General features: G+C 33.9%; 1 protein-coding gene and 1 long non-coding RNA gene across 8 annotated transcripts; one reads left to right on the top strand and one right to left on the bottom strand.

The window, feature by feature from the left end:
* Positions 1–48,051: 48,051 nt before the first annotated feature.
* On the bottom strand, positions 48,052–65,061 carry LOC129802211 (uncharacterized). The gene is made up of 2 exons (XR_008751779.1): positions 64,963–65,061; positions 48,052–48,480 (listed from the first exon to the last, which is right to left on the bottom strand). It is a non-coding gene; the product is annotated as an uncharacterized LOC129802211 (long non-coding RNA).
* A 205-nt stretch (positions 65,062–65,266) lies between these two features.
* Positions 65,267–121,370, top strand: LOC129802212 (myeloid zinc finger 1-like). Of its 7 annotated transcripts, none has more exons than XM_055847854.1 (6): positions 65,267–66,872; positions 113,452–114,112; positions 114,173–114,977; positions 115,507–116,063; positions 116,124–116,228; positions 119,286–121,370. In XM_055847854.1, exons 2-6 carry the CDS (start codon positions 113,669–113,671, stop codon positions 119,745–119,747), a joined length of 2,373 nt encoding a protein of 790 aa, XP_055703829.1. In that variant the 5' UTR covers positions 65,267–66,872; positions 113,452–113,668; the 3' UTR covers positions 119,748–121,370. The 7 variants fall into 7 exon arrangements, with proteins under 7 accessions (XP_055703829.1, XP_055703830.1, XP_055703834.1 ...); XM_055847855.1 differs by having other exon boundaries at positions 116,124–116,225; XM_055847859.1 differs by having other exon boundaries at positions 114,173–114,893; positions 116,124–116,225.
* Positions 121,371–135,154: the final 13,784 nt, after the last annotated feature.

Raw genomic sequence — 135,154 nt, forward strand, 5'->3', positions numbered from 1 at the left:
CATTTGGTGAGATCTTTCGTTTAAGCCCTCACTCATCAAAATCGGTCACATAGAACAGGAGATATGATTTTTTGAATTTTGTGAACTTTGACCCCTCATATCTCCGGTTCTATTGAAACCACAGCGCGCATACGCACCATTTTGGAAATGTCCTAGACTGGACTACAACATACTAAAATTTCATTAACTTGCACAATGCCGTTTTTGAGAAAAATGACTTTGAATTTTGATGAATTTTGACGCTATCACAGCGCCACCTGTGGTGAATTTTTGAACTTCCATCTGAAAGTGCTCATCGAGACGAAACCAAAAAGGTAAAATTTAGGTCGCTATGTTAATTAGAACCGGAGATAGAGGCCGGTCAATGTTCGAACTTTGACCCCTTATAGCTCGGGTCAGGGGTTATGGATCGACTTAAGTTTTTTTTTGTTTGATAGGTATAATCAACGGCTACAACATACTAAAATTTCAGCCCGATGCACAATGGAATTTTTGAGTTATTTAACTTTTAAGATTTAAAAATTTTCTTTTTAAAAAAAGCGCCCCTAGCGGTGGTTTTATGAACTTGCGATGTTAGAAGGGGAAGTGGCATTTCACGAGAGCTTTCCAAAAAGCCCTCACTTTTTAAATTCTGACAATTAGAACCGGAGTTATGGACATTTTAAGAAATTTTTTTTTGGCCCTTATAGCTCGGGTCAGGGGGGTCGGGGGACCTTAAGTTTGGTATTGATGGAAAGCTCTAAGGCCCAGCTATAACATACTAAAATTTGAGTCCGCTGAATGCCATAGGGGCGGAGCTATTGAGAAAACAAAAAAAGGGGGGTCTTAAAAATGGCGGAAGGAGGGGTGGGGGGTGGGGGGTCAATGCACCAAGTTGCAATTTTCACCCGATATATAACCTTTGCCGGAAACCGCAAGTCGATATCTTTTTTAGTTTAGGAGCTATTAAGCTCCAAAGAGCGGCCGGCCGGGAACGTAAATTAGCCACATATATATTCGTGATCAGGAAGTGATGAAACACATTTTGGCCAAGTTTGAGCTCGATCGGACGATATGAAATTTTGTTAGGATTATAGTAGGTGAGATTGTTAAGAATCTCACCTAATAAGAAATAAATCAAATAAATAAAAATAAAGACATAAAAGAAGTAAACCAAAAATTAAAGTAAAATATAAAAAAATATGTTTAAAATTATTATTATTCTTAATATCAGATGTAATAAACATAATTAATCAGTTCGAATAAATAGTATAAATAGAGTAGAAGAATATTAATTTATACCTTTAAAGTACTTTAATTATATTTTTCTTTTATTATTTAAGTCTGAATCATTTCAAATAATTTGTTTCTATTATTTTTCTATTTATGCGAAAAAAAATTATTGGCCTCTTAATTAAATTTAATTTCAAATAACAAAAATAAAAAATTAATTTAAAAAATAATAATTTTAAAACACTACAATTATTTTCAGCATAATAAAAAAAGTTTATTTAAATTAAGCTCGAATGTATATAAAAGGACAAATTTCTAAACTATATTTTCTGAAATTTTCATTTAAAAATTTAAAAAATTCAGGCAATGAGACTCGTTTTCTGAAGATTTTTCAGAATAGACTTATCTGAAACCAGAAACGCAAATAAATACTTTAAGGAATGTTTAGGGGCCTTTACGGGCTTTACGAGATAACTGAAGTCTTAACCTTATAAGATCTGTGCTAAATTTCCCAATAAATATGCCTCGAGATATCACAAAAATCTTCTGTATTCGATATTGTTCCAAAATAAATTACGTGAAGTAAATCGATTAAACTTAAAACATGAGGCAACATGGGTTAAAAGGAGTGTAAAGAATCTTGAGTGAAAAGTATGTATCTCCATTTTAACGACTTTTTAATCTTTAACCAGAAAGACAAAGAGCAAATAAATTTTTTGGCACTTGTTCTTGCACTTGTACTAACATTCACTTGCTCCGTGGCATGGATATTCTCTTGCAGATTTTTTAAGGTGTTACCATGCATTTCCTTATATATTATTTCCCTTGTATCTTGATTAATGACTCATTTTGTCATGTTTGTGCCAAAATAAAAGTGCGAGCATGTATAATTCTCTTTGTGCATCTTGGGGAAATACACAAAAATGTCTCGATTGGCGACTGAGGATGAAAAAGGCGGGAAAAAACGTTCAAGGCAAAAAAAAGGTAGGTCTTCAGGGGAGTTGAGAAAAATCATCAGAGGAAGATAAAAACAAAAATAATTACAATGTTGTTGGGCCAAAATGCATATAATTTGGTAAGTTTTCTCCGGGGAAAAATAGAGAAGATCATGAGGTAAAGTACGGTGAGCAAAAACAGCCAAAAATACTCATTTTGAGACTGAAGGCAGAACTATCCATGGAGTTCATAATGACTAGAGAGGCAATGCTCTGTGCACTGATTTTGAGTCACTCAGTGAATCCATATATCCAAATAGGGGAGATGCTCACTATTTTAGTCAGCTTGTAATCTGGGTACTTTGAGGATAGTAAGATAGCACAAAATCTCGCCTCCTCCACTCCAGCTAACTAAGAGTCCGTTATTGCATTTGGCAATAGGGGAAACCGGGGAGGTTTGGGACACTTTTTCATGTTTTGACTCTAACTAAGACAGTATTCCAAAAAATCACGATAGTGTATTACAATTTAATGCGGTCTATATAGGATACTTATGGGTATTGACTTTATAAAAAGTACTCGATAGAACTTGGAAAACAACTGACTTTTCTTGGAAAAGATAAAACATTTAACTTGACACTTTGTCCCAAACCAAACAAATGTGGGGCAGTATGGGACGCAAAAGGGGATGTTTGGGACGCGTTTTTCCTCGCATAATTTGCATTATTGGAGTACGTTAAGTAATTTTAAGTACTAGATTAAAAATATTTCTAATCGAAATAAAAATGTTTAATCTTTTTTTTATACTTAGAAATAAATATCAATTTAATTTGTACATTAGAGTCATTTATTGTCAATCAGTTATTTAAAGTATTTTCTTATTATTTTCTACCTTTCTTTGCTTTTTTGCTCTAAGTATTGCAATCATGATCATCAAATTCCTCACACGAGTAGATTTTCTTGCAACTTTTAATTTTGAACTCATTGACGGATTCCTGTTTGATTTTATGACAACTGCATGGTCCCTGTTTTTCCCTTATTTCTCTGAAAAAGCACTCGCCTTGCCTTTTTTGGAGAACTTGTGAGAATTGTAGAGGATATTGCTCGAGAAATTTTCGAGAAAATAGTTTTTAACGGGATTGAGCAAAGGTCGAATATCCTTTGGAGAATAAATTATTGATTCCTAAGTCATTGATGGTTTAATTGTTCATGTAGACAACTACTTAACTGGTAAAGTTTGCACAAGATGAAGATTTCCAGTAGAAACTGGGCATTACTGTTCATTTTGACAATAAACAATTGCATTCCACCTACAATCTTGTCGAAAATCAACGTCTCATTCATCCCCTTTCAGGTGTCCCAAACATCCCCGCGTGTAGTTTTGATATTTAAAAACTTCAAGTGAAAAACAAGAACGTATAATCTCTGAAACTTTTATAAAAATATGTTTCCAGATTATACTGCTAGCTAATGAGATTAAAAAGTTTTGATTATACATCGCTGATATAAAATACAAAGAGCAAAACTGAGAAATTAAAAAATACAATTTTTATCAATTTTTAAGAAAGTGTTCATAGAATTAAAACAATAAAACTGAGGATATCCGTTCTTTTAGTCAAGATATATCTTAATATTGCCTACGATCGAGTAGTGATTAAATCCCATTTATTTCAAAAATTAATCAAACAATCGCCTTGTCCCACACTACCCCTGTCCCAAACCTCCCCGGTCTCCCCTATATTGGGATTGAGGTAGAACCGAGTTTGGTTCACCACCCTTTAGAAAGTGCCGAGGCCGTTGCTCCCTTCCTGGTTCCTGAACTCGCTTCCTTGAGCAATGCCACTGGAGAGAATTGGGACCGAGGATGCTGTACGACGACGTTCCAGGAAGTGCCAAGATCTTTTCGCTCTTCATTGGTCGTCGTGGATGCCTAAGCTCGTCTCTTTGAACATTGGGAAGCAGATATGGTCACTGCCAAAATTTACTCAGGACTGAAGCCGAGGGTGCTGTGTTATCTTCTGAGAAGCGCAAAGATCGTGACTTCTTCCCTTGGCTGATAAAGTCAGTGTAGCATAAGTGGCTCTGCCATACTTATGGGTTGTGAAGAGGCTTATATATGTATTGATGAGTCAGTTGAATTATAGACTTTAGAATTAACACCTCGTGTCTCATTGTCGTATAATTATTACTGTCAGCAGTTTCTTTCCGGATAGAGTGACGAGGCTTTTGCCCCCTCTAAGCAGATTCCCACCAAAAAGAGAGCCGAGCCTGCTGCCCTCTCTGCCTGACCGAGGGTGACTTTGCTCGGCTAAGGCGTAATCGTTTTTTTTAAGACTAAGTCGCTCCGTCTATGTCTCCTGTGAGTCTGTCCTGTCAGGGACCCATCAAGCGTAATAAAAAGTGAAGCTATTTTTCACTTTTCCTTGTAAAAATTTTGCAGATATTGCACCGCGTCTTAAACAAATTTCCTCGTAGTTCTTGTATTATTTCGGTGAACATTATGAAATATGTATTTTTAGATAGCTTTTAATGCACGATTTCGAAATATATTAGACTGATAAGTGAATTCTCTTTAGGAAAAATTTTCCAATAGTCTTCAGTGCCTCTATGCAAAAACGTATGGAAAAATGAAATGTCGAGAGGTCCCTGCTCTGTCAAATGTATCGACCTCTCATCATAAGGCACGGGTAGCATAGCTTGCTGAATGAGAACTACAGCACTGCCGAATGAAGAGCTCTATCGTCTTAGACCATATAAGAGATCAGGTCTTTAAGACGTCTCGTCTAACCATATAAGTTAGGCGTCTTTAGTCCCAATTGACGTTTCCTTGTCGACAGAAATGTGGCGCAGTATCTACAGAATAGGAACCCACCAGTCGTTTTTAAATCTGACAAGAATGAGGCCGCCTACACCTTTAGAACGGATGTTTTTTATAAAGCCAAGGAAGGGACCGTTTTCCCTTAGTAAAGAGCCCAAATTTTTAATCAAGTAAACCGTAAAGTTTGAAGTTAACCCTGAGACTTATGAATGTCGCTGGCCCAAGACTTGGTCTCTTCCTCCCGTTCTAAAGTTCGAAAAGTCTCACCTACAACAGTATTAACAAGAAAATGAGAAACACGTCAGCGCTTGGTGGTTAATAGGGAAACTATGGCATGGATCAGCCTTAATACTAAGTACTTGATTAAGGCCTTTGTAAAAGTTCTTAATTAAGTAGTTAGTAGCAAAGACATGAAAAGTATTTTCTTTGAGAACTTAATTAAGAACTTTCGACTAAGTACTTTTTATCATTATTCATTAATTTATTCACAAGAACAAGAAATAAAGAAATTTAAAGAGAATCTAACTACAGTAGACTCTCGCTCAATCGGCTCTTTCTCAATCGGGTGAAAAATTTTATTGAGAATTTTCACGTTTAATTATGAAGCTAATTACTCAAATTCACTGTAGTTCTTCCTATTTTATCGTGATTTTCTATAATTGAGCGCTTTTTGTGGAATTTACAAAGGCTTTGACGCCCAAATCTATCGATAAACCGGATGACATTTTGCCTCAAATGCCCAATTGAGAGAGAGTCTACTGTTCAAAGTGCAAAGAAAATTTAATAAAGAAAAAAAAATTAGAAAAGAACGAAAAATATCAAAATCCTAAAGTTTTTTTGTTATTTTTTGTTGGCATAATTAATTAGTTACAATCTCCTAAAAATTCCTTTATTAAGGACTTAATAAGAACTTATTGAGGACTTATTTTATACAGTTAAACGTATGCACAGTGCATTTAATTATAGCCTCACGCTAGTAGTAACAACTTACCTTGTGTTAGGCCGGCTTTAGACCTGAGACTAATACCAGTTCCTCGCTAAGATGGCTTTGTTGGTGACTGAGGATGAGCCAGAAACCTTTTCAGTCCAAAATTGAAACTTAGTGTTTAGATTCTGATAACATTGGAATCTGGCAGGCTGTCAAATGGCATTTTCCAAAAATATAAATAAAGTGCGTTCTCAAACGTTTATGCACAAAATTATTTCTCTCTCGAATATGGTGGAGAAATTTTATTTTGTACTTTTTTGGTATTCAGTTTATCGTTCCAAATATCATTAAACACTACCTGAACACGCGTATAACTCTTTTTCCATCTCCATAATGACTGATTTTGTGTTTCACTGTGCCACTGCAAGGCGAGGAGGACTTAGCTGAGGGCCTCGACAGACCTGAGGATTACCCCAGAGACGGCTTAGCGTAATTATATCAGAAAGAATGGTCAAATTACATTTCTATCATTTTGCACTAAGTCGTCTCTCGGCTTAAGTCGTAAGTCCCAGCGAGCACCAAATGCTAAGCTTTTTCAAATCAGCTGAAAACATATATTTTTTCAGCTGAGCTCTGCTGACCTCGAAGTTACACTAGCGATCGCAGTGGCAATTAGTCAAAGTTATTCTTTTTCCCCAATCGAGTGAGAGACTTTAATGCACTTGGTTTTTGTCTTTGCTGAGTTGAGTAGAAGCTAAGGTTAACCTTTTCCATTATTACAATTTTATGATTCTTACAATAACCACATTTGACATTAAAAAATAAAGCAAAAAATTTAAAATTCACAAAAATTTTAAAAAATCATATTTATAATATATTTTGAATAATATGTATTCTCCAACCTTTTCCGACCAATAAATTTAATTTTTTTTGTCTAATTTTATCAAAAAATATTGTGAATTCATTTATAAAAAAAATATACTACACCTAAATTAAAATTGCATTGCCAAGAATTCTTGTCCGCTGTGATTTTAGAAAATTAATAACCCAAGAAATTCTTGTGAATTCTCAAGATATTTTGATATTTAATGAATTCTAAATTCGAGAAATATTGAAAAAACTTCGGAACCTCATGGAAATACCAAGAAGATCAAGAACATATAGAATTTAGAGCCTCTATAATTTTTATTTAATGGTATACACAGTCTACTCAAAATTATTTGAAATGATTTCCAACAAATTAGTATATTTTCCTAACTTTAAAGGTATTTAAAAACTCTCTTCTAAAAAATATAAATGCATATCATTTTAATTTAAAAAATGAATCATAAAATTGAATAAATTTTTCATTTAAAAAAATACGTACAGTATAGAAAAAAACGATAATTGTTGGTTTGTTATTTTACCACGATAATAAAAGTAGTTTTTTGCGTAAAAATGCGCTTTAGAAAATTTATAATCGAAAATTTATAAATAGAAAAGTGCAGCATATACATTATGCATATGCATCGTGCACGGATCATACATTTATTTCACTTGTAAAATATAAAACATTTTATAACATAAAAAATATATATTTTCCGCATTTGCCGCAACAAAGAAAAACGCTTTTATGTAAATTTTTCAACTTAAATTGTGATAAAACAATTATATTTTATTTTGTAGTATCCATAGAAATTTTTTTGTAGTATTTTTAAAAGGCATTATTGAACTCATTAACTCTTTCCGGACCGCAGCATATACTGTAAGCCAATTTCACTTTTTTTTTTAAATCAAAAATATCTTTGCTCAGAAATTAATTGAGGTCCTACAAAAAAATATTTTACATTTAGACATCCTTATAGTTTGTAATCATTCACAAGAATAGGATTTTTATCAGTTCTGAATAATTAAAAAAAAAAACATTGTTTTCCACAAAGTATTCATATACTTCTTTGTGTACTCAGAATCCCAAAAGAGGCGAAAGAGTTAAGTGGGGGAGTCTCAACTTTTAAATGGATTTTTTTAAATGCATCTGCAACTTTATTTACCATAAAAAAGTTAAAAAAGTAGAAAAATCCTGTTTCAAGATCAATTACAATAGTTGTGACCGACTGTGAGCATAATACATCAATGGCTGTTCCAGGAAAGATGCCAATATTTAATTGCGAAAATTGAGGAAAATATGCTTTTTGCAAAAGAAAAAACATATTTTTCATAAATAATGAATAATTTTATAACCCCCGACTGAATATTTCCTCAGAAAAAAATAATTTTTTTTCTCGGGAAAATAATGACGCAATTCACTAAAAAATGCAACATTTTTGGTCGGGAGTATGTTTAATACACCTATTAGACCATTCTCTATAGACAGCATACCACAGCACAATTCCTATAATAATATAAGTAACAAAAATCGTGATTATAATTTCCCCCAAGTTGATAAATAATGTCAGAGGAAATTCCAAGTCCATTTTGACATTTTGAGAGAAAAAGAAAAAAAAATGAAAGAGAAAATTTGCTGCTAAATGCTTCCTGGCGCCATCTACCGGCAGTATTTAGTTCTGCCATCATCCACTGCGAGCGCTAAACAGTGCCATTTTCATGTATTTGCTTAGCACTTTTTGTTCGAGAGCTGCTGATTGGCCAGCAGACCGATTCAGCAAAAAAATGCTGAAAATCCTATTTTATTCTGCTAACTGTGCTCGCTGGGGTGTGTCAAGACATAAGACTTCAAATTTTTGGGCTTAGCCACAACTCGATCCTTTCAGACTATGACTTAAGTGCTAAGTCTTAGCCATAAGTCTCTAGTTAGTCTGAAGCCCGTATCAGTCGGGGAAACAGTTCCAATTCAATTGAATCCTATACGAGAGATCGTATTAGATTTGCTATTTACAGTAGACTCAAATTTGAACGACTGTTAAATTCAAAAATTAAAATGTGAATTTATTTTGAAACAGAATTCAATCTTGACAAAGGTTTTGTTATTTTTGAAAATATCATTTAAATTTGGGAAGTAAGAAATGTCATTCGTACCACCCATGTGTTCGAATTTGGAAGACTCTGTACATCGAAAAATTAAAATTAATGCAAATTGTCTCATTGGTATTTTTAGCGCAACTTATCCCAAATTTGGTATAGTTCCCCTATCCTCAGCAATATTGTGCGAGTTCCTCTCTACCTATATGAAATCTTCTTATGATCTCTGCTTGAGGGCAAAGTCATCTTCCTTCAGCTACTTCATGATGCATTTGGTCCATCTCTGGCACAGCATGCAGGAGAAATATTTTGCAAATATTTCATGGCAAATTGTGTATCCTCTTACTCTGTCGCACCGACTTGCTAAATCTGTCACTCATCCCCAACAATCATCTCAAGATGTACAATTTAGAGTGCATAAAAGCAGCATGTGTCTGACATAAAGTCCAAAATCCCAAGCCATTTCTTGCCAAAAAAACTGACGCACATGGAAATTTAAACTGAAGTAGAATTTGCGACTTTTTGTCATTCGGTCTGACACAATGAATTCACCTCCAAGCAATACTAATTGATCAATTTGTTCGACACACAAGATAAACCCTTCTTTGAAGTGTTTTACGAGTGATTAAAGGGGTATTTTGCATTTTCCACCAAGTGGCGTAAAATTAGACTATAAGACACCCTTTTCTGCAGTGAAATTTCCTCCATAAGCTTTGGAAGCACTACAACTTGCTCTTTTTGCATCTACTAATAACCAACTGCCTGGGGCAGAAAATGCGATTTCAATGTGAACCTACAACCTTTGAGCATTTTACTTTAAAATCCTATCGATTTAATGAGGGAATCTCTACAAATTTTCACCCACTTCTTTTGAAATTCAATTCTTTCTCTCTATGTTTTCTTTCAGGTTTGATTTAAGATAAAATTGCTCACGTAAGCAATTAACGATTAAATAGTTTCTTAGATTTTTTTCTAAATTCAATAACCACTATCAGGATAATCATGCTTCAGTCAGTCTTAAAAGAGAACACTAATTTGAATCTGTTTTCTGAAATTGATCACTAGATGACGGGGCTAGAAATAATTAAAATATGATTTATTCCTAAATTTGTTTTTGTTTTTTTAATTTTTATTTCCAAATGGACCAGTCTATATTGATTAATAAGATTTAATAGGAAAGGCCTTAACATTTTCTAATACTTGCAAATATTTGTAAAATTTTCCAATTCAATTTATAATGTAAGAAATATTAAGTATCAAGAATGTATTCATGAAAGAAAGTATTTCAAGAAAGCAAACATGATCATCTGTTAAAAGATGAAAAGCCTATCCAAGACAGTGCTAAGGAATAGGATAAAATGTCAAATTTATTAAGCGGTAAGTCAAATCGAGACAGTAAACGTAAATTAATAAAAAAAGTGAGTAATAAGACAGTTATTAATAAAAAGTGGTAATTAAAAAAAGTGAATGAAAAGTGATAAACGGAAAATTTTAAACGTATGAATAAAATGCCTATATGGACCCGAGTGAGCCCGACAGCCCCTATACGTATAATAGAAGAAGAAGAAGAAATCGAATTGAGTTCCCATTTCACAATTGCGTAATGCCAGATTTAGATTAATTAAAATAAAGTTATAGGGGGAGGTGGGGCTATTTTGAGCTATGGGGCTTCTAAAGAAAGCAGAGCCTTACAACGTTCTTATTTAGTTCAATAATATGAATTTGTCTAGTTAAATTACATTAATTTAAAGCCTAGTTTATTTTATAAAAATGCGAAAAAATCGAATATCAATGTAGCCCCACAGATCAAAGTAGCCCCACCTCCCGCCCGCTACTTACTTCGTGTCAAATCAATCGGTGACAGATCGATGCAATATTTCGATATCGAATTTTTGATTGGTTTGACAAACTGTTGACGCTTCCAATTATATTTTTAATGACTCATACATATATTATTGGGTCAAGTAAAATGTTCTGAGGCCTTTTCGCAAGATATCTTTAGTGAGCAATATCTCACTATACAGTAGACTTTCGCTTATTCGTGAGAGCGGGACCGAAATTTCACATGGATGAAGAGATTGATATTTATCAATTCTTTTGAAATCCAACGATTTTTTTGTTTACTGAATAAATTTGTGGGATGAATCCTCACCTGACCGATGCGACAATCTCCCTGAGTATGCATACATTCCTAAAAAGTCATAATGAGAAAGAATCTCCAAAACGTGAAAAATTTCTCAACATAATTTTGAAAATTCAACTGTCTCACGGATTATTTTATGTCACCCAAACGAAGAGTCCACGGATAAGCGAGAGGCTACTGTATATAAATCACATCGGGCCATACTAATCGGTATTATCAAGGTGGCAACACTCTTCAAATAAAGTACTTTGACACTTTAGTCTTAGTGTTCAATGAATCCAGTTTTATGTTATAACTTTCGAAAATGAAGATAAAAGAAAAGAAAATTCGATATGTTCTTCGTATTACTACGACAATAGCTACGACTAATAAGCAAAGCAAGCGGCCAAAAATTTGTTCTGTTTATGGACCCAATACAGCATCTGATGCAACAGCAAAGCAGTAGCTCAAGCGATTCCGTTCTGAGAAAATGCACGTCAAAGTTTAGGCACGCTCTGGTAGGTTAATTGTTGAAAATGTCGATAAGATCGTGGAAATTGTCGAGTTAGACCAGTACCCGAGCATTTGTTCCAGAGGTATGCAAGAACCGTTTGAAACCGATTAAACGTCAAAATAAGTTTGTTCAGGTAGCGTTTTGACCATTAACGTACAAGTTTCATTTAACGTTTGTTGGGTTTCAAACGGTTATTGTACACCTCTGATTTATTCTATTGCCACAGAACTAATATTAGCTAGAAAACTGTTTGAAACCACTTACGTAATACTGGTTTCAGACCAAAGGCTTAGCTAAGGCTTATGGCTCTAATTTCTTATCAATCACAATTTTATGAAAAAAATAACTTATGATTGGATTATTAAAGATAAATGACATATTCGGCTCTCAAAAAGCAATAAAATTGCTAGCTATTTAGGATTTTGAGCCCTTTGGGAACTGGGCTAAACCTCTAGTCTGAAGCCCGTATAACGCTGATCCCACGAAGAAACTAGATATATGGGTGCCACACGAATTGCCGCAAAAGATTCTTTTGGACTGAATTGATTTCTGCGATTCTTTGATAAAACACATCGAAGTTGACCGATTTTTGAAACGGATTTTGATTGGCGATGAAAAGTAGGACGAGAACAATAGTCAAACGTGATGAGCCGGCTCAAACGATCACCAATGCCAAATAACCAGCCGAAAAGGTTTTTCTATGTCGTCAGTTGGATCAGCAATTGTCGTAACTTCCTCATCACCTCATCAGCACTTCTTAACACAATGTGGAAATGCACATACCATACGAAAACTGCTGATGAGGTGATGAGGAAATTACGACAATTCTGATCCAACTGACGTTGTATTTGGTGGGATTGGCAGGGAATCATCCACTATGATTTGCCGCCCAATGATCAAACGCTCAATTCGGATTTCTATTATTAACAACTGACCAGATCGAAGCACTCGATCGACCAGAAGGCATCTAGAAATGGCTAATAGGAAGACTGTCTTGTTCTATCAAAACAACTCAAGAAGGGGAATTCTGTAATAGTATGACAATGTCATATGACAAATTTAAAAATTTTTATGTGGTTAATTCGGAAGAAATAATTGAAAATCAGATTTACTTCACTTACTAAAAGCTTCATAGCGCTCCTTGCAATGGCTATTCGATGGTCATTGGCCTTCAATATTGTTCTATTCCCAAATTTATCACGAAAATTTGTCATATAATATTGTCATGTCGTTACAGAATTCCCCTACAGAACATACAAATTATCAGAGAGTTTGAACGGGAGGTTCTATCGCACTCGCCGTATAGTCCAGACCTGGCACCAAACGATTATCACCTTTTCAAACATTTGAAAAATTTTCTTCGTGGTACAAACCTATCCTCAAAAGTGACTTCTAAAAATGAGCTAGTCAAGTTTTTATCAGTAGAAATGATCACTTCTTCAATCGTGAAAGTATGAGATTACCATCAAACTGAACGAAAGTTATCGATCAAACTCATATTTCATTTAATTCAGATAATCCCAACTAAGGTAAAGTACCCTCTAGTCGGCCGGTTCCTCAACCCGGCCAGTTGAATTATTTAACCAATTTTTTAATGTTTTATAGTCAATTTCTATGAAATTTTCACTGATTTACGTTATAATATAATACACCTTATAATGCTAAATCGGTAAAACCATATTATAAGAAATCTAAGTAAATTGAATAAATAGTCGCACTGGCCGAGTTGAGAAACCGGCCGACTACAGGGTACTTTACCTTATGTTAATTTCAAAATAAAGCTTAAACGGCCTCAGAACTTTTTGTTTGACCTAATTAAATCTGTAGATTTCGCTATAAATCCAGCATACGTTTTCTGATTCTGATTCCTAAAAATCCTAAGCTTATCAACTTTAAGCTTAAATCAAACTGCAAGCTTGTATATTGCATTGATTAAACGTTAGGTGGCGCTGTGATCGAACGATTGCTTGCTTAGCGTAAATGTTTCAAATTTAAATTTCGGTTAAGTTATCCGGGAACTCTTTTAGTTAAATATAAGACCTATCTTACTCTGTTTTTCAATCTCTATATACGATTAATAAATTCTTTATTTAGCGTCCAAAATCCGCTTATTTGAGAATTTTTTCATTTATGTTAGACCGATTATGTTTGACTGCTTCCTTGGTCAAAATTTTGCCGTAAAGTGCTATGGGAAACCACTAGATTAGATTGTAGAAAAATTATGTTTCTCTATTTATTTTTCATTTAACATTTTTGTTATTCCACATTTTTCACCCTTGAAGGTTTGCGTGTTGGTGTTCTGGGTTCTTTCCTTCTGCGAAAAATCGTCCGAATGGCTGATGGAGGAAAAGTGGCTCTAGGTGAATTGGGGGTGTAATGTTGAGAAGAGATGGATCTTTCAGGGAGGGCGGGAAAGAAAAATATAGTAAAAAGAAAATCATTGAGGCATCCCAACTCCCAAGCAATCTTCCCCATCAAAGAAAAACAACAGAGAGCGTTAGTATGTTTTCATGTGCGAGAGGATAAAAAAAAACACCATGAAAATATCGAGCGGACAAACGACTAAAATAACAATTTTATGTTTTGACTGTAAGCTTTTTTTTCAGTTTTCCTGTTATTTTTCAATTTCCCGCGGTACATTCTCTATCCGTTTCCACAACCCCGGTACAGTCACCCAATTTTCCCCATCCTGAGGCATTTTACAGCGTCAGAAAAATATATTCGTTGTCAGATAAAATGAACTAAAAAGTGATTTTTCCATTTTCCCATAGAAATGCAGTTAAACCTGCTTAATTGAAAATATTGCAAATTATTTTTTAATTTGGAAATGAAAAATATTATTGTAAATCGTTACATAGCGAGGTTATCGACTCTTTCTTGATTAACCTTAACCAAGAAATGTTCTTAATAATGTAATGTTAACTGGAATGAAATAATTAAACGTTAGTCCTTCACTTAAAATGTATTTTGCAAAATTGTTCGTAAATGTTGGTGAATTTCCACTGAGGACTTACGAAATGATCTCGTAAATATATAACCTATTTAGGTACTAAAGAATTCGCAAAAGTTTGTATACTTTTCTCAAACATTGCTTGTAAAATGATCATTTGACGAGCATTTTCTTAGTTTGTTTACAAACATTTGTTTGTACATTTTTGTTTGCCTTGAAAATATTTACGAACAAATGACAAAATTTTACGAACATTTTTCTGTGTGGTTCATGAATTTGTGAACATTTACGAAAAATATATTAGGAAAGAAGCGATAAATACTCGTCAAGTGATCATGTTATGGACAATGTTTGTGAAAAAGTACAAACTTTTACGAACTTTTTAGTCGCTTATAGAATTAACGAGCATTTCGTAAGTCTTCGGTAATAATCACAAGAATCAACAATTCCTCTATCTTGTAATTTTGTTCAAATTTTTTGCACAAATATTTTTTCAATAATAAGTAGAATAAAATGATTTTAAAAAATATCTTTGTCATTTAGCATCAATCGGAGAGATTCCTAGGGTAAAGTATGTAAAATCGGACACTTAAGAAATAGCTTAACTTTGGTTTGTCCGACTTTAAGCTCTATCCGACTTTTAGTAAATTATAAATGTATTAAAAGCCTACAACAGGAATTCTTATATTTTTCCTCATGTTGCATTAGTTGAAAGCAGTTGCTATGGATTGACCCGTCATACCTTACCCTCCCTATCACCAAAATCGTAACATTATATTAAATAAGTCAAAATTAATTCCTTTTCATAATATTTTATTAGAAAGTTATTAGAAAAGGAAAGAATTTAAAATTGCTTTTATGAATTACGTCGCTTGGGTCAGCAATTGTCGTAATTTTCTTATTACCTATGTCAGCAATTCCTGTACAATGTAGAAATTCACAAACTATACAAGAATTACAGAGTACTACTCTACACTGAGAAAAAAAAGAGGGTGCGATTAACATTTTTTCCTCATAACATTAACACTTTTTAGGTGTAAAAATATATCAACATTTTTTAATGTTAATTTTACACCTCTTTAAGGGTAAAATGGGTAAAATTAACATGAAAAAAGGATAACTTTAACCCCTAATACACCTAAAAAGGGTATTATTTACACCGATTTCGGATCAATACTGCAGGGTGAAATTAACATTTCCGGAATGTTATTTTAACTTTTTCGGATTTCTCTCAGTGTAGTAATAGTAAGAACTAGGCTTAAAAAATCCCAAACCTTTAGATTAGATTTACTGAGTTTTACGATTAAGTAAAAAAAAAGGACTATAGTAAGGTGGGGTAACTGAATCATTTTCCAAAGAGTGCTACTTAAACGCTTGCTTTTGGACTGATGAAATTCTTTTTTACTTCTTCTAAATCCATAGAATTATTCACTGTTTCATTCAGAAACATAATATAAAAAAAATTATCAAAAATATTAAAGAAAATTTATAAAATACTGACAATACTGAAATAAGTTAGTATGCTCTAACTGGGTCGCCTTTTCGCTAATTCACTTTTAATTAAACCTTTGGGTTTAAAATACTTTTTTCACAAGGAAAAAAAAAACAATAAATGTTTTCAATCAACCAACTGTCATTAGCGAAAATATCACTGCTAGAAAATTTTTAGTGAAGAACCCAGCTGGCACAAGATTGAAATGAGTCGATTACACTCACTTATTTAATGGATAAAAATATTATTTTTGCTTTTACTCAAACTTGAATAGTTATATTATGTTACTGTAGTGACTATATCACGGAAATAAAAATAAAAATATTATTTTAAGTGGATTAGTCATAAACGATCCAGATAGCGAAGCGCCTGTATTAGCACACTTGACTGTACTTAGGTGACTGCAACTTCCCCTTAAGGGGTTACGTGGGTCAAGAAAACTGAAAAATATACTATATTTTTGCTAATTTTTTCGACATAAGAAAATTTTGTTTTGAGTTCTTAAGCACATAAAATCATTAAAATTCAGCCATTGGGACGGAACCTGATTTTCGAAGACTTATTTTGAAAAAATATGCTTTTCCATGGACAAGATTTCTCAGAGTGTATTCATCAGAAATTAAAAAAAAAGCTAAAAAAAAATTATAGCTGATGAGGTAAACTCGTAGTAGTCCTTAATTAAGACCTTCCATTCAAATCTTAGCATTAAGGCCTACCCAAACCTGAGTGTTAAATAAAATTTTAGCGCTAGAGCCCCTTACCCTGTGTCAGACAGAATGTTATACTTTTATATAGTTAAGAGTTTGAATTAAATTTTTATTTATTATGTTGAAAAAATATGTCAATGAAATATGCCGTTTTTTCTTAGAATGCGCAACCCACGTTACCACTTAAGGGATACTAACCTCCTCAAGTCCTGAAGACTCTCCGTAAGGTCACTCCAGAAACGTACATAGATTTCTGTGGAAAAGTCCGTCCTATTAGAGGCTTCTTGCGAGTTTTTCGTAAAAGGAAAAACAAATTTTATTATTTTATTCATCGTAAATTTCGTATGAAAGTTTTTCGTTTTCGAGTTTTTCTCTCACTTCTGTGGCTTAGAACAAAAGAGAGCGTTGAAAATAATAAAACAAGATTTAAAATTTTTATCTGTATTCAATTTTATTGACAACATCTAAATTGAGATTTATTTGAAAATGTACTTGTTTACATTACTGATAAATATATTATTAAATCGTGACTTTTTTTAAATTAGCTATGTAATGTTTTCTATACCCTATAAGAAATTCCTAGTAATATTTCACATTACTTAAGAAATTTTGAAAGTTTTTTGTATTCTCCTACAGAAACATAAACATGTTGCTTCAATATGCCTCGTAATATCAAAAACTTCTTACGCATTTATTTAGAGAGAATAAATCACTGATAAATGTGTAGTTGATTAGAAAGTACTTTCCTTATTTGTGATGTCAAATTATTTCAATGCAAATAATTCACTGTTTAATATTTGAAAATTGATATTTACCGACCATTTTTACTAACCTACTGCCAAATTTGCAGCAGTTTTTTATATAATAATCTAACATTTTTATTCAGTGAAACATAATAGAGCTTTCTAATAAACAATTGTGTCTGTATACATAACCATCTATAGAATTCTTTCTTTCTTTTGAAATGTTTATAACATCTTTTTATTTGTGTACTAACATTGAGAAAAAACGGGTGTGCGATTAACTTTTTTTCCTCATAACTTTAACAATTTTAAGGTGTAAAAATATATCAACATTTTTTAAGGTTAATTTTACACCTTTTTAAGGGTAAAATTAACATGAAAAAGTGTAACTTTAACACCTAATACACCTAAAAAGCATTATATTTACACTGATTTCGGATCAATACTGCAGGGTAAAATTAGCTTTCCGGAATGTTATTTTAACTTTTTCGGATTTCTCTCGGTGGACCTTCTTCAGTAATAGACTAAGACTATGTTTTTGTGGACCGAAACCGGATCGAAAGCTCTGGGCAAGATTAAAAAGTTGTTTTTAATCTTGAGGTGAAAAAAATCTCACTAGTGATCACCGGAATTTTTCAAATTATCGTAATAGTTGTCCGGTTTTACCGTCTGCCTTTTAATCCCTAAAATACTAATGTTTACGAAAAAAATAGCAAAGCAAATGGGTTAAAAATTTCAAAAACTTTCCAAAAAAATGTAACTTATCCAAATATGTTGAAAACAATGCTTTCCATAATGGTTTGACTTTGACCTTCAAAAATTCGATTTTGAAAATTTTTTCGGTTATAGGTGTTTATGGTCGTAATATTCGCTTGACTCTGGATTACTGCTAAAACTTATCCTAAAGTGAAAGAAATTGGAGAAGTCATTTTCTAGAATAAATTTCAAGATCGCATCAACTTGTGGGGGGTCGTCGAAGATCTGAAACCGATATCTCTTACTCTTTGAACCCTAGACCAGTGATCTATTGGACATTTTCGGATTGTATTCATAGTTTGCTCTCTCTTTGACAGGCTTGAATTATTCGCATAAATTAAATATCATACAGTAGCTAATACCTGTCATGCTAACCTTTACCCTGGTAAAATTTGAACAATATTATGATCTCATATTCAATTTTAACGCAGCTCTGTATTTTACTAATAATAAATAGGTTTTTCTTTTTTAAAAGCCTTTCAAAAAGTATAGAAAAAAACTACGATTAGATCATGATATTAAAAATAGAAGAATAGAGGAGAGTTTCGAAAATATGCAATTCATCACCATCTAATCTATTTCTTGTGCTGATCAAATTGTCCATCTAGTCTTCAATATTGTTACGCTTTTTCTTCGAAACATTTTTATTTAACCACCAATACCTTTCTTCTTATCCACCAAAAGACACCGCAGAATTGTTTCAATCACCTCCGAAGATTCTACTCCTTCACACATGTTAGAATTTTTCAATTAAAATATTGCTAAATTTGTGCTGTGAGAAATTGAATTAAAATTGTTCAGTGATGATGATGGTGGATGAATCTTACTAGCGAGACTTCAATTACATTGTTGACTCGCAGAATCAAAATGAAGTGAAATCGATCCGATAGATCGATGAGAGTCCCAATTTGTGATAAATTGCAATGCCAAGAGGGTGATTATCTCGTCACTGCTGGAATATTATAAGCGCTCTCATTAACATATCAGCCAATAAATTCATCTGCCTAGATTCCCATCATCAGCACCAAGTCCGCGTGTTTGGTATCGCTCTCAAGAGATCAGCTGCTATTCCACAAAGTTGCACTACTTGCAGAACAACTGAGTCATAGTTTGTAGATTTAGTGTGATAAGACAGTGATAACAAAAAAAAGATCATTAGGATTGCCTTTCTCATACTAAAACGAAGCGGGTGATACCAGTTCTAAAAAAATATATTAAATATTTTGTAAATTTTTCCTGCTGTAGAACTTTTTAGGTAAAATTTTGCATACGATAAAATTAAAAAATAAATAAATAAATAAAAAAGAAACTGAGTTAAAAAAACAATTACTAACTATACGTACCTCAGTGAAAATGTTATTTTTGGTTACTAAAAGAAACTCATAAATTATTAAGAAAAGTATGATACACTAAGAAAAAACCTGTATTATTGAAATAACTCCATCGTGGAGTTATTTTAACGGAAAAGATATCTATGTACCATTGTACTTTTTTCGATGTAAAATTCATCTCGACTGAAGTATATGCTTAAATGTTCTCTATTTAAGAATATACGTCAGTAAAGATGATTTTAGTTATATTTACACCAAATAGGGTTAATTGCGTTAATTCTACATCGATTCGAGTAAGTTTTTTAAAGTTTTCTTTTTCTAATAAGTGTAGTAATAAATTCTAATTGAATTAGAAGTTCCGTATTTAAAAAATATAAGTAGTGTAAGTTTCAAAATACTAGAAGTGTGAGGGGTTTTACACACGTTTTACCAAATCATAAATCCGCAGCCCCTGGCTAGAGGTATAGGTGATTTGTTATAGAAATTAAGAATAAGTTAGTGAGTTCTACCGTCAACTGGGTAAACAAGTGTCGGATAGGTCGTCCGCTGTATATAGAGACATGTAACGGCCTCTACACACTGCAAACAGTTTGAGAGAAAATGCTTTTTGAAAGAAAATTTTCCCTTTCATTGTAGGCAGAATCGAGAAATTTATTTAAAAACCGAGATATCCTTATGGTATCTGAGTTTCTTTACAGGGGACTTCGAAATTGAGTTGAATTTCAGAGACAAAGAATTGCGTCGAGCCAATTTTATCTGTTTCTGCTGCCAAAAACAGTTTGTTCGACGTCATTCTTTACCTCCAAAATTCAACTCACAATCGAATCCGTAAAGAATCTTAGCTACCATAAGCTTATCTTTGCCTATTAGTGGCCATTTTCTATTTTAAATAGTTTGAGTACAGAAAACTAACAAAAGAGAAAAAAGTTCATTCCAGTCGGGTAATAAACATTAGAGATAGAGTCCGGTCAATGTGAATATAGTAAGGGTCAGGGCGCAATGTGGTGTAGCTAGGATGGATGAGACACACCGATGGAAAGGTTTCGACCTCACATACAATATACTAAAAGTTCACTGAAATCGCTTCATAAACACCGTAGATACAATCAGGTCAAGACATTTTTAATTATAGGTCAGGAAACCTCGAAAGAGGAGTGCGACCCACCGTTGGAAAGGTCTCTACCTCAACTAGATCATACTAAAATTCAAGATAAAAGAATCTTCTAGTTTTCGAAATATTTGCCATCGAATTTTCTAAAACAGATTTTCGATTAATCGGACCTTTGGTTAAATTGGATGAAATTGGGGTATCAAAAAAGTTGTAGTATTCCACGAAAGCTTTCCAAATTATCATTTTTTTTTCAAATTCTGACAATGAAAACCGGAGATACGGCCATTTGAAAATTCAATTTCCGACCTCATCTATATCAGGTCAGGGGGATCGGAGGGGCATACATTTTTTTTATCGTAAGAATGTAGAGTCAGCTACAGCATACTAAAGCTACAGGGCTGAGCTATCGAGAAAGCAACTTTTGGGGTGTTTCAAAATGGCTTGTCGATATCTTTGAAGAAGCATTTCCACCGTTTGTCTTTGGAGGCTGGTCACCAACGCTAAGTCGGCGGCGGACGCGTGGCATAGAGGACTATTGTAAAGATACATGTTGGAAAAAATAAATACAATACAATACAAATTTGTCCGTTCTCTCTCTAGAAGTGGGTATAGTGTACGGACGGACGGGACGTCCATGAAAATCGATTTTTGGCGCATTGATATTCGTGATCAAAACGTGTAAATCGTTATTCGAGTGTCAAGACGTGTAATTCCAAAATTTGGGCCCGATCAATCGGATTTCACCTAGGACCACAACAGGCAATTTTTGACAAAAATTTCTTCCAGTGTGTAGACGTCATAAGATAGGTCCTTTTAAGTATAAATTGAGGTTATGTTCATATGAAATTTGAAGAATTTTGGAACCTTGTAGAAGTCAAGTTGTTTTGGTTCATTTAGATGTTTGACAAATATACAACATGAAAATCACCTCTTTATTCACTTACCCATCCTTATTTGAAGAAATGCGTTCACATTTTCGACTATGAAAAATTAGACCACTCCCCTTTTTAAATTTTAACAGAAAAATACAAATTATTAAAGCGGAATAATAAGATTTTTAATAGAAAGAATGAATAATTTTGTGCTTGTAAAGATTATATAAAAAATTCTGGTATAGGAAAGTGCTCTCCCTTTTCGAATGTTCATGCCTTCGAATAATGTGACTTTCTTTTGTTTTCCGTAAGAGATTTACACTAAATTATCACGGAATTATGAACAATTGATGATAAGCCAACTAATATTTAATAGAAATGTGTAAGTGCTTTCCCCTACGGTTTGAACTTTAATATTATTAATCGTATCGAGGCGTAAAATTAAGTTTGTTTTGCCCAAAAACGGGCCACGTCAATGGCAAGCGGACTTGCCGACATCAAATTCCGTACTCCACATGGGGCAATGGACAACGCACAAATGGGGGTGGTTTTGATCACCTTTGAACTTTAGGAATCGTCCATATTTATTATTCTGTATATTGTGTAGATGGTTTTCATGTTATACTCGTGATACGGAAACACATTCGTCTACACTAAACATTCAAAATTCAACTTCTGAATGAGGACCTACAATATTTTTCGGTAGACCTTTTACAAAGGGGAAGGCTTTCATGCTTCGAGCGTTTTATATTTTTCCCATATTTCTTTAATCAAGCTGACATTTTTTTCAGGAAATTTATGACTTAGGGTGGAATCACCAGTTCTCGCCAGTGCCCCACTTCTCGCCACTTACATTGAAATCGCTATTTTTCGCAATTTATGAAATAAATGAGTCGCAATTTTTTTGTATTGTTTCTGCTTCTACGCATAGAATCGAAAAATAATAATTATTCGTTTTGGATTCACGATTTTGATCACTTTTTAGAGCAATATTTTAAGCAAGTGCATCGAATCCAACATCTCTTATCAAATGTACTAAGTGTCGTCAAATTTTCATCAGGCCAAAAATACCTATTTGGGTAAATAATTTGTCTATTGAATATTTAATTGCACTTGTGGAATACATAAAATTTGTATTTAGTCAATTAATATTTCATTTTATATTATTTTTGTATAAAAATGAGGCATGGCGAGAAGTGGTAATATTCTGGAATTGATTTTACCACCTGTCGCCATATCTTTTCAATAGGCGACGCTAACTTCACTTCGTACATTCTCAGTTGTCAAATCTGCATTGTTTACTTTCTGCAAAAGCCCCATAATTTGATTTCTCAAATAAAAGTGAAGAAAAATCATTTAAAGAGAGTAATAATAAAGTGATCACAAGGAAAGAGAAATGGTGAATGTATTCTTTTCATAGCATTGCCTAAAATAACCGAGTGTGGTTCTTTTCAAGTGGGCGGCGAGAAGTGGTTACAAATTTTACAAAACTGGCGAAAAGTGGTAAAAAGTGGCGACGAAATGGTTATTTTTGCATTATTCATAAAAATCAGTTTTTTAAGTAGTCCAGCGTTATGTTCTAGGATTATTGTTTTCACGTATCTAGAGCCAATACATCTAAGTAACTTTGTGTCAAATTTGACTTATCTTGTAACAAGGATTCAAAAGTTATGATTAAATGAATTTAATTTTTTGCTAAACATGGCGATAGCCGGTTATTCCACCCTAAGACTGTCAAAAATATATAGAAGAAATTTATATATGTCAAAACATTATAAAATTTTTATTAAAAAAATAGTACAAGAAATGCAATTGTCTGGAATAGAACCCATGACCGTTCGGGTTTGGATCGACCGCTCTCCTCATTGCAGCATGCTCTCCTTCGCGAATTAAACAACTTAAATTCTTTTAGCATTGTAAATTCTTTAAACTTTTGTACATATTTAACACCTTACTTGAATTTTTCATCTACTAACTTGTCGTCGGCAAATCTGATTGCTTATAGAGTGCAAAAGAGGAAGATTCAAGTCTATTGCAATTTTACATTCATCTGAACTCATTAATATTCATATGTCGTCTTACACCAGAGTTTATCCATGGCTCTTGGAGTCTCTCACGGAGGTGGTAAAGAGCCCCAGCATCTGGTGAAGTCTCGGAGATCAAGTTAGCTCCCTCGTGAGCCATGTGAGACTGGTGTGTATAATCAAGTGCCTGGTCCGTACGTCTTCAGGTGACGGACCATTTGCCGAGGGTCCGATAGATTTCCTCAACGGGGGCGCGCAACGAGGGACGGCAAAAATTGCACTATGCAATTAAATTTATCTGCACTGGGAGCCGAGAAATTATAGTGGTGACATCTGCCTATGGCGGTGAATTTCAATCATATGTAATACTAATTTTATTATGAAGTATATTCTCCGCTTGCAACATGCTGTCCTGCTCTAGAACTTTTGCCCACTAGACAATTATGCTAATTTACAATATTTGACATTATTTATGTGATATGTGCAATAATTGACAATTTTTATTATTCAATTCATTAGAGTGACAGCCTGGAAGAATTTCCTCCACCGACCGATTTAAATCAATTTTCGCTTTAAACGGCTGCCACAATTTTAATACATTTGATTTATCGCTCAAAGCACTTTGGCTAAATTGATAAAATATCTCCTCTCTCAGACTTGTCACAAAATGTCTACACTTGGCAAATTATTGACAATATTGTCTACCAACCCAGATATTCAATCTCTACATAAATATTCTGTTGAAAAAAATAAAAGCTAGCAAAGATCAAAAGATGAAGATCTAAAAGGACTACTAATGCTTGATTTACAGCGTCAAATAAATTCTCTTCATTTTGCCGAAGCATCAAATTACCAATTGTGTGTTCAGCAGACAAAGTCTAGGTGATCATGCAAGATTCACGTTTCTTTTGCACCACCACCTGAGTCGATGGTTCATGATCTTGTACTTCTAGACGATCAAGAGATTTGCCTCGAATTTCGCTGATGTTTTTTCAGGTGAACAAGGTGATGTGAAAAACGAGAAATCTCTTAAGCCACAATCACCTCTTTTTCAATGGTCAAGTGGATTGACTCTCGAGGTGCACGATTATCATTCTGTGGCTTCGCTGGGGCAACAATTTACTGTGACACCAAGCTAGTGTCTTCCGTAGAGCCATACATAATTTAACTTGTTGGAATTTTACACTGAATAACCTCAGGTATTAATAAACTAGCAATAACTTAAACCAATATGGCTTACCCTAGACACTTCTTCCCTTATCTGATAAGACTATGGTAATTTCGATCGCTCAGAATAAGAAACGAATAATTCGCAGTAGGGGGAAGTGGGGCACCTTTAAAAGTGGGGCACCTTTGAAATTGGGATTTTTCTCCTATGTTTAAGTGGAACTGAGCCATATGATAATGTAATTTAGCTTCTCAATCTGTTTGTGCAGCTGAATTATATCACGATGAGGCTCAATTTTATTTAAAAATAGGTGATAAATCCCAATTTCAAAGGTTCCCCACTTCCCCCTATAGGCAAATTTTACAAGGGAGCGATTTGAGGCTGAAATTTTACAGTCAGATTATAGCATTTTTTAAAATAAAAATCCCTAGGGTAAGTGTGCCAAATCCCGGCCAGCTTGCAATTCCGGCCACCTTTTTTGTCCTTCGAATTTCCATGAATTTTTAGTTTTTACATACTCGAGAGATTATACAATGTAAAAGAATGACAAAAAATGTAGCTTCGACAAACGATATGACGTGAAAAAGACATTGAAAGAATTCCCTAAGGATAAAGAACTATGAGAATGAAGGTGGCCGAAATAGGGCAACAAAGCTATGTCTACATTTTTATTCATTTTAAAATGTATTAAGAATTATTTTAGAGTTTGGGTTTAGGTTTAGGTTCCAAGCAACACTCCTTAAGAAGAAGGAATAAAAGAATCAATTTTTATTAAAAAATATTACATTTCAAACTTGAGACTTTGGCGCTTGTATTTGCAACTATGCCGAAATTTGACACACGACTTACCCTATAACTTTGAAAAAGGGAAGGTAGAGGGTATAAAGAAATAGTTAAAAAGCGAATAAAACGATTTTTGTAAAAAACTGAACTGTTTGACTTACATTTTGAGTTGTCGATTTCGTCGTATACATAAGCCAGTATGGTACGGTCTTTTGGAAAGGATTTTTGAATTCTGTTCATTGTAAATCTACTTAAGGGAAAGTGGGGCACCTTTGAATGGAAGTACCTTTGAAATTGGACTTTTCTCTCTAATTTTTAAAAGGAATTGAGACTCATCATAGTGTAATTTACTTGGTTTATTGGTTTTGGAACTAAATTATATCACGATAAGGTTCAGTTTTCCCAATAGCCTCCAGTGGACTGGTCATCTGGTTCGCAAGGATGAGGATAACCTAGCCTGGAAAGTCATTAGCGGTCTAGTCTATGCTTCGAGGAAACCAGGCCGACCCAGCTCTTAATGGGCCGACGGCTAGCGTGGACCAGGACGCCAGCTCACTTTTCAGAAAGAAAGGATCGAATTTCAGATTTTAAAATCCAAAGGACATTGGGTAAAAATGTATGGGAGTTGGTCTATGTGGCGACCACAGGGCACTAGGCACATTTTATAGGTAATGGTGTAGGATAAAAAACTACCGAGACCCAGGACGATATTCGCCGGGAGTCCTTTCCAAAACGCCTTTATCCTTTCGAAAAAATACTACTTTGACATCGAATTACTCAACATCAGCTAAACGGAGCTTCATGAAACTCGGTATGGAGTCAATGTATGACCTAAGCTATTTATCCATGGATACTACACCCTCCCCCCAGCCCTTCTTCCAGTAGCCTCCATACAAAATATGGACCTTTTTCATTTTAACTTTCCTCTGAGAAGAAGTTAAAAGCTGAAACTTGGTATAGGATCAAGGTTTATTAAAGGTTCCTTAATAATGTATATAGGCTCCTCCCCCACCACTCCTTCATATAGCTCCCACATAAAATAATGACTTTTTCAACGATAACTCATTTATGAAAAGAAGTAAAAATCAAAAACTTGGCATAGGATCAAGGGTAACGGAAGGCTATTTAACCGTGTATATATACGTTTTCCCCCGCCACTCCTTCCAAAAGTCCCCATATAAAATGAGGACTTTTTCCACTACAACTCCTCTCTGAGAAAGGGTAGAAAGCTGAAACTCGGCATGGGAACAAGGTTTATGGAAAGTTATTCAGTCATATAAAATCTGGGTTCGATTACAAAAGAAAAAAATCACAGTTAGAAAAATAAGTCAAAATATGTAATGATTCTACTAAAATCGATGAATACAATGAGCCCATATCTCTCTCTATAACACATTAGAAGTATCAGACATACATATTACAAGATCATTAAAATCGGTTAAATAGATTCAAAAATTAACACATTTTTTGTTAATTGTAAACTTTGATAAGCTGGTGTGCCCCTTGCGGTCAACTTGTGAACTTATCTATACCGTCATTTTGTGGGACTTTTCGAGATCTTTCGATTGAATATTCATTGATTAAATTCTGTTGATAAATATCTGAGATATAAGGTATCAAGTTTTGAGTTTGAGCCCTTATGTTTCAATGTTTTCATACGCACGTTATGCATTGTAAAGATATATGATTTTATGTCCATTTCGAGAATATGCAATCATTTAATATATTTTTTGTTATAATTTATTCTTTCCCTTGAAAAAAAAACACGGTATAAATGCGAAAAATTCATATAAGAGATTATTTTTCTTCTACGAAAATAGTTTTTTTTTGCTCTAGAACTGTTCCCCCCCCCATGGTTTAGAACTTTGGTCTAGAAACAAAAGTTGTTACCTATACCATGGCCTATTCAATGATATAGGTCTCATTGGTGGTCGCACCATAGACCACTTTTGCCCATTGTCCTTTGGGATCGGCCAAGAAACAAATTAAAATTGATCAATCAAAAATAGTGTTTGATCTCAATATTAATAATTTTATCAGTATGATTGATTCTTTTAATTCCCATTTCTTATAAAAGCATTACGCAGATCTATTTAAGGTACCCTTACCCCAAGGCTAAATTTTTAAAATGACTAGAGTGAAAGGAACACCTATTGACACTTTAAGATTTTATCATGCCATACTTAGTGACACTTTCAGTTTAGGATATAAGAGCTGAACATAATTTTTTTATAAGAAAATATCGATTACAGAAAAACACATCACATTACTTGCATTTTACCAGATACATTAAATACATTTTCAAAAAAAAAAAAAAATTTCTATTAACAAAAGTGTCAATAGAGGTCCCTGTCACAGCTTTTACAGGAAAAAGACATTTGAAAATCGATTTCAAAGGCAAAAGAAAATATATTTTTACTTCTCGCTTTGTTTGCGTTGTGGCTGAAATACTTCTTGTTCGAATTTGTAAATGGCAATTTATTGTAAGAAAACTTCAATCAACAAGACTCATGCGAATTTTCATAACCTAAATCGAAAATTATGGCTCGGGCACAACTTTTAAATCAGGAAAATTTTGTGCAATCGAAATTCATATTCCTTTCTTTTTCACATGTTTTGTATATGTCTGTCTCATTATTTCGCACTTCAATTAATTTTAATTTCTCCGTTTGTTATTTATTTAATGATATTCAGGAAGGAAATTTAATTATTGGTTTAATCTTTCTTTTTTTTTAATAAAATAATATAAGTGACATTTCTTTCTAAAGTTGGGCGTATGCATGTATGAATAATTATAATAAACGTATGTATGAATAATTTTACCATGGCATATACAACCTACGAAAGAGGTTTTTCTCCGTTTTGCTCTGCAGGTTGGGCACCAACGCTAAGACGGCGGTGGACGCAAAGTCACAAACATCTCACAAAAATCTAATTGTAACGCGCTATTAAGATATTGTTGATGAAATAAATTATCTATCTAACTATCTATCTATCAAATTCGTTTGAGCTAAATTGAATTTGTTGTGATGTTTAAAAGAAGAAGAGTTCGAAATAATGCGAAGCGTGTGAGAAAGAAAAGCATTCGAATTTCGACTTTATAAAATTTTACTGATTGAAAAGAGGTGCCGGGTGCATTAGTTTGAATATTCGAAATTCTGTTTGAATTTTCTGAACATAAACGACGATTCCTTCATTTACAGCTGGAGTTTAAAAAATTCGAAGATAGATTTCAAAAGGAAGACAGAAGATACACTTTGAAAGAAAAGTCATTTTTACTTCTCGTTTCGTCCGCACAGTGCCCGATGTACTTTCTGTTCGAACTCGAAGTGCTTTGAGTGCCGAAATGTGTTGGGTGCTCGTTTTGTTGATGGGATAATTGGGATAATCAAACGGGAGTCGCAATTTTCGCAATTCTTTCTTTGTGCAAGGTGTCATTCTTTGGAATTCCCTTCCTAGGGAGCGAAAGAGGGGGCTTATCTTGAATCATGTGGCTTCCACTCATTCCTCAAGTCCAACATTACAATCATAATGTTTAGGGCTAACTTTTGTATAGAGGACATACTGTCCTATTTATTCTAAATAAATTGAAAAAGACTCATAATCGCTGAATAATTCTTTTAACAGCACAAACTTATGCGAAAATTTAGTTTGAAAATCCGGAATTCAATATGAATTATTATTTTATCCAAGACAATATTGCTGAATTGAATTCCTGCTGTCCCTGCTGTGAATGGGAAGACTTTGGGAAGACAATTTTGGCGTGCAGAAGTAGATCTCGAAAAATTCGAAAATTTATTTAAAGATCCGAAAAAGAGATATTCTTACTTCTTGATAATTCCGCAAGGTGACGGAAGTTGCATCCTGTTCGAATTCCTAAGTGCTCAAGTGTCAAAATGTGACAGTCTTCACATTGTTGTGAGGGAAAAAAAGAGAACAACGACGTTTACTGTTCTTGCCCCAGTATTTAATCACTCCATAATCACTGAGTAATTCTTTTGCCAGCTTCTTAGTGTGATATTTGATAAATTTTCCCCATATTGTTCGAAAATTTAGTATGAAAATTCGAAATTGAATTTGAATTCTTCGAACTTCAACGACTTTTTGTGCAAATAGAGTTCCATTTACCTTTTAGCCAAGACACTATTGGAGAATCAAAGTCTACTATTGTTTGGGCTCAACGGAAAGCTATTTGCTTTTTAGTCGAGACACTTTTTGGACAATTAAAATCCGGGTGTGAGCATACCGTTTGAGTGGTTTGAGTGAAAGATTTGGATTAACTGACCGCTGTTTCAGTAGCGATTTAACAAAGACAGAGTGAAGAGATAAATCAATGACAAAAATTTTAAATAGTCGTAATTTTAGTGTGACTTAAGAATCGTTCCTTAGGAATTGTTCGACAGAATCAAGGGATGCACAATGCCTTGTAAATCCCATGGCGTGTATATAAATATCTCATACACCTTAATTACATGGGAGGTGAGTGAGGATCGTGTGTGTTTTGCGCGCGAATCCAGCTTCAATAAATTGTTCTGCTGGCGTGTCTCGGTCAAGACGGCGTGAATCGATCGAGCCACTTCTTTTTAAAAAAGATTTTTCCAAGCTCCTCAGAATCCCCCCATCATCCATGGACATTCTTCTATTGCAATTTGAGACCATCTCTTTCGCTTCCAACGATACCTTTTGCACCACATTACCAATCAATGTTGTGGCGGGACGATGGCAAAATGTGAATATTAATTAATGTGTTGGGGAGAAGAGCATGACATTCTCAATTGCTGGAAAATTGACGCTATATTAGTATTTATTAAGTGGAGAATATTATTAAAATATGCAAAAGGGGAAGGAAAATAGAGCATGATTATGTGAAATTATAATTTCTCAGTGGCAGAAAAAAGGCTCTCACCACAAAGGAGAGAGAAGATGGGTACAGGTGAGCTGAAGTACCAAGGTAACATAAGACAAATAAAAATCACTCAATAATTAGGGTGAAAAAGGAGCAAAAAAGTTTAATCTATAGCTTCCGTGTTTAATGCTGAGAATGAGTTATTTATGCAAAATACCACTAACTGTATCAATCTTTTGAGAAATTTTCACACATGAGATTTTCTTCTGGAGAAATCATCAACTTTGCGATAATCTCTATCAATGTCTATGACCTGACCTCTAGCATCTGCACCAAATATTTTGCATATTTTTATTTCCACGAAAAAAAAAGAATGTTTGGCAAAAAGACCACTCCAAATCATTCATCACTGACCATCGGAAAAAGATCTCTGGTGAATGATCGCAAATTTTTTGAGATCACTGTCCATTAACCAATCACGAAATCAATTTCTCAAGATAACTATCACCACTCGATTCCGCAGAGTTTGTCTTAATTCTTCAGGAAGCTACACTTTTGCTCGAAAGCTTTTAGCAACACGTCACTTTTTCTTCAACTCTGCAACACTGTAATTATCCCCAAAAAAAAAAAAACCATCCAGTTACATTCTCTTAGAATTCGACCTATAAGGAAGATTTAAGTTTTGGCAGTTTAAGCTAACGATTACAAATTGAGAAGTAATTTACTAAAATTGCTAACAATTTTCTGTTTTGGGGCTACAAGAAATCCCAAAAAACCCTCTAAAATCCTTCTTAAGCTTTTGAGAATGAGAAGAAACTTTTTTATCTCTCAAGATTATGTAGTTTTTGAACTCATTTAAAGTTTTAAACTAATTCACTAGACACCGGAAAAAAGAATATGATTTATATTGGTTTTGTTTAATCTGAATATTAGTCATACACTGAGAAAAAAAAGAGGGTGCGATTAACTTTTTATCCTCATAACTTTAACACTTTTTAGGTGTAAAAATATATCAACATTTTTTAATGTTAATTTTACGCCTTTTTAAGGGTAAAATTAACATGAAAAAAGGGTAACTTTAACCCCCAATACACCTAAAAAGGGTAATATTTACACCGATTTCGGATCAATACTGCAGAGTGAAATTAACATTTCCGGAATGTTATTTTAACTTTTTCGGATTTCTCTCAGTGTAGTAGAGGAAGGTGAAGCTACTTTGAGCTATGGGGCTCGAGTGTTATACGACTTTTTCGGCTATTTCCAAATGAAGTCCGTCCTTACAATTATTTTATTTAGAAACATACGAAAACTCCTATAACAATGTAGCCCGACAGCTCAAAGTTGCCCCACCACCCCCTATACCCAAATGAAGTAACTTTAAATTTGGAATTTGGAAAACACAAAATTAAATTAGGGTCGAGGGAACACCTATTCGAACTTTAAGAAATCGAATTTCGACCTATTATCCTTACCGGAAAAGGAAGATTAATGTAAAGCTTCATATTATTTGAATTTTACTAGATACATTAAGTGAATTTCAATATTTTGACGAAGTTTCCAATAAGTTTTCCCTGCCGAACAGACCCTGTACAGAAAACCTAACCATGCAATTTCAATGAGTTTTTAGTACATCTTAGCTGACTTTTAGATCTCTGCAATGATCTAAAAGTCACTTTTAAGATCTGTCATTTGAAAACTACAAGTATTTGTTTTAGCACAAAAGTCATGTTTTGTCTTGATTTTCTCGCGAAGTTTTTTAGTACAGACGAAACTGAAGGCTAATTTAATAACAAATATTTTAAAATTTTCATTCAATTTTCCCTAATAGTTTTATAATGTAAATTAAAAACGTTTTTTCTTCTACTAAAAAGGTCACGAAAATATCGGAGCTCTTTTTGTTCTTCATGTTTAGATCATTGTTTAAAGCCTACTTTTGTTTTAAAATTTGCAATATTTTTCTTTTGTAGTTTGTTATATTAGAGAAAGCAATATTCAGCAAAAACCACACCATTTAGAACATTTCTATGATTTTTTTTCATCCTGTTCTAACAACCATTTTTTCTTTTTCTATAGAGTCATTAAGGAGTGAGATAAAATTTAAAGCTGTGTTTTACTTGAAGTAATTATATTAGAGTTGTCTACCTTGGAAACGTTAAATAGTATTTCATAGTATTTTCGTATTTTTCCAATCGGAATGGACAATACTATCAATACTAAAGAGAATCAAGAGTTAATATTAACCTATGTTGCCCTAAAAATTATGCGAAATGAAATTTTTATATTTCATTTACAATCAAATTTAAATGATTGGCTGCAGCAAAAATTATATTTAGTCAATATATCGATAGTTCAGAATAAGAAACGAATAAGTCGCAAAAAGCAAACTTTCCAGGAGAGTGATTTGAAGTTGAAATTTACATTCTGAATAGGGGAAGTGCTCATAATTTCGGACAGGGTGCTTATAAGCATCAATGTCCTAAGTTTTAAGTGCGATATTTTAAATACAAATTGATTTTTTGTTAATCTCTTTTCGCAAAAGGTTGTTTAGAAATTTGACAAGTTGTTTACCGTCTTTGTTTTTACCAAAATTATTCTTAATACGTTTAAAAATGAATTGATATGTAGAGGTGAATTTGACTCTAAGTTTGGACACCTTGGTTGTGAATTTGGACACTTTATGGTTATAACTTATTAATAGTAATGAAAAATAAATACAATACAATACTTTGCTTGTAATTTGGAAAGCTAATCCTCCTCAATATGATGATCATTGTTCTCCGTTTCAAGAACTTATCTTACCAAGTCCTCTTCCTGTTTACGTAAGGGAACCGTAGAATTTCACAAGAAGTCCGGAAACTTCCTATGTCATTGATTAAAATGAGTTGACTTTTTTCACTTTAATCGTCCTTTTTGTCAATTACACTTTACATTATGTAGCTAAATATTTTGCTGTATTCGGTATATTTATTCGGTATGTATATTTAGTACTTCGGTACTAAAGTACGCGCGGATTCGCGCATTCCCTGGCCTTCCCGGGAGGAATCCTTTTAAGACTTTTCTCACTACATCTCGTACGTAGAGATGATGCTCATTTGTTTCTCTAGGCATTTATACAACCTAGTCATCACAAAAACTAAAACTTTACAAAATTTCGAGAAAAAACACCTGAGCAAAATAGCGAGAATCATTTGTCTGGTAAATTTCTAAAAAAGATTGTCTATTTTTCACACGAAAAATGTAATTCACAAGGCAAATCTCACTTCAGGTCAAACGTCAGGTCACACCAATAACGTGAATCAACACAATATTCAATGAATATTTAATGATATTACTCAAAAAAGGGAACAAAAGATTTTAGTACTTCAGCACAGCTAAATAAGACTGAAGTAAACACGAAGTTCTGTCATATTTCTCGTAAGCAATTGCTCACAATGAATTTTCAACAAAGCAATTTTAACTCAAATCATATTCAAAATTTAATGTATTTAGTGTTAAAATCTTCAAAAAAGAACAAATATTTAGATAGAATTCAATATTCATCAAATATTGGAAGAAAACCCCATAATTTGAATCAATTTATTTTTAGTGTCCAAATTTACCCTCAAACTGTCCAAAATTAGAAGCTGTCAAAAATTTGGTACACTTCCCCTGAGATTCAATTATTTCTAATTTCTTAAAACATTGTTTTTTAGTTTATTTAATTGCGGTGTAATAAAAAATTTTTTTTGTTGAACACATTTCAACTTTCCTAAAGAACCCTTTCTTTTGCTAATAAAATTTTTAAAACTAAATTCAATTTCAATTTAAAAACTGGAATAAATTTAATTTTTACTTTTCTTCTAATTCCCAGTTTGCCTATTGAGCCTGTTCTAAAAATCCAATATATTTTTTATTTAGTAGGGGAAAGCTCCCATGCTTGATACTGTAAAATGATGTCCAAGATTTGTGATTTTTTTCTGATTAACACACAAACCGAAGCGATTCTTCCACTATGTTAAAAAAATGTCTCACTTATTAGGTTCATAATCCCACCTCAAATAGTTCCTGGAAATCCTTAGATTTTTCTCAAGAAGAAAATGGAAATTCAGTGGCGAAATTTATACAAGTTGGGTCCGGGGCCTTCCTGTATAAAAATTGATTCGACAATTCGGAGGCCCATTTTGACTATAAAAATTTCACTGGATACAAAAAATTGCACATCAATATTTAGACGAAACTCTAATCTATCTGCTTAAGTCGTTTGTACGACTGATTATTAGTTTTAATATCACTTTTATCTAATTTTTCTGAGACATGTTTTTATGACATTAGGGCGCTAGCGAAAACCATTTTTTCACTTTGAGTCCATGAAAATGTCACTCTGCAACCTTAAAATTCAGGCAACAGGGTTGAAGGCTATGTCAATTGTCGATAAAATTGGAGGATTACAATAGGTATAGTTATGAAAGAATCACATCTAATGATAGAGTTGCCACATTAAATTATCATTCATGGACCCTTCTTAAAATATAGGATGGACACAGGTAGAATTTATGAATTTGTCACCACCCTCAAAAACAGTGTCCACCAAGGAAAAATATTTTTACATAAATATTAGTACTGATGACCCCTCTATGTGCCCATGATAGCAATTTTCCTGATCAGCGACATTAATTAAGAAAAAACTTATGAAATATCATGTATCGAAATTACAGTTTTGGACCCATTTTTGATTTTTGCTTCCTGAAACTAGGAAAAAAGAGCTGGGATCCTAATTTTTTTAGGAAATGTGAGGCTTAGCACCAGCTATTAAAATATATTGCTATGAGTCACAATTATTGATTAACGTAGGAAAAAAATAGTTATTATCAAGCTTGGATCGTATCAAGCATGGGCACTTTCCCCTACATTTTGACACTTGGGTGTTCTCGGTGTACTAATCCCCAGAAAATCCCGTACAGATTTTTAGTACATGTAAAATTGAGATGTAATGCGAACCGAACATAATGAAAAAGGGGGAATGAAACATGATCCCTAATTATTTTATATTATTGCACATTTTTCAATGTAATATCTCTATTACTCTTCTTTGTCTCAAAAGGTGTAGTAGAATTACCGTCGCTAAAAGTATTTCAGCGTGAGATAAGGTCATTGCCAAAGGAGTTGAGTGATAGTATCTGGAGAGTCTTTCAAGCCTGGTGGCTAAGAAAAATGATCAATCTTGCGATTGGTATTCTCACAGTAAACAAAAAAAGAAAGAACCTCCTTCGTGATCATCACGAATATGCACGGCGCATTCTTTTGGAATTAAATTCAAAAATTTCCTATTAATCAACCCTTTGCAATCTTTGAAGATTAATGACCCCCTAAAGTGCGAGAATCATTATGCGTCACTTTCATTTTGGGAAGGTGAAACATTTTTCAGGTGAAATTTTGCACGTGAGTGTGAAATTTGAAATTTTCGGATCAAATTGACGGTTTTTTTTACATCGTAATCGTCGTAATCACTGATCTGCGATAAAAGTCGAGATATTGGAAGGGAAATAGAGTATTCATGGTTAAATTTTCTTTGCGTGTTTTTGAAGTTGATGGTGGAACAGGATTAACACTTTGTCTTCGTCTTTCGTCTGAATGTGAAAAATTGGAAATATCAAAAGCACGACAGAAAAAGATCGGTTGGAATGTTGAGATTTTTCGATTTGTGAGGTTTTCAAGGGAAGTAAAAAACGATCAAGATGCTATAGAATTAAAAAAAAAGGCCAATATATGGTGGGGAAGGGTAAAAAGTCAAGAAGAGAATGAAAGATTGTCAGAATAGTGGTGAATGGTGATCAATCATTTTTTTTTCTTTAGCCAAACTTCTTCTTCAACTCCAAACATCATATTCCATCCACAAGACCCCAGAGATACGAAGAGTTTATGGGCGAGGATCACAGTGGCGTCACTTGAGATCACTCCAGAGATCACGATTTTGTTAAACCATCTCGCCAAGACAAAATCACCACTGTTTCAGCCACAAAATTAATAATTTTCCATGATGAAGAAACTCATGCTGAAATTATTTAAATTCATTAGAATATGCCCCCCCGTTCCGTCATGCCTTTTTAATGCTCAATTGGATGCTGAATTGCTGGTAGATCGTTAATATTTCGAATGTCAAATTGAAGAAAAATTATTAAATAATTGCAAATGAATCATTTCTTCTTCTCTTCTCTTACACAAAATGATCTTTAAATATTTTTACTCACACGAATATTACTTTTTTTTTGTGGTCTCACCACACGCCATGGTAACATTGATGATGGTTAACTTGTTGTACCAGCTTAAATGGGTCTATTTGAGAAACCATTAAGGGTAATACACTACTGAAATTTTTTGCTCCAACAAACTTTAATGGAGATTAGTTATTGATGTATTAAATATTGTGATTTCTGCCTATGTTTGTTACATTATGTTGCTTTACAAAGTCATCTGAGGATTAATTATAACAAATTATGTGCTTCTGTAGTCAATAATTCACTAAATTTAGTCTCATTTTTTGAATTAAGTCGGTTGAAAAAAAAGATAAATCGGATATTCTAGATTTGGTAATGATATTACAGTACGACTTCAATGGAGTCAACGTATTTGATTATTATATGTCTCTAAGGCCGGCTTCAGACCTGAGGTTTAGCCCAGTTCGCGAAAGTCTCAAATTTCAAAATAGCAATAAATTTTATTGATTTTTTCAGAATTAACTGGATCATTTGCCCATAATGTCCAATCCTAAGTCATATTTTACCAACAAAGCTTGACTGATAAGGAATAAGAGAAGTTAAGCCATATAGCTAAGCCTTAGGTCTGAAGCCCGTATAATACTCTAAGTTATTAATAATTGTCTCAGGTTCTTACCAAAAAATTGCTTAAATAATGGGGGGGTCCCCTGAATATTAAAAGTTCGTATCTCTTAACGTTTGGCCTCTAGACTGGTAACAAGTTAACGGATAGAGAAAGAGAATATTTAAAAAAAGATAGGTTATTTACTGGTACTTAACCAATTCATAACCGATTGCGACCTATGCAATCAGGTTGGAAATTTCGGAAATTTCAATACCTTTCCAAAAATTCCAAATTTAGCCAAATCGATTGAAAAATAGAAAAAAATCTGGAGATATTATTTTTTATTGGGATTCACCGAAGACCTTGATATCTTTTACCGTTTGAGCTCCAGGAAGATGACAAGTTGAAAAAAGTCGGTTACTATAACTGCTCTCTCTTTGAGTTCGAGCAGTAAAATTTGACATTAACCCTTTAAGGACGATTGGAACACCGGCGTCCCATAAAGAAAATAATTTTTCATGACTACCTAAAGTTATTTTTCCTTATATTTGTACGAAATTGCAAAATAGAAGGTTAAAGGAATCTAGGATATTTTTTGGAAGTCTCCAGCTATTTGCTACATAGTAAATTTTTGAGCTAAAAAATGACGAATTTTTGAATTTTCATAATGAAAATTAATTTTAAATATTTTTAATACTTCCGATATTTTTTAAGGTAAACCGTTTTGGGAAACGAAACTATATACAATACTCAAACATAATATTTTTCCTCAGATTGAAAATTATCATTCATTAGTATTGTCAGAAAAATTACTTAAATTTTTAGGCTATCTTTGTCCCTATCGTTCATAGAGACACCAAATCAGACTCTTCTGGCTTTTCGAAGGCCAGATATAAGACCTTTTACTGGTTTTATTCATTGGTTTTATTTTTATTGCTGATTTTCGGTCCGTGAAAACTGTCTCGTCGTTAAAGGGTTAAGGGCAGAATCACATTGACAATTAAATGCTTGCCGTAGCCCCATCGTAATTCGTTAACTTACGCATTTTTATTGCAATTCTTATGCAAATTTTCCATTACCGTATTACCTTATCATATACTCGGTTGCACTAGGTGAAAATAATATAAGAAAATGAGATAAACGGTGAGCCGAGAAATTAATCATCATATAAATAATAATATATAAATAATAATATAAATATAATATAAATAATATATAATAATAATATAAATATATAATATTAATCATAGAAATTAATCAATTAAACGAGAAATTAATCATACAGTTTTTTTGCTCACCGTTTATCGCATATTCATTTTATTTATTCAATTTTCTTATATTATTTTCACCTAGTGCTACCGAGTATGAGATAAGGTAATGCGGTAATCGAGAACTTGCGTAAGAATTGCAATGAAAATACGTAAATTAACGAAATACGGTGAGCATTTTACTGTCAATGTGATTCTGCCCTAAACCTGGAATTATAAATTTTTTTTCAAGATGTTTAAAAGTCTTAGGGGCTAACTCTATCGTAGCCGTACTGTAAGCACAATAAGCTGCTTACATATCGACAGAAAATTATATCAATATTTACAACTAAATGCAATATTATCACAGTACGACTCCAATTGTAACAAGTGTTTGAAGCTTATAAGGTAAATGAGACCTGTAGCGACTATAAAGTTTTTAACGAATTTGGTTTGCAACAAATATCCCATTAAGCAATTAATATAAAAAATTCTGGATATAACAATTAATAAAACGCAACAAATTATTTCTAAAAAAATCACTTTATTTATGAAAAAATATGGCGAGTAATGGTACGCAATGCCGCAGTCTTAAAATGCATTAAGATTGGAGTAGGGGCAGTGCTCATAATTTTGGACAGCTTGTAATTTTGGACACTTTGAGGGTAAAATTGGACACTAAAAATAAATTGATTTAAACTATAGATTTTTCTTTCAATATTTGAAGAGTAATGGATTCTATCTCAATATTTGCTCTTTTTAGAAGATTTTAACACTAAATTCGTTAAATTTTGAATAAGATTTGAGTTAAAATCCCTTTGTTGAAACTTCAGTGTGAGCAATTGCTTGCGAGAAATATGACAGAACTTCGTATTTATTTCAGTTTTATTTACCTGTGGTGAATTACTAACATTTTTTCCTCGATATTTTTAAGTGATATTGTTAAATATTCACTGAATAATTGAATATTTTATTTTGCCTTAAAAATTACATTTTTCGTGTGAAAAATAGAGATTTTTATCAGAGATTCACCAGTCAGGTGATACTTGCTATTTTTCACAGGTGTATTTTTCTCAAATTCTTGTAAATGTTTAGCCTTTGTGATGACTAGGTTGTATAAATGCCTAGAGAAACAAAGGATCATCATGTCTATGAACGAGATGTAGTGAAAAAAACCTTAAAAGGATTACGGGAAGGCCAGGAAATGCGTGAATGAAACTGGCTTTTACAATTATTTTATTTAATCCACAATTATTTTGCCTATCAAAATTACATTCTCATAAACAAGAAGAAGACTTGATAAGATAGGTTCTTTAATTGAAGAATAAAGAGCATCCTATTAAGATCGATCAACTGTCCAAAATTGCAAGCAAAATGTTCGAAATAACAAGCAAGGTGTCCAAAATAACAGACAATATTCAATTTTACTGTTTTTTTTTAATATATTAGGATTAATTTTAGAAAAAGTAAAGACGGTACACTGCTTGACAAGGTTCCAAGTAAGACTTCTGAAAAGAGAGTTACCAAAAAATTTAAATTTGTATTTAAAATATTGCACTTCAAACTTAGGACATTGGTGCTTATACACTGAGAGAAATCCGAAAAAGTTAAAATAACATTCCGGAAACGTTAATTTTACCCTGCATTATTGATCCGAAATCGGTGTAAATATTACCCTTTTTTAGGTGTATTGGAGGTTAAATGAACTCTATTTCGTGTTAATTTTACCCTTAAAAAGGTGTAAAATTATCATTAAAATATGTTGATATATTTTTACACCTAAAAAGTGTTAAAGTTACGAGGAAAAATGTTAATCGCACCCTCTTTTTTTCTCAGTGTAAGTACCGTGTCCCGAATTATGAGAACTTCCGCTGTGTGGTTTTGTGTAATTTAAAGGATAATTCCTTTCGTCTTACTTTAATTTTTAATCTGGGATGACACTATATATTTCTAGCGTGCCGAAAAAACTTTTGGGTTTATTAGCTGTTTTCTGTCGATGTAGAATGAATTAGCAAAAAATATAAATGCAGAATAAAAGCAAACTTAATATTGAATAGGCAACCGAAAACCCCAAATTGGCAACTTACGTAGTTTTGGAGATATCTCGCGAAATGTGTACGAAAACAGGGAAAAATTTACACTAAAATCGGTCGCATTTTTCAGAGCTAATGTCGCCCCCCTGGTATCGACAGTCGATTCTGAAAACGATAACCGTACTTTTTGTAGGTAATGTAAATGGCCTAAAGTTGTATAAAAGCTCGTCATTCACTTACTTTTTATTTTTATTTATTGCATTTTGGCTTTTGAGATACAAATCTCTTGAAAGAACAGTGTGGTAGCATAGAAAAGAGAAAGAGAAGTAACAAGTGTCCACCGCCGTCTTAGCGTTAGTGACCAACCTCCAGAGTAAAACGGTGGAAAAACTCTTTTGTAAGTTGTATGCCTCGGAGCAGCACATTAATTGTACAGGGTACGCGTTACAATAATTACGAATAAAAGAGTTAAAGGCGACCCCAATAGGGATAAGTGGTTGAAAATGAAAATGAAAAAAAAAATGAATGAATGAGTTAAAAGTACTTAATCAAAGAGATTTTTATCGATATTATTGATTCGATAGTTCGAAAGCTTTGAAAGCTTTCAAAGCTTTCGAACTCTAGCCATTGAGAGACTGCAAAGAAACCAAAATATTTTCTCGAATTGAATATTTATTTCCCTTTGGATAGTGCTTAAAATGTAAGTTGATACGAAGTGGTAATTTTATTACCGATTTTATTACCTCAATAAAATCAGTGGATTTTTGCAGTCCCAAAAAAAAGGCTATACACCTCAAAATCAGTTTTCCCGAAAAGTGTCATTTAGTACGCACTTTCACGTGCTTTTCCCACGCTTGCAGTGAAATGTAATGCTCTCAAGAGAGAATTAATTTTTGCATTTATTCTGATGGCGATTAATTTAAACAAATACTTCCTCTGGCCGCTGACGTGCTCTCATTGCCCAGCAATTGAGATGTGAGGTGGATAAGGCCATTTCTCAGGTGTATCTCCTCAATCTTGGAAATTTCTCTATCTCATGCCATGTCTCTGCAGAGCTGAAGAATCCTCAATTGAGCATCACTGAGCATAATTCGCATTAATTATCGAGTCGTCAGTGTTGCGATTCAATTGACGCACCATTTAGTGCCATGGCTTGGTTGGAGTGCAATTGAAGACGCGACAATTTGCATTTGCAATCCCGGTGAATCAACTTGTATGCAATTTCTCATTCTTGCCACTCACCTGCAATTTTTTCACACATTCCTGCAAATTGCATTTCGCACATTTTGTGACAAAGTGAAGAACCACAGGGCACAATTGGACGCTTTGTTGCTGTCTTCATTTGTCCACAACCACTTTTGTTCTTTTAGGGGGTGCGAGAAATGCACTCAAGAGGCCTTCATTGTGACTGCCACATGATGAATGGTCAGGAAAATTTCCTGTCACCAGCGGTGACAGACAAAACCACGGTTAGGAAAAATAGAAGAAGAACTAGCACATTACTCACTTCACGAAGTAAAAAGTATGATTCTTTGTGCTTTAGGGTCAAGCCTTAAGGATCTTATGAAAAAGTTTTAAAAACGAATTGCAAGGAAAGACTTAGTCCTTGAGTGAAAAAAATCAAGTCAGTATTCAGTTCTACATATAAAATTGTACATAGGGGAAGTGTGCCAAATTTCGGCCAGCTTCTAATTTCGGCCACTTTGGGTGTAATTTCGGCCATGGAAATTAATTAATTGAAATTATGTATGTTATCTTCGTATAGTCAAAGAATTCATTTTGCTTTTAATACTTATTCATTTTAGGTTATATTAACACAAAGACCGTTAAATTTTAGGTATAATTTGAATTTAAATTGCGTTGTAAAAACTCAGTGTGGAAGAGTCTTACAGAAAATGTGACAGATCACTTGTGTTTCTAGCAGTCTTATAATTTGTGGTGAAGTGCAAAAAGTTTTCCTGCGGTGTTTTCTATGACAATTGATTAGTTTTCATTAAAGATTGTTTCTGTTTATGTTAATAATGAATCAATCTTTAAATTTCGGATAAAATTTCCCAGCTGGATCCTGTATTTCGCGTAAAAAAGTATATACTTTGTGAGCGTCTCTCCGGTGAGGTAGTGTTGCCTATTCCGGCAACATCTTTTGCTTACCTAAATTTCTTATTCATTTTGTGTTTTTTTTCAATTTCTGAGTTTTTCAATGTTCAGAGAAAAGACCATCGCTTCTATGAAAGTGATGATATGGAAAAGGCCTTGGAATAGTTCAGGAAGGGCAAATTGCTACGAGAATCTGCGAGTAAATTTGAGATGCTACTCTTCAGGTCTTCAGGACAAATTACGTATTAAACTAAATATTAAACTCGTTCCGTTTGACGTTTTGAAATTTTCTATCCGTTGCGTTACAAAAGGTGGCCGGAATTTGACTCAAAGTGTCCGGAATACTACCCAAAGCAATGTTCATAATATTATTAATTTTTCAATATTTTAGGAAGTGATTTAAAGAAAACAAAGATGATAAACTAGTTTTCAAGGTTTCACACAACCTTCCCGAAAAGGAAGTGACAAAAAATATCAATATGAATTTAAATTATTGCATTTCAAACTTAGGACTTCGGTGCTTATATGCAACTATGTCGAAATTTGGCACACTTACTCTATTCATTTGGAAAAAGGTGTAGGTACTCTTTTTACATTCAGAAAAAAAGAAAAAAAGGACAAATCCCTTGTACTTCTTTATCCTTCCAAAGGCATTATTTTGTCTCTATTCTTGATGCACTTGTTTGAGTTGTTGATGGTTTTCCGTGAATGTTTGAATATTCATCTGAACGCATTTAAAATGAAATGTTAGAGATTTTCCCCGAAAAGTAGCAACTTATGGAAGGAAAGGTGTCAAGAGAATATCCTTTGCAGGTTCTTATGCACTACTTATGCTTTGTGAGTGCAATCTTGGATTGTTGATGAAGAGAAATTGTAAGTGGAAATCCTAATATATGGGTGGAAGGATAGAAAAAAAAAGTTGTTTGAGAGGAATGCTCAATGTCTCTTCTTACAGAGTCTTAAAACATTTTCCTTGCATAGCTGCATATTTTTTTCTATGCAGAAAATGGAGGGAAAGAATTTTATTATTACGATGAAAATCTGTGATAAAATATTTTCTTCTCGAGGCTTCGCGTAAGCGCAATTTTAGCTGCGACAATTCGGTCAATTATTTTATCTCATGCAACTATGCAGCATTCTTCTGAGAATTTCCGCTATTTTCAGAGCTTTTCTCAAAATTGATTGAAGAAAGCTTACCACATTGACAAACGCTATATTAAAGAATTTCGGTGCTTTTAAGACAAAATATCTTTTAGAAGGAATTTTCTACATTATTTTCACAATGACGTATTTTTCGTCCTAGAACATCTTCCATGAGAATTTATTTTCCCAAATGGGGAGTTCTTGACGATAAATGGAGTCTCAGGAGCACAATTATTAATGAAAAACAATCCCATGCCTCAATAAATGATGGTTCAGGTGGAAAGATCACCAAGAGGACACCCCATTGTGACCTCTGCACAATTTTCTTCGGAGCCATATGAAGTGAATTATGCCAACAATTTGCCCTCCAATGTAGCCGATTATCTGCCATCATCATCATTTGAACTCTCTCAACTGTCACAGAAACCCCAAAGCTTCCAAAGAGTCAAAATTAATTTGCATCTTACTGGGCCCCTTGGAGATGCCTCAAAAAGAAGTCCGTCTGACCGAATTCAAATTTCAATTACAGTCCAATCAATCAAACCGCAGGAGAACTAGTTTTATTTCTTAACACGTATGTTTTCAATTCGCTTTCCATCTTCTTATTTCTCTCCCCTTCTCCATAATATTTCAATCAACCTCTTGTCTCTTGCGGCTCCTTCATATCCCATGGTCACATTTGGATGATGCATCAGAAGAAATGAAATCACTAACTTGCGTTTGTTGGCGTCTCAAAAAGTGATTACCTATTAAAATGTGACGTTTATTAACTCAAGGAAAAAGTATATCAAGCAAAGTGATAGTACTCAAATTGAATTGAGAAAATTCCACAAACAGCAGTCAAACAACAGCGCAAATAATTAAGTCATCAACGGACAAGAATATTAGGGCTTAGACACATTGACCGTCACAATGATGTAGCTAAGATCCTTGACAGACTTATGGCTTAAGTCGAGAGACGGTTTAGTGGAGAATGATTGAAATGTACACTGAGAAAAAGAAGAGGCTACGATTAACTTTTATTCGTCATAACTTTAACACTTTTTGGGTGTAAAAATATATAAACATTTTTTAATGTTAATTTTACACCTTCTAAGGGTAAAATCAACATGAAAGAAGGGTAACTTTAACCCATAATACACCTAAAAAGGGTAATATTTACACCGTTTTCGGATCAATACTGCAGGGTAAAATCAACATTTCCTGAATGTTATTTTGACTTTTTCGGATTTCTCTCAGTGTAGTTAAACTATTATTTCGAATATGAATACACTAAGCCGTCTCTCGACTAATCTTCAGGTCTATCAAGGCCCTAAGACATCTTGTACACGTTTCGGAATTTAAAAGATTATCAGATTTATGATTTAAGTAAGAACCGAAGAGCGTTTTTCTAGTAAGAGTAAAAACATTAAAGAAAATTCACTTTTACAATTTTGTCCAGAGCTTTTGATCCTAGATATAGACCTTGTTCACCGTGGTGTCACATATAAAATTAATACTAAGAGTAAGAGGAGATGGAAAGAGAAGTGTGTAATATGAAAAATTTCAAATGGAGAAAAACGTGTGTTAGAAAGAGTGCACTCCAGTAAAGTAATACGATTAGTAAGATATTACTGTTCGTATTAATTGTTTTCTGAATCGTATTAATTGCTTTGTGAATCGTATTACAGGCAATTCGAGCAGTTTTCCATGCGTGCCAACTGTGATTCGGTCAGTTTTCGAACGAAACGCGAGAGAGAGGCAAGATAAAACACTTGCTATCTTTTTTTTTGACATTCTCGGAGTTCAGAAAGTATTAATCTTAATATTAATCTTATATGTGTCATGGTGATCAGTTGCTACATTTTAATTTATTTTGTAACACTGAAGACTCACATGGAAGAGACATCTCGAGGACCGACACTCCCGCACTCCCTTTCCGCCCTTTTGGAATACCCCCACATTTTGTTTTCTCAATGACTCATGACCATTAAGATTAGTACTTTTTGAACTCCGAGAATGCAAAAAAAAGATATCAAGTGTTTTATCATGCCTTTGTCTCGCGATTCACTCGAAAACTGACCGAATCACAGTTGACAAGCATGGAAAACTGCTCGAATTGCCTGTAATACGATTCAGAAAACAATTAATACGAACAGTAATATCTTACTTATCGTATTACTTCATTTGAGTGTACTCTTTCTAACACACGTGATATTCTATTTGAAATTTTGCATACTATACACCTCTCTTTCCGCCTTTTCTTACCCTTAGTATTAATCTTATATATGACACCAAGATCAGACCCTATGATCTCAAAATTTAGCTAGACCTAAGAACTTTCGATTAAAAAAAAAGCCCCCTGGACCCGAATTATAAGGGGCCAAAAATTAAATTTTAAAATAGTTGAAATAGCCAACATTTTGGTATTTTAGAAAGCTCTCGTTAAATATACTACAACTGTCAAGACACCAAATTTTCATCCGATTTAATCAAAGGTCTGATTAAGCGAAAAGTCGATTTTCGAAAATTCGATACAGATTATTTTGAAAATTTTAGTATGTTGTAGCTGAGGTTGAGGCTATTCCAATGGTGGTGGGTCGCATTCCTCTTTCGATGTTCCCTGACCTGACCTATAACCAAAAATATCTTGAACAGACAGCATTTTCGGTGTTTATGAAGCGATTTCGATGAAATTTTAGTATATAGTGTAAAGGCTCATAATTTTGGATAGTCAGCATCGATGTTCCAAATTTGAAGTGCGATATTTTCAATACTAATTGATATTTTTTGTTACTCTCGTTTTAGAAGGGTTGTTTAGAAACTTGGAAAGGTTTTATCGTCTTTGTTTTTACTCAAATTAGTTTTAATACGTTTAAAAATCAATTGATATGTATAGGTGAATTTTACACTTATTTTGGACAACTTGGTTATTAATTTGGACAACTTGGCTGTAAATTTAGACAGCTAATCCGCCTCAACAGGATGCCCATTGTTCTTCATTTCATGAACCAATCTTACCAAGTCCTCTTCCTGGTCATGTAAGGGAAACGTGGAATGTCACAAGAAGCCCGGAAACTTTCCATATCATTCATTAAAGTGAGTTGACTTCGGTATTCCAATTACATGCGGATTCGCTCATTCTCTGGCCTTTCCGGGAGCATTTGAAAGCATTTCTCACTACATCTCGTTCGTGGAGATGATGCTCCTTTGTTTCTCTAGGCATTTGTCCAAACTAGTCATCACAAAAGCTACAATTTCACGAAATTTCGAGAGAAAAACACCTGTTTAATATCCCAATAAGAAGAATCAATAAGAAAATATCCCATTTTTTACACGAAAAACTTAATTCACAAGGTAAATCTCACTTCAGGTCAAATGTACAAATCACCACTAAAGTGAATCAACACAATATTCAATGAGTATTCAATAATATCACTCAAAAAAACCGAAGAAACATTGTTAGTACTTCATCACAGCTAAATAAGTCTGAAGTAAACACGAAGTTTTGTCATATTTCTCGTAAGCAATTGCTCACACTGAATTTTCAACAAAGGAATTTTAACTCAAATCATATTCGAAATTTAACGTATTTAGTGTTAAAATCTTCCAAAAAGAACAAATATTTAGATAGAACTCATTATTCATCAAATATTGGAAGAAAAATTCACAATTTTAATCAATTTATTTTTAGTGTCCAATTTTATCGTCAAAGTGTCCAAAATAAGAGACTGGACAAATTATGAGCCTTTCCCCTATTGTATCTGAGATCGAAATCTTTTTAACGGTAGGTCGCATCCATCCCCACTCCACTCCATCCATTGTGTCCCTAATGTTTATTAACCGATTTTGATGCTCTTCTTTTTTTTTGGTATTCTATACTAAAACTATTTAAAATAGAAAATGATCAGTGATAGGCCCAGATAAACTTTTGGTAGGTGAGATTTTTTACAGGGGATCACGGAGTGCTTGCAACTTGGCTCATAGTTAGGACTTTAGAGTTACTCCTTACCCCCTAAGGTGTCGTAATTTGGTAGAATTTCTTCGAATGTGAAGTTTCGAGTTTTTTTTACGTCTGGCTGTTTGTACGTAGAGTTGGTAAATTTCAAGAAATTTCATGAACTTCCGCTTAAAGTAGATGGCGACAGCTGTGAAATTTCTGAAATTTAACCATCTCTATTTGTCCGTCCGTCCATTTGTCCATTCGGCTGTCGCCAGTTTTAGAGACCAAATAGTCAGGGTTACAGACTTCGAATTTTCGGAGAAAAAAAAATAAGTTTAAGAATAAACAAAGAATTCACAAATTCGAACATTTCGCTTTAGGATTTTGGCTTTCGGAATTATGAGCGGGACTCTTTGTACCATTTTCATTTTATATCTCAAAATATCTTTACAATCCCAAATTGGTTTTCGGAAATTTGCAATTGAACGATTTTTAATTGTAATACACCCTAATGATGGCGATGGAAAATTTTTCCGATGAATGTGCTTCAACCTTTATTCAAAAATAATATAATTTTGAGTGTTTTCCCGTCTGCCCTGTCCAGATCAGCAATCTTGTAGAGACATCAGCAGAATGGCCTTCCATTGTCGATCAAAAAGGATGTTTTGCACCAATCTGCAATATATTCTCAGCACTTTGCATGGACTTGAACAAGTGCCTCCCAATTTATCTTTCATCAATTTGTAAGGGGCCACATATAACACGCGGACTCACTCTGCAAGTCAGGAAGGCATGTACATAATTTTTGCATAATGATTAATTTGCATCTTCAATAATTTATGGCTTCATTTTCAATGTATGAATGTTGGCAAAAGAGCACAAATTTTCCTCTTGCGGCACGAATAAGACCATCTTCTGGTGCTGAATTTCTCCTGGTGAGCTTCAATGACTTGAGAAATCCTCATTAAGGCTATACATGGAAAAAATATTATTATTTATAATTTTTTTACGACAAAATAATTTAATGAAATGTTTAACTTTATTATTAAATTTACGGTGTGTTTTCTGATGTGTTCACTGCCGTATGAATATTATATACTTTTATTTAAACTTGCCAAATTATCCACAAGACACATGGCAATTACCTCATATAATTGCTGTGTATTTTGGGGCAATTTGGGCATATACGGAGTGCAAGAAGGGCTGAATTATCACGAAATAATCACAGAAATTGCAAAAATTGGAGAAACAACTTAAGAAAGTTTTTGCAGGACATATAGCAACACCTTGGAAATCAGTTCAGGATTTGTTTTGTAAGTTTTCTGAATGGTGCGAATTCATTGTATATTTTTCTGTACTCAGAGAAAAAAAGTACATCGTCTACCACTTAAGTAATGCTTTAATTGAAGGATGATGTATTAACTTTGAGTATGGCAATAAAAGGCTGGATTTACCAATTTAATCTCACATAGAAATGTTCTAAAATAAACAGGTGAGATTGTTAAGAATATATCTTGGTAAACAAAAAACTAAAATTCTATTAAAAATAAACAATTATGAGCTGAGACACGTACCACACAGTCGTAAAAGAATAAATTTATTTAACGACCATTGTATATCACGTACATTTTTCTATTAATTATTTTTAAAACTTTCACTCTTGCATGATGAAAAGTTTTGAGAATCTAAAAAGAGGAAAACACACCCTGGCGGTTACTTCTTAAGGTGTGTGTCTTGGCTTACTGTAAGAAATTTACAGTAGCTATTTCAATCGTTATTAATTCAAATTTTCGTCTATTTTATTTCTCTTTCCCAGCCAGAGTTATTAATAATAATATGATTATACTAAATGTTACTTTGGTAAAATTTGAGCCTCGTTGAAGAATATAAAATTAAAAAACAATTACTAAAATAAATGTTAGGTTATTGGCAATCTTTATCAAAAAGATTTGAATTAAATGAAACATAGGCAAAATTTAAAATGTCTGTCTTACGGCGTTATCAAACTTGCACATTAAAATTTTAATGTGATTCACATTAATTGTCGCTTGTGAGCGTCCAAATATGTTATTTGTGTCTTTGAGTCACTTAATATTTGGGTTTTTTCTATTTATTGATAAAGAAGTGGACTTGGCCTGCAAAAATAAGTTTAAATTTACCTAAAGTATAAATATTTTTCACATTAAAAAATTAAAGAGAAAATCGCATTAATTTTTCGCATTAATGCTATAAATCAATTTATATCAAATTTTGCGGGCCAAGTCTACCTTTTTATCAACAAATAGATCAAATTTTGAATATAAAATGATTCAAACACACAAATTACACATTTGGACTCTCACCAGCGACAATTAATGTGAATCATATTAAAATTTTAATGTGCAAGTGTGATAACACAGTTACAAAACTTAAATTTCAAAGCTGTTAGAAATGACTTTAAGAGTGCGTATAAGAGTGCGTTTTGTGAGCTTTTTGCAGGTTGGATGATAAATACTTGTTCTGGAAAGTTAAAAAAGGCTTTTGATTCTTTTAGGAATTTTTAAAAGTAAATTATTCCTTAAGGCTGTGCTGGCCAAAATCCCGAATGGGTAGATATACTGAATAGCCAAAAATTCCGAATAGGTCAAAATTCGGAAAAGCCAAAATTCCGAGTAGTTTAAGTTCCCGAAAAGCCAAAATACCGAATGGGTCTCAATCCGGTAAGGGTCGAAATCCCAAAGAGCCAAAATCCCGAAGTTATCGAAATTCCGAATAGGACAAAATCCTGAAAAATCAATATTCCGAATAGTCTAAAATCCCGAGAAACCAAAATTCCGAATAGTCTAAAATCTCGAAAAGCCAAAATACCGAATGGGCCTGAATCCCATTATGACCCATTCGGGATTTTGATGTACGGCATTTTCATCTTTTCGGGAATTTAGAGTTCGCAATTTTGGCATTCAGAATTTTAGTATTTTTCGGAGCCCATTCCGGATTTTGATGTACGGGATTTTCATCTTTTCGGGAATTTAGAGTTCGGAATTTTGGCGTTCAGGATTTTGGTATTTTTCGGAATTTAGGCCCATTCGGGATTTAGGACTTTTAGCAATTTTAGCGTTTGGGATTTTGGCGTTTGAGATTTTGGTATTTTCGGAATTTTGGTGTTGGAGATCTTGACGTTCTAGATTTTGGTATTTTTCGGAGCCCATTCGGGATTTTGATGTTTGGGATTTTGGCATTCACGATTTTGGACTTTTCGGAATTTTTGCGTTTGGGATTTTAATCTTATCGGGATTTTGGCGTTCGGTATTTTGATGTTTGGGATTTTGGTATTTTTTGGGATTTAGGATTTTTCAAGATTTTAGTGTCTTCGATTTTGGCGTTCAAGATTTTGTTATTTTCGGAATTTTGGCCCATTTGGGATTTTTACCTCTCTGGATTTTAGTCTTTTCGAGATTTTGGCGTCTATTCGGAATTTTGTTCCATTCGGGGTTTTCACCCTTTCAGTATTTCGACCCACTCAGGATTTTGTCTTTTCGGTTTTGGTCTTTTGGTTTTTGGCATTTTGGCGTTCGAAATTTTGGTTTTCAGGATTTTCCCGGAATCCTTTTATAGGATAAGAAGGAGGGGAAGAGAATATAAATACCGTAGATGCGTGTGACTCTGCGCCCTTTGTTCCATTTTCTTTTCTTTAATTTTAGCACTTAAGGATAGACTTCACCGATCCTATTTATCATTTTCGATCGATGAAGACCATTTCTAGGTGCTAGAATTAAAGAAGAGTTTACGAAAAGCAGGGGTGCAAAGTAATAGGCACAAACATATTAAGTTGCACAAATTATTAGGTATAGATTGTTTGTTCAAGCATCTACTTCCAATTTCGATTTCAGAGTCCTTTATATGTGATTTACTTTTGCGATTACACTGTTCAAATTCCTCTCAATTCGCAATTGTTGTCTCAATTGAAGCCTTGCAAACTTTACCAAAGAGCTTTTGAACTACATTACACAAGAAATTTATATAAACTTTATATAATATTGCATATCTCCAAGAGAACCTTCACAAACTGCACCATGAAATTAGTTTAGACATTATTACTAGACGGTACACTTGGAAATCTTCAAGTGGGTTACAGGTATGGCTTAAAGTCCCATTTAAGTAATTACATTATCAAAATAACTTTAGGATGTTGCACCCATGAAATCATATTTAATCGTTTTTTAGTACATCCAGCTCTCTGACCAATTAATCAAATATCAATTAATTGCACCTTCAAATTCCGCATTGTTGGAGCTTATCGAAAGCACCAAAAGCTTGATTTGGAGAAAAATCTGCAGCCTATCCCTTGATTCGGAAAAACTGCTGGCGTCAATGGAAAATGCTAACGAATTTTTCTCACATACACCGCTATGTCCAGACCAATAAATCACCCCTCAACTGTTCAAATACACGCATGATGGGGTTGCTGGAGGTCAAAATTTTCCCTTTTAATTGATTTTTCCTCCTCATTTGTGTATCCATGCGATATAAACCACCCTTTTGCATCCACATAAATATAGCAAAATAAATGCATGAGATACCAATGTAAATTAATTGTTATTTCCAATTATTGTATTTACATAACTCAGATACTCACAACTTTTAATTGGCAAAAATGTGCTATTGACAATATTTGCATTTGATATTTTACAATAGCACCCCGTAACATTTTATAGTAGTCAAATCAGTTTAATATGAAAATTGCGTTTTATTCAAACGAGCTATATGAAAAAATTCCAATTAAAAATGCAAATAAAATTTACGACTATGCCATTACAAAATTATTTATGGAAATATGTCCAAAAACTGATGTACTCAAACCAAAATTTTTGGTAAATGTTTAGTTAGAAATTTCACAAAACATTGACTTTACAATTTTTAGAATACAAAAAACATATATAAAAAATTAAACTTAGTCTATAATGGATCCGCCAGACCTTTTAGTTCAGGAAAATTTCATAAGTCAAATTTCACATCCCTTTCTTTCTCAAGAGTTCCCCATATGTCTATCTTACTCTTTCGCACTCTTCTTCTTCTTTTGAACATCAGACCAAATTAAATTTATTTCAGCCGAATTTTGATTTTTGAGAATGGGATGCACTTAAGCAATTCTTTTAAGGAAGAAAGGGTACACGAATTTTAATGTCATGAAATTTTACTGATCTAAAAAGTGTGCCGAAAGTAGATAAAGGTTCCAACATAGCTTTTGGATCAGAAAAATTTTCTGAAATCAAAATTCACATCCCTTTCTTTCTCAAACATTTTTCATATGTCTATCCCATTCTATCGCACTCTTCTTCTTCCTTTGAACATCACACAAAATTTAATTTAGTTCAAACTCATTTTGAATGCAAAAGAGCAGGACGGATATGCAAATCAGTTAAGAGCGAAAAGGATGTAAATTTGGATTACATAAAATTTTATTCATCCAAAAGGGTGTTTCGAAGACATCAAAATTTCAATCAAAACTTAAATCTGTACAAAAATAAGTTTGTCTTGTTTTAAAATGGTAAAAGAAAAAATGATTTTTTGTAACTAATTTTTGCACTGTTTGTAAATCAAGAAAAATGCATGAAATCGAAATTCACTTCCTTTTCTTTCTCAAATTGTCTGCATAAGTCTATCCTACTATATTGCACTCTTTTTTCTTTTTCTTCTTTTATACATCACACCAAATTTAATTTAGTTTAATCTAATTTTGAGTGAGAAAGAATGAGATGGACATATTCAGAACGTTTGTGAGAGAAAAAGATGGGAATTTCAATTTAACGAAATTTTCCTGACCTAAAAGGGTGTGCAGGAGCAATAAGTACTGATCAGATTTTTTTGCTGTCTACATTCAATTTTTACTGCTCAATCGAACAATTCCGGTTTTAGACGTCTTATAGTACTAGGCGATATTACTCTCTATTATGGCCTCTACACATTGGGAGAAATTTTTGTCAAAAATTGCTTTTTTGAAGGAAATTCCCTGCAGCGTTGTAGGGGGAAACGTCAATTTTCTGTCAAAAACGCAATTTTTGACGAAAATTGCTCCCAATGTGTAGACACCTTTAGACAATATTATTCTGATTTTAATTTATAAATGTTTATGTCGCTGCCACATCTTTTAGATCGAGTGAATTTCTGTTTCTCACTCGATGAATTTAGAACGATCAAAATTCTCTGAATTACAATTGCGCTAAGTTGGACATGCGCTCCCTTTTTTTGCAGAAGTGTTACCTTTTCGAGAAATTGAGGATTTCCACTCCTGTATTACACCTTTTCCTTCACTTCCACTGGGTAGTTTATAGCCCTGTATTAGAATTACTTCAGTTTCTGTCAAACTATGTGTATTATCAAGTCTCATTCCGCGCGGAATTGTTTCATCACTCATTTCCACACTTATTTAATAAAAGATCTTCTCACAGATGGATATATCGATCTTAAAAATCCTTTGTGTTTCTATAGAGAATGCATATATAAAGCAGATATGCAAATTTTAAGCCAATAGGATAAAAATTCCTCGAGTCCATGAATTTTTGCGTCACTATTTTGTATTCAAAATTGCAATAAAAATAATTTTATTTTTCGTCAAGATATGTATAATACAGTAGAGTCCAGCTATAGGCCATCGCTCTATAGTCCACAATTTATCGACCGTTGATTTCAAAACACTGTTAGGTTATGCTTTTTAGTACGCGACATGCAATGTTGTCATAATTATTTTAATATTTTTGGCAAACTTTATTGAGTAGTTGTGATAATTGTGATCCGTAATGAAGAGAAAGAGGACAAGTACCACAATCGCAAAGAAAATGGAAGCCGTCGAGCAATTTCAATACTAAAAGTCGTTGATAAATTTTAAAAAATGACATGAACTACAGTGCGACCAAGTGTCAAATCTGGAACCAAATATGGCCTATAGCGAGGCTCTACTGTAACCCCAGACATTTTTCGTTAATTGATTCATTAGCAAAGTTACAAGAAAATCACGGGAAAAAACCGATAATTTTTGACGTTCTGGTAGATGTTACCCCTTATAGCAACATTTTACGGTTCGAAACAAAGTGTCTAGTGGATCTAATGTAATGATCATTTCATAGTTTCGTGAATTACGTTCTTTCAAAATAAACAGCATTTCAGCATATACTTCGGGAGAGAAAAGTATGATAATTTTCTTAAATAGAACTCTTGCTGAAAATACAGAATAGTAAAACACTATATTGCACCATTTATTTATTTTTCTTTTTTTTTTATTTAAATAAGATTCTATCATTTTATTTATATAATTGAATGTGTTTTTTGTATAGAAGGTTGATATCTATTAATGAATATTTTACTGAATCTTGATTACCATTAAGAAACATTAGAAAGAGTGTTAATGATGTTGAATTTCAAATATTATTTATTGCTTCAAGAATTATGATGTTTGGTTTTTGGCAATTGAGTTCTTCCATACAAAAACAAAAAAGAAAAAAGAAAAATAAAGATAAACGTAAAAAATAAATTAAAACACAAATATGTAAATTTATCAACTTTCTTTTAAAGTACGTTTTGTAGAACATATCCCACAATATCTCAAAATCCTTACATATTTGGTTAAAATTATTTATAAATTCAACTTGTGCTTCAAAGTTAACTGTACAATCGCTATTTTTTTTTTAAATTCATTTGCCAAATTTCAAGAGAACAATTTAAGCTGGTGGAGAAATTTGGTTCTGTATTCTGTCCAAATTTACAAATGAAATAGTATATAGGAATAACTCACTTGATGGTTGATGGGAATGGAATAAAAAGATAACAAAAAAAAAGTCTAATAAAAGAATCCAAGGGGAAGAGAACAGAAGTCTCTATACCAGCTTTGTTCCTTTAATTTATTTTCAGGCTCGCGAGCTTCTCAATTGGATTTCTCGATCATTTTAAACTTTTTTTTTCGTCTTTCGTTGTTTTTGTTATGTCCAATTTTTATGCTCCTCTATTGCCTGTTTCACATATACACACCCAAGCCTAACCCTTATCTCTGGTGTTCATCATCATCCAGACACCAGCCATGATGCGATTTTTTACGCTCCTTCGCGGTTGGATTTTCGATTCCGACAAAAATATTTCTGTCTGCTTTTGGTGGAATTCATGGGGATTTTCTCGAGTATAAACAAGAATTTTGGCAATGATGCAGAATTTTTGCTTTGGAAATTATGTAAGACCCATCTTCACTCACTCTGGAACTGAATTTGTCTGTCTAATGGTATAAATTTTTAAACCATTTTAACTGATAAATAAATTAATTGAATCAATTTTTTTTTTAGCCCAGGACAGACGATGTAGAGCAAGAGAGAAACTTGATGAAAATCATTGGTTATTTAAAATTGCCTCTCAGGTGTTATGTGTCCTTCTGCCTGTCCCTTCTTTAACCTTTGTTCATGCAAGAAGCACCACATTGGACAGATTGGCGTGATTAATTGAAATTTAATCGCTCGAGGTATTCAGAAATCGATTTAACCATCTTTCTACTCAGAGACTTTTTCCCCTTGATCCCTGTAAGAGTTTTCAAAAACTCCAGGCCAGAGCAAATCCCACTGAATCAGTTAAAAGATATTGCTTGAATTTCAAGCCGGAGAAAAACAGAATTTTAAGAAAATAGCTTTATCCGCTTATTTAAAAATAAATCTCGCTAAATTGTTTGAAAATCAGTGAAATTTGTACCCATTAAGAAATAAACAGCCAAAAGCAGTAAATATTATCAATTAAAAGATAAAGGATTTAGAGTAATATCCGTCTGAGTTGTTACGAATCACTCGTAAAGTGTAATATTTGTAGTAGGACTGTTGAACATGGAGGAGTTTGAGGAAGAAAGCCTGTCCTAACGAAGACTCTTCTAACCCAACGGTACCAATCGCTGTTCAGCTGAGGTGATAACTTTGAGGGGTGATATAACGGTGGCTAACTTCAAATTACGATATCACTAAACTGGTAAATATAAAAGGGTCACCGATGACCCTTTGAAAGGGTCACTCTTTTGACATCTATTTAACTCCGGAAGAAACGAATAAAAACGATGATAAAGTCATCTTTGGTGTTCGCTCAGATAAGATAAATATGATAGGAGTAATAAATTTACGATGAAACGTATTCTATCGTGATAAATGTGCATACAAAATTTCAAAGGATCAAATATGATCCATTTTTGTTGAAAAGGGTCAATTTGACCCTTTTATTTTTACCAGTGTAGTTCCGCTAGATGGGGTTGTGAGTGCTCGACGTGTTATTCCGAACACTGAGAAAAAAAGAGGGTGCGATTAACATTTTTTCCTCATAATTTTAACACTTTTTAGGTGTAAAAATATATCAACATTTTTTAATGTCAATTTTACACCTTTTTAGAGGTAAATTTAACATGAAAAAGGATACCTTTAACACTTAATACACCTCAAAAGGATAATATTTACACCGTTTTCGGATCAATACTGCAGGGTAAAATTAACATTTCCGGAATGTTATTTTAACTTTTTCGGATTTCTCTCACTCAGTGAAGGCACAATCGAATCGGATCCTTAGTCGGTCTTCACCAGTGAATCGAGGAGGACGCTTCACTGGTTCGTGGTTCTCTTGGAATGGGCAATGGGGGCACACTCCCGGAGACAAACGATGAAGGGTGCTCTAGCATATTCTGATGCGAGACCCGTAGCAATTTTGCTACATATTTTTCATTTTGAAAAACGGCTGCCGCCGTCTTCAAAACCAGATTCCGGTTTTGAATTTCGGAAGCCTATAACATCATTTGAAGATACTGTAATAAATTGTTTAACCCATTCCTTACCATGGTATTATACATCATACGGAAATTGAGTGATTTTAGACGATTTATTCCTGGTCAATTTTTATCCGAATTGCTGTCGGGAATGGAATTTTAGTAACTTTAGTTCTTCAATTATTTGGAAAAAATAGTCCGACAGAGATGAAAATACATTACGAATGTCTAATTTGTTAAAATTGGTCTCTTTCCGCTTTCCTGATTTCAATTTTAGTTGACAATATATTTCCTTGGATACTTACTGTGTTATCACACTTGCACATTAAAATTTTAATATGATTCACATTAATTGTCGCTGGTGAGAGTCCAAATGTGTAATTTGTGTGTTTGAATTATTTTATTTTCAAAATTTGATCTATTTGTTGATAAAAAGGTAGACTTAACCCGCAAAATTTGATATAAATTGATTCATAGCATTAATGGGAATAATTAATGCAATTTTCTCTTTAATTTTTTAATGTGAAAAATATGCTTTAAGTAAATTTAAACTTATTTTTGCAGGCCAAGTCCACTTCTTTATCAATAAATAGAAAATCTCCAAATATTAAGTGACTCAAAGACACAAATAACATATTTGGATGCTCACAAGGGACAATTAATGTGAATCACATTAAAATTTTAATGTGCAAGTGTGATAATGCCGTTAGCCTGTGAGTTACCCCTTCGGAAGGAGTGTCGTAGAGAGGATTAATATTGAGAGTTTGTTCTTGTTGGATCGTCGTAGAGAATAGATCGTTAGGAGGAACGCTGAGGGTTCTGGAGAAACGTCTGGCGACCAAGGAGCTCATCCACGCGATCTCTTTAAGAGCTCTACCCTTACGGATTCCCTTACGAATCTAACAAGAGTCTCCATCAAAATGTAGAAACCTTCCAAAATATATGTAAAATATAATTTACAATGGATGATAAATTCTAATAGTCGGATGGTAAATTCTAGTATCCTCCGTTTGATTAAATCTCAAGCCTCTCTTAGATTCTAATATCCGGATAATAGAGTCTACTACAGGATAGAAAACTTATTAGTCAGATGTAAAATTTCACTAAATGGATATTAGAATGTACAATCTTCGAAGAATTTGTTTTTTTTAACATGAATTAATTTTTAACCGATCTATGGCTTAGGTCTCCTCATGCGGTCCATATCATTTGGACTCCAAGCCGAGATTTAAACATTGTGATGATAGTCGAGTATCTTCCGATTGCGCCATGAATTCCTAGCTGAAGAGCTTTAGTTTTATCGAAAAAATATTTCTACTACGAAAAAGGAAAAAAAATGCTACCGGCATGGGAAACGTTTTCCACCGCGTGAGGACGATGTTTTCTCCCGCGAGTGGCGCTGGCAACTGTCCTCAATTTCATTTCTTGAATTCCTATCCTCCAAAAACAATGTTCTTTAATAATTCTTGGACTTTTCTTTTATTTTTTGGATGTGTTATGGTGGTTTCTATGGTTTTAAAAAACTTTTCATAGTCGAACTTTAAACGGCTTTAGAAAGTGTATTTCTTATCCGATTGGAATAAGTATAGATTCATTTGAAAGGTATTGAAATCCTCTACAAGTCTATAACTATAGGGGGAAGTGTGGCACTTTTGAATTGGGACAGCTTTGAAATTGGTTCTTTTTCACCTATTTTTTTAAATGGAATTGAGCCTTATAATGATGTAATTTAGCTTCACAATATTGGCCTAAATTATATTATAATAAGGTTCAGTTTTATTTAATAATAGAAGAGTAAAGCTCAATTTCAAAGCTGCTGCAATTCAAAGGTACCTCACTACTCCCCTTACAATTTATAATAAATCAGTAAGCACTGGTAAGAAATTTAAAATTATGATATTTCATCAGGGATGTTGTGTAGGGGTAAGATGGGGTAATTTAGAATCATGTCCAATTTGCACTTTGAGATTTCCTAGGGGAATGTAGGCATGGTTCGCACAGGGTGAACCTTCAAACGATGTGAATTTTCCTTTTATTTGCAAAGAGCTGACCTACCATTCCTCATCTCGTTTCATGAGCTTAATAATTATCTATCTTATGGCTAAGGAATGACGAACTAGTTCTTTGTAAACAAAGAGAAAATTTGCGTTTTTTGAAGGTTCACTCTGTGCAAACCATGCCAACTTTCCCGTAACAGTTTTAGATGGAAAAAGGAAAAAACAACGAAGAAGTGCAGTCGTGCTTTTATTTTTTCTTTTTGACCATCTGAAACAGGATTTTAAATAGGGGGAAGTGGGGCAGCTTTGAAATTGCGATTTTTCCCCTATTTTTAAATAAAATTGAGCCTTATCGTGATATAATTTAGCTGCACAAACAGATTGGGAAGCTGTATTAGGGTAAAGTGGTACAAGTTGGACAGTGGTACAATGTGGACAGGACTCTTTGTCTTGATAAATTTAGTACTTCATTTTTATTTGTATATTTTTAATGCTTTAGTTTTATGATTTGGTTCCTAGTGCTTAAAAACAAATTTTGTACTGTATTTATTAAGAAAAAAGCCATGTCCAACTTGTACCGGCGAATTGTCCAACTTGTAACACTAATTTCAAATTATGTCACCTTACCCTATATCACGATAAGGCTCAATTTTATTTAAAAATAGGTGAAAAATCGCAATTTCAAAGATGTCCCACTTTCAAAGATGCCCCACTTCCCCCTATTGTTTAGTCGATTTAAATCGGTTGTAAATCGATAAAAAAATAATGGTACATAAGCTCGAGCACTCCGCTAATATCCCTTCATCCATTGTTATTTCTGCCTCAACCCCTAAACATCCTGGGTTTGTAAGAGAATACACCACAGAGTGCAGAAGGAATTCTCAGGTCTCCAGTTTCCCATCAAGATTTCTCGAGAGTGCGGCATAAGCCCTAAAATATTGTGGTTGGTTCAACCGCGACGCAGATTTATTTCTTGGTGAGAGATTGAGGGACTCCCCTTGCGTGTCACAAGACAGAGACAAGTGCGTGTCGGAGTTCCTTAAAGTGCCAACTCAATGTACAACCATTTATTCACTGCACCTTGTTCTCCTTTCAGTCCCTTGTCCACCACTCACCCTGCATCCCAACTCTGAGCTTACCTGAATAATTTCACACCATTATCGCTGCTTCCCCGCGTCCACACACTTCTGCACAATCCTCTGGTCAGATCCCAGTCTCGACCCCATGCCTTGGTTCGTCTGACACGGATGTCTTTCTCAGTGAATTTTAATTCTAGTGCACCCTGCGCGATAATTATTTGGTGGCTCGTTTTTATAGCGTGCTTCTCAAGTTGCTAATTGTCCAAATTATGCCATCAAAATGCAATTTCACTTTTTTTTAACAACACAAATCTTCTCCAACATTATTACCTCACGACATTTCTTGAAGAGTTGAGTATCATTTATGGGATGATTGCATTTTATGTGAATTTATTTTGAATTTTTGGAATTGATTTACTTTAAAATTATTTTATTGTTTGCTGAGATTTTCTACAATGTTTTTTTATTTTTCAGACAAACTTGCGACTTATGTCCAATGCACAATAACTTTTATTTTGTAAACATGTTTTTGACATTTTAATGAGATTGAGTGAGATCTAGATCTAGTCATCTCGCTCTCTTTCACAGGAAAATTTGAAAACATGTTTACAAACAAAAGTTATTGTGCGCTGGTCATTAAGCCGAGAGATGGATTAACGTAATTATAATCAAAATAAATCAAAATAATGATTAGACTAAATTCCCATAAGTGTCCCACTAACTAAGCTGTTTCTGGGCTTTAGTCATTAGTGTGTCTAAAAGTAGGGGAAAGTACTCTCCCTTCGAACGTGTATGCCTTCGAATAATGTGAATTTCTTTTGTTTTTTGTAAGAGATTTACACTAAATTATCACGGAATTATCAACAATTGATGATAAGCCAACTAATATTTAATAGAAATGTGTAATGCTGAAAATAGACATAGGCTGATCCTGGAGAATACTCAGCTCGAAAAATTTAGTGGTAAAGGCTCAATCCAAACTATCATACATTGAGGATTTAGGATTAAGGATTAGCGTTTTCAAGGTATATTTCTATTAGATGTGCACACTTTGAAATTTGAAAGACTTCGTAAGTGCAATATCAATGGATTTTTCGTATAGCAAGGAGCACTGTGACCTTCCCATTACTCCAGTCTTAACGAATTTTAAGTTTTTGAAACATTGCATACCATTACTCTCCAGGTTTTTCACTCAATTGACATTTCGAAAAGCACCCAAAAACCCCCAAAGTGAAGCTTTTTATTTTGAGAACTGGCGCTGATGTCACCTAATCTTCGTAATTTCACTAGACCTCATGAATTTAGAAGATCAGCCTGATCCTCCAAATCATCCTCATTTTTCGAGCTGATCCCTAAGCCGATGCCTGTGTCTATTTTGGGCTTAAGTCTCTTATGAAAACTAAAAGAAAATTCACATTATTCGAAGGCATGAACGTTCGAAGGGAGACTACTTTCCCCTAAAATTAAAGGATCTACAGTGCTGTCTCTCTATATGCACACTCTCTATAATGCACAGCTTTTGTGTCGGTTGCATTCAAAATCAATTTGTTTACATTTTGACAAAGTAATAAAGAAAATTATTTTCTTCGTAACTAATTTTTCTTGTTTTTAATTTTCTTAATTTTATTTTTTCTGTCTCATATTATATTTAAAATAACACGGTAAATTCTAGAACAATAAAAAAATGATAATTTATTAAAAGAAAGAAAAAAACCGTTGGGAATTTCAAAAAAGTTGTGCATATTCAGAGAGAGAACTGTCAAAAAAAGTACCCAAACTGTGCATATAGCGAGACAGCACTGTAGTATTTTGTGAGACCTTTCATCTGCGCCCTTACTCTTCAAATTCGGTCAAATAGAACTGCAGATATGGCGGTTTGAATTTCGTGAACTGTGACCTCCATATTTCCGGATCATTATAACAACAGCGAACCCACTCCACTTTTTGGAAACTACATAGCCTAGGCTACAACACCTTAAAATTTGATCTAATTGCATAATGGTGTTTTTGAGAAAAAAATTGGTTTGAATTTTAACGCTATCGCAGCGCCCCTAGTGGTGAAGTTTGGAATTATCATCTGAAAGTGCTCATCGAAATGACCTCACAAACCAAAATTTAGGTCAAAATATTAATTAAAACCGGAAATATAGGCCGGTCAATATTTCAAATTTAGCCCCATACAGCTCAGGTCAAGGGTGTCTGAGTCACGTAAAACCTTTTCATGTGATAGATATAAAGTAACAGTTATGACATAGTGAAACTTCAGCCCGATCCATGCCATAGGGCTATAGACCTAATTAACAAAGGTGGAAAAATGTACTTTCTTTAGCTTCTCTAGCGGTGGCTTTACGAACTTCCGAAGTTAGAATGACATGTGACATTTCACAAGAGATTTCCCAACACTGATCGAAATCTGACATCAGGAACAATTTTCGTCAAAAATTGCATAGTGTCTTTCAAAAAAGCAGTTTTTGACGAAAATGACCAAATGTTAGACCATTAGAACCGGATCTAAACCAAACTTAAGAAAAAAAAATGTTGACCTCTTCTATATGAGGTCAGGGGGTCGGGAATTTTAATTTCTCTTTAATAGAAAAACTGTAAAATATGGACATAAATTTGTCTAGTGTGTAGAGAGAGGTTATAAGGCCCAGCCATAACGTACTAAAATTTGAACCCGATCGATGCCATAGGGGCCGAATAATTACACACGCATACCTTGGCATTTTCCCAATATATGGGGTTGGCACTCCTTTTTACATAGTCGCCAGGCATAATTACAAGGATACAAATTTTTGGCTTTAACTTTTACGGCCGGTTGCCACCTGATGACAAGTTAGTAACCATATCGGAATGGCTTTAGGGCTGCCCGTTGGCAAGTAAAATGCTCGCTCTTCCGCACATTACACTTTTGTGACGACCAAATCATCGTCACAAATCCTCGTCCGCCGAAGTCTGAGAAATATGTATAGTTCAGGTTCAGATCGCCAAGGCAAGATCCCTTTTCCGTCAGGCCCTAACAAAAATTCTGACTGGGGTCCAGTAGGGGAATTCTGTAATTTTCGTGGCATTATCACGCGTGAGTTCGAAATCTGACAATGTCATTCGAGCTTTTTTTGTCATATCATATGAGTTCGAAAATGCAATTCATTGAATTTTTAATGAAATCCCTTTACTTGATGATTTTATGAAAGTACTGTACGTCTTGGTTGATTTGTTCAACAAAATTCATTGTCATTTGAATTGCCAGAAATCTCAAATATGTGACTTCTGACAATACCACGTGAGATGAAATGGCAATGTCACGGCTACAGAATCGCATTTTCGAAAAAAGCTCTCCTAAGATTCGAACCCAATTTGTCATATGGCATTGCCAGAGCGTTACAGAATTCCTCTCCAGGGCTCACCGCGTGGAGGTGGAAGTAGCGAATGCTACTGATCTGAACCGGAACATGTTGAAGTGCTCTCAATCGCCAGCCTCCCGGAGTAGAGCTCTCATTCCCGTTCCCGAGGAGTCACGAATCAAGTTCCTCACAGTTTACGGTTGAAGGCCGTCTGAGGAACCGATTAGCATGCGCCTTTGGGGTAATCTATCGAACGCTCTCCACTCCATCTATCGGCGATATACTACTCTTTGGAGTGAGCCATTATAGCACCACTCAGAGTCACCACCCAACGATCCCAACAGATAAGTGATTGGTACCGTTGCCTTAGGGCCTCGACAAACCTGAAGATTAGCCGACAGACGGCTTAGCGTAATTATATTAGAAAAAATGGTTAAACTAAATACATTTACATCATTTTCCACTAAGTCGTCTCTCGGCTTAAGTCGTAAGTGGTCTAGAGCATTACAAGTGACTTCATCAGGACGGGCTTTCTCCCTCCAATTCCCCTAGGCTACTACAAAAATTGAGGGGTTTTCAAAATGGGAAACTGAAGAGTGGGGGCAGGGAGGTCAATGCACCAAGTTGCAATTTTCACCTAATATATAACCAGGGGCCTATCAAGCCTAAAAAAAGTGAAGCTATTTTCCACTTTTCCTTGTAAAAATTTTGCAGATATTGCACTGCGACTTCAACAAATTTGCTCGTAGTTCTTATATTATTTTGGCGAACATTATGAAATATGTATTTTTAGATAGCTTTTAATGCACGATTTCGAAATATATCAGACTGATAAGTCAATTCTCTTTAGGAAAAAACTTGCCAAGAGTCTTCAGTGCCTTTATGCAAAAATGTATGGAAAAATGAAATGTTGAGAGACCCCTGATATAACCATTGCCGAAAACCGCTAGTCGATATCTCTCTTAGTTTGGGAATTATGAAGCCCTAAAAGAGCGGCCGGCCGGACGGACGGGACCGTTTTCAGCCACCCAAATATTCGTAGTCAGGAAATGGTAAAACACATTTGGGCAAAGTTTGGGACCGATCGGAGAACATGAGATTTTGTGATGATTATTATACATAATAAGGTAAACAGTCTCCGTGACCGATGTATTCCCTTAAAGAGTCTTTAATAAGCGAGGCTGTCTGCAAGATTAGCTTTAACCTTGGTCGCTGCATCCCTTAAGAATCTGTATTCAGGCTCTTAGATCACTAAATAAAGATCAAGACAAAAGCTGAGCTTACCTTGAAGCTTAGCGACAACAAAAGTTTCTTCTGTATCTCTTTGTTTAGAATGTTTTGCTATCAATTTCGCGACCTTATCAATATGACTTTTTTTTTGGTCTAGCCTTCAGCACTGCGTGGGTGTCGCAGGGTGAAAGAGACAGAAAACAATTCGATCGGAAAAGCTGGAAGAGGGAGAGAGAAAGTGGAGGTTTTTGTGACTTTTCGGCAAATGAGGGAGATGGAAAAGTCTTTTGGGGCATTGAGAGGGAATGAGATGGAGAGATAAGGCTCCCACGTTCTCTCTATGGGATTGTGTCTGGGACAACGGATAAAAGTTAGTGCGGTGACAACAGATAGTTTCGCTGGGAAATTCAGACGGAAAACTTTATCAATGGACTCTGGGGGATAGGAGACTAAGTACTGTGATTGCCATAGGAGTTGGGAATGCGTTTGTGGTTTGAGGGAGTGACGGGAAAATATTGAGGGTGTGCAAATCAGCGAAAGTCGCCAAATTTTTCCCCGAAAATAGAGGAAAGGTGGGGAAAAAAGTGAGTGACATGGGTGAATGTGTGAGTCTGGGGGGAGATGGTGAGTGTCATCTCTGTCTAATACTTGGCGATTGTGCACGAGATTGATCCGAGTGGGGAGTACTGTCTCCCTCTCGCTCATGTTATCAGTGAGTCGGGTGTTTGTACGAGCGTGAGTGGGAGTGAGAGCAGTGTTGGATACCAAGTGGCTCTCGCTTGTGCCAACAGATGGTGTGCAGGAGAGTGGCGCTGTGAGGGATTTTGGGGAGTTGGGGCATTAGTGTATGTGTGAGTTGCATAGTGACTGTCTCACTCACTCTCCCATTGTACCCGGTGGCCGACACTCGCCCAACATCAATCGTCGTAGGGCCGCCAGCTTGTGTAAAATGTGCAGCGGTGGCGCATGTGTGTGCGATCCAACACACACACCGTGACGCTTCATTTGAGAATATCCCGAAATAGAGACGCGGCGCGGAAAGTGTCGCTGGTGAGCACCGTCAATGTTTCGCGGCTCCACAGTTTGTGAAGAACATTTTATCCGTTCGGCAGCCGGTCTCTGGTTGCGCGCGCCGCTAAATTAAATTTATGATTTGTTTTCATTGTTGTTTATCATTGAATTATTCTTATTGCTATTTCTATTTACAAAATCATCACGGAGGAAAAAGGAGGACAAAAGTCGCTATTTTGGCGCCAAAGTGAAACAGAAAAAAAATAAATTTTAAGGCATACTGCAACCGAAAAGGAAACTATTGAAATTGTTTTCCTGATTTTACTCCAAAAAAAAAGATCAGGAAAAGTGAAAAGACAAGTTTTGTGAGAGTAAAAGTTACTTTTCGAAGAAAAATTCTTTCGGTGAAAAGAACAATTTTCGGTGACTTTAAATAAGAAAGACTTTTGGTGATTAATTTTTTCCGATGTGATTATTGTGAGGAGACATTTATAGTTTATTTGGTTTTTTATTTAAAAAATAAAATAAAAACCTGTGATTTGATTTTTGTTGTGTCCTTTGAGGATTCTTCAGTGTCTGACTCTCGAAATCCCAAAAAGGGATTCGGGAAGTTTTTTCGGATAAAAAATTCCGGCTTTTTCGAAATAAGTGAAAAATTTCGAAATTTGACAATTTTTGGTGTGAACTCAAAAGTAAAGGACAAAAGTGATTTTCGAAAATATTGCATTTCGGTCTTTTGTGTCTCAAAAAGAGAATTCCAAAGGATATTTTCTCGAGACTAAAAAAAAAACAGCATCTAGACAAACTTCCTGTGAATATTTCAAATTTTTCGTGGAAAATTTTGTGACAAATCTCTGTGGGAGTAAATAATTCAGAAAGGCCAAAAACTCCACCATCCAGTGATTGTATCTCTTCCCTCTAAAATCGATACTTGCTCCAACAAAAATTGCACTGTAAGTTTGTGAAGAATTTTACTTTTATATCTTATGGTATAAGTCCGTGATTCTATTCTTGGGATGGTGTGATTGGTGAAGAATAGAAGAGAAGAATGTGGCATAAGACCGCAACCGACGGAAATATTTCAAATATTTAATTGATGATTAATAACATTGGTATATGGATGGGAAAGAAGAGTATCTAAATCGGTAGAAGAAGTGAATCTTATCTCATCTTTCAATTTTTATCATTTTTATAGAGGAAAATGGTAGAATTTTCCTACTAAACACTCAGTCTACGACCTATTCAATGTTTTAGGCATTTGAAGAGCGGTTTCACCTTTCAATTCTGTCTCACAATATTGATTTTTCCATCGTACTCACTAAATTGCATTCGGTGAAAAAGCTATTTTCATAAATCGACCATACATCGTCTCTCTGGGGAACCTCTCAATTTTCACAAAAATATACTTCTTTTTTTGCTTTCGATCATCGTCTCTATTTAGTCACTGGCAATGGAGTATTTTCCACGAATTCAAACAGCCAAAACAGCGAAATAAACAAAAGCGTCGGTTAGGACTTGTAGCGGTGTTACTAAGTTATTCGGATTCCCCCATTAATCCGAATCTGTTTAACAAAGGTTAATGTGTTAGTCATAATAATAAAGAGTTCATAATTAGAATAATCAACACTGATATCATAAATCGTGCAAAAGTCCACTTTACGAAGTTTACGTATTTTTAGCTAAAGGTTAAAAATTACGGTTTTACGATGAATCCAAGTTATAGTGAAATGATTGAGTGTTGGAATTTTATCAAGATGATACAGTAATGGAAATTAAACTAAGGGGAGATGGGGCTACTTTGAGCTGTGAGCCTACATTGATATAGGATTTTTCGTAGATTTCTGAAGGAATATGGCAGCTTCACAGTTGTTCACAGCTTCACAGTTGTGTCACAGTTCTAAGTAGCCCCAACTCCCCCTACATGGATATACGATTTTTTCAAATATTTCTAAAGGAAGCTGGGCCTTACCACAATTAGTTCCACAATTGTTTTGTATAGCTAAATTATTTACTTATTTAAGTGTCTGCAACGTCTCTTTAAGGGACCGGGCCTCTTAAACTAACCTCCTCTAGTGTCCAGTCCTGACGACATCCGACAATTCGCTCCAGAAACGTAGCATAGGTCGCTGTCAAAAAGTCCTATCGGAGGCTCCTTGCAAGTTTTCGTAACAATCTAGGTTTTACAGAGAGGGGTTTTAGGCCCTCACCTAAACCTCTCTAGAAAGACCAAACGGGCCAGACTGGGGTTGGTTACGTTGGTTACCCAATGTTCTACCACTCACATGAGTGTACCGGGTCCTATACCAGGCATCTAGCCCACTTGGAGGTAAACATATGAATTGAGGGGAAGACGCTGTATCACATTACCCCACCGCCCCCCCCAGTCAGACCCCATAGAGCTAAATTACAGAGCCCCCTCTCTAATCCTGATCGGCGTGATCCGGACGAGTTCTCGACGGTCACATTTCAAATAATTTTGAAATCATATTTGCATGTGTGTTCAGCAATGAAAATGAATTATTTCGTGATGTTTTTTGTTTAATAAATGAAGTATAGTAGAGTCAAGTGTGTTAATCCGGGCGCTTCGCTATGTGGATCGTTTATGACTAATCCACTTAGAATAATATTTTTATTTTTATTTCCGTATAATAGTCACTACAGTAACATAATATAACTATTCAAGTTTGAGAAAAAGCCAAAATAATATTTTTATCCATTAAATAAGTGAGTGTAATCGACTCATTTCAATCTTGTGCCAGCTGGGTTCTTCACTAAAAATTTTCTAGCAGTGATATTTTCGGTAATGACAGCTCGTTGATTGAAAACATTCATTGTTTTTTTTTCCTTGTGAAAAAAGTATTTTAAATCCAAAGGTTTAATTAAAAGTGTATTAGCGAAAAGGCGACCCAGTTAGTGCATGCTGACTTATTTCAGTAGTATGATTATTTTATAATTTTTCTTTAATATTTTTGATTTTTTTATTATGTTTCTGAATGAAACAGTGAATAACTCTATGGATTTCAAAGAAGTAAAATAGAATTTCATTAGTCCAAAAACAAGCGTTCAAGTAGCACTCTTTGGAAAACGATCCAGTTACCCCACCTTACAATATCATAGAGTTCTTTAATTATGTCTTTTTAATCTTCTTTAAAACTTTTATTCTAATTCTACAAAAAAAACCTTGTGTTATATTTTCGAGACGTTGAACAAATTTAAAAAATCCATCCGGATTACAAAGCGGACATCTGTCATATTGTCTCCTAATCATCCGAATAACGAAGCGGGCACTGTACATTACGCCAAAACCCGGTTTTCTTTAAAAATATATGAAAAAATCGTATATCAATCTAGCCCAACTTTCCTCTATTCTGCAAATCAAAAATCATATTTCTAAGTTTAGGAATTTAGATTAGTAGCACAAAATTTTGCATGTTATTCTAGAATAATTAAGTAGTAAGAATTATTTATAATAAAGTGATAAAAATTAAAGTAAGTCGAAAATTAAAAATATTTATAGCATGTGTATTTTTTGAGTTTTCGAAGATTATACGTATTTTTAAGTTACTACTAAGAACTTACGGATTTACATTTAATGCAAGTTATAGGGTGGAGACTACACTTATGGATGTTATATTCTTATCGACAGCGTGCAAAAATCTTAAATTCTTACGTAAAACAGATTTCAAAAAGTTATAAAATTATTAGTTTATGATGTGATTAACATTTTTAATGTAATAACTTAAGATATTTATGTTGTCCGTAAGTGTATAATATCCATAAGTGTAAATTTCACTCTGGTGAAATTATGATGTATCAAAAATTTATCATATTAATACGGCGACAGAAATTTGACAATACAGCAAATACAAAATTAATAATTACATCTTCGCATATTGTTCTTATCAAAGTTTTGATTAAAACCGGAAACAAAAAATTAAAAAAAAATACGTTACAGAACAGTGTTATTCCTTTTAAGATGGTCTTCTAAATATGAGAAAAAATTATAAAATAGAATCAAGTAAAATCAAGGCAAAATAAATATAATTAAAAAAAAACAAATAATACACAAAAACTTAAAATTACAGAAGAAACAAAATCAAGAAAGAAGTACAAAGTTCTTAAAGTTCTTACACAGCCAAGTACACGAGTTAAAACCTTAAACTTAAACAAGTTTTGAATTTAAAATGTGTTTCCTGTTATTCCTTTTATAATCTGCTCCAAATGATGATAAAAGAAAATAATAATGGATGTTCCGAACTCCCCTTACGGGAGAGAAGGCCTAAGTTTCTAATGAAACGTTGTACTACCATTATTATTACTACTAAGGTTTTCAGGATTCGCACAGACTCTGTTTTCGAACATCTTATAATTTTTTAAGTAGAATTTGGAAAATTCAAAGATCTTTTTGAAAAGCCAAAAAGAGACATTCTTACTTTTTGATAATTCCGCAAGGTGGCAGAAATACATCCTGTTCGAATTTCGAAATGATCAAGTTTCAAAATGTGTAGGTTTTCACTTTGTTGTAAAGAAAAATACAAAGTAAGGACGTTTACTGCTTCCGTCTCATTATAATCAATCCATAAGTTATTGAATATATCCTTTGTAAGCTCTTTAGTGGGAACTTGATAAATTGTCCCCACCTTGTGCGAAAATGTAGTATGAAAATTCGAAACTGAGTTTGAATTCTTCGAACATCAACGACTTTTTGCGAAAATAGAGTTCAATTAAGTTTTTTTCAAAGATCAAGAATCTAAACTTTTTTTCAGAAAATGTGTGTCCAAAAGCTAATTATTAAAGTATTTATAGTTTAGTCATTTCGTATTTTAAAAAATCTGCTGATAACATAAATTCATTAATTCTATCATTTTGAAGAGAATAAGACAGTTTTAGATAAGCATTTTCAACAATGAAGCAATGTTTCCGAGATAGAATATTCCGAAAACCGAAAACTTATACCTTTGACTTACTATCTTTGAGAACTAGTTTAGTCAATAAATCAAAATTAAACTCATCGAATTTGTTATCCTATTGCGTTAATTAAAAAAAAAATATGAACCTTGTGGAACTAATCCGGAGTGCAAGCTGAATATGGCACTTCTTCAGTTTTCATTCTAATAACCTTTTACCCGAAAATAATTCGTTTAAACTCAGACTTATACTTTAGTATGAAATTTGCTTTAGATTAGAATCTGTGGAAAGTAATTTTTGTTCTCGGTTGCTGTAAAGCGTTTTAATGTTATGATATACGGGCTTTATACCTAAGGCTTATCCAAATGGCTTGACTATTCTAATTTCTAATTAATCACGATTTTTTAGAAGAATTTAACTTAGGATTGACTTATTAAATTTAAATGACCTGTTAGGCTTTCAAAAAGCAATGAAAATGTTTAGGATTTTGGGTCCTTCGGGAACTGGGCTAAACCTCTAATCTGAAGACCGTTTTTATGAAGGTTCGTTGTCCAAGCGAAGACGGTGGGGGACACAGGGACTAAAAAATCTAACAATCAAAATTATTCCATCACTATTTAATGCTTTCTTGCAAATCCCTTGAATTCAACTTAATTTAAGTCCTTGTGGAACGTGTGGAACGGATTGCCAAATTTTCTTCTGGTAATCCGATTACAGGATTGCAGACCATGAATAAATTCTATATTCTTGACCACTTTGATGGATTTTTACCCCGAAAATCTCCAAGGAATAGTTTCGCGCCAGAAAAAAAATCCCCTTCAGTGTAACTCGTTTTGATGATCGTAACATGGTGATATTTTGTTCTCAGTGTTCCTCATCTTCCACCTCCTGCTCCAGACAATCCGAGACCAGTTTCTAAAGATTTCCGATGGTAGAAGGAGATGATGAAGAGTGTAAAAAAAATCCTCCACATTCTCTTGGTCGTGCTGACAAAACACTTGACTCGTGATTTGTGTGTCTCTCTTTCCAGACTTAAAAAAATTGTGTCTCGAAAAGAACGAAATAAAAATCAAGCGATTATTATTATAATGCTGTCTCGCCCACATTTACCAAGTCGAACCAGTGGAAAAAATAGTCTCTCCCCAATAAAAATGTCTCTCAGATGAGACTGGGAAAAGAGTAGCACAAAAGTTTTAATCTTCAGCATCCCATAGTCACTATTGCTGAGACAATTTCCGTGGAATCTAAATGTGTTGTTTCCGGCAAAAAGCACGTGCTCACAAATTAATTATTTGCAAATTTGCTGAAACACTGTGAGCTTGTGCAAATGTTCATTTTAGACACTTTACAAACTAAACTTTTCCTGAAATTCTCATGCTCTATGCGAAATCACTTGGCTTGATTTCATCAGACGCTCTTAGAAGCAAAAGAAAATCTGTAAATTGTTTTGCTACTATAGCAACCAACACTTTTATCTCTCTAATAGATTTTATTTTAAACTATGTGATACTTTTGATAGCTCTTGATAGTGTTATGTTGAGAATTCTGTAAGCGTTCATAGGGGATCGTTTCACTAGCGTACATTGCAAAGTCGCTAAACGGTTTAATTTTTGGTTAGTGTCTCGGATTAAAAACAAGTTGGTGTGTTGTTTGAGGTAATTTGTATTTTGTAGGGGGAAGTGAGGCTATATTGATCTGGGCTACAATGAAAATGCTATTTTTTCGCGGATTTCTAAAAGAAGCTGGGCTTCAATTCATTTTAATTTATAAATACTGGATAAAATAGAATTTTTAATAGCCCCATATCAGTGCAGCCCCACTTCCCCCTATGTCTCAACGTTTGGTTATAAACAGACAATTCAAGAGTTACAGTAGAGTCTCGCTATAGGCCATCGCTCTATAGTCCACAATTTATCGACCGTTGATTTCAAAACACTGATTTTAAGTTAGGTTATGTTTTTTAGTATGCGACATGCATAATTATTTTAATATTTTTGGCAAACTTTATTAAGTAGTTGTGATAATTGTGATCCATAATGAAGAGAGCAAGGACAAGTACCACAATCGCAAAGAAAGTGGAAACCGTCGAGCATTTTTAATACTAAAAATCGTTGATAATTTTAAAAAATTACATGGACTATAGTGCGACCCAAGCGTCAAATTTGAAACCAAATATGGACTATAGCGAGACTCTACTGTATATAGACAGTAATTGATGACTAATTTTGTCTATAAACTCATATGTGACCTTTGGCGTTCTGTCATATGTTTTATTTTCCTGATTTTCCTAAAAACTCAAACATTTTTTAAATTGTAATTTTTTTATCAAGTGGGATATTTAGATTTAGGTTAATATTTAGAAATTTAATACATATTCTACACTGAGTAAGAAAAAGAGGCTGCGATTAACTTTTTTTCGTCATAACTTTAACACTTTTTAGGTGTAAAAATATATCAACATATTTTAATGTTAATTTTACACCTTTTGAAGGTAAAATCAACATGAAAAAGGGTAACTTTAACCCATAATACACCTAAAAAGGGTAATATTTACACCGATTTCGGATCAATACTGCAGGGTAAAATAAACATTTCCGGAGTTTTATTTTAATTTTTTCGGATTTCTCTCAGTGTATCTGAAAAAGGTGTCAAGTTCAACAACATTCCTAAACCTTTCAAAATAATCCATTCTTGCTCTGAGCGACACAATATATGCTAAATCGTTTTGATTTATAATTCTAACCTAAGAAATTTTCTCTGGTTTTCAAAATTTGCTATACTGAAGGCTTTGATGGCTCACACACAAAAATGATATTCAATTTAAGTGATTTTTTCTTACTACCATGCAAATCATATCGATTCTCCAACTATTCCAAACAAATCAATTACTTCGAAGGTTCATAATCACACCTTACAATATCCTAGGATATCCTCAGATATTCCTCCACGAGAAAATGAAAATATAGTGGCGATTTGTGTGAAGAATCAATCAAGTTTCCATCTTCGCACACGATTTATGTCATCATTGAGAATCCCATTTTCACGGTAAATTTTGCATAACGTATGTACGAACCATCAAAGCCTTCTCTCTACTATTTTTAGATTACGTTATACATAACCTAATATTATCGAAGTAATTAAAATTATAGGATAATCCTGAATAGCAAATTGTATATCGTGATTATTTTAAATCAAATCTAACACACAAACTCACTTTTCATAACGTTCTCAGTAGCGAATGTAAAAGCTTTACGTATTTCTGACCAATGTATTACCATATGTTACTTACCTCTGTGACCTGGGGATTAATTCTGAAATGGTGAGTTATTCACGGTTCGTGAACGGTTACAAAAATTGTTCGTGTTATAATTATGGGATATTTATGTATTTCTATTAATAGAAAGCTTCGGAAAAATCAGAAAATATATATAATATTGACGTCTTTATAAAGTTCTCAGTCACTTATAAAGCCTTGTGTTACATGGGATTAAAATATTAGCATAATTTCGTCGCAGTGAGGTAAATTTTAAGTAATAACAATAAATCTTAAACCTAATCTAATAACTAGCTACAGAATATTTATGTATTTCTATATAAAAGGCTCGGAGAGATTAGAAAATAAGTAATACCCAAGAAGCAAAATATCTGCCTTATGGACCCTATACTTTGGCAAGTCTTTTAATGCACCTTTAAGAGGCTTATAATGGATTTTTTTTATTTAAATTCCTGTAGAAACTCTTAAGATCCTTAAGAATACACCATTTTTAAGGGTATTCTACTCTTAGGAGTCACAGAGACGAAACCAAAGACGCTGTAAAGCGGATTGTGAGAAATTAGGTTCAATAACGTCTTACTTATAGAATTGTACAAAACAATATACAGAAGAAAATGCTACTTGAGTAGTAACATCCTTTACTAAATTTTCAAGTAACTCGATAAGCTCAGTAAGATCTGTGTTACATGTTCCCTTGTTGAATTGAAGAGTTGTTCAGTAATGTGAGGTTATGGTCAGCCTAACCTTAAAAGCTATACAGCCTTGAATTTAACAAATTTTAAAATTTTCTTTTTTTTTAAATTTGTTTATTTGAAAAACATTGTGGTTTCATTCAGACCACAAAAAAATTTAATTATCAGAAGCACTGATTCTTGATTAATTCTTGATAAATGTGGAGCTCAGAGGCAAAATGACACATATCTTATGCTTTAGCCACAGGATATGTGTCATTTTGCCTCTGAGCTCTACAAATATAATTTGGGTTATTTCTTTTAAGTTTTTTACATAAAAAAATATCACATCGATGGCTCTAAATAAAAGTCGAACTACTCGTATTTTTGAAAAAATCACTTTTGCTTTTTGGGTACTCATTGATACCCTCAACTCTTCTTGTGAATATTATACCTAAAAGTTAATAATTATTCTGTTAGTTTTAAGCATTCTAAATCTTAAAAACCTATACTCAATATGTAAAATCTCAGCTTAAAATGTCTCTAATGTAAAATTTACCATTTTCGGTTTACCATCGATATTAAATATAATAAATGTTTTAGTGTACAGAAAATTAAAGTAAAAAGGTCAATTCATTAACTTGACTTTAAAAAAAAATCATCAGATGCACAGTGTAACTCCAAAAACGTAACCAAATTTAAACTAACCTCGTTTACACTATTGAAGCCTGAAAAAGTTCCAATTTTACCATAATAGTAAAAAGTTCAAAAATTTTAAGTTATTCGAGGTAGTAATAGAAAATTTAAAAAAAATTGAGACTTTAGGCCCTTATTTTAAAATAAATTTTGTCTAACATATTTTTCAAAATTTCTACATTAGTGTTTCTGGAGTAATTTTAATTCACTAAAAATGTAATCTGTTACTCCTCTTAGGATTTTTCAAATAGTTTCCTCTTCAGGACTTTTTTTTAATAAGAATAATAACTCGTGGTTTACAGTTGGAAAAATCAGCGTTCCCAGGTCGCCTTTTCTAAATCAGTTCAGTCCGTTCAGCCAAGGGATTTTTCTTACTAAAATTCTCCTTTGGAAAAGGACTTGAAAACATGTACAAAAAAGTAGTAGAGGAATAAATTTTGAAAAACAAAAAATATCATCTAGATATTTATGCTTTCGGCACACATTTTAGTTCAATATAATTTCGTGAAATCGAAATTCGCGTCCTTTTTTTCTCAAAAGATTTTCATAAGTCTATGCCACATTTTCGGTCTCTAAATTCGACTGAACTAAATTTAATTTCGTGTGATGTTCAAAAGTAGAAGAAGAGTGCGAAAGAATAATACAGACATATGCAAAGCTTTTAAGAAAAAAGGGATGTAAATTTTGACTTTATGAAATTTCCCTGATCTAAAAGGTGTACCGGTGCCATTAAGAAAATTTCATGAAATCAAACATTGTATTGAAAAAACCTACGTTAGGGAAACTTACTAGAAGGGAACCGGAATTCATCGGGGGAATGGAGTCACTCTTGGAAAAACGACAAAAAGGATTGTCGTTTTTCCAAGAGTGACTCCATTCCCCCGACGAATTCCGGTTCCCTTCTAGTAAACATGAAATCAAAATTCGCAGCTCTTTCCTTCTCAAAAGATTTGTATAAGGTATTCTCAAATTAGATTGAACTAAGTTTAATTTGGTGTAATATTCAAGAGAAGAAGAGGAGTGCAAAAGAGTAAGATAGACCTACGCGAAACTTTAAAGAAAAAAGAGATGTGAATTTTGACTTTATGAAATTTTCTTGATCTGAAAGATATACCGGAGCCATTGGATCTGAAAAATTTCATGAAATCAAGATTCATATCCCTTTCCATCTCAAATATTTTGCATATGTCTGTCTCACTCTTTTGCACACTTCTTCTTCTTCTTCTTTTAAATATCAAAACACATTCAATTTAGTGCAATTCGATCCAATTTTGATTGCGAAAAATTAGGTAAAGATGCTGGTATTTTGGGAGAAAAAGGCGGAGCCATTAGGTGTGTCGGAACCATTAGGTGTGCCGGAGCCATTAGAAAATGTTTCAAAAAGTCCATTTTTCTCTAAAAGACAGAAAAATGACCTTGGGCAAAGTTGTAGAGCGGTAAATTTTCTAAAAGATTTTACTGATTAGAGATTTCACAAGTCTTCTGTGAGGTCGTAAAAATTAAATATCCATTTTGACACATTTTGCCCCAGGTTGTACCATCAAAAATGATGTTTTAAATTTTCAAAATACTTTAAAAGTTATTAAAACTTTTTCAACACTTAAAGCAAACACTTAATGACTATAGTGTTCAATTTTGCTCTAAAACTCCTGCACAATCTCCTTGAGACAAATGCAGTGTTTACAAGGAAAATTAGTTCGTTAGAGAAGAATTCTCATTCTGAGTACCTATTTGAAATACTTTAGTCGTCTTTGGGTTTATTGTGCAGAAACTTTTCCTCAGACATTCCCAAGTGATGACTTACGGCACCAAGAGATGCACTTTTTTTTTCTATGCTTCCAATGCCACCCACTCCCTGCTTCCAAGAGTGTCACTGTGAATCCCAAATCAGGAGACTCCAGTTCCCTTTTGCATTAACCACCGACATCAAAGTGTTAAATTGCATTTTGGTGGGGCATGAGTGAGATGAGGACAAACAATAAAAATTCCCTCTCGTTCTCTCCTATGTTCTAACATAGTGTAATTCACCGGGGCGAGTATAATTTTAATGGAATGGCACAAAATGAGTGTCTGGGATTTGTTGCTGACTAACAAAACAGGGAGATGGTGGAGAAGGCAAAAAGAACCCACAGAATATGACTCAATACATCATCGACGGTTGGATCATTAATATTCCGACATGGTTTTACAAAAAAAAAATTGAAAAATACAAAAAGAACCATAAGAAATCACAGGGGAAAAAGCAAAGAACAGAAAAAGGCTAAAGCGCCTCAGCTTTTGGGATTAGCAACCTCTTTTCGTCCACCTCCTAAAGTTTTTTTTTTGGAGAGAAACTAATTATCAATTGGAATTCCATCATGTAGTGTGAAGGAAGAATTATTAAGTAAAGAACACATTTATGCTAATTAGTCCACCCACATGACTAAATATTCTCAGACAGCCAATCTCCTAAATCAGCTCATTGAGACTGATTTAACTGGAAGAACCTTTTTTTATGCACACCTCTTGCAAATCGCTTATTAACATTCATTCTCTGACATTTTGGCAAAAAGCACATAATTTAAAATTAATGAGAATATGGAAAATTTTTAAGGATGCTAACGTTTTTTAAAAGTAACCAAAATCGATCGGGAAAAATCACTTTAGAGGGTTCTTAAAATCAATCTTCTGTTAATAGCCTACGCACTTTTAATTCTACTTTGTAAACATGTTTTTAACACGATGGTAGTCAATGAATCGTTTTACTAAAAATAGATTTAGCTAAATTGTAAACATGTTTTGGAAAATGCAAATTAAAATTCTCAAGACAATTAGAACTGGACTTTAAAAAATCCCATAGCTTTAGATTAGATTTAGTGAGTTTTACGATTAAGTAAAAAAAAAACAAGGGCTAGGGAAAAGTGCCCATGCTTTACACGGTCTCATGCTTTACAATGACTAAATTTTTTATGTTTTTCAATAAATGTGACTCATCTCTTATATATTTTAAAAACTAGGGGAAAGTATTTTGTTTTTAAAATATATTGTGAAGTCGTATTTATTCAGAAACATAGGAAAAATCGGTCATTGTGAAGCTTGGGACCGTGCAAAGCATGGGCACTTTCCCCTATAGTAAGGTGGGGTAACTGGATCATTTTCCAAAGAGTGCTACTTAAACGTTTGTTTTTGAACTGATGAAATTCTTTTTTACTTCTTCAAAATCCATAGAATTATTCACTGTTTCATTCAGAAACATAATATAAAAAAAATTATCAAAAATATTAAAGAAAATTTATAAAATAATGATAATACTGAAATATCAGTATGCTCTAACTGGGTCGCCTTTTCGCTAATTCACTTTTAATTAAACCTTTGGATTTAAAATACCTTTTCACAAGGAAAAAACAATGAATGTTTTCAATCAACCAGCTGTCATTAGCGAAGATATCACTGACTAGAAAATTTTTAGTGAAGAACTACATTCACTTATTTAATGGATAAAAATATTATTTTTGCTTTTTCTCAAACTTGAATAGTTATATTTGCTTACTGTAGTGACTATATTACGGAAATAAAAATAAAAATATTATTTTAAGTGGATTATTCATAAACTTTTGGCCTATGAAAAATACTCAACTTTGGGAAAACAGTTATTTTTGATACGAAAGAAAATTAATTAAAATTTTTTAAAATACATAATTAACATTTATGGATTACAAGCAACTCAATTGCAAAGAGAAAAATTAAAAAAAAATATTTTTTCTTTCATTTTTTCCACCTGGTTTTTCGAAAATAGATTTGTCAAGAAACTTATGGCCGACACTGTATTAAAACAGTAGTTTGCTCAATATTCAATTCAATTCAATTCAATTTATTCAATCTCCCATCTTGCGTCTGCCGACCGACTTCACTACCGGTCTCATCAGGCAAAACAGCAGAAAACTCCTGAATCACTGATCGTATAAGCCACTTACAATGTTTAAATATACATTTCATTTATCAATTACATATTATATTAATATCTAGCACGTTGATTGCACAGAATCAGTGATATCGGAAAACTATTAAAAAACGCAAGAAGACTTTTTTTTAAAGAAGACTATAACAGTCCACTGAATATTCAATCCTGTCTATCCTTGAGTAATTCTACCCCGGTTTCCCCTATTATATTATAATTTGCGTATCATTTATTTGACGATTTTATTGTCGGATTCTTTGCACTCCTGATAAATCGGGATCGGGAATCTTTGTTTTATCCATTTTGTTTTTTACACTTTTGTTTTTCCCAGTTTGTCCTTGGAATCTTTGTCTTCGGTAATTTTTGTTTTTTGGAAACTTTTTCTTTGGAAATCTTGTCTTTCATACATTTTGTACAAGTATCGGAAATTTTGTCTGTCGTATAGAAAATTTTCCTTTGCATCAAGGGACGAAACTAAAAGCTTCCCAAAACACAGAAAATTTCCCTTTGCCCCAAAGGACGAAACTCAAAACTTCCCAAAAGAGAATTTCCCTTTGCCCCAAAGGATGAACCTAAAAACTTCCCAAAACACAGAAAATTTCCCTTTGCCCCAAAGGACGAAACTCAAAACTTCCCAAAACACAGAAAATTTCCCTTTGCCAAAGGACGAAACTAAAAACTTCCCAAAACACAGAAAATTTCCCTTTGCCAAAGGACGAAACTAAAAACTTCCCAAAACACAGAAAATTTCCCTTTGCGCCAAAAGACAAAAACAAACACTTCCCAAAACACAGAAAATTTCCCTTTGCCCCAAAGGACGAAACTAAAAACTTCCCAAAACACAGAAAATTTCCCTTTGCGCCAAAAGACAAAAACAAACACTTCCCAAAATACAGAAAATTTCCCTTTGCCCCAAAGGACGAAAACAAAAACTTACCAAAATACTAAAAATTTCCCTTTGCCCCAAAGGACGAAACTCAAAACTTCCCAAAAGAGAATTTCCCTTTGCCCCAAAGGATGAACCTAAAAACTTCCCAAAACACTGAGAATTTCCCTTTGCTCCAAAGGACGAAACTAAAAATTTCCCAAAACACAGAAAATTTCCCTTTACTTCAAAGGACGTAACTAAAAACTTCCCAAAACACAGAAAATTAATTTTTGTTCCTAAGGACGTAACTAAAAACTTCCCAAAAGAGAATTTCCTTTTGTCCCAAAGGACGAAACTAAAAACTACCCAAAACACAGATAATTTCCCTTTGCCCCAATGGACGAAACCAAAAACTTCCCAAAACACTGTTGTAATTTCATTATTTAATAAAATATACTTGTTTAAAATATATGAAAGACAAAATTTCCAAAGACAAAGATTCCAAAGACAAACTGGGAAAAACAAAAGTGTAAAAAACAAAATGGAAAAACAAAGATTCCGCAAACCGATAAATCGTAAATTCATTCATATTGATAAGTTTTAAAAAATCCAATTTGGAGTAGGTTCTGAATTAAGCCATTCTGCCCTACAAACAAATTTAAGAATATTTCCCTTGTTAAAGTTTTCAGTTAATCAAGTGAAGAACTCTATTCGATCTACAGAGACTTTACCTTATTCTGGGAAATAGTTTTTTTTTTTTTTTTCAAAAGCGTAGTTCCAAAAGGGCAGTAGAAGTATGGGAAAAGGGCATGGTGCGAAGAAACAAAGAGAGAAGCAAATTTCGCGAGTGCTCCTTTTTTTTACCAAATGCACCTACACAAGTTTGGGGATGAAATTGTAGGGAGTTTTCCACATTGAAGGGTATGTGTGCACTTTTCTCTCTTTTCCCGCCATTTTTCCTCTTTTTCTCGCTCACTTTTTTTTACTGTCTATCGGGGCGGTGCATCTCGCCGGATTCCCCCAAATAACATCCCTTCAGTGTGTGCGTGATTTTGGGGCTTACTCGCCCTCCCTCAAATTTTTCCGGATAGTCTTTGGGGTATGCATATGGCAGACTGAGTGTGTGTTGAAGGGGGTGGCTGTAAAGGTCTCACTCCAGAGGACTCAGTGGGAGCCAGACGGATTCACTACAGGAAGCAGAGAGTGTGCGCACAGCCAAATACCACAGTCACGGCATTCGTGACCATTACTGCACGGATGATTTATCACTTGGGTGGATTGATGATGAGTTTGGGGGTGGTGTGCAATGTAACCAGTTTTTCGTTATAACTAGCTGCTACATAGCAAAAATCTATACGGGTTGCCATTCTCTATCTCCCTCAATGTCATTCTGTGAAAAAAAGGGACATTTGTGCAGATATTGCAATACTTGTGCATGCTGCATTCTTCTGTCGTATGCCCGATGCTTCGACAGTTGTTACAATTTTAACTGAATTAAATATTCGGGCTATAATGGACTCAAATAGAAAAATATTATTTAAAAAAAATCTATTCTAGTCACAAAATCCATTATTGTTGACATATTCCAACAGATCTCAATACATAAACACTCCCTCACAAATATCAAAACTGTAGCTAAATATAAAGCTTTGTTGCATGCTATATAGAGATGATATACAAATACTCAATAAATTATAAAATTTCAAATGTTTTCGACATGTATGCAAAGTGAGTAGCATCGAGCTGTACAATATCAAATCTACGATGCGCTCTGACTTTTGTTTTTCAACTGGAAAATTTTTATATTCTGAATTTTTTTGCAAAAAAAAATCCAATTGGTTTTTTTTTGGAGTTGAATAAAAGAAACAACAAACTAAGTAGAAACCTGTTGACAATTCCAGAGATGCTTAAGATAATTAAATAGTTAAGAATGTGCCAAATTCTTGGGAAAAGCACTAACAAAAAGACTAGTAAAAACAACTGAATCTTATTGTGACAATCACATACGATGGAACGAGAGGGTTAAGAGTGAGACTGATAAATCTAATAATTGGCCTTGAAAATAAACAAAAGGTTACTTCATGCTGTCAAAGAGGCACCAGCCACAGTAATGACAAATGAAGGAACAAAGTTTAGTATATAATATGAACAAGAACAAAAAAACACGCCTGAAACATATGACTCAACAGAAATTTATCCAAATCTCCAACATCTCGGTCCCTCTTCTGTCTCACTCATATGGCATAAATACAAAAAAAACCCGTGGAAAAAAATTATAATAATATGACATGGGCAGCATAAAAAAAATTGAGCCGTCATAGACTTAAATTCACTGTACGGGACGCCATTTTAAGCTTGGTGGTTTTGAGATTCTGTGACTTTTTTGACCGACAACCAAACAAAAATGCTCTTGAGGACATACCGATGTAGGAGAAAAAAAAATTGATCGATTTCTTATTAATTCGTTCTTGTTTCTTTTCTGTCTCCTCACCTTATTCTTCGCACCTCCCATTGATATTCCTCTGGCCAAAGACGAAAAGTTATTGTAAATTCATTTCTCATGTTCCATCCATGAGATTAGGGTGAGATTACAATAAATTCAATAGCGCTAGAAGCACCTAATGCGTCTCAATTTTGGGGAAATTACATGCTCTTGGCTCATGGTTTTTTTTTAGCGCACTGCAAGAAAAAATAATTGAAGCAATTGAGGCATTTTTGTGCTTTTAACTAAAGACAATATCAATCTCTAATGGTTTATGGTGCTATTCCAGTGAAAAAATGAACATGTTTTTCTTAGCACTTTACTGTTCTCAAGTAAATAACTTCTAGATAATCTATTTTTGTAACGGTGGTCGTGACAGGAACCAATACAAAGAATAGTCGATAAAGCAGAAGCATTTGAGAACAGTCATGTGCTAAACCAAAAGTTCATTTTCCATTGGAATAGCACCATTACTGATTATTTCGAAAGTCTGTTGTGCAGTTAATAATATCAAATTAGAAATAGTTTCAGCTATATATGTTTAGTCAAAATTACAAATCGTCGGTTCCGAAGAAGACTATTGTAAGTCTAAAATGCAACTTCTCATAGGAGAAAGGTTTAAAGTTTGACAGCTAAAATTTATTTTTATTAATTTCACTGGAATTAATATATTTTTAGCTTTCGAAACTATTATATCACACTTACGCATTGAATATCTTCTGGTTAACGCTACTTTTAAGTTATTTACACTAAAATTGTGGACTAAAAACTCGATAATTGGGTAGGCTGATTTTCAGTTTTTTTCTTGTAACTTTTCCAGGAATATCTTGATCAATATAAAATTTTGTGGGGATGTAGATCTAAGGTTTCTGCATCCAATGACACCATCTTTTTATACTACTGTAAGTAGACTTACAATAGTCTTCTTCGGAACCGACGAAATTACGGAAACCGTTTTATCTCAATTTTCTATTTTTTAATCTGTGAAAATTTCATTTTTTTTAAGATATAGCAGATCTAAGTAGGGGAGACTAGAGCAAAGTAAATGTGTGGTAGTTTTAAACACTGATTTTTACTTACTTATTATCTATGAAATCATTAAAATCTCATTCTCTGAAGTCTAATATCTAATTTAAAAAAAAACTGTTTACAACTATCCCATGTTTATTACTGCCCCAGTTCGCCGTATTAGTACCTTTGAAAATAAGAAAACAAACGTCGTTATTATAATATAGGGCATTAAGAGGAGTAAATTATATTAAATAAAGCTTAAGTAAATTGAGTACTGCAGCTGTTTAAACTGCCCCACCTTCCTGTATAAATGGTGCCATCTGGTACCGCGTGATAATTGTCTGTTTTGATTGCTTTATCCTTTCAATCCTTAACTTACCCAAACCGCATTGTTTTTATTTGAATACCCAAGAAGCAAAACAACTACCTTGCAGACTCAAGACTTTGACAAGCCTGTTAATGTACTTTTAAAAGGCGTATAGGGTTAAGTGATATAATTTGGAATTAGTGTTACAAGTTGGACAATTCGCCGGTACAAGTTGGACATAGCTTTTTTCTTGATAAATACAATACAAAATTTGTTTTTAAGCACAAGGAACCAAATTATAAAACTAAAGCATTAGAAATATACAAATAAAAATGAAGTACTAACTTTATCAAGACAAAAAGCCCTGTCCAACTTGTACCACTGTTCAACTTGTACCACTGTTCAACTTGTACCACTGTTTAACTTGTACCACTGTCCAACTTATACCACTTTACCCTAATGAAAATTTTATGTTTAAATCCCCTAACCCTTTGAAGACGAGTGGAACACCTGTGTATCAAAACCAAAAAAATTTTTTTTTTACTCTAGAAAATCATCCGAAAAATTAGTTTTCATTTTAGCAGTCCGATGTCCCATTCATCCTTACAGGGTTAAGCCCTTAAGAGTAATCCACTTTACTTTTAGTAGTCACAAAAAGCTGGGGCACCACCGAACGTGGGGTAGCACCGAACACTGCGATTTTTAATTACAGAGGACAAGAGCTGTATGAGTTTATAAATACTTTTGGAATGCTTACGGTCCGTATATTCCAAGTAGTTTAGAAATGAAAATCAGTGTTCGGTGCTACCCCATATTCGGTTATGCCCCAATTTCTCTTATTTCAAATTAAGAGGAATACTACGTAGTAGTACTATTCATATACATTGTCATACTACTAGTATGACAATGTTATATGATATTTTCGGTAGATTACTGACGGCAATTCGTATACGAAGGTCAAGGAGATAAACTCCCTCCGGATGCGTCAGGGGTGCAATCCTTTCAGGACAGGAAAACACAAAATTCTTTGCCAAAGCTTTCGACGCTTCAACGCGTCTTCCTCAGTGGTCAAATCTGTGATTTGTCTCTGAAATTTTGTCCGCACTGTCTGTCTACTACTCCAAATGAGGATTTACAGGGAAATCGGGAATTCGTCGCGGGTACTCCTTCTTGGACATTGATCTGAGGCGAGTTTCCACTAAGTCGTCTCTCTGCTTAAGTCGTAAGTGTGTCTAGGGCATAAGTTCGGTCACATTTCTTCTTGAATGGATTCAATCCTTGGTCTTGCACTTTTTCCTTACCTGGAGACTCGTGCTGTTGACTTTGTCTCACGATTACTGAGTGTTGGAGTACCACGGTATCTCGCGGAGCTTATGATAGCTGGATCTTCTGTGGGGACACTTCCGGTAATCGTCAGTGGGAATTTATTTCACCTCAAGAAGAAAAACAAATTTTCTGTCTTGCCCAGAGCTTTCGGTCCGAATGTGAACCTTCTTCAGTGGCTACAAAAAGTTTTTCATTTATTTTCAACGATATTTTTATACAAGTGTAGTAGGACTGTTGAGCCTAGAGGAGTTGGAGGGAGAAAGCCCGTCCTGACGAAGACTCTTCTAAGCCAACGGTACCAATCACTGTTCAGTTGGGGTGTAACGTTGAGGGGTGCTATAACAACGGCTAACTTCAAGTTACGTCATCGCTATAATTCCGCTAGATGGGATTGGGAGTGCTCGGCGAGATATTCCGAGGGGCACAATCGAATCGGTTCCTCAGTCGGTCTTCACCAGTGAAGCGAGGAGGACGCCAGATTCGTGGCTCTCTTGGAATGGGCAATGGGGCTCACTTCCGGAGGCAAGCGATGAAGGGTGCTCCAGCATGTTCTGGTGTGGACCCGTAGCAATTCTTGCTACACAAGGTCGTTTCTTTTTCATTTGAACAATTTTTAAATTTCAACTCACTCGACTAGACTATGTTTTTTGATTTCCTGAAGTTCGTTATTTTTGGAAAAATGGAGGATCATCACCAGCAGTAATCACTTGGGAAGGTTTTTACTAATAAATAATTAGATTTCTTGCCAATTTTCTTAAATTTTCTTTTTGCAATTATGGCTTTGATGGCTGGATCATCTACTAGGGCTTCGTGTGTCCGTGTACCTATTTCAGGTGGTCGCATTCTCCGCGATTCCCTATTTGTTGAAGGGATCATTCCCTGGAATATTTTGCCTCGCGAGCGGAAGAGGGAGCTTATCCTGTGATTTGTGGCTGCCACGCATTCATCGTGTACAGAAGACAGATTGTCCTATAAATTATTAATAAATTGAATTGAATAAATTCATACCATAGGAATCCCTGTCCACTAAAGAAATGGTCGACACAAGTCCAAGTAGTGTAGATGTAGACATAAATACAGTAGAACCCCGCTATAGGCCATCGCTCTATAGTCCACAATTTATCGACCGTTGATTTCAAAACACTGTTAGGTTATGTTTTTTAGTACGCGAGATGCAATCTTGTCATAATTATTTTAATATTTTTGGCAAACTTTATTGAGTAGTTGTGATAACTGTGATCCATAATGTAGAGAGCGAAGGCAAGTACCACAATCGCAAAGAAAGCGGAAGTCGTCGAGCAATTTCAATACTAAAAGTCGTTGATAACTTTAAAAAATGACATGGACTATAGTGCGACCAAGTGTCAAATCTGTAATCAAATATGGCCTCTATAGCGAGGCTCTACTGTATCAGTTTTTCGTCCAACCCTGTGTTTACTGCCCCATTCTCCCCTATCAATCTTTTAATCTGTGTGACTTGGTCCCGCTTGCATTGATAAGCGAGAGTCTCCCACCCGGCAAATTCTGCAGAATTCTGCAGAAATTCGTCAGATTTGAATTACTAACTGCCGAAAAATCAGCAGAATTTCTGCAGATTTTTGTTCTAAGGTGGATCCGATCGTTGTATGAAAATTCTGCAGAATTTTCTGCAGAATTTCTATAGAAAATTTTAAAATTATCGGCAGAATTTCTTTAGAGTATTTAGATGATTTCTACATTTCTTCTACCCTTTCTAATGTTTCTAAACATTATTTTAACTACATAAAAATATGTATTTCAATTTATTTAAAATTCAATTTTTATTCAACAATTTTACGTGAATATACTCTCTTTTTTTACAATATTATTATAATGTTATAATACAATATTATTAAATCAGCCATAATAGAAAATACGAAGGGGAAGGTAATGGTTAGAAAACACGAAAGAAATTCGCGAAGCTCACGAAGTCGCACGACTATCCCGAAGCCACACGAAGTATCCGATTGAATGACAAGAAACGTTAAAATTTCAAAAGTGCAGAATTGCAGATCGAAGTTTTGCTGGGCTACTGTAATCCATATTTTCAAGGAATAGCGCATAAGTCACGAGTACGAGCATTCCACGAATTGCTGCTCACCTCGGCAGTCTTTTTCCCAAGAAATCACATAGTAATGCACTATATATAATTACAGTTGATAGTGATAACAAAAATATCACGTAGATTAAGGAGTCGCGTAGGAAAAGTGAAAAAAAAAATAAAAACAAAATTTTCTGAGTAAAATGAGTAAAAGTAGAAAATTTCTCCTGCAAGAACGTATTGAGCAAAAGATGGAAGTGTTGTGTGTATTCTGACGATATTTTTACCACACCATAAATAAATCATCATCAGCAGACGTTGAAATAAGACGAACAAAAATAATTAAGTTCAAATGTGAGGATGAAAAAGAGATGAACATGATGTCTTCTTTTTCTCAAGCGTCTTCTTGGTGCAAGAGAAAAAGAAGACATTTTGACTTAAGAGCCATCAGGAAAATTGAACGAAAAAGAATTACCCTGTTTGTGGGAAGGAGACGAAAGATGCATCCCAGGATTAAAAAAAAACATCACATCCAAAGTGTAATTATAGCCCCATGGAGGTGGGAAAAGGTTGAGGAAATGCGAGGAAAATGACTGTGAGAGGTAAAGTCAGGCCATTCGTTTTTTTTTATTTCTTGCAAACTTAAAGCTTTGCTGACAGCAGAAGCTTAAGCTTTTCGTCCGTTTTCTGAATCAATTTAGAGGGCACACGATGATATGAAATGTCTCAATAATGGACCATAAATGAAAATGCATCTTGATGAATGTGCGAAAAGCCGAGAATGACGCCCGAGGCGAGCAATCTGCCGATAATTGTGTCTTTCACTTGCTGAAGATTCTCACACAAATTTCACAAAGTCAAAACTTTTTGATCAACTTGTGATACTTTTACTCCCCAGTGAAATATTTTTCCTGCAATTTCCCCTTCACTTTTGCCGAAAATGCAAAGAGAGGCTGTACACAAAAAATTGCCCAAGGAGTGCATCTTTTATTGCCCAGGCAATCAATGATATTGCATTTGGTTGAGAGATAAAAGAAACGATTTCTCACAAATTTTTCGCGAATTATTCCATGTGGTGTACGCTCCCCTTCGCACTTTAATCACCACAGAGAGCAATTTTCAGCGATGACCTAAAAAAAAGGAGGCATGAAAAACCAAATAAGACATGGGGAATTTTAGCAAAAAAAATCCATCCAAATTGACATAATTACCCACAAAAATTATATAATTTTCTCGCAAATTGATAAGGAGCCGAATTTCATTTTTCTTTAATTATTTCTCTCGTCTTTCTCTTTCATCCAACGAGATTGGTCGATTCGAAAGACGTCATTAACCTTTTTGGCAATTTGATTTTATTTTTTTGCTACGCAGTTTTCTCGTTGGTCACTCCGAAAAAAAATCGCTGATCTCGTGTAGAACTCTGATGCAAAACTTATCACGCCACAAATGCTCTAAACCTAAACAAACAAATCTTTTTTTGCTGTGAGTCCTCTCTGAGATAATGCAATGTATTTCGTGTGGTATTTTGCCTAAAAGGAAATTCAGTAAAGTTAGAAGAGTGGGAAACATTAACTTTAACCCTTATTAGCCTACAGTGAAAGAGAAAAAGCGTTAACGGAAATTTCAAATTCAAATAAATTCCTACCAAACAGCAGCGCACCAAGTGGAAAAGAAGAAAAAGAAATAATTAAAAACGGTAATATCGATTTTGAAAAACAAATCAAAATAAAATTTTGAAAATCTACATAAATTTGATTTTACAATAAAGACTTATCACATGGTGTCTCTGTAGACTTTTTTTAACAATAAGCCAATAGGGGAATTCCGTAACCGTATGACATTGTCATATGACGAAATTAGAATTTTTCTGTGGTAAATTCGGGAAAATTATTCGAAAATGCGATTAATCTCAATTAGTGAGAGGAGTGAGAGCTTCACTGAGCCTCTTTCAATAGCGATGTGACGTTGAGTGGCTTTTAATGTTATCCTGTCCCGAAATTTATTACCAAAATTTGTCATATGACATTGTCATATCGTTACAGAATTTCCCTACGGGTTAGATAAAATTAAATTCGGTTAGTAAAGATCAAAATTTACGATTTGACGTTGAGTGGCTTTTAATGTTATCCTGTTCCGAAATTTATCACCAAAATTTGTCATATGACATTGTCATATCGTTACGGAATTCCCCTACAGGTTAGATAAAATTAAATTCGGTTAGTAAAAATCAAAATCTACGGAGAAACTCAAAATACATAGTAAGGATACAAAATATAAAGTTTTTTGACAAAAGAAAATTTTCTAATTCTGTTTGTAAATTATAATATTGAGCTTTGCTTTAATTTTTATTATAAATCAATTTTTAGTCAGTAAAAATTGAAATCAAAAACAAAATTAATGACAAAAAAATCATGTTTCTTTCTTTTCCAACCTCCTTGCATATGTCTGTATCACTTTTTCGAACTCTTCTTCTTCTTATTTTGAACACCACAACAAATTCAATTTAGTTTAAATGAATTTTGCGTGCGAAAGAATGAGATAGACATTATAAAAAACATTTTAGAAATAAGGAATGTGGATTTTAATTTCATGAAATTTTTCTTAAGTAAGGGTGTACTGTAAACCTTAAAAAAAAGCAAATTTAATTTTGCTTTGTCAAATCGAAATGTACACCTTTTTGTTCCTCAAAAGTTTTGCCTCTATAGGTCTCATTCTCTCGCATTCTTGTTCTTCTTTTAAGCATCAAAACAAATTCAATTTCAAATGCGAAAGAGTAAAATAGACAGCGTAAAAGGCTTGAGGAAGAAAGAAATGTGAATTTTGATTTCACAAAATATTCTTGATCTAAAAAGTGTACCGGAGCCATACAGTATAGTCTCACCTTTCTCACCTCCCAAATTCGAACGATTTTTTCAAAACTAACGAAATTTGTGTGAGATTAAATTATACTTTGAATCAAATTCCCGTACTTTCTCGCAAGTTTTAGTGGTAACATACTTCCTTTTCATTTTACACAACTATAATGTGTGTAAACATTCAGGAAGAAGCACATAAATATGATTTTCATTCACCAAGAATACGAACTTTCTAACATAACCTCACAATTGACGTTTTGAATTCAAACGGCGTTCGAATTTGAGAGATTCAGATATGAGAGACTCTACTGTATTATCTAATTAGGATTTAAATTCAGTATGTTCGGTCTGACAAGTTAAATTAGGTTATGGAAAAGAAAAAATCGAGCATTGTTAAATCGAATTAAAAATTATTACAGCAGTAAAAGTTCTGCTATTTACTCATCCTATAGTTTGCTATGTGTCAGGAACTGAGTGGCTATGTACGATCGTAGTCGTGTCTGGACCTTAGTCTTAGGGGTGTCTAGTACAGAAGTCTTAACCATTTAACTTAACTTTTCTAATTTTTATAAGTAAAGACTCATTGAAAAATTTTGACTTCACTTTCTCAAATTGTTTGTATCTTTAACCCACTCTATCGCACTCTTCTTCTTCTCCTAAGCATCACACCAAATTCAATTTAGTTCAATCTAATTTTTTGAGTGGAAAAGAATGAGATGGACATATGGAAAACGTTTGAGAAAGGATGGGACATGAATTTCTATTTCATGAAATTTTCCTGATCTAAAAGGTGTATCGCACCTATTAGGATTAAATTAATATAGGGGCAAGTGATTTTTTAGTTTAAATTCTGAAAAACCAATAAAATTGATTGCTTTTTATGCCTTCGACACACCTTCATTACATCAAAATTCGCGTCCCTTTCTTTCACAAAAGATTTGCATAAATCTAACCTATTCTTTCGGTATCAAAATTGGACTGAACCTAATTTAATTTGGCTTGATGTTCAAAAGAAGAAGAAGAGTATGAAAGAGTAAGATAGACATATGCAAACCTTTTATAAGCCTTTAACGACGAGACACTTTTTACGGACCTAAAATATCACATTTCTAGGCACCGCAACATTTTGGTGGGTTGTGATCTCCCATCACTCCTCCGTCAGAGAGCGGTTTCTTTTCTGTTTCGTCTGATTTTATCTGGTAGACCGCGCTACTTGACCTCACTTCTGATTCCTAGGGCCTCGGCCAGGGTGCGGGGACTCCTGGTGCCGAGGGCGCACTCTAACCAGCTATCGCGAACCATTTTTGTCGACGGAGTTGTCAAGTTCAACTCCCTTCCCTTACATGCCAGATCATCACTGATAGGCATCCCTAGATTCTTCCAGACTTAGTCAGGTTAAATCCATAATCTTTTTTATTCTTCTTCGAATACTTTGATATGCTTCCTGCCTATTTCTTTTTAGTTTAAACTTAATCAAACCATGTAAGAGGGGCGGACCCTATAGGTTCTGATTTAAATAAATAAATAGTAAATAGTAAAAGTCTTACATCTGACTTTGGAAAATCCAAAAGTTTCCGATTCGATGCATCTTTTACCTCTACGAGCGATAGAAATAAAAATAGCCCAAAAATTTAAGTAATTTTTCTGACAATACCAATGAATAATAATTTTCAGTCTAATGAAAAATATTTCATATATGTATTGTAGTTTTTTTTTGGAAAATGGTTTGGCTTAAAGAAAATTAGAAGTATAAAAAATAATTAAAATCATTTTTAATATGAGAAGTTAAAAGTTCGTCATTTTTTAAGGTTAAATATTTACTGTATAGCAAATAGCTGGATACTTGAAAAAAATATCCTAGATTCCTTCAACCTTCTATTTTGCAATAACGTACAAACATAAGAAAAAATAATTTCTGGTACAAATGCTGACACAAATGAAATGCAGATACGACAGAGGTAGACGCAACCGACGATAGTAGGAATTATGCTCCGGTACACTGTCTGTTGCAAATGGTCAAACAGGACTTTGGAGATCATTCCTGATCGAAAAACCTGAACTTTTTGTATAATAAAAAAAAATTGATCGATTCCTCACAAGATCTTGTGTAGTAAGTGTACAAAAGTTTCAATGGATCCCTGAAAATAACAAGACTTTACAAGAATTCTTCAGAGGTTGACAAATATCTTATCACTTTTCCATATAGGAGAACAAGATTTTCCAAGATTTTTACAAGCGATTTTATCAGAGGCAGTAACGGCCAGTGAGGGTTAATTTTGTCAGATGCATCCTATTCAAACGCCTTCAGACGTTATATTCAAATTTAAAATTCCTTTTACTTCAACTGACTTCAGCCATCTCAGGCTTCGTTTTAGGATTTATCTTGCATTAAAATAAAATATTATATGTTCCTTTTTCCGGGGGATACCTTTCGTCATACGTGCAAAGAATAAATTGAGAAAAGCAAAAGCCACAGAGAGTGAAAGTGAGATTTGGAGGATATCAGTTTGTTATGTGGAAAATGCTTCGTGTTAGAATGCAGAAATGTTTCACGAGGATGTTGGTTGGCTATTATAATTAGCATCTTGAAGAAAGAGTGAAAAATAGTCGGTGAATGACACTTGAAAAAGCCTTCTTTCGCACTGATGTGTGTTTTAGGTGGGAAAGAGAAAATGTTTTCTTGCAAAGTGCATCAAGAGGCAAAATATGCAAATTTCAGAAAAGGAGTGATAGTCTCTCCCTCTGGCATATACAAAAGTTTTCTCTTAAGAGCCAAAAGAGTCATTGTATGTTAGATGAGTTGGGTGCACAAAGGGCGGGCAGCATGGCTCAAAAGATGATGTACAGAGATGGAGTATATGAGAGTGAATTGTGCGGGGAGGAAATAATGTGTATGTGCTAAAAAATGGGAAGAGAAATGTAAAATAAACCCATTTGTGTACATAGATTTTATTATGTAGAAAATGTCTATAAATAATCAACTCTTGGTGTATATCTCTAACACACACTAGCCGGGGAGTTTAGCAGCAAAAACGCAGTCCCAATATGTGAACTTTTAACTGCGTGTGCATGACTAATAACGCATAATAAATGTTGGAGACGACTCATAAAATGAAGTGTGTTTTTGCTATATAAATAAAACATTTTGCGCGGGGAGAAATCGTTGAGACTGACGCTATTCCAATAGAATTTTTGTTTAACCCTTCATTTTAAGCCATGTCAGAAAGTAGAACCTGGGGCTAAACTCTATTTTATTTTTTCACGAGGTACCAGAAGATCAGACTCATGGGTAATTAGCAAATTCTTATGTGAAATTTACTGCTCTGTAACTTTAACTATGGCCATTTTTCTTTATATGAAACGGAAATGCGTTTTTCGAACTATTTTCTTAAAGTTAAGGAATGAGGATCGTACAGCTTGCAAAAGCATCGAATTTTGAAATTTTCGGTTTGCTGTTACTTGCCGCGCTACCGCTAGTCGAAATCTAGACCTATAATAGATTTTAGAATACTGTCTCATTTATTGGTAAATCGGTACTGTTAAGTTATATTCGTAAGGGTTCAAAATAATGTCAAATTGACAGGAGAGGAGAAACGTAAGGAAAACTTGCTGTGATTTTGAAAGAATCACTGTTTGATTCAAAATTAGGGATTTCTATAAATTCTCTAAGGCAAGGATGAGCAAGAATGGCAAGAACCGTACGTGACCGAATAAACGTGAAAATAAGTTTGTCCAGATAGCGTTTTGACCATTGACGTACAATTTTCATTTGACGTTTATTCGGTTTCTAATGATTCTTGCATAGCTCTGCTCTATGAAAATAGCTTTTCCTTACGCAACAGATCTAGTAAATATCTTTTATAATCACGTATTAACTTAATTACGCATTCATGTTAAAAACAAATCACAGAGTTAGTTGTCAATATCCAAAATTTTACATTTTAACGAAAAAAATTATAAAAGTACAAAACAACGATACGATGATTTCATGTTAATGCAACATAGAAGCATGTCAAATGCATTTTACATTGTTTCATTTGTGGGTCATTTTTCTTACATTCTGGTTCCTTTTTTAACCGTAATTAGATAGATTGATATTTTATTAATCGACAAATGCTATCAAAGCGCAAGAATTTACAGAAACAATGATTGCTTTTCCCTCTACTGCGTCCACCGCCGTCTTAGCGTTGGTGATTAATCTCTCTCAAAATCAATCAGTATTATAAGACTCCAAGTACAAGTCATTTTATCACTTTTTATAGTTCTTCAGGATTCATTCATTCTTCAAAGTAACAATTTGCCCACTAGGTGTCGGCAAGTACCGTAACAAATCTTTAAGGTTACGTCTTTAAGGTTATGTCGTTGTAAATTGTAGTTTTTTGGTTACTTTTTCCTCTGCGTGTGACTTTGACACCGTCCTATTCGTAAGCTTATCTTTAGTTCTAGAACTTAACTCTTTCGTCTCTTTTGGGACTGTAGTACCCAAAGATGCATATGCATATTCTATGAAAAACAATGTTTTTTAATTATTCAGAACTGATAAAAATCCGATTCTTGTGGATGATTACAAAGTATAAGAATGTCCAACTGTAAGATATTTTTTGTAGGACCTCAATTAATTCCTGAGCTTAGATATTTTTGATTAAAAATTGTGAAATTGGCTTGCAGCATATGCTGCGGTCCGGAAAGAGTTAAGGATGGCCTTACCACTCCGATCTACCATGTTTAATCGGTGAGAACCGTTCTTAAACATTAGAATTAAAGAAAAGCTTACGAACAGGAAGGTGTCAAACTCACCCGGTCTTAAGGTACTTACATCTGGAGACCTAGTGCTGTGCCGCCTGGGAGAGGCAGGGGACCTCCAAGTAAAAATGAGGGATTATGCTCCGACTAATCGCCTTACGTGGCCTTTGGAGTTCCAACGGGTCGTTGAGGATTTCAAGTCCCTTGAACGTAGAAAGGTGCTAAGTATCTAGGCCGCAAGTCGTGATCAAGGAAAGGCCATTCCCGCATTCGTGGGAATTCAGGGAGAAATTAGTGGCTCTTTCGCCCCGACTTACTGCGCCTCTCCCGCTTCCTCAGGGTTCTGCGGGCCTGCACAAATACTCTAGGGATCAGGACCCCTACCGCCAAATTCAATATCTGCATCGAGACAAGAAGCAAAAGGACCCAGCGCCACAATAAAATCCATGATCTCATCACGGATGAAGTGGCGCGAAGTTCTCAATCACAATTTCTGCAAGATTGAAGTAAAAGGGTATGTTGTTAGAACTAGTTGTCTTCCGACAAAGCTATCATAAAGACAAGTTCCTTCTGTGTGAATTTTCTTTCTGTCATCTTCTCTTGACACTAAATGGTTGTCGTATTGTATTGTCAATGAGCGAGATTAGTGTGGCTGATTATAAGTTCCACTACAAGTAGGAATTCCCGATGTTACACGAGTTTTAACGAGCTCAAGCTTGAATGGAAATACGTAAGATTGACAGGCAAACATTTTCTTTTAATTTAAACGAAAAATTAAGAAGAAGAAGAAGAAGATATTGTCTGAAAATTTGTCTAAAAACAAGTAAGGCTAGCATGTGTACCATTATTAGCAAATCGGCTAATCGGTGCCGCTCAGTCAACCTAGTCAGCTGATCGGCAGACAACGTGAACAGTCAGTAGTACTAGACCGATTTACCAGGTATACCTCCAGTTTTGATATAAGTTTCTTCAACGCTTTTTCATCTTTGTGCCAGAATTGATCCGATTTTTGGCCTTCTCTTCGAAAAATCTTTCCGTAATTCGTTGCAACTAACCGTTAGAGGGTTAAAAATTACTCAAAAGCTTAGAGATCACTGGCTCTATCGCAAATGATCGCTAATTTCCCTTTCTTCTTGGCATTCAGCACAATCAAACGAAATTCTAAAGCTGATGCTCAGTGCCTGAGATCATGCTGGAGATCGTGTCAAAAGCGCGCGCGCAAACTAGAGATAGTGTTGGGGGAGAGAATCCAGCCATGGCGACACAATAAAGTGCAAAAAAAAGAACGTTACAGTCATTTTAAAATTATTGTGTACTGATCGTGTACACAAACACGACCACTATTTCAGTTTACATAAAACTTCATCGGTCATAGACATTTCCTCTCGCACTGACCTTGTGTCGATCGCGCAAAATTATACACCCAACACTCTTCGTGGAATATTCATTTTCTCTCATTCTGTCTCGCATTTGTCCCATTGTTAATATTTTACCAGTGAATTTTCTATAAACAACCAGAAAATGTTTCGAGGAAATGCAAAATGGAGAATTACTTTGTATGAGATCACATAGATTGATCATTTTGATAATGGCAAATGAACAAAAATTCACGATCATTGTCTATACAATTCAGCACTGGTTATTTTGTTCAGCCCCTGCGGAGTCATTCAACTGATCATAACGTATAAATAAAATTCAAAACTTCTTTATTCATGGCAGAGTCACATGTTTTCGGAAAATCCTGACAGGTTTGCTTCTCTTATTTTCTACATTTCACTACAAGAAGGGAATTCAAATGAATTTTAACGCAAATTTTGCAGCATAATGTACGAATATTGCTTGCAATTTTCTTGGCATTTCGCCACAATTTCAAAGAAATTCTTTTGTAAGAGAATTTTCTCTTGTACTGTGACTTTTCCATTTTGTCGCCTTGCACACAAATTAATTCACTTTCTCGCCTTGTGGACAAAATCTAATAAGCTCTTTTCGCCAAAAGACTGCTAAATGGAACACACTTTAATGATGCAATAAATGGTTAATTGTGAACTGAGGAAAACCTCTTGAGTGCAATGAAAATCTCATCTAAATAAAAGTTCTATATTTAATTAAAATTTACTCTTCTGAACTATTCATCAATTTTAGATCAGAATTTTATTGTGTTGTTTCGTTTGAAATTGCGAGAATTCGAATATGATCGTTATTTCAAAGTATGTCAGATTGACAGGAAAGATTATTTAAATTTGAAAGTAAATTTAAGAAGAAGAAGAAATCTTCCGAACTACCTCCTAATTCTGCAGTTACAGCTACTGTTTGAATATTTTCGTTAAGCTTTGAAAGTATGACACATTGACAGGACTGACTCTAATTTAAAATTCAATTAAAAGCCAAATGATACAGAAAGGATCTGAAAGTCCTTCTTGAAGAAATGTTCCGAACTAACTCCTAATTCTGTAGTTACTGTTACTGTTTAGGTATTTTCGTTAAGATTCGAAAGTATGTCACATTGACAGGAATGACTCTAATTTAAAATTCAATTAAAAGCCAAATGATACAGAAAGGATCTGAAAGTTCTTCTTGAAGAAATGCTCCGAACTAACTCCTAATTCTGCAGTTACTGTTACTGTTTGAATATTTTCGTTAAGATTCGAAAGTATGTCACATTGACAGGAATGACTCTAATTTCAAATTCAATTAAAAGCCAAATGATACAGAAAGGATCTGAAAGTCATTCTTGAATCAAATCGAACTGTTACATTTTTTAAATATTTTAACGACAATTCTATTCAAAATGTCAAACTTGAGGTTGTGTAAAACAATTTTGCGTGGAGTCTTATTTAGAACCTTTTTTCTCAAGTGCTTTTTCAATATTATCGTATTAACTTCCTCGACAAATTCCTCTCGTTCAGTAATAACCTTCCCGATTTTAGAGCTCTCTCCGGTTGAGATTTTTCTGTACCGATTCGAAGGTATATCAGAGAGGACTTACCTAAAAACCCGTTGGAAGTTCGAACGTTTAAACCGGCGAGTTAGACAAAAGCGAACAAGTTCATGTGAAGGACATTTATTTTACTGAAATTGTAATCCAAACGTTCTGCCATCCTGAACCACTACAGAACTACACAAAAATTCATTTTTGCATCAAACTGTTGTTGACATTGTTGACGATTGAAGTGTCAAGAATACCGAAATTCGAAATGGCAACACATTCGGCGCTAAAGCGGCGACTACTTGAACTTGCACTTTAGGCTTCAGGTAGATTTTCGAAAATGTTTGGCCTGGCTTAGGAGTGGCTTTGTCACTTCGAAAGGTTTATTACTGAACGGAGCCATCCGTTTCCTTAACCATAAACAAGGGTAAGTGCATTTCACATAAATTCCGTTACGTTTTCGAAAATGTTTCAAATATGTCCATTTTTTAATTGACATTTACAATTGAGAAATGTCATCTATACCCCTTAAATGTTCATATTTGAAGACCATGACTGTATTTCTGTAGGAATCGATATCTGATGTGTCTTTGACTAACTTCAAGTTGATACGTTACCAGTCGAACATTATCGTTATATCCGGAAATATGTGAGATTGACAAGAAAACTCATTTTCCAAATTTTAGAAAACTTTCGAGAATGAAAAGAAAGGACCTAATTTTTACATAATGTGGAATCGCTACTAATTGGATACTTTCGTTATGTCTGGAAACTCGTCAGATTGACAGACCAAACCCACTTTCCGAATTTTAAAATGAATACTCTCAATTTCAACTTGATATTTCATTGCCTAACTTCATGTTGGATAAGTACCGTTCCAGTAGCTTCAAATATACGTCAGATTGACAGAATGGCAAATACAAATAACAAATGTATAAGATTGTAGGACATAGCAATCGTTAAAAATTCGTTAATATTCGAAAAAGTTCAAGAAAACGTCATACTGACAGTATGACCTATTTAATTCAAAATTCAACGGAAATAAAAAAAAGCAAGATAAAAGACCTTTTTCTACCATTTAAGCGACTAAATCATAGTTCCTACCCAACTTCTCAGAATTCAGTCTGGTATACATAAAATATGTTAAACAATAGTGGCATATCGGATTCACTAGTTGCTGAAGGAGGTGGCAACAATCGACTAATTTACGGTTGAATGATATGAAAATGAACATTCGGTGGGACAAGAGGGAATAACTTTTTGTTGTCCTCTGTGGTATGTCTGGGCCTCAGAATTGCCAGACGGACACAAATGAGCAATAAGAGTATTAGAGAATGATTCCCACAAATCATCCAAGCGTGGATCTATAAAATATTATTCCAGGAGTGAATCTTTTGTATCAATTTGAACCTGCATGTGAAATGCTCCTCACTCATCGGTGCTAATGAATAGTGAATATGAATTTATACTCAATTCTTCGTCTTTTCTTAAGACTATTCTACCAGTCTCTAGGTGTTTTCGTCTATCTTGCATTCTTTTTGCTGTGCAGTTTTGTTAATAGACAGTAAATTACTTCTTCATGGAGTTTACTTTAGTATTAGTTCTTTAAGATGCAATATTTCACAGTTATTGAGAGTTTTGTATAAGTGATTTTCTGTGGAAAATTCTTGATTGTGGGGTGTATGTCTTCACTAACCTATTTACACTTCTAAAAGTTGAAGTTGTAAGGTTTCTAGTCTTACCATAACCTCAAAATCTACCATATTATAATTTAATTATGGCAATAAAAACAATATCTGATGGATATTTACAGTTTTATGCAATGAAGTCGTGACTAGAACGTCATTTTTCAACATAACCTATATTTTCAACTTCACTTGATTTTATAATATGTAAGAAAGATTTTAAAATTATTTATAAATTTAAAATAAATTAAATCCTAATACTTATTTTCCAATTGCTGAAATTTACTGAGAATCTAATTTATAATAAGATACTTAGAACGTCTAGTTATTTAAAAAAAAATAAAAGACTAGGTTATGCTATTTCTTTCACCTTTATTTTCAACACAACTTTTAGTACTTTTACTAAGAATTACATTTCTCTTATTACCATTTTCTTATTACTATACTGACAAATTTTCATCAAACGAAAAAAATAAACAAGTGAGGTTATGTAGAAAAGAAATTGGTAGAAAGTCTAGAATTTTTTGCCTAACTACAAGTCTATCTAGGTTCCTTTAAAAAAATATATTTGTAACATAAATAGAATGATTTAATACAGAGGTGTGCAAGAAACATTTGAAACCGAACAAATGTCAAATGAAACTTGTACATCAATCGTCAAAACGCTACCTGAACAAACGTGTTTCGACGTTTATTCGGTTTCAAACGGTTCTTGCACAGCCCTGATTTAATATATTTGGTCTTAATTATGAAGCTTTGTTGCTCACTATAATTCATAATTTTCCTTATATGTCTCTACTTTATTGATTTTTTGTCATAACCTTAAACCCAAGTGACAATTGAAGACTGTCAGGAAATTTTTCAAATACCCGTTGCCGCTTTTTCTGAATATTACAATTTACTTTGTAATGAAAAATTTAAAATTTGACACTTTTCTATAAGGTTATGTCATCCCAAAATAACCTTACTTTTTAAAGTAACCCCATATGAATGATACAATTTTCTCCCAAAATTTTCATTTCATTTATTTCCTCTAAATAAAAATTACAGAGGATTCGAAGTTATTAACCTCAAAGCTTTTTTTTATTAGAATTAAGATGTAGAGAATTGTATAAATTACATGGAAATCATACATAATTTACAGTACTAAACTTCTTACACTTTCCTTTAGCATTTCTTCTTGAATTTTATTGCTCTCACTGTGATACTTTATTTTTGTGAAATGCAATGAATCGGACATTATTTGCACGTTCTTATCGAATTCTCCTTTGTGTTTCACGATGAGTTGAACAGTTTCAAGGCAAAAGAGAGAGGATGAGGAGATAGAGAAAATGAACGAGTTGAAGGATAACTGAAGATTGATGAAGGAAATAAAATTCTTTCTTCATCCACCAACTTCGCATTTTGTTTGCCCGCGGTGAGGGCAGATGCAGTTTCTGAAGAAAGGAAGGCAAAAAGAAATCCCCTCGAAGATAAATATAAAAGGAATAAGTATTCCTCAACTCCCAATTTCGACTCTGACCATGTTGTCTCGTGGCCGCGCCAGAGAATGTCGCGGCTATAAGTTCAAGGTAGTCAATTTATATGGTGGCGGACTCTTGTTAAGTGCTAAAAGTTTGCAAAACACACACCATCGTGCTTTCCATACAAAAATCTTTTGATTGTGACTGTTTGCGCGGGAAAAAACGCGAGGGAAATCACACATTTTTGGCGGAAAAAAAATTACCGAGACTGACAGGCACGCAATCTGCTCCAAAAGATGCATCCGTCTGTAGGCGACTGATCAGACTTACAAGAATTCAGCAAATAATCTCAAAATAAAACAGATTGCCCAAAATAGGAAATAGAGAGTTGAATAAGACGTACGATACTGATAGGTGCTTTAGATCTGGAATCTCAAAATATCAAGAACCGATTTAAATAAAGATAGTTCGAAAAATACAGAAGATGTTCGAAATATTTTCGGATTGCCTGGACTTCTGTATTCCGTCAATTTCATCTTAATTTTTCGTTGCTTTGCTAGGTATCAGACACAAGAACAACTCCTTAATCACTGGAAATAGACTAGGCTTTCGCTCTTTTCATCGAATTTTAAAGAAGCAATGGAAAAGTCAATATGACACTTTCATTGCTTTCGATTAGATCACTCACTGAGAACAGCGCCATCTAGTGTAAGTAAAATGTCGAAGGCGGGAAATATTTTCAGTTGTTCAAAACAATGGAGTTCACATTATTTACATGTATTTCATAACTAAACTTTAATTTCACTAATAATATATTTCAAAAGTTTTCACAAGGGTTTTATGAGTGAAAATTCCTTTCTTTTGATTTTTCCTGCGGCATCAGCTGATTTTGATGGTGATCGATGAATTTTCGAACAATGAATTTAAATAAAGAATGTTAACGGACTATGTCATATGGAACTGTCAAGAAAAGAGCAATTGACAGGGCAATTGCTTTTTGTTTTTTGTTCAAGGTATTTATATTTGGCCAATTTTACTAAAATATCATTTACTTTTTAAAGAATATTGTCTCAGAGAACGGAAAAAACATTAAATTGATGCAAAAATTGGTTTGGTGCCGCAATTTTTTGAATATTTTTTTCACGCGTAAAAAAGAAATGAAGGCGTAAAAAAGCAATGACCATGTAGAAAAGCCCAGTCTGTTCGCTGTGAATACATCCCAATTTACAAGCATTTCGAATTAAAATGGAGAATCTGCATTATTTCTGAATCCAAGATACATTTATCCAAGATACACTTGGAGGAAATTATAATATCTCAGAAGCAAACCTCTAGAGGGGACTTAAATATCTCAAATATTTTCTTACCTATTACTACAGCAGTAGAAAATCCATGAGTGTCCGAGAAAGGGAGTAATATAGAAAATCCTGATCCATGTGACTTGTTTAAAAATAGCAAAAATCAATATATTTACTTAGTGCAAAGCATTTCGAATTAAAATAGAAAGCCTGCATGACTTTCTGTTTTAGCCAAGACACATTTAGGGAGATTCATAAAAGGCAGCAAGAAAACTTGTTTATCTAAGACACACACCAGACAACCAACGTCTCATGTGTTAAATTCTATAGTCGTTTTTATTTAGAAATAAATTTCATTATTTATTTTATTCCTGACAAGTAAGAAAAATTTCAAAACCGTCAAGTGAAAATAAAATCATGCATAGTCACTATAAAAAAAAGTTGTTTTGTTTTGTGTGTCTCAGCTAAACATTACTTTTTTTTTGAAATTTTTTGGCTGTTCCCAAATTTGAAATTTTTGTTCTAATTACAAATCCTAAAACAAAACACATTTCATTAATTTTTTTATCACCTCAAAGCTTCATTTTATTGTATAAAACTTGAAAGTTTATTCGCAGATTTAGTATAGTAAAGTGGGGTAACTGGATCGTTTTCCGAAGAGTGCTACTTAAACGCTTGTTTTTGGACTGATGAAATCATTTTTTACTTCTTCTAAATCCATAGAATTATTCACTGTTTCATTCAGAAACATAATATAAAAAAATTATCAAAAATATTAAAGAAAATTTATAAAACAATGATAATACTGAAATAAGTCAGCATGCACTAACTGGGTCGCCTTTTCGCTAATTCACTTTTAATTAAACCTTTGGATTTAAAATACTTTTTTCACAAGGAAAAAGGCAATAAATGTTTTCAATCAACCGTCGTCATTAGCGAAAATATCACTGCTAGAAAATTTTTAGTGAAGAACCCAGCTGGCACAAGATTGAAATAAGTCGATTACACTCACTTGTTAAATGGATAAAAATATTATTTTTGATTTTTCTCAAACTTGAATAGTTGTATTATGTTATTATGTTACTGTGGTGACTATATTACGGAAATAAAAATAAAAATATTATTTTAAGTGGATTAGTCATAAACGATCCACATAGCGAAGCGCCCGGATTAGCGCACTTGACTATACAAGTTTGAATTTTAGAATTAAAATCTAATGTTTTTCCTCAATTTACATCTTCATCGTTCTGAGTTGCTCTGTATAATTCCCAAAATGCAAATAGAATTGAATATTTTCCGCTTGATTCAAATAAAGTACAACAGTCATAGACCTAAAAACTTTACGTCATTCATTTAGTATTAAGGAGATGCAAATAAAATAATCAAATATTCAGTTGTTCATTGATAAAACCCTTCTGAAGTTGTTTCTCTTTATCTCTCCCAGTGACCCTGATATCAAGCATTCCCCTCTTGGCTCTCGTCAAAGCAATAAAAATTCCTTAAATTATTCTCCATGTACTGGATGTAATAGTGCTCTTTTATTCGTTGCAATACGTTTAATGGATATTTTTTTTTAATGTTCTTGAGTTTTTATTTGTTCTTCAAACTCAGATGACTAAAAATTGCAATTTGCAACATTTGCCAACATTTTTCCTCAATACTCTTTGGCTCGACATTAACTCCTAAAACTTTAGTGCTATTTTGTTCTAAATCAGTGAAATTCATCGAGTCACAGCAACTTTTATGTATTTACACACATTCACAATTTTATGTGTTGGTTATATATAGTGTGAAATGTATGAAGATATACAAAAGTATCGTAGGTCAAGAAAATTATTGATCGACTCTCTTTCTCTGTCTCTTTTCACATTTCTTCGTCTTTTTGTGATGTTCGTGCCTTGAATTTTGTATTTATTACTTTACTTCTTTTATAAACCAAATGTACACATGCTCAATGATGCCTTTTTCCTCCTTTTTTTCCACATTCAACATCACTTCTCTCATTTATTCACTGGGCTGTTTTGGACTGAGATTTGGTGCTCAAAAATTGTTGAGGAAATTGGGAAAAATGCACGGAAAATGAGTCCAAAGGGAGAAAATACATCAACTGCAGCTGATAAGGGTGGTTGTTCGTGTTAAAAGACTCTTAGCGATATGGAAAAGCCCATGAGAGACTTATCTGAGCTTTTGTGTGCTTTCCCGCCAAAATGATTTATAGTACAAAATCATGTTGGAATTTTCTAAATTCACCACAATTAGGCGGTGCCTTTAGAACAGAAATTTCTAGGTTAGGACGATTTTTAGGTTAGATCAGAATCACATTGGCTACTTTTTAAACTTCTTAACTTCTTAACTGCTCATTTTAATCAAAAATACGTTAGTTTACGGCGACTTCCGGTCTTCTATGACACTACCCCTCATAAGTGGACATGGTCTCGAACAGTTTCCGGAGCCACCCATGAGACAAAACAGTGCCCTCACGCGGAGAAAAAAGTTGTCAGTATCAGTTGGCATTTGGTAAATTATGGTGCTATTCCAATGGAAAATTAACAAAGGAAAATTTTCTAATGTGCTTCTGCGTTAACGATTTTCCTTCGTGTGGGTTCCTGTCATAACTGTTTTTGGAATACGACGAGAGCTGAAGAAAGCAGTCGAGACATCAACCAAGGCGAAAAGGCCAATAACGAAGAAATACATAAGAACATACATTTATCATCTTTTCCAGATTTCCCCTTTTTCATTATTCATTGAAATAGCACCATATATCTTCATTTCTCAATCAAAGTGTTCTTCCCGTAGGGGAATTCTGTAAGGTCCTTGATAAACTTACGACTCAAGCAGAGAGAGAGCTTAGTGGGAAGTGATAGAAATGTAATTTTAGCACATTATTTTAAATATAATTAGACTCAGCCGTCTCTCGACTAAGCCTCCGGTCTGTCAAGGCCCTCTAAACACTCTGACAATGCCATATGACTAATAGCGTTTGAATATCAGGAACGCTTTTTGAAAATGCGATTCTGAACCCCTGACGTTGTCATTTAAGCTCACGTGCCGTTGTCAAAAGTCATATACAGTGCCCGCTTTGTAATTTGAATGATTGGGAGACAATATGACAGATGTCCGCTTCGTAATCCGGATGGATTTTTTGATTTTGTTCAACGTCTCGCAAATGTAATACAAGTTTTTTTTTGAAGAATTAGAATAAAACTTTCAAGGAAGATTAAAAAGACATAATTAGAGAAGTATATTCTTTTATGCTTCATGTGTTAAACAAAAAAATCTCAGGATATTTCATTTTCATTGCTGAACATACTTGTATATACATAGCCTCAAAGGTATTTTAAATGTAACCGTCGAGAACTCGTCCGGATAACGGCGATCCGGATTAGAAAGCGGGCACTGTATGTACGATTTCTGGCAATTCATAAGACACAAAATATCGCAACTTATTTGAGTAATATTATTAAGCAAAGGGATTTCACGGATTTCAGTAAAAAATCAATAATTTTGATTTTCGAACTCGTGATATGGAAAAAAAAGTTCGATTGGCATTGTCGAGTTTCGAACTCACGTTTGACAATGCCACACAATCATAGAATTCCATTATAAAATAATAAAACCATATACTTCCCATAGAAATTAACTACTTATAATTAATATAAGTTAAAAAAAATACTTAAATTTTAATAATTTATTTAATTTTAAAGCTTTTTGAAATTGGTCTTCGAAAGATTTTGAGTCATTTGTGGAGAATTCACACTGACGAAACGGAAAGACTAAGTTCGTTTTGTTGAAAGATTTTTTTATTATTCTCATATTTTAATACTTTTAAGTGAAATTCAATTTATGTTATTCGAAATTCTGTTTCAATAGATTTAAATTTTCGATAATCAACGATTTTTTATTTAATCCGAATGTTTTGACTTTTATCCGAGACACTTTCAGAAGGTTTTTAACCCATTCTTTACCATGGTATTATACATCATACGCAAATTGACTGATTTTAGATGATTTATTTCTGGGCAATTGATATTCGAATTTCTGTCGGGAATGGATCTTTAGTTACTCTAGTCCTTCAATTACTTGGTAAAAATAGCCCGACAGAGATGGAATTACATTCTGTTGTTCTTTTCTCGCTCCGCGGAAAGTCATGCAAAATTTTTGCTCAAAATTGCGGACGGAAAATTCGGCATCCCGTTGAATTTGTTAAAATCAGCCTCTTTCCTCTTTCCTGATTTGAATTCTAGTTGCCAATTTGTTTTCTTGGATAGTTACTCTATCTAAAGCAATAGAGTTTGTAATGAATTAATGCACGGAATTTAAATTCAGTGACCGTTAAGATGTTTGAGGTTGTTGGTTGATGTTTGAGGGCGGAAAACTTCTAATTATTAAACAACAAATATTATTCTTGGACTCTTTAAGCTTATTTCTCTTAATTTAGATTAATTGTATTTCACATGAATTCCGTTACGTTTTGAAAATAATGTTAACATTTTAGGATTGAGAAGTGTCATTTTTACCCTCCAAATGTTCATATTTGAAGAACTTGACCGTGTAAAATTTTTACAATTACCTAAGACGCACACCATTGATTGGCCATACAATACAGAATAGTTAATGATTTTACACCAGTGTAGAACATGCCAGGTTTTCATTTACACATAAAATTTCTTAAAACATAAATTAGTTAAGACTTATTGGGAACAATTTTCGTCAAAAATAGCATTTTTGTCAGAATTTTGACGTTTCTACAAACAGCATTGCAGTTTATGAGCAATTTTTGACAAAAATTGCTCCCAATGTGTAGAGGCCTTGAGGCATAAAATGCATTGACTGGAGCATAGCATTCTAAACTTATTTTAATATTACAGTAGAGTCTCGCTATAGTCCATATTTGGTTTCCAATTTGACACTTGGGTCGCACTATAGTCCATGTAATTTTTTAAAATTATCAACGATTTTTAGTATTGAAATTGCTCGACGGCTTCCACTTTCTTTGCGATTGTGGTACTTGTCCTTGCTCTCTTCATTGTGGATCACAATTATCACAACTACTTAATAAAGTTTGCCAAAAATATTAAAATAATTATGCATGTCGCATACTAAAAAACATAACCTAACTTAAAATCAGTGTTTTGAAATCAACGGTCGATAAATTGTGGACTATAGAGCGATGGCCTATAGCGAGATTCTACTGTACTTTTTTCAGCTATATGGTGTGTGTCTCAGCTTTAAATCTCAGCTTTAAATATTTCGTGAGTGAGCAGTAAAAGATGAATTGAGGAATTTCCCATGATTAATTTTAGCCTCAAGTGAGAAATAAGTCTTGAGGGTGGCTACATCAATTACCAGCAATTACACAGTACACACGCCACTCAATTAGTTTCTCGCCAATGTCCACTTGGTCATATTAATTCCCCTTTTGGATCACAAAGTCCCCAATCCCTTGGTATATTTTGCGTTATTGTCCTCCTTTGTCGTCTTGCGCTTCGGAAGCAAATTGAATTGACACAATTGAGAGACAAACGTCCATTTCAGAGACGAACAAGTCGCTGGAGCGCAACACAATAATCACATTCTTGGCAATTAGCAGCTCACTTTTAAGGCAATTTGCCGTGCTTTGATGCACCAAAAGGGCAAGAATGAGACGGAGGATGTCTTCGATGCCAAGAAGATCACCTCAAGAAACAAGCTCTTTCTCCTGGATGGTATGGGCGAGATACCAAAGAATGAGAAGAAGCGTCATTTTATTGCATAAAATTATGCTACATCTCCAATGCAATCTACCTCACCATGCCTTTTAGGTAGCTTTGAGTATGCCCCAGACAAAATCCACTTTGTTGCATTGGCACTAAAACAATAATTACTCTATTACAGTGACTTTTGTCTTCTTACACCAAATAATTGTAATTGAATTAATGTACTGTCTCGTGCATTTTTTCCCCTCACTTTCATGTCTGACTTAACACACTTTTCTTCTTTTCTGCACTTTTGTCTTTTCAATTGTTTTTTTTTCACCCTCTTGGCGCTAAATTGAGTGGGTGTTTCCACCTAATTGTCTTGCGTGCTTGTGGACAAAAAGGAAGGTTTGGTATCTCATTTTTAGAACAAGGAATTAAATTAAATTTCCGTTACACTCATTTGAATTTAAACATTGGAAACGAGAGTACACGATTGTCAGCCGAATGAAGAACGAATTAAATTGAGCCTAATCCACATGGAAGACAAAATATTTTAGTACTCAATCAGAGAATATGTTAGGATCAGAATACTTTATGGATCAATTATTTAACGACAATACGAACACGTTTTTATGGCGGTTTTCAAAATTTTCTACAGGGGAAAGTGTTCTCCCTTAGAACGTTCATGCCTTCGAATAATGTGAATTTTCTTTCAGTTTTCCTGAGAAACTTACACATTTCTATTAAATATTAGTTGGCTTATCATCAATTGTTGATAATTCCGTGAGAATTTAATGTAAATCTATTATGAAAAACTAAAGAAATTAGAAACTAAAGAAGGCATGAACGTTCGAAGGGAGAGCACTTTCCCCTATCCTTCACAAACTGTTAGATTTTCTGCAAAATAACTGACAAATTTGAAAATCCAATAACATTAGTACGAACAATTTTCTCAAATTGAGAACATGAATTTCAATTTGAAAGAAAAAATTAAATGGAACAATTCGTTTACAGTTTGATTGATTCCGTTTATTTGATCTTTAAGAATTATGAACCTGTTAGAAAAATTACATACGAATTTAGAACTGAATGAATGACAGTTATGTTGTCACAGGACGAAATGAATGACAGTTCCTAATTTTTAGTACAAGCAGCTATTTAACATTCAATTAAATACACAACTGAACGATTACTGCTAAATTACTAAATTACTGCTAAATGGTGCTACTCCAATGAAAAACGAAAAGGGGACATTTTTCTCCTGGATATTTTTTAGCACAGGACTGTTCTCAACTCAATTTCTAAATTATCAAGTTTCTTCTAAATTTTCGACTTTTCTTTTAGTTGGTTCTTGTCTTGAACATCTTTCCCTGTCCTCGCCGTGTTCTAAAACCACCAAACAGTTGTAACAAGAACCAGAACAAAGAAAAGTCAATTATGCAGAACCACTTGAAAACAGTTCAAAGTCTCGAAAATATACTAGAAATTTTTTTTGTAGAATTAGTATAAAAGTTTTAAGAAAGATTAAAAGGGCATAATTAGAGAATTCTATGCTATTATACTTCATTTATTAAACAAAAACTTCACAAGAAAATTCATTTTCATTGGTGAACACACATGCATACATAACCTCAAAATTATTTTATATGTAACCGTCGAGAACTCGTCCGGATTACAGAGCGGGCACTGTACGTAACTTGTTGGGGAATTCCGTAACGATATGACAATGTAAGGGGTGCATAAGTGGCTCTCAGAGTGAAACCTGAGCGACGATCGGCAAAATTGGCCAATCTGATGCTAAAAATTGAGAGATCTGTACAATTTGGCTAAAAATCGGCAAATCGGCCGGCACCACTTTAGCGAAGACTCGGCAGATTTAAATGTCAGTTCGCTCGTTCTGCGGAAATTCTGCTGAATCGGCATACCGGCACGAAATCAACAAATCGGCACAATTTTTTAAAAAGATCGGCACATCGGCACTCGAGTGAAGCATGAGCGGTACAGTTATCTACCCTGTGTGACAATGTCATTTGACGAATTTTCGTGTTAAAATTAGTGGTTCCAAATAACCGAGTTTTTAGAATAGACGGTTAATCGGTTTTGGATGGCTCCGAAACCGATTAACCGGTTTAAAACCGGTTTCAAATTTAGGTTTAGATTATTTAACTTTGAGCATTTTTTCAGAACTTAAAATTTGAGTGTTTATTTAACAAATAAATTTATTCTTCTTCTCAGTTAGTTTGGAACTTATTTATTTTATTACTTTTTTTTGTATTTAAAATAGTTCTGAAAATTTCAGAGTGCAGGAAAACTACTGGGAGTTTCTCCAATAATATTGTACCGTGAAAAAGCTAATGCAAAGTAGATTTCCGTAAAAATAACTATTTTTTCATACAATTTATTTTTCTTAGAATAAATTGTTTATAAACGTTGTCATTTTTGGTAATCTTTAATGAGGAAATACTTAAAAATTTTATTTTAGATTTTTGAAAATGAAAAAAAAAGAATTTTATAGAGAATACTCTAACGAACAAACCGAAAAAGTTTTCCTCTTTAGTTTTAAAATCTAATGACTAGTTAAATCTTGTTAAACTCAAGTTTAGAAAATTTGAATCGTGGAAGAAAACTAATAATCGCAAAAATATAAAAAAAAGAATGTTGGAAGGATAGTTACGAAATTTTTTCTCTATTTTTCTTTAAATCTTCTAAAAGTATTGTCAATTTTTTTTCCAACAAAAAATTCAGATTTTTCGATTGGGAATGGTTTCTAAAGTCATTTTTTTAGATCATTCTCTACAGAAAACATATCAATGCGTAATTTTTGGTATTATATATCATTAAAATCATGATTATAATTTATACAAAATTCACAAATAATTTCATAGACAAAAATCCATAGGAATTTTGAAAAAAAAAGAAATAAAATAAAAGGAAACCTTTTTTGCATTTTACTCCATTGGTTGGGAAACTAATAAATACCAGATTTTGACAAAAAATTTACAAGAATCTTGTGTGGCAATCTTAGTGAATTTGAGTCTAATAAGATAGGTATGTAGTTAAAAATTAGCAAGATTTAATAAAAATCTCTATAAAGACAGGGAGAGGTAAACATATTGTTACTTTTCTACATAAAACAAAATTTTACAAGATTGTACTAAATTGTTTACAAATTTTTTTCTCAATGTACGTACAATTCATTTTTTAGTCTTGTAAATATTTATTTAGGGTTTAAAAAATTAAATATTTTCAAGTGAAGAAGTCCTGAGATAATTTTCGATAACCTTCAAGCAAATAATTCTTTTCAAGAGTGGAAGAAACGTACAGGAATCCCATTACTTATCCTTCATATATTATTAACATACTACTATACTACAGATTACACTTTTGCACTTTAGGTTCTCTTCTAAAGTCAAGGAAATACATTGCAGTGTATCTTGAATTTTCAAGAAATAAACTTAAGCGAGAAATTTTAAAATTTTTGTAAAGAGACGTTTTTAAACCGGTTTCATATCTAAAAACCGGTTTTAAAACCGTCTCCAAAATAGGGCGGTTAGCCGGTTTTTCGAAACCGTTTAACCGTTGTTGGAATCACTAGTTAAAATCGAAAAGAGGACGACATTAAAGCCTAGTGAGCATCGAAAGGCCATTGCTAGGAGCTCCATGAAGTTCTTAGTAACGGATACATATGACTCTGCTTTTCGATTAAGTTTTCCGAATTCCCCTAGTGATCAATATTTTGATTACAATTATGCCCAGCGCACAATAACTTTTGTTTGTAAACATGTTTTCAAAATTTCCTATGAGAGTGAGCGAGATGACTAGATCTAGGTTTCATTCACTCTTATTGAAATATAAAAAACATGTTTACAAAACAAAAGTGATTATGCGTTGGGCATTACGTTAAGTCGTCTCTCAGCTTAAGTCGTTACTGTGTATAATGGCCTCTACACATTGGGAGCAATTTCTGTCAAAAATTGCTTTTTTGAAGGAAATTCCCTGCAGCGTTGTAGGGGGAAACGTCAAATTTCTGTCAAAAACGCAATTTTTGAAGAAAATTGCTCCCAATGTGTAGACGCCTTAAAACATTACGCTCCTTCAAATTTGAAGTAAATGAAAAATAGCGAGAGAACACGATAGCATCCCGAAAACGATACGAAATTAACCATTATCAAATTTACTAACAAAATTGTGTTATTTAAAACTTTTCTGTTATTTTTTTAGAATAACATTGTTATTCTTTTGCTTAGGAACTACAGTGCTGTCTCGCTATATGCACAGTTTGGGTACTTTTTTTGACAGTTCTCTCTCTGAATATGCACAACTTTTTTTGAAATTCTCAACGGTTTTTTTCTTTCTTTCAATAAATTATCATTTTTTTTGTTCTAGAATTTCCCGTGTTATTTTAAATATAATATGAGACAGAAAAAATAAAATTAAGAAAATTAAAAACAAGAAAAATTAGTTACCAAGAAAATAATTTTCTTTATTACTTTGTTAAAATGTAAACAAATTGATTTTGAATGCAACCAACACAAAAGCTGTGCATATAGAGAGTGTGCATATACAGAGACAGTACTGTAATAAAAATATCTGTCAGATTTGTTTGAATTTGAAGTAAACCGAAAAAACGTAACAAAAGCCAACAAAATAAGATGCATGTAAAATCACGGAAATCACTGTTATATTCGATTGTCAAATTAATTGAATTTAAAACTTTATCTAGCCCCTATATTTCTCACCTATTTAAAATAAAACGAATTGCAAATATCTGAGCAATTGAAACTGAGAGTGTTTCCTTTTTGAGTGGAAAAGTTGTGTGGAAAATTTCAGCATCTCTTTGAGTTTTGCAGGGAGGAAATTTCCTGAAGCAACAGTTGAAAATTCTGATGAAATTAATGAACACTTTTCCCCCATCCGAGACATAAGGAGTGTGGGACAAATCCCACCCTCGGATGCTGAAGACACCTTTAGCACTCAACTCTCAATGTTTGAGGAAAAAAATCGGTGCAGGAGCAAAAGTTGAAAAGGACTTTTGGAAAATATTCTCAACACCCAGCACATTAAACACATTTTCCTATGAAAGTTTGAAGAGCACAACTTGTGCACTTTATTTTAACCTTAATACTATGTAGTTTTGAGAATAGTAACCGCAGGAAATGGGTCACTGTGAAACCCAAGAACTATTCTAAGCGTCAAAGGACATTTTGATGTACACTTTGTAAACGCTTTTCCAGTAAATGTCCATTTAAATTTTAAATATTTTTATTGCATTTTTAATAAGTGTTGACATCGTTTTTGCTTTTTATTCGGGAAATTAAGTTCTTTTTCGATGATCTTTGCAGATTTCTTCCTAACTGCGTCTCAAGACTGACTTCAACCGAAGGGAAAATGTGAGCGTTATGCGAAGCACAGGAAACGACACTTCTTTTTCTCCGCCATTTTAATTATTTAACTGCTATCGGTGGGAAGAAGGGCATTCTGGTCAAGAAAACAGCAACACTAAGATAAATCGGTTGAAAAGGATAGATTTCTCCTCCAATCGGCGAACAAAAGCTGAGGATGGCCATTAATTTCTCAGCTTCGTTCGCCGCCTGCCTAGCGGCGGGCCTAAAGGTACCCCGTCAGATAATGTACTGCATCTCTCAGGACACAGGAGCTCCCTATGTCCTATACAAAGATTCTCAGGAAGCTGCAGAACGGGGCGCTTTGGCAGCAGGTCAATGGGGTCCTGATATGTATGCTTCGATGCAGCAACAGAGTCCGCAACAGGCCCACATAGCGTCGCAGCATTCACAAAATGGCGCCCAACTGGCAAATGCAGCCCAAGCGGCGGCAGCTCAGGTAGCAGCTCAGCAGAATGCTGCAGCAGCAGGACCACAGAGTCCTTCTGGGGATGACAATGGAGCAGATCAGGCACACGGGGCACTGTCCAGTCCGGCTAGTAGTCCGTATCCGCAGCAGCAGCCGACGCAAGAGATGGAAGATGACGTAACGATCTCTCAGGTGAGACCCCTACAACTCAGGCTGACTCCAACACCTCTAGCTAAAAACGTCTTTCTGCAGGTGCCGTCGATGCAGCAGCACCAACAATCGCAGTCGCAGAGTTCGGCTGTGAATCAAGGCGGAGGGAACGCAGGTGGAGGACCGCAGCAGAATCAACAAAATCAGACGCAACAGCCATCACCTGAGCAGAATATTGACCTACCCAATGATGGACAGAGCCAACAGGCACAGACAGCATCAGCGACGCAAAACGGAGGACCACCTTGCTTTGAGCCACCTCAGCCCGAACTAGGAGGCTACTATGCTCCAAGGCACCCAGGAACACCTCAGGGTGCTATGCTCGGACCTCCAGGCTTTCCACCATTGCACTACCTGAACAAACCGGGATTACTTCCGGGTATGGGAGGAGCTGGTGGTATGGACCAAGCAACGAGCGCTCTAGACTCGTATGCAATGCCCGATCTCTTGCCTGGAGCCCATCAGATGCACCAAAACAACCAAGGAGCTGGCGGGAAGTCCAAGGGTAGTGATTTGCGTCTCTTCAAGTGTCTCACCTGCGGCAAGGACTTCAAACAGAAGAGTACCCTCCTACAACACGAACGTATCCATACAGATTCAAGACCGTATGGATGTCCCGAGTGTGGAAAACGTTTCCGGCAGCAATCACATCTCACGCAACACCTTCGCATCCATGCCAACGAGAAACCCTACTCGTGTGCGTATTGTCCGCGTAGCTTCCGGCAGCGCGCCATCCTCAATCAGCACCTTCGCATCCATTCGGGTGAGAAGCCCTACGCGTGCCCAGAGTGCGGCAAGCACTTTCGCCAGAAGGCCATCCTCAACCAACATGTGCGCACCCACCAAGGCGAGCGACACTTATTGACCGCTTTAGATGTTTTGTTCTTTTCTCTAAAAGATCTCACTTTATCTCTTCTTGGGAAAGAATACCCAAGCGGAGGAAAAGTTTCCGAAGGACCTCATGGATGTTGCTCAATGAAAACATTTTTGGATTGTTTACCTAACCTTGACTTGACCTTGACGAAGGATCTTGCTAAGTAATCATGGCAATATCCACAGGTCCTTCGGAAGGCAGTAATTCTGCACTAACCAGAGATCGAAGATCGCGATCATTTCATATTTATTATTCACAAAAAACAAATTGAAATGAAATGCAATGCTCTCACTCTGGGTATTATTTTGGCTTCTTTCCCGAAATCTTCTCATTTTTTGCAAAATCATCTCCTTCATACCAAAAAAATAAATAAATAATCATTCCGGAAATAATAAATATGAAATGATAGCTCAGTATTCGCGATGAGTGAAGGAGCTCGCTTTGGATCGTGGGTGCAGATGTTGGATTAACTTTCTGTCTCTTTTTTCACTCCATCCAACAGATGTTTCACCGCATTTGGTCTTCAAGAATGGTCCTATGCCAACGCTATGGCCCCAGGATATGCCCTATCCGGGTCCGGAGGATGGACACACGAAAGATGAACAGGCGAGTGCTTTTGGGGATGATGCATCGCAAGGTGGTGAGTCGAGAGCGTGCTTCTCACCGGATGGCGCCAATGGAACCCTCCAATATCCGTCGTACTTCAAAGACACCAAAGGTGTCAATCACTCTGTGTTTGGCGCCAACATTGGTTCCCTGCAATACCTGAAGCAGGGCCAGAAGGGCATGCTGCCCGATGTGATCCAGCACGGACGATCAGCCGGAATGCCACTGTATGTGCGATGTCCCATCTGCCAGAAGGAATTCAAGCAGAAGAGTACCCTCCTTCAGCACGGTTGCATCCACATCGAATCCCGCCCGTATCCTTGTCCGGAATGTGGAAAACGTTTCCGACAGCAATCGCATCTTACCCAACACTTGCGAATACACACCAATGAGAAGCCCTATGGCTGCATCTACTGCCCGCGATTCTTCCGTCAGAGGACCATCCTCAACCAGGTGAGATTTGTATTCAGCTTTCAGATAGATAATTTGCTGACTTTTGATGTTTCTTTGTAGCACATTCGTATCCATACCGGCGAGAAGCCATACAAATGCGCACAGTGTGGAAAGGACTTTAGGCAGAAAGCCATCCTTGATCAGCACACAAGGACCCACCAGGTAGTTGTATAGTTTGAGTGATTGTACTTACTTACCTTGAAAGCCGTTCGTGACTTCCCAATGGTATTGGTTACCCAATCTTTAATCACTTACCTGAGTGTACCGGAACCTATCAGGCATCTAGCTCGCTTGAAGGTGAACATAGGAATTGAGAGGAACAGGCTATGTGTCACATTACATAGAGGTTGAGTTATAAAAAAAAACAAAATTGGGAGTCATTCCAATATTGTAGAATGGGGGATAGGCGATATTTTGCACACTATTCTTCAAAATGCAAGTTTAATCCGGCTCTAAGGACCAAAATAGATATTTAAAGTAGACTCTCGCTCAATCGGTTCCTTTTCAATCGGGCGCAAAATTTTGCTGACAATTTTCATGTTTGATTTTAAAGCAAATTTGTTCAAATTCACTGTAGTTCCTCTTGTTTTATCGTGATTCTTTATATTTGAGCGCTTTTTGTGGAATTTACAATGATTTTGATGCCCAAATCTTTCGATAATTTGGATGATATTTTGCCCCATATGCCCAATTGAGAGAAATGTCTACTGTCGTTGTGCTTTCCGCTCTGTCGCCAACTGACACTGTCAGACTGTCAGTGACAGTAGCATTAAAACCAAGAAGACAGCTACTGAAGTTAGCTGCAGAACTCTGAGCCGTTTAACCCTTTAAAACCCAGCGCAAAATATCACGTTAAATGCCAGAATGGCATAAAATACCAAGTCGATTTTTTATAGGTAAAATACGAATTTTCGCCATGGTTTTTTTTTAATAAGATTTTAACAAGGCTCTCTAGTGTTTTGAAAATGTATTTTCTTCAATTTCGTATAAAATATATTTATAATTTTTTATAATTTTTGTTTCAAAAAAGCATTAAATGCCATATTAGACCAGGATCGAATTAATTTTCAGTTTTTTATAGTAGTATTTCTTTATTTAAATATTTTATAATTTTTTTCACATTGACTGCAGATCTTGCTTATATGATTCTTATGCCCTAGACACACTTACGACTAAAGTCCAGAGACAACTAAGTTCGTTCATAGCCAAGTCAGTTCCTGACACACTACGAACGAGGATTAGTATTCTTTGATGTCCATAAAGCATAACTTTCGTGGGTTTTTATGCAGATATTTCTACTGAAATGCACTAATACTCCTCAGAAAATGAAACTATTTGTAAATTCATGTCTCAGTACACGTGCAATAATTATTGCCAATTACAATTATTTGCGAGGTGGAAGTTAACTCGCGACTTAAACCAATTTAGGCGATTCTAGTGAATAATTCTTGTTTTTATACGTGAATTGTGAAGTAAATTTAAAAGTAGTTTCATTTTAAAGGTGTGCTAGTGCATTTCAGTAGAAATATCTGCATAAAAACCCACGAAAGTTATGTTTTGTGAGTGCTAGAAAATTTTAAGCCTCGTTTGTAGTGTGTCAGGAACTGACTTGGCTATGAACGAGCTTAGTCACCTCTGGACTTTAGTCGTAAGTGTCTAGGGTAGGGTATTACAAGCGTATTTATTGCAATGTTCGCAAACTGCATCACTCTCTGTATTGTCTCCCTCGTTGTACAGGATTGCTGATTGTAAAATCTGAATTCTGTCCATTTTCACATCAAAAACTATCAAAACAGAAAAAACTTTCACTGATTCACCTAAAAAATGTATAAAAATTGACTGGCATTTTACGCCAAATTGGTATTTTGCGCCTGTTTTTAGTTTTTTTAGAAATATTGTCTTTAAAAAAATCTTTTTTTATTGATTGTTTAATAGAATAGGAAAGCCAAATAAATTCTTTACGCATTCGTGCAATCGATATTATTCAAATATGTAAGATTTCCCTGCTGTATAAAGCATTAAAAAAAGTTGGAGTAAAATGCCACTTTGGGTTTTAAAGTGTTAAAATCGATGATTTTTCGATGACTTTATTGGGAAAAGCATTTTAAATCCCCTGTGTCCTCCGATGAGGACACTCCAATGGCGGTACAGGTGGGAAATTCCGAGAGGTGGATTGCGGCAGAGGATGTTGACGGGGAAGCTCAGCACTGGGCTTCAATCTTTGGCGGCTCCTGGGGATAGAGCTCACTGAGCTTGCCCAAGAAGCAATTTTTTCTTAATATAGTCTTGTAGAATTCCCCAAGTAAGGCATTATAGAACGAAAAATCTTTTTATTTGCTTATAACGCTCTTGGTTCTATCACTGAGATTACTATTTATAAGTAGAGTGGCGCACTCTTAAGGATCTTAAGAGCTTCTATAGGTATTTCAACAGAAAATTATCACTTTTAGTCTTTTAAAAGTGCACTTAAAGACTTGTTTAATACTTGGTTCTATAACGCAGCTAATTTGCTTATGGGGTGGTGTCGTGGTGACGGTGAAGGAGTCGATCTTGGGCTGATAATGAGAAGAGGCTTCGGCGATGTTGCTTCCTCGGCAGACAGTAGTGGAAAGAGACCGATTGGCGGTCTTTTTCCTATCAGCTGCTGTTCACTTTTTCTTCCTCTCTTCGCCCTCAGCGCCCTCGTCGCCTCAGCAGGGCACTTTCGCAACAACTTTCTCATGAAATTTGAAAATATATGTAGTTAGGTGCGTCACATCCTTGGCCATGTCCCTTCTCAATCAACCTTTGAGCTTTGTATTTTCCGCAAATAATGCAGAAAAAAAGTATAATGTTGCTAAATATGATCTCAGACAATTTCTCCCACGCGGAAAGACAGATTCTCAAGCGATCATTGACACGTTAAAAAATGCATTGAAAGAAACGTCCTAAAATCAATCTTTGCGGAGATGCACAAAAGATGCAACTAAGGGGAAGGTCTTGGCCTCTCCTTCATCTCTTCATCATCTACATGGTTCTTTGTCATGAAGATGCAATTTGATAAATTTGATGAGTGACATGGCAAAAAATTTCACGGATAAAGTTGACGCACCACTCCAAAATGCCACTCCTCTATCTGATACTTCAATCTCTCTCTGAGATTCTTATTATTAGTTTTATTGTTGCTCATCGAAGAATTTTGCACTTCGATTGGAACATAACCTCAATGTTTTACTTCGATAGGGTGACCGTCCATTCTGCTGTCCCATGCCAAATTGTCGACGACGCTTCGCCACGGAACCTGAGGTGAAGAAGCACATTGACAACCATATGAATCCACACTCCTCCAAGTCCCGCCGCGGTTTGAGTGCAATGGCGGCTGCGGCAGCTGCTGCGGCGGCAGAAACAAAAGCCACTCCCTTCCTCACCATGGACAAGCAGACCAATCTCATCCCACGAATGGGTCCTGTGGTCAAGCATGAGCTCTACTTCCCGCAATGCTATGCACCACCATTCAATCAGGCCTTTGGCGGACAGCAGCAGGCTCATGCAGGGTCAGTAGCCACTTCGGTGGCATCAGTGGTCGCAAGTGTTGCCAGTGCAAATGCCGCTAGCAACAATTCAGCTCCCACGGCAAATGGCGCCACAAATAACAGTACACCCGTTCCGCCGGCCAATGGCACAGCTCCGGCCGTGGCTCAGTGACACGTGCCGCCGCCATTTGGCTTCCGCTAGTTGGAGCACACCTCTACAGGATGGTACAGCGGCATCTACTGAGACAAAACTACAAGTGAGTGAAAAGTTAAACTGTGTAAAATATGAATCCAATATTTTTTACTTCTTCCATGAATTTTATTTCACTTACAAAAGGGATTTTTTTATCGCCATATCCCTTGAAATAGTGAAATTTTCTTTGTGAGCTAAATTGTTCAGTTTTGAACAATTTTTTATCATGAGAGAGAGAAAGACAGATGAAAAATTACTAAAAGAGAAAAAATTATGTAGAACTTCCCATGTTCTTACAGTGACTTAAAATATTTAATAGCTTAAAAAGCATTCGTCGTTAAATGGAAAGAATTTACTAACTCTTTCAGAAGATTAAGTAAAAAAAAATTAAATAAATTCTTTTAAATAGGTTTTTTTTTTCACTTAAAATTTTCTAGGTATCTCGGTTTTAGTGATTTTATTTTGCAATTTTTTCTTAGAAGAAATACCAACGAAATACTCACAGAAAAAAAATTAAATAAATTAAACTTCCTTTGGAAGATGATTTAAAAATCATATTTCTTTTGAGTTGCAATAGAAAATTTATATCACTTGTCCTCTTTTCGGTTCACGAAAAGCAAGGATAAAATCATAAATAAATGATTATGAAAAAATGTGTGAAAAGATTCGTTAAGATATTTCTTAAGATTTTAACAATTAAACTTCCAATATTTCTTAGTGATTTAGTGATCTCTTTGTAATTTAATATCAAATAGTTTGATTTTTTTCTGATAAACTAAGCATTGAATTTAATATCATTAGAAAAGGAAACGTAGCAGTGAAGTATATCTCATTAAAACGAGGATTATCGATTGCCCCAAGAAGTCAAGAGAGAATTGATGAATAAAACTGCAAGAAATTATCAATTTTGTGCCTCAAATTTTTGAGCAAAAGATTACAGCAAAAAAAATCTAATAAAAGTTGAAATAAACGTAACGCAAACAATTGCAAAATGGAACAGAAAAATACTCAAAAATTAACAAAGTGATTTTTTCTAAAAAATAAAAAAAACATAATTGGTAAAAGAAATTGACGATTGAGAAGTAATGATAGAGATGAAATAGTTCTAAACTTGAACATATAAACGAAATAAATAAAACCGCGATATTGTTAAAAACTACTAAAAAAATAAAAATAAAAAAATAAAAATGGAAATAGAGAAACATAAAAACCACCCAATTCAGAACCCACATTTTAAAACTATAGCTTCCATTAACTTTAAAAAACAAAACATTTTACAATATGAAATAGAATAAACAGAGATTGAAATAGTTGGGGGAGAAAAGCAAAAAAAAAAATAGAAATGGAGAAAATATTACAGAATATAACACAGAATGGTGCTATTTTTATATGACAGTTATTAATTGAAAATAAAACAAAGTTTTTTAAAAAAAAAGAAGATAAAAACGCAAAGCCATTTTATTTTTTAAAATAAAACCATAAATAAAATAGGAATGGAATACTTTTTTACAAACTCACAATATGTCTTTACAAATCTTTCTCTCTTTTTGACCATTCAACCATGATCAAAAAAAAAACTGCAGACACTTAAAAAATGAAAAATCTTAATCGTCAATATGTTGAAAAAACAAAATTTAACATCAAAATTGGATGTCAATGTCAAAAGAAAATTGATATTCTTGAGAAACTATTTCAAGTAAATAATTTATTTTTTCAGTTCCATGAGCTATTTTTTTTTTTAAATATTTAAAAAAAAATGTTTAAATTGTTTTGTAAGAAACCAAAAAGTACAGAAAACTTTTGAAAATTTGAACTCTAAAATATTCGGAAATTTGCATTTCTTTCTCAAAAATAATTAAAAGGTTAATTTGGAATGTTAGGTTATGTTGATACTAACCTCAAAAGGCTAGGACAAATCTTAAATAGACAACTTCTCCAGGAGAAAAATTTCCTAATCACAAAACTTTAATGAAGTTTAATATATTTTTTTTTAGCAAATCTTGAAAAAATGGATAAAATGATTCAAGATTGCTCGAATTTGAATTTTACTAACTTGAAGAGCTAGAATAACTACCATAGACAAACACATTAGAAATTCGATTACATAGGGTAAGATAGGGTGCTTTGGAATAATGTCTATTTTGGAATTTTGAGTTTTTCTCACTATTTCAGATGGTCAAAGCGAAGAAGAATACCATGAAGAAGTACAAGATTTTATATTCAAGTGTACTTCTTCGTTGTTGTTATCTTTTGCCACCTAAAACTATTAGGAAATCTCAAAGATCCAAATTAGGCATGATTCCAAATTACCCTATCTTACCCTATTCGACGGTTTTTACTTTAAAAATTTACACATTTCATTGCTAAAAAGTAGCGAAGGCCTTTAAGAAATTTTATTCAAATTTACTCCATGAAATAATTCCGAATATCCTGTCAAATCACCATTTACATATCCGAATTAGATTAAAATTAATCCTAATTTTTCCGATTCGAATGGTAAATCTACTTCCGCTGACATATTTACATGTCCTAAACACTTTTAGAGCATTTAGATCACGCGGAAAACAATTGAAGGTACTTTTTTGTAATCCGTTCAATTTAACCTCACTTTGTTGACGAAATAATCCGATAAATGAACTATTCATGTCTTTTCCATGTCTTTTCAAAGGAAATTCGACGGAAATCGCTGAATTATTGACTCTAAAAGTTTTTTCAAGCAGGAAATTTTTTGCGAAATTTTAAAGACTACCGAAAATATAGACATTTACATAACTTAAAGCAGTTCTCAGTAATATTTGAAAACTTTAAGTGCTCCTAACCTCAAAAAACTACAACACTTTTAATTCAATCTCCACAAAATTACTTGAACCGATAAGACGGGATTAGTCCTTTTTTTGGAGCAGTTTCCAGAGAAATGGGAGAAATTCATATCAATATTGGGGTAAGATTTAAATTTAACTGCATTTCTGAAATAAAGGTCCCCAACGAATAATAAAAATACTATGTGAGAGTTTATTATTTATTAGGGTTATTAAAAATCCATCACTAAATCACAGACTAACGTTTTTTGTTCTTAAAAGTATTTCAAAATTGATTTAACTTCGTCAACTAATGAAAAAAAAGCGCAAAAAAACAGCTAACTTTTGGCCTCCTGAATGACACTCCTTTCTTTACTCCTGTTCAAGCTAAATTGTGTTGCTCACATGAATTATAGCGGTAAAATGAAAACTCTGTGAGGCTCTCTCAGTGCATGGTTATGTAATTGAACAAAAAATCGTTGATTTTCAAATAGTTCCACGTTCGAAGTCCTTGATAATTCGGATGATAATTTTACGTAAAATGCTCAATCAAGAGAGTCTATTATAAATTCCTTACTCAGAAAAATTATTTTGTAAAAATGTTCGTAAATGTTTGTTATTTTCTACTGGGAACTTGCGAAATGTTCGTGAATCGTATAACCCACAAACACGTTCGTAAAACTTTGTTTCTTATTCACAAACATTGTTAATAACATGATCATTTATCAAGCATTTTTTATTTTTTGTTTGTCCAGCAAAAAATTACGAACAAATGACAAATTTTTATGACCTTTCTTTTGTCTGTTTACCAACATTTACAAACAAATCGTCTCCTCAAAATGAAACTGTCCTAAGCTCATTTAATTTGTATCAGCATTTTTATTGCTAATGGCTGCGGCACACCTTTTAGATCGGGAAAAATTCATGTAGTCGAAATTCACATCCCTTTCTTTCTTTAAAGCTTGGCATATGTGTATCCTACTCTGTCGTACTCTTCTTCTTATTTTGAATATCAGACCAAATTAAATTTAGTTCAGTCGAATTTCAGATCGAAAGAATGAGATAGACTTATGCAAATCTTTTCGGAGAAAAGAGGACGCGAATTTTGATTTTATGAAATTATACCGAGCTAAAAGGTGTGCTAGAGCCACAATGACGAATTTATGAAGCGTCGTTTGCTACGATTACAGATACAAAGAAAATTCTGTTAGAACAGTTTCAATTTGAGGAGACGAAATGTTTACGGATGAACAAAAAATGCTCGTCAAATGATCATCTTACGAACAATTTTTGTCAAAAAAGTACAAACTATTACGAACTTTTTAGGGAGTTATACAATTTACGAGCCTTTCGTAAGTTCCCAATAGATTTTTTTTCTGTGTAGGAAATAATACTTCTCAAAAGTTAAAAAATAAATAAATAAAAACGAATATTTCACTTTTTTAAATTCAAAACCAGTACGACCTTTTTTGTATAAAGTTAACTTCAAAATTGAGGTTAAATCTGACATAACCTTACATTTCAAACTAACCTTTTTGCAAATTCAAAAGGATACATCAAATAATTTTGCAAATGAAGGCAGAAATAAATGATTCAGTGCCATCATTTGTTCTTTTTTTGTTTAATAAAAGGCAGCTAATTTTAAGTCACAATTAAATTTTATTTAGTAAATGATAAATTGATAGTGGGAAAGACTTGATGCGTGATACCAAAATTGTGCATTTCAGTTCAGTGTTTTCCATTTGTGTTGATTGAAAAAAATAATAAAATATTTCAAAAAATAGAGAAAAAAGATTGAGACAATCGATTGCATATTTTTAGCATTTTGTTGACTTTGATATTTATTTTTATCATTGTAATTTTTCGAATTGAAAACAGGAAAATATGCAAAATAAATGCAATCTGACGATTTATGAAATCACAAAGAAAAAGAGAGACAAAAAGTGAATAAAAAGGGCCACGAAATGACTAAAATCTGTGATAGAAAATTGGGGCCGAGCTCGCACTTATATCATTATCGTGTATTTTCTTTTTTTTTAGTAATTTAATTTCTAAATTCTTTTAAAAACTCTTTTTTTTTAAATGCTTTATGCGGAAAACAGAAAAATCTCTTGCAATCACTTTCAAATAGATTTTCACAAGTAAATAGTTAAATGAAGACTTTCGGTTGATTTATTGTGCCATAAAAAAATTTTTCAATTAAAAAAAACATCATTAGAATTTTGTAGATATTTTCTTTTCACTTATTAAAAAAAAGAAAGGTTAAAATAAAGGATATTTGAAAAGAATATTAAGTCATGCTCACACATTGAAAATGCATTTTTAACGAGCAAAAAAATAAATAAAAAGAAATACTTTCCCTTTTTGTAAATTACTGAGAGATTTGAAGCAATAATTGTGTATACTATTTAATAAAGAAAAAAAAGTAAGTTTTATTTAGGATATAAACATCTAAGGAACATAAAACAAGGAGAAATTATACCAATTAAAAAATAATTGTAGATTTTTTCTCAATTGTCATTGCAAGAACAATAAATCAAACGGCTCATAATTTTTGTTTTTTTTTCTTTTATATTTTTTAAATCTTAGCGAAAAAAACAACAATTTAAAAAACAATTATTTTAGACTATCACCGCAAATATCCAATTTTTTTTTCATTTTTCTTTTACTCAAAAGTACAAAGAAAAAAAAATAGAGATAAAGTTGTCGAAAATCAATCTATCAAAAAAACTAAAAAAATAGAAACAAAATAAAAGAAAACTTTTAATAAAAAAAAACATTGCAGAGAATGACGATATGAGAAAGAAAAAATAATAAAAGTAACCAGATGTATACCAAAATCTCACATTTTTGCATTATAATGTAATTTCGATATAATAAAAAAAAGAATTATTAAAAGAAAATGTTGTAAATTAGTGTAAATTTGAATAATTTTAGATTAAAAAAAAAATAAAGAAGAAATGCTTGGGAAAAAATTGAGGCAACATTTTTACATACAAAAGAAAAATACGTCCATAGAATCTGCAAAATATCATTTAAAAATAAATTTAAAAAAACGGTAAACTTTATTTCTAAAAACTGCAAACGAAAATAAACAATAAACAGAGTCTTTTTTATAACTTCTACTGTAAGAAACAGATTTATAAAAGAAAATGTAGTGCATTTACTGAAATAGCCTGAAACGTTCTTTATTGAAATCAAAACCGAATAAAAAAAGCAGAATAAATAGACTGCCACAGGATTAAGTTTTTAATGCAAAAAAACATTAAATACAGTGCTCTTAAAATCGTTTTAAGTGCAAATTCGGTTTTCGAAAGCCAACAATAACCTCAACCGAATACATAGTGTCGCCTACGTGTCTTCTGAGAAGAGCAATAACCCCTGTCTATCCTTTCTAAACGGTTATCCGTCCATTACATTTGCAATAGGATTCTGTTGAACCTATAGGTACTAAGAAATTCTATTCGGTTTTAACAAAAGGAACATCATGCTTTGAAGAGAAAGAATTGTATAACGATATTTTGAACTATTTTTTGTACAAAACTAACTGTGTTATCACACTTGCACATTAAAATTTTAATATGATTCACATTAATTGTCGCTGGTGAGAGTCCAAATGTGTAATTTGTGTGTTTGAATCATTTTATATTCAAAATTTGATCTATTTGTTGATAAAAAGGTAGACTTGGCCCGCAAAATTTGATATAAATTGATTCATAGCATTAATGCGAACAATTAATGCGATTTTCTCTTTAATTTTTTAATGTGAAAAATATTTATGCTTCAGGTAAATTTAAACTTATTTTTGCAGGCCAAGTCCACTTCTCTATCAATAAATAGAAAAACCCCAAATATTAAGTGACTCAAAGACACAAATAATATATTTGGACGCTCACAAGCGACAATTAATGTGAATCACTTTAAAATTTTAATGTGCAAGTGTGATAATGCCGTTACAGAGAGACAGAATAAAAAATATGCATTGTAGAGCGGTTAGACTTTACGACTCCAAGGTCTCGAGTTCGAATCTATTCAACTTTCATTTTTTTCTGATCCTGAATCGGCTGCACATTAGTTATTTGACAAATAAACCGCCTTCTTTCCTATGGATTATTAGCGGTATAATCGGCAGTCAGCCCTTTAAAAATTCGGAAAAATCCTCTTTATTTCCATGAAATTCTCCGCGGAGTTTTCCATCCAACGGCCTTAGAAGCTTCCATGGTTTGACATTTTGGAATTCCACGACTTTTCCAGAGGATTTTTTTAAAATATTTTTCTCCAAAATTATTCCTAAAATTGATTAAAAATTATGTGGAATTTTCATAGAGAATTTCCACACAAAAAAAACATCCACAAATAAATAAATAAATAAATGGAGGATCAGTACCGATTGGCAACTTGGAACTTGGAGAGTAGTCATCTATCAGATGAACACTCAATAGTTCTACCGGTTTTACCTTTCAGTTGAAAATATTGCTACCATATCGTTCATTTGAGTATGTCTAGCTCGAAAGAATTATAGCGTTAGGCCGAAAATAATTGCGGAATTTTCGCGTTTACTTCCATGGAGTCTTGGCCGAAAAGTTACCAGAAAAATATACGGCAAAAAACAAACGATCAGTAAAAAGTTCTAAATGGGCAGTAAAAAATTAAAAATGAGCAGTAAAATATCTAATTATGATCAGTAAAAACCTTAAATCTTTACAAAAATGGACCTAATTTATATATTTAACATTTAAAATAGTTCCATATAAAGTGTAAAGCCCTTTATTTTCCCTTTGCCAAGATTTGGACGAAAATATCACTGTTTCAAAGTTTTTTGTTACTGATCAATTTTAACTTTTTACTGATCATTTATTCAATGCCAAAATATACTCGGAATATTCAAAGGAAATTTTGTTTCAATTTCCAGGGAATGCTCTTAGATAATTGCAAGAAAATATATACTCGGAATTTTTTTCAAGAAAATCCACGCGAAAAAAGCTGATAACTCCGCAGAATTCCAAGCGGAATATTAGCGCTTATTTCCCCGGAAGTTTACCCGGAAAAATAGGAGATAAATTTCATGCATTTTTCCGTTACTGCGAAACTTTGCGGCCGATCGGCTACAGGGTATTATTAATCGTTTATATTGCACAATTGCATTGTGCACTGCAATCGCTTTTAAAAAAAATTTAACATTATGTGATATACTTCAGTCGAATTAAAATTCACTGTTCTCTGACTCATTGAGAGAATTACTGCTATCAGTTTCTATTTATCCAGGCAGAAAAGACTCGATTCAACTCTCATAATCTAGTTTCAATTGACCGAAATATCATCCTGTTAATTCATTTTTATTTTTTCTGTTTACTAAATTCAATTGCCTAAGTGCAATTCTCGTTACAGAACTTTCTCTTCAAAGACGAAATTCTATTGAAAACCCTCATAATTTTTCATATCCCATTTGTTGGCTTTTATCTAATAGAGGAAGTGGGGCACCTTTGAATTGGGGCAGATTTAAAATAGAGCTTTTTTCTCCTGCTTTTAGATAAAATTGGACTAGATTGAATTAGATGACAAATTCTGAAGCTAAAGTACATTAAAATAGAGTTCAATATCCTTTAAAAACAGGAGAAAAGAGCCCAATTTCATAGATGCCCCAAATAAAGGTGCCCCACGTCCCCCTAATTCTTTTTTCCACCGCAAATTACTATGTTACGATTGAGAGACACTGTACCAAAAAAATAGTAAAATGCATCACAAACTTCATTAAAAAAAACCATAGAATTTTTAAGTGTTTTTTCAAAGAAAGATTTTATAAACTAAGGCACTATGCACTGAGTTTTTTTGTTTAAAAATTAAATGTTGTCATGAAGATGGATTCCGCAGAAAGTGAGAATTGTCAGGGATGAATTTAGACGTCAGCAAAGTCATTCAAAGTTCGGTGAATTCGTTCGGTGCACTAACTTTAAGCATGATAATTCATATCATTATCACGATTTTTTAAATCAGTGACTTTTCTCATTGATGACTTTTATCATACGATGATGAATCGCATTTTCGGAACCTCATGACAATTCTCACAGGTTTTTAAAATGCGCATTCTGCTAACTAAACAAGTGAAAATATTGCAACAAAATATTAAATTTTGAGGACAAAAACGTGCAAGATAGCACAACAAATGATTTTTATGCAGAAACACTCAGTGTGATGCCCATAAAGCATATTATTAACTTGTTAACTGAACAGAGAAACATTTTTAAATAAAAAAAAAACAATAGAAATGGAATTTTATGAATACTTTTTCAAAACCAAATAATGTAAAACTGTTATTTTTTAACATATACAACTTTTATTGTGTAAACATAAACCACAAGGAATATCCTTCTTTTCGAGTTTTTAAAGCTGGAAAAGAAGAGATAATGATCAACAGGAAATTTCTTAAATATACAAGGGGTTATTTGTAAAGTGGGGTTATGTATAAGATAACATAACCTAAATTTTTGTCAAAAATGGCTTTCTTGAAGAAAATTGTCTGTACTGCTGCAAGTGGAAACGTCAAAATTCTGTCAAAAATGCATTTTTTGACGAAAATTGCTGTCAATGTACAGGGGCCTTTAGGGAAAGGAATTTAACCTAGAAAATGGTATACTTTGCATAAAGATAAATATGAAGCGAACATTGAATGGGTCAAGTGGTAGAGCACTCTCTCTATGATTCAAACACTGGTAAAAATAAAAGGATCACAGAGGATCCTTTAAAAGTGTCCCTGTTTTGACACTTATTAACCTCCAAAATAAACGAACAAAAACAGTGATAAAGTCATCTTTGGTGTTCGCTCAGATGAGAGAAATATGGTATCAGTAATAAGTTCGTGATAAAACATAATCTAACGTGATAAATTTGCATACAAAATTTCAAGAGACACTATCGATCCTTTCAAAGGTTTAAATATGATCCATCCTTTCGAAAAGGATCAATTTGACCTTTTTATTTTTGCCAGTGAAAGGTGTTCGAATTGCATCCAGTGACCCTCACTGCACTTCATTTCACGGGGCATGGGACTGATAACCTCATCCCTGTATACGAAAATATAATAATGGATGTTCCGAACTCCCCTTGTGGGAATGCCTTGTTTCTCTATGGAACGTTATGCCACCATTTTTATTATTATTATTATAAATATGAAGCACATTTTTTAGGTTATATTAACCTAGAAGGAAAAGTGATACCTTTGAAATAGGGTTATTCTCCTACTTTAAATGAAATTGGACTCTACCACGATATAATTTAGTTTTATAAATCAAATATAAGGCTTAATTTCATTATAAGGTCTAAATCCATTTAAGAAATGAATAAACGCTCTATTTAGAGGTGTCCTGTTCCCTCTATAATGGCATAATCTAGAAAAATATTGATGTCAAGCTGTCAAAATGTAAGGCTAAAGTAAAAATTAATTTGGAAGGCAAGTATTTTGACATTTTAGTGTCTCTGTTATTAATTTTTCTAGATTATTTATAAATTTTCTCTATTAATTAACCTAGAAAAATTAATATAATGCTGTCAATATGTGTTACTATGATAGAAACTTGTCTAGCGGGAGGGAAGGCTAACGTTCGGCTTTGCCTTACGTTCATTACTTCTCCTAGTTCATGTCAATATTCCTGATTTTTTTGTTCTATGCAGACATAACCTATACAAGTAACAGATACAGTGCCCGCTTTGTAATTCGGATGATTGAGACACAATATGACAGATGTCCGCTTCTGTCGGATTTTTTTAATTTGTTCATCGTCTCGAAAATAAATTACAAGATTTTTTTTTTAGAATTAGTATGAAAGTTTTAAAAAAGATTAAAAGGACATAATTCAAAAATTCATGCCATTATACTTCATTTATTAAACAAAAACTTCACAAGATAATTCATTTTCATTGCTGAACACACATGCATACATAACCTCGAAATTATTTTATATGTAACCGTCGGAAACTCGTCCGGATTACGCCGATCCGGATTAGACAGCGGGCACTGTACGTTTTAGAGTAATTTCTAGCATTTGACAGCATCAATTTAATTATTTACTTACGTGGGAATTCTAAAGCATTTTTGCATAAGCTGAAATATTTCAATGCTATTCGAATTGCAAACATAACCAAAAAAATATATTTGCTGCATTAAAATAAAGCGATTAATATTTTAAAATTGCCAAGAAAATATAGAAAAATCACTTTATTATACATTCAAATGGTATTTCGAATTAAAAATTGGAGAATTGAACCATCAAAGCGTTTCTAGGTTATGTTATTCCCAACATAACCTCAATTTGCAACTCGACCTCTTGTCTACTAAAGAAATTTTCCCATCAAGTAACATAACAGGAATGATAATTTAAGAGAAAATAAACAAGAAATAGCATAAAATAGTTTCAGAAAAAATCACACAATGGATTGCTCCAAAAAAAAAAGAAATTGTTTTAAACGAAAACCAACAACTGACATAGACATAATTGTAATAGGAACTACAGTAAAACATTTTAGACTTAATTTTTTGTACAACTCTCTCAAAATGCCTAAGAAATAGCAACAAGAATACGAGAATACAATAGTGATATCGATGGATAATGGAATGAAGCAGACTGTAAATAAATATTTGATTTTTCTGTTACATAAAAAAAAGCTGTTAAATATTCTTAACATTAATTGACAAGAAGTTCAACACAGTGTTAAAACACCAAGAATGTGCCACAATTTTTCAAATCAACAATAGCCATAAATATGACGTATTTTCTTACTCTTTCTTATTTTTCATTTCAAAGTTTTCATCGTTTTTATGTTTGTACCTACCATACACATAGCATAAGTGAATTAAAAAAAAACTTTATGTAATATAATAATGAAAAAAAACAATAGACAAGAAAAAGTACAATTAATTTTCTAATAAGCATCCATTGTGTGGGTTTTCTTTCAAAATAAATTTCTTTTAACATACTTCAAAAAATTAAAAAAAAAATTAGATAAAAGAATAATCTTCCCAAAAAACACGAAAAATTTCAATTAATTCCGATATGATACTTTTCTTAAAGTTACAATTAAAGTGAAATGAACAAATATTGATGCCATCAGCCAATAAAATGCAAACCTCAATTTTTTAAGAAAACAAAAAAAAACTTAAAGATTAAAAACAAAGGTGGAAAGAGTAAAAATGTAAATTAGTAGTAACTTTTAATACAGCAGGTTTAATTTACGTGTATAATTATACAATTAAATGAAAGAAAAAAAATACATTTTAAACTTTAAAAAAGGATAATAGTGGAGGAGAGAAAGTATGGAAGACATATTTTATTTAAAATAAAGATAAAAAAAAAGAATGAAAATACTTAAAAGAGGGACAAACAAAGCAAGAAATTACTGTAAAGAAGAGACAATTTGAAGAAGTGAAATAGTGTGTAAATTGTGAATGTTACTTTTAAATAAAGGTGATTAAGAAAATAGAACTCTCGAAAGAGGGTATGAGTCAAGGAAAGGGAGAAGGATATCTTTTGAAAAGAAAAGTGTATTATTGCAGTAAAAATATATATTACTTACATCATTGTTGTAATTGTTCCCCTTTCTTGAAATAATAATGTATTAATAAAACTGAAGAAAAGCACGTGTATATATTTTAAATGTCGATTTTCTTTTCATTCTCCATCCTCTATAAAAAGCAGATGATCCGTTGGAACGCCATCTTGAATTAAGCAGCGTCTTCTCTGTTTCCTTTAATAAGTTTCACTTTAACTTTTATGGACAGTGAAATGTTTTATAGAAACCTTTCAAATTGTTAGCAAATTAAGGGTTGACTTCAAATTTTTTCTCGATTATGCTTCTATATTTGAGGTTATGCACAAGGAAATGAGTTCGAATGGTTAAATATCACGTTTCTACATCTTCCAGAATAAATTTTGCTGTTTCTTGTCGCAATTTTAAGATTGGGTTCCGCTTAAACAGATTAACAATATGCATATCATGTGTCGCTTTGCCTGTTTAGCTACGTCCTGACAAGTAATCAACATTCTTTATCTCTTCAAGTTGCTCAATCCACTTAATAATTTTAAATTTTCAAAGTATTTATCGATCACTGCAAGTGATATTTTTGATCCTTTCGGATGAAAACCCAGAAAAAAAACCTTGTAGAGCTACGCGTTTCATGCACTTATGTAGGATAACTTATTTCTGAGGTTAGAATTTGACGTCAATTTAATATACGACAAAACGTCATCGACAATGATGCTATCTGTCGGTTCACAAAAAAAAGTACGATACAGTAGACCAGAGGTGTGCAAGAAACCGTTGAAACCGAATTAACGTCAAATGAAACATGTACGTCTATGGTCAAAACGCTACTATAACAAACTTATTTTGACGTTAATTCGGTTTCAACGGTTTTTTGCACACCTCTGCAGTAGACTCTCGCAAATTCGGCTCTTTTAAGATCGGGCTACTTTTTAATTCGGGCAGCGGTTACATTTGAAAAAAGTTTGTTGTCATTTTTCAAGTTTGATTGTGATTATCAAATGAATCAAATATACTCAAATTAGGCATGGTTTGTCTTAGTTTTGATGTGATTTTGCATTATTGAGGGATTTTCATGCAATTTACATTATTATGAGTGTGTAAACTCAATATCCATATGCACATGAATAAAAAATCGTTGCATTTCAAAAAGTTTGTTGTCCGAATTTCTGTCTAATTCGGCTGACATTTCGGTCCCATATGCCCGAATTTGAGAGAGTCTACTGTATATTACCATGAGCAGCTAGATCCTTTTCTTGGTCCTTCTATAAATTGTGGCGCAATGGCCATGTTCAAAGATGAACATGGATATACAGCATTCAAAGCTACTTAAAGATACTTTTGATCTCGAATTTCGACACAATCGGGAACTGGACTAAGCCCTGTGTCTGAAGCCGGCCTTAGTCAATTTAGTAACTTGCAGTGTTCTATTGTGAGACGTCTCACAAAAACCGCTATCACATCAATTCTCTTGACGGATTCGCAGAAGTTGCAGTGGATGCTAAAAATAAGCAATTTCCTTGAGGTTCCACAACACAGGTATGTACACTATATCCACTGCAGTCCTTTTGCACTAAAAACTAGGCAAAAAATAGCGGAATACACTCGGACTTCACTTTAAATGCAGAGCACTTGCACAAGACACGTCATAATTTATGCTGCTGGGGATCCTTCCGACTTTCAGGCTGTATTGGCTCATGTGAACAACAATCTCCTTTATATCGGAAATTGGGCTTCTTTAAATGGTTTAGATCTTAATCCCAAAAAGTCTCAGGCTCTTTTAATTTCTAAGAAGCCCTTAGCAGCTCCTTCAGTTCCTCTCACTATCTATGGGCAACCCATCCCATTTGTTGATCGGGCACGCAATCTAGGCGTTGTTTTTAACTCCTCCTTTACATGGTCTGATCATGTCTCTCACATTAATCAGAGGATTTATGGTACTCTTCGCACACTCCGACGCTACCGTGAGATCACGCCGTTTAACACTCGCCTACTCCTCGTCAGATCTCTTCTCATCCCAGTGATGACTTACGGTGCTGAACTCATTTTCGCAGCTAACTGCGAAACACTAAGGCGTCTAGCGGTGACCTTTAACAATTGCGTTAGATACGTTTGTGGTCTCGGCCCTCGCGATCATATTTCTAGGCACCGCAACATTCTGGTGGGTTGTGATCTCCCATCACCCTCCGTCAGAGAGCGGTTTCTTTTCTGTTTCGTCTGATTTCATCGGGTCGTCCGCGCTACTTGACCTCACTTTTGATTCCTGGGGCCTCTGCCAGGGTTCGGGGACTCTTGATGCCGAGAGCTCACTCTATCCAGCTATCGCGAACTATTTTTTGTCGACGGGGTTGTCTTGTTCAACTCCCTTCCCTTACATGCCAGATCATCACTGATAGGCATCGTTAGATTCTACCAGACTGGATCAGGCTAAATTCGTTTCTCTTTTTACTTTCTTCCTTCTCTGTTATCTGATTTTCTTTCTTTTTCAAACCATGTAAGAGGGGCGGACCCTATTGGTATTGATTGAAATAAATAATAATAATAATTATCAGCCGACTGCCCAAAGCGGTCTCCCTCTCAATCCTGATAAATCTCAAGCCTTAATTAGTCATACCAGGTGTGTTCTTGACAAATTCTTCCATCGGAAATTATTTCTTTATTCTCTTCAAGTATAACCGTATCAAACTATTGGAATTGGCCATCGACACTGATTTAAGATCTGAAACAAAAATGGGGGTCAGCCATGAGAGCTTCTAAACCTAACCTTAAATTTTACCTGAGCCTTTAAATCTTGCCCTCTTACAATCTTCCCCAATTCTGGCTTTCTTTCCTTGTTTATCCTATAAATAGAATCCTTTTAAGTCCTCTAATTCTGTCTTTCTTTAGTTTCCTACTTACAGGTATTTTCTAACTTTTAGTACAAAATCTTCCTCGTAGACGTCCTTCAGAAACTCTGTCATAAATCCTATAAATAAATCTTGTGTGAAACGTCTAGCCTAATTTTCTCTTGGTTTTTTACTTACAAAGCTTATAAATTGCCAGCAAATTATCACA

This window comes from Phlebotomus papatasi, chromosome 2, assembly GCF_024763615.1.
Source record: "Phlebotomus papatasi isolate M1 chromosome 2, Ppap_2.1, whole genome shotgun sequence".
Taxonomy (NCBI): Eukaryota; Metazoa; Arthropoda; class Insecta; order Diptera; family Psychodidae; genus Phlebotomus; species Phlebotomus papatasi.

Coding starts and splice junctions, on each gene's coding strand:
- LOC129802212 (XM_055847852.1), top strand. CDS start 113,669: ATGGCCATTAATTTCTCAGCTTCGTTCGCCGCCTGCCTAGCGGCGGGC. Junction 114,978..115,506: donor ACATGTGCGCACCCACCAAG/GCGAGCGACACT, acceptor TCCATCCAACAG/ATGTTTCACCGCATTTGGTC. Junction 116,229..119,285: donor ACACAAGGACCCACCAGGTA/GTTGTATAGTTT, acceptor TTACTTCGATAG/GGTGACCGTCCATTCTGCTG.